Here is a 144,179-nt window from a genome sequence, read left to right on the forward strand (position 1 = left end):
CCTTCCAACATGGCTGCCGCGTCGGCATGGCGGTTAGCTGCGCTGCTACAGCTCGCTGACGTCTTCAGAAAGTCACATTTCCAAATCTTTATGCCACCTTTTCTTAACCTTTGTGTTATACCCATCATGTGGTCCAAGATACATTTAAGGCGGTTCCCTTTTGACACAGAAAAGGACAGTATTGTGTCAAAATACTTTACCGACAAAATATTTGCGTCAAATGAAATAAAAGTATCTGGGACTTGACCTACAAAATATTTGCTTCAAATGAAATAAAAGTTTGTTCAAATGAAACACAGATTCTACCCATGTAAAGTGTTTCTACAACGATTGAAAAAAAATGGAATACCAATTATTGTTTGAGTGAAGGACCCCTTAAGATGTTTTTAATTGGAATGGAAAGATGTCGATATTTTTATGTATGTACCCACATATTAACTTTGAACGTATAAAATCTACCTTTGAACAAATATTGTGTGATTTGTGAACAACTCCAACTACAAATCAGTTTGATTATGAATATTATATTGGTTAAACGGCATAAAAATAACGTTTACACAATATATTAGGACCATTACACAATCCATAAATGTGAAAGGCATTAAATTCTTGGATATGTGCTCTTCATGATTTACTATAATACGATACTGTCTTTTTTTCCACGGATTGTATGTTACCCCCTGGGGATTGTGTTTGTAGGGTCTGTGTTTTCTCAATAAATAATGAAAATAAGACTCTAGCTTGGTTTTGTCTCTCACGGAAAATGAGATTTTAAGCAATTTCATATTTTGCAGATTATTTTTCTGTATGACTACTCAAGTCCAAAGCAATTTTGACACTGCGCTACCTCAGCGTGAAAGGCACGGCAGCAAGAAAAGATGATGGTGGTGGTCATTCGCCCCTCGGGCCATGAGGTGTTCTGGTAGTTTTACGTGAATTAGAAACGAGGAAAAGAAAAAAAAAAGGACAAAGTCTTTTGTTTTTGTCCATATAAACAAAGCAAGAGATAATAGAAAAGTATGAAAAAGGGATGCGTTTGGTTGATCTCGCCAAAGAATATGACCGTAATGTATCGACAGTCGCCACGTTATTAAATCAGTTCTTTACAAAACGCCAGGCAAAAACCACTTCTGAGATAGAGAACCAAAGAGGGCAAAAAGTGATGAGGGCAGCAATTAAAAGGTAAACGACCATCATTTTAATTCTTTACTCAATTCATTATTTTTTTACATTATGCACAACTCTCATTTATTGTGCAATAATCTAATTGGACCATATATTTGTTACATGTTTTGATGCATTTTTATGCTTTATAAAACATTTATGTCTGAATATTGGGGGGTTTGGAACATATTAGGGCATTTACAAGGAAAACACGTCCCAACTTACAAAATTGTCTACTTAAGAAATTTCTTCCAGAACCAATTAATTTCGTAAGTAGAGGTACCACTGTACATGGATAACAATTTAGACCTTTTCCACAGGTTTTGACAAGTGGTAGACTGCACCTCAATAAGATGTTATCTTTCATTGTTGCAAAAGAAAGCCCTGGCTTTGCTCATTCAAAAAAAAGAGTAAGGAAGAGGAGGCAACAACTAGTAGAAATAAAATGGAATGGTGTATCCTTCACAAATCAATCTGCTGGAACTTTGAGCATTTAAACACGTTGATGGGCTACAGTGCCACTAAGACCGCCTGGATCGAGGATCGGAGTTCGACACCCCTGGCCTAGATATATTTCAAGCTGAGCAGGGAGCAGTGTCTTCTTAAACATGTCTGTATGTCACTGTATGTCTGTATGTCATCTCTCATATGTCTCAAAGGTCTGGACAGTGAGCTTCCTCCATTGTCCTCATGCCAATATGTGTAAATAAGTCAGCAAAATAGCGCTCAATCACTCAGCCAGCTCATCTCCTATTGGAGGTCCTTGTCTGACATCACAGTGACGCCACTCTCGAATGTAACATTTTTCAATTTCCAGGTGAATTGACGCGCTGCACTGCCGGCCTCTTACCACATTCCTTGCCCCGCCAACAGGAAGAATGGGGGTGATTCTGCTGCTGGATCACATCCTATCTATCGTTGCTCATTTTATTTAGTCAGTGGTGTGCACTGCTATCTATCAACTTCACAGTTCAAATCAAATCAAATTTTATTTATATCGCACTTTTCACACATAAGATGAAATTCAAAGTGCTGTACATTAAAAACGTCAAAATACAACATAAAAAGAAACACGCTCCCGCCTTCCTTCCCTCTCTCGCAATATACACAAAGACAGACATCCACAAGCACACCTGCACTCACTCACTCACACACACACGCAGACATGTGCACACACACAAACATATAACCTTAAAAAGAGACATGACAAGTCACAGAGAAACCATATGAAGTAAGAGTACCCAAAGGGAAGCTTGTCCACGCTGAGAGGAATGACAGCCCAAAGTCATGGGTAGCACCACCACCACAGAGACCCCCGGGCCACGTCAACCGGGGCGGACCCTAAACAGTTCAGGGAGGTCAGCAACATCTCCCGGCGCGGAGGCCCCCCTTGAGGAAACACTGGAGGTAAAACCTGGATGAAGCTAAAAGACAATGTAATTTTGGTAAAAGTTTCTCTCGCTGACCTTCAGGGCCGATAGGTAAAACCTTGATTTTGTCCTGATTGAGCTGTAGGAAATTCTCTGCCATCCATGACTTAATATCTAAAATACAATTTAAAAGGGTATCAATAGGTCCTGTGTCATCAGGAGACACGCTAATGTACAGCTGTGTGTCATCAGGCTAACTGTGGAAGCTGATGCCGTGACTTCTGATGACATCACCAAAGGGGAAGCATATAAAGATTGGACCTAAAATTGAACCTTGGGGAACTCCGCATTTAATTTCATGGGTTTTGGAGGAACAAGTATCCATGCTTATGAAGAAACTTCTGTCTGTGAGATGGGAATAAAACCAGTTGAAAGCAGTACCGGAGATGCCCACCAGGTTTTTAAGTCTGTTTTTAAGACATAATTATTATGTACAATACACACATGAGGACTGACAATAGATGTTATAGTATAGGCAGCATAGAATATGCATGAGACATGTGCTGATTGACGGTGAAAGAGGCAGTAATTTTGCATGCAGTTACTAAACGATAGCATGGGAGAAGTTTCGCTCTTACTTCATTTGTCTTTTTCTGGGGGCTCAGGGGGTGGGATTGTCCTCTGCTCTCAGCCCATCCAGAGGGAAAATTCCTCATTTAGAGTCAGGATCAGGCTTCGATCAGCATTACAAAAACAGTCCTTGTCCCTATCTTTTGCTGCCTCGGTTGAAAAGCACGATGAGGGAGGTAGTCGGATTCTTGCCGCTTGGGTCCCATCAATCACCCCGAGGCGGCCGAGAGGCTCAGGACAAGATCCCCGTGGGGTACATGCATGCTCTCAGCGTCATTGTTATTTTGATCAACTGATGACAAACACTTTGTGGCTTTTAAAGCTAAGTCAACCCAAAAGTTTCCTTTACAAAAATATGTTGTATGCAGCCAGACTAGTCTAAACACGGCATTCTGATTAATATTGTGTTGGCGGAATATGAGTTCAGCAGTAAAATCCACTCGTTTTTGTCCATCTCAGGGGGCGGTCATTTTGCCACTTGCTGTCGACTGAAAATTACATCACAGTTGTTCAGGGGCTCAGGTGACGACCAATCACGGCTCAGCTTCAGAAAACAGGTGAGCCGTTTAAGAAAGGCACCGCCACCACTGGAGTTCATGACTCAACAATGACTATGTTTATATGCAACTAATACCTTTGCATAACACAAATATTGGCAGTATTTGGGTATGTGAACGCACACAAAAACCCTAACCCTCAGCGACCACCAAAACTATGTTGCACTTAGCCAGCCGGTACTCATCAGCTGCCTCTTGAGTACCAGATACCAAAATAGCCTGATAGGACTCCTTCAGATTGACGGTATCCCACCACGATAGACAACGAGCACCTTATGGCCGCAGCTTCGGTCCACTGCCTTGACAATTGAATGGCAACAAAACACGGTCCAATCAGACTCAATTCAGATATGGGAGTTAAAACTCCTTCTCTACCAGACGTTTCGGTCTGACAAGTCCGACCAGCAACTTTCCCCACCATCGGAGCCAACATAGCACCAGGTGGTGACTGGTTGACAGATTCGCCCGTCTTCACCCAAGTGTCCAAAACATGCAGAATCAAGCCCGCCACTACTTCCAGCCAATTCATGTAGCCGTCAACGTCGCGGTGAGAGTGGGCGTCAATTTCGGATGAAAACCTCATCAACAAGCCCTGAATATGGGCTTTTTCAACGTTCCGCGTCGTACTGAAGCATGTAGATTTCGGGACCGCTTCAGGAGCATCAATGTCAGATAGCGAGCTTCACAAACACCAGTTTCGTTGCCTTGGTGACATTTTTTTTAAAAAATCCAGCACGCACGCGCACGACCCTAGTGAGGATATCCAGTGCAGGAAATGGATGGATGACCAGACTTTGAAAGTTCAGAGCACCAAAGCTCCAGCGCGGTGGCAGACTCTACAGCAGTGTGTGGCCTCATTCGACACGTCATTATTTGATGAGTGGTGCAGGCGTACCGTACCCACTGAGTGGCTTATGAATTAAAACCTATAACATATAACAGATAACGACCTACGAACAATTAACCTCACGAAAAGCCTCTCAGAACGCATTGTGGTTGCATGGATGGGCATTCCATCTCAGGGAAAGAACAGTCCGTCTGTTGTATTTTGGGACGGAGGACAATACGTTTTTTTTTTTTTTTTTTAAAGGTTGGACTCAGCACGGATGGAAGTTGGTTTTCGTTCATCCCTGTAATCATCCCTAACCGGGTCAAGTACCGGCTGATGTGTTGTGTTGGGTTTTTTTAAAAAGAAAGACCACTGTTCTCTTCTGCGATACCACACACATAGTCTACCCTCAAGTGGTTGAACACATGTAATACCATGGATTCCACTGACGAGGAAAAAGGTTTTATTTTATTTTGTTTTGTTAACTGTTAACATTTAGTTCAGGCGTGCTCAAGTCCCTTCCTCAAAAGTCCCTATCCAGCTTGTTTTCCATCTCCGACTGCCTGCATCACACCTGATTCGAATTATCCACTCATCACTAAGCTTAGCACAAGCCTGGTAACGATCGCGATCATTTGAATCAGGTGTGTTGCAGGAAGGGAGAGATGGAAAACAGGCTCGATCGGAGCTCTTGAGGACCCGACTTGAGCACTTGTGATTTAGTAGATAATTTATTCCTTTGCAAGGGAAGTATGTCTTTCTCTGGGACATCTCTAGAGCATAAAAATCTTTGTCATTCATGCTCATGCAAGCGCCATCGTACACTTAAAGCTACCCAGAAGTGGAAGTCTTTTGTTCTCCTGAAGTAACATTGCGTTATTCTGCAATAATTATTTTGTTGCAAAATAACGCAATAAAAACTGAAAACTTATTGTGTGTGTGTTGTTTTAAGTTTTGCAATCTTAAATATTAATATTTAACGCAATCTTAAATATTCTCGTGATGTCCCCTGGCTAAATGCTATCTTGGGTGACGGATACTCCCAGCCGCTAAGTGGATGTGAATAGAAAATTAGCCAGCTAATGAGGTTCAAATAATGTCACATCATGCACGGACGTTTGAGGGAATGTAAAGATGGAAGCGCTTTAAAAGGATGAGGGTGGACGGGTCAGAGGTCTATTATTTTTTATGAATAAAGACGGAGGGACGATGACGGAAGGGTGCCTAGCTTGCAGACAGAGGACCAACTGGCAAAATACCGCTGTACCTCTGCTGAAGAAATTGGTGGTAGGTTTGCGACGTGTGGTCTCTCTGAGGCACCGTAGTGCACACACTTCAAAATGCATGCACTTCGAGCTTAGGTTATTGCATTCTATTAATTCGACACAAGATGGCACTAAATCCTACGCATTGGGCCTTTTAAGTCACCCAAAATAATGATGGAGTCCGCAGCATGAGTGTTGTCCAGCACCCCCGCCAAGGGTTCCAAAATGAGTGGGTACTCTGAACTGCTGTTTGGCACAAACATCAGCCACGATCCATATGCTGTACTGTTTCCTTACATTAAAATAAAATGTTTTTTTAAATTACCAAAGCACCTTTCTGAATATTTTTGGAATTGAAAGGACCGATCCTCCAAGTATGTCTGGAACTCTGGTCCTTTAAAGGCTTCAGTAAATGTGACATTGTTCCTTTATCAAGACTTCTCTTTAATAAGAGCTAAATTTTATATTCACATATGTTAATATGGCAATCAGAAACTTACCTTTACATACTTTCACAATGATACGTTTTTTTTCGAACTTAAAACTCTGGTGCAGTTTGTGGAATTTCAGTGACAGTACACATACTCAGAATCATTAAAACCCTATTGTATATCAAATACTGTATATAGGAAAAACGTACACATTCAATTGAGAGAGCAAATTAAGAAAAATGGCCAGTGGGATATTAGATGTTCAGAGCCAGTTAAATTGTTCTTGTTTTTTGGGTCATTACACAATACTTTTAGTTATCACTGTTAAAATATTCGACCTTTGAAAATATAATTTGTAATGGGAACTGAATAACTGTGGATGAGAATTATATGAGTAATGATTTGAAAAATAACTTTATTGTCAATAAGAAATAACAGTGCCTGTTATCAACATAACAGTTATTAAAATAACAGTACACATCACTGCTTGCATTCAGTTCCAAACGTTCAACCAATAAGGTTTGCATTGCTAACATTTCTGTAGGAAATAACTGCTATACATATGGTGAGGTAACAATCATTTTTACATACTTGTGCATTCACGTAACACACCTGGATAATCTCAAGTGAGAATACAAGTTATACAACCTTCCACATTAACAGAACACTGAACTTTCTTCCATAATTTAAAATGCCAAAAGACAAAAACTGTAGAACTAAATGGAAGGAACAACATATACACTAAATTGTATTAATCTGCATTGAGGCAGAAGTGCAACAAGAGTCCAGATACAATGATTGAGAACTTGCCTTAAAGCGGAAGTCAACGCAAACATTTCCTTTTCAAGAATATGTTCTATGCAAGCCCACTAGTTGAAACAAGGCATTCTGATAAATATTGAGTTTGTGGAATAAGTGTTAATCCACTTGTTTTCAGCCATCTCTGGGGGCGGCCATTTTGTCTTCTGTCGACTGAAAATGACATCACAACTGCTCACAACTACCAATCAAGGCTCAGATTCAGAAAACAGGTCAGCCGTGATTGGTCACTGCGAGCAGTTGTGATGTCATTTTCAGTCGACAGAAGACAAAATGGCTGCCCCCAGAGATGGCTAAAAACGGGTATATTTTGCTGCTTAACTCATATTGCACAAACGCAATATGAATCAGAATGGTGAGCCTGCTGGGAACATATTCTTGAAAAAAGTATGTTTGAGTTGACTTCCGCTTTAAGCAGGAAAAATAAATCGCAGGCTTTCAGCATAGTAACTGTCACCATTTAACAATGGCTACTGAAAAATAATAAAGCACTTATTTGTACATAGACACTTGATCACTTGATAAGTTCAAGTATTTCTTGTCCAAGTCAAACATGGCTACACCATAGATTGTCTTCAATGTCCAAGAAGTCCAGTGCCTGCACAAAAAAAAAAAAAATCTATAAATCCATGTTTTGCTTTGATACATAAAAAGCATTGGCGCAGATACATTGCCAATAAAATGATATTTAGAGATGGTGTGAAAAATGCTTACCTTTAAACCCCTCTTCTGGCATTCCCACTATAAATTAGGTGGTGGTAAGCAGTGTTAGAAAAAAGACTTACATTACTGCTGTAATACGTGAATAGATTTAACTTTAATAGAGCAGGTATGTCTGTAAAGTACCAGGACTGGTGTCAAAAGGTTTTCTATATTCTTCACCACCAAAGTTTCGTTAAACTCCACCATACTATGCTGCCTGGCTACTCTCTCCCCCTACCACTCATTAATTTTCTGTCATCATTTCGTTAAATGTGTTAAAAAAAACAAAAAAACAATATAGATCAAAATGATATGGATTTGGAAATCCCCCTTTTTTTTTTTTTTATCCAGGATCAGGTCACCTGTCGTACTTTCAGGCCGGGTTTTCAAAGCAACATCCTGATCCAGATACGTTTTCAATATTACCAAATTCTAATTACCAGTGTATTAAATGGGGCATTGTATCTTAATGTGGGATATCAGCTATGTTAAGAACGGGTAGATGAACCAACCTGGGGTCACTTTAAGCGTTTTTTATTTTGAGACCAAAACACAAAGATAACATAAACCCTTACCAACATCCAACGTCCATTACAATCTGCCACAATCACTACTCTCTCTCTCTCTCTCTCTAGCTCATTCCAGAATGCCTGTTTCTCTCCTAGTTCACGTCAGCCTGTGCGGCGTAATTACTAATAACAGGAGACAAAACACCCTCGATTTCTATCTTCAGTCTCATCTCTTAATCTGACACTCAAACACACCTCTATTAGTAGTTACTCACCTTGATAGACGTCATCCATGGCTGCAAAATCAGCTATTGGCTCATCAGCCTGAGATAACACAGCAGCATGAAATGCCTTTAAATGTGATTATCTAACAAATTTATGTGGAACCCAAACCAAAGAGCAATTGAGTGACATAAAGGGTGACCTAGTGGTGTGTGTGCTGCTTACCTTAAGAGAGATGATACTCTCTGGGATGACACCCAAAGTTCCCAAAGTGGCTGAGTCGTCGGTCAGACTTTTCCCATCAATGGAGAGGTTTTGGTCAAACGGCGCCACAGAGAAGGCATGCATAATCTAAAGAGTTGCAGGAACAGCAAATTAAATCCAGATTGCTCTGCTACCTTACAGTTCTGATGAAAATGATTAAGTGCAAAGTTTACAAGACTGTAAATTAGTGATGCAAAATAGGAGACACCTCGATCCTTAAGATTCAGGAATTCCCGGATGATTGTCTTTCATTAAAATGCTATTTTCCTTACCTGAATTTTCAGCTCTTTGAGGGTCTGATTTGCAGACACAATGAGGGCTTTTTCACCTCTGAGTTTCCTGTGTCGAGTGCTTCTCCTGATTCCACCGAGTTTAGTGGTGTTGGTTCCTGGAGAAGCCACTCCTTCTGGGGTGCTGCCGTCACTTAGTTTAAGCCGCTTTGCACCATCTTCTGACTGGTAAAATAACAATAACAAGACTGAATATCATAAATACAAATTATACAATTAGAGTGGGCCCTTGCATCCTTGCAGTTTGGTACCTGTGGATTCACCTATTTGTGTATTTTTTTACCCCCAATATTTTCTAATTTTCTTTTGGGGCAGTGGGGGCATGTTGGCCATTTTGTTATGTTAAAACCTTATTCCCAAATGTATTCATTATATGCTATCAAAATTCTACACACAACACACTAAAATGAAAAATGTTTGCAAATTGGTTAAAAAAAACTACAACTAAGAAATCGTGTGTACTCAAGTATTCGCCACAGCCTTTGCCATGAACCTGTTTTTACTGACCATGAGATGTTTCTAAAGCTAAAGTCTACCTGAACTGAATTCAGTTGATTAGACATTAATTTTTGAAAGGCACATTTTTTGCAGAACTCCAAGACAGGATCCTCTTGAGGCACAAAAAAAACAAAAAAACAAAAAAAAAACCTATTGCCACTTGGAAGGTCCAAATGAGCACTGTGGCTTTGATCATTCATAAATGGAAAATGCTCAGAACCACCAAGAATCTTCCTAGAGATGGCTGCTGCCCATTCTAAACCGAGTGATCGGGGGAGAAGGGCCATAGTTCGAGATGTGACCAAGAACCTGATACAAAGTCTCTCAGTTCCAGCATCCCTCTGTGGATAGAGGACTGGTCTGAAGAAACAATTTGCAATTTGAGTTTGCAATTTTCAAATTTTAAATAAATTTGCAAACAAATTTAAATACTTGTTTCAAAATGCAATTATGGGGTGCTGTGTATAGACTTTTGAGGCAAAAATATCCATTATACAGTTGACAATTGCACATTCGCAGTTCGGCAACCGAGGATTCCCATTTTCAGATGTGACGCGGCATTCACCTGGCAACTGTTTAAAGTGTAGCATGGAAAATTCTAACATGTTCAGGTGTTCCTCTGATAAATCCCATCAGATATTTGAACTTTGAATTGATCCAAAATCAGCCGTATACTCCAAAGTGCTGTTGTTGACTAATTTTGCCTAGTCAAAGCAAAACACTGGCTTTGGGCTGCTAACACACCTGCTAAATGTGACTTCTGAGAAGACAAATGAGATGAATGTTGATCTCTTCAGTATAGACATGATCAATGAATTCATACTGTGACAGCGCTGCAGTGCTTCTTTACCTGGCTGAAGTCTGGATCTCTCTCTTCAGCTACCTTCGGTTGCTCTTCCTTCTCCTCCTCTGCCTCGGAGCTGCTGGCATTCAACTCTGGAACGGCTTCTTTTATCATCTAATCAAAACGTAAAATCAAATGTCATTTAGATGTTTGGATGCACGCACATCAATAGTAGCAATAGCAAAAGTCTTTGACTCATCAACCATTTCATTCAAATGTATGGATTCGTCATACCCTTTTCTCTTCAATGATTTTGCGGATATAAATTGTGGCTTGGGTGTACTCTCTCAGGTCTTTCTGTTGCTGGAATAGGAACCCCTCTCTGCACTCCCAGCAGAGATCTGAATACATTACCACACATAGACAGGCAACACACCATGAATAACAACAACATTGACGGCAAAACAAAAACAATTAAATTGCACATTTGTTTACAAGGTCAACTTTGTCTTCAATTGAACAGGCCCAGATATCACACTGCGTAGGTCACTTTGTGGATGAATGGAGATTAGGGTTCGGCATGGATAACCAAGAATCTAGTGGAACTGGGACCATCATTCTGGTTCTCAAGGAATCATTCAGAATTTAGAATGTCAGTGCTAAATTTTGATTCCCAGTTAGCCGCACGAAAGAAGCACGAATGAAGGACCGATAACATGTGCGTACGGTGCGCAGCCTCTCATGTCATCGAAGTTGCGGCGCGAATGCACAGCAGCTCATCCCCACTGGCTAGTCCTGTCGATCAGCCCCTCGCCCACTTCGTGCCAATACGTGTGGGTCACAGCAGTGACTCACACATGAGGCGGGCCCTTTCCGCCAACCTCCCCAGCTGCGGCCCCGGCTGGCACCCCTCAGTGGCAGCGGTCGCCCTTTGCGGGGTCGGTGAACCACAATGTAAAAGCATTATAAGAATAAGAATAAGAATAAGAATGCCTTTATTGATCCCACAGTGGGGAAATTTTCATTGTTACAGTAGCAAAGATATAGGTCACACAGGGGCGGCGGCATAATGTGGCCATTAATGTATAACATTGACGGCAAACATTTAGAATCAAACCTATGTAGATATACGCAGTAACATGTGTATATACACATGTGTATACACACCAACCTACATCTACATAAAAAATATGAGGAACACTCATTTCGGCCTGTACATAGTACAGAGGAAAAAATACTCTAAGTGACAGTGCTGCAGTGCTGTAGTGAAATGTAAGGAACAGCATTGGATAAAAATAAAACTAGACTAACAGTAGTGGGGAATGTTGAGTATTGCACGGTATTACAGTAGTGGGGAATATTGGGTATTGCACGATACGAGCTCAGGTGCAGGACTGCACAATTGCACTAATGACCGCCAGTTTGTAGAGACTACACAATGTTCTTGTTAAAGAGTCTGACAGCAGCAGGCAAGAAGGAACGGCGGAATCTCTCCTTTGCACAGCGAGGGTGTAACAGTCTGTCACTGAAGGTGCTGTGGAGTGCTGTTAGGGTGCCCTGGAGGGGGTGGTCCGGGTTGCCCAGCATTGATGACAGCTTGGCCAACATCCTCCTGTCCCCCACCGAGTCCACAGAGGCCAGGGAGCAGCCCAGGACAGAGCCGGCCCTCTTGACCAGTTTGTCCAGCCGCTTCTTGTCCCGGGCCGAGACGCCGCCTGCCCAGGTGACCGCTCCCTGGAAGATGACCGATGCAACCACCGAGTCATAAAAGTTCCTGAGGAGTGTCCCCTGAACCCCAAAAGACCTCAGTCTCCTGAGTAGGAAGAGTCTGCTCTGACTCTTCCTATAGAGGGCGTCTGTGTTGTCGCACCAGTCCAGTTTATTGTTCAGATGAACACCCAGGTACTTGTAAGTTGAGACTCTCTCAACATCTGTTCCCCGGATGTTCACTGGTGCAGGTGAAGAGTGCTGGCGCCTACCGAAATCCACCACCATTTCTTTGGATTTCCCCGCATTGATCAGGAGGCGGTTCTGCTGGCACCAGTCCACAAAACCCTGAGTAAGTTCTCTGTACTCCCGATCATCTCCGCCTGTGATGAGGCCGACAATCGCAGAGTCGTCAGAGAACTTCTGCAGGTGACAGGTAGGGGTGTTGTAGTTGAAGTCCGAGGTGTAGAGGGTGAACAGGAAGGGAGCCAAGACAGTTCCCTGTGGGGCCCCCGTGCTGCAGAGGAGCACGTCAGACACACAGTCCTGTGTCCTCACATACTGTGGCCGGTTTGTGAGGTAGTCCTGGATCCATGTGGTGAGGTGGTGCGCCACCCCCGCCCGCTCCAGCTTGTCTCCCAGTAGGGTGGGCTGGATGGTGTTGAAAGCACTGGAGAAATCAAAGAACATGATCCTCACAGTGCTCCCCGCCTTCTCCAGGTGGGAGAGTGAAGTGTGGAGGAGGTAGATGATGGCATCATCCACACTGATGCCAGGCTGGTATGCGAACTGGAGTGGGTCCATTGAGGAGCTCACCAGGGGGCGCAGGTGGACAAGGACCAGTCTCTCCAGGGTCTTCATCAGGTGAGACGTCAGCGCCACTGGTCTGAAGCTGTTGAGCTCCTTCGGGTGGGGGGTCTTTGGCACCGGGACCAGGCAGGATGTTTTCCATAGCTGGGGGACCCTGCCCAGCTTCAGGCTCAGGTTGAACATGTGCTGGACAATTCCACACAGCTGGTCTGCGCAGGATTTGAGGAGCTGGGGGCTGATGCCATCTGGACCCGCTGCCTTCCTCGCCTGATGATTACTATTATGCAGAGCTGGGCAGTCCGTCCCTGGGCCGGACCGGTCAGATGCCCATTTTTGGGGCGGAGGGGTGGGGGGTGACAAATTGGCTGGACTAAGCATGGCCGGAAGTGGATTTTAATCCGGCCCACTAATCAGCCCTCATGCATTTGACGTGGTTGCGAGGCGGCCAAATTTCTTCTCAGCCTACTCAGTGAAAGGCTTCTTTTTAGGCTTCTTTCTACTCACGCGTCGGCGCGAGCGACAACTGCCGCATTGATTCACACGACAGACGTATTGTGCTGTTGGCGACAGGTCTGCGACACATGCCACGCACACACTTCCCTACTTCCGGAAGTATGCCGTAGCAAACCTGCTGTTGTATAGTGGTTTGCTGGTATGCTTTTATTTTGAAGGCCGTGAAGAAGGGGAAGTGTGCAAAATAAAAAAGTAACTTCTTGTTGTAACGGGGCGGGGGATCGCGGCCGAAAGGGTAACCAGGTCAAGGGTGGAGGGTTGCGGCCAGACCGGCAAAAAAGGGTCAAGTGCCCAGCTCTGCTATTATTGAAGGGAGAAAGTCACTACTACCGGTACTATCTATCCATCCATTTTCTGTTTGGTTTATTCTCATTAGGATTGCAGATAACTTGAGCCTATCCCCGCTGACTTCAGTAAGAGGCAGGTTACGCCCTAGACTGCTCAACAGTTAATCGCTGCGTACAAATAAACCAGTAGCATGCTGTCAGGGCCTTCAAAGCTTTCTAAACAGTACCAAACACTTATCAGAGGCATAGGCTACGCTTACAATGTAAATCAAGTTGGAATAAATTATTTCCAACAGTCTTTTCTCTTCATTTCATAGCTGACTTGGCCACGCTGGTTCTGGTCGTTAATTAGTTGTTGTTTTTTTTCCCCAAACAGATTTCATCTTCTTTGTGTGGCAATGCACATATTTCAATATTTACAACATATAGAGCTAATTCCTACAGTACATCATGATGCAACAGATGCATGAGTTGCTCAGTGAAACTAAAGGATAACAAAAATTGTTTCTCTGAAACACTTTCCCTGTTTTGTACTCTTACCAGGCTGAGTGGTGTATTTAGTGGTGGGACCCGTAGGTGTGGTCTGTTTGAAGCAGTGGATGGAGATGGGCTGGTCCACAATGAAGAGTTTGCTAATTACATCCCATTCACTCGGCCAGAGCAGAGCAATGCTGCGCAGGACAAACCAAACAGCATGAGCCCACATTCAGATTATTCATGACAATTTTATAAGTGTTTAAAGAGTAAGCAGTCTCCTTAAAAATCTTGGCTTAATGGTAACTTACTTTGAACCATTTTTTTTGGGGGGGGGGGGGGGCATGCTTCCCCGCAATTTGAAAAAGGCTATCTGTTTTATAGTTACTTGCAAATAGTTGAACTAACAAGCACATGAACTGTCACCAGACATTACTGTGAAGTAATCAAATTTATAATCAAAGCAGAAAAACGGTGCTAAAATACTTTTGTCAAGGGTTATGGAGTTTTTCAATGGCATTCGAGAGATCATTACTAGCAGACATGTCAATGACATATTTTACATATTTTATTTTGGAAGGTTTTTACTGCCTGTTACACATATTCCTCCTGCTGTGTGTGTGATATGTAACAAAGTGGAACACTATTTGACCAGCTCAAGAAAAGGGGACAATGATTGTGTATTTAAAGCAGAGACAGAAACATCAATAGTTTCCCAACATAATTAACATAATTTTCCACAGTAATAATTCACTAATTTTATCAGACTTGTCATCATTGTCCATTATACTGAAATTGTGGTAGGCATAATCTCACATTGCAATAAAAATCAAATTTGCCCACACCATATTATTTTATGCATACAAGATAGGAGGGTGCAACAATCTGTAAAAGTTGCTACACCCTAGCTGTGTTTCCATCACCCTCAGAAATGCACAAAATGCAAAGTGCGCAATTGCAAACTGGTAATGGAAACAGAAATTTCAAAAACACTCTCAAATATCGCCAAAATGTTTTGACGCTTTCATGAGGTGGTTTTTGAGAGGTGTCGATATAGAAGTACATTACAAACGTGTAATGGAAAGACATTTCTCACATATCCAATTCTTGTGACAAAGCCTCCAGCAGCCATAGCGAGGAGTGCTGGTTCGATGGAGAATCAGCGAGGGACAGAGGGAACTTCGTTTTTAAATGCCTTTAAATCTTGTTTGTAAATGCACGTAATTGTTGTCCTGTTCTTTTAATAAGTCTTGGTAAGCTAGTTCTATTGTCCTTCCTTTGCCTTTGAATGTCTTTTTAGCTGATTGTTAATTATTTTAGGTATCGTACCATTGTTGTTTGCCTTGTGTATAAAATGTGCTATACAAATAAAACTGTGTCTAACACAGTCTCGTGTTAGATTTGGGCCACAATTACAAGCACGTAATGGCAAGTTTTCGGCTCAGCTGTAGTTTTTGCAGACTAGGAAGCTTTTTTTTTTTTTAGCATATCAAAATGTGTTTTGTTGCAAGAACTTATTTTTTGGGCAAAAGTTATATTTTCCCTTATTTTTTGTCCACGTACTCACTCAAAATGGTTTTCCTTGTATAATATAAGTAAAGGGCATACGTTAGATATTCAAACTCACTGCTGTGCATCTCCGTTGATCAGGGAGTCATAGGTGAACATGAAGCCTCCATGTGGACATACCAAGAGACTGTTGCCCACACTGGACACTGGAGAGGATTTGGTGGGTCTTCTGTCAGTAAAAAGGAAGGAAAAGAAATAAAAAGTAAGCAAAATTAAAAAAAAAAAAGCATGTGAGCAAGAAAGGAATGAATGATAGATAACATAATTTAACAATCCCGTGATGTAAATTAAATAAAAAAAATACAACATAAATGGCCCAAGCAGGTATTCCATGTGCAACATGTGACTGAAACAGGGGCGCAAATGGGATTTTGGAACTGTATGTATATGAATGTCACAATAATGGCAATATCGTGATATCGCAATATTAAAAGTGTCACGATAACGTCATCCTCATGTCACGATATTAATAGCAGCAAATCTGTTTAAAAGCCCAAATTGTTGTCCATTTGTGCAGTTCCAGCCATCTGTCCGACTCCCGATTGTTTAAGAACTGTGGCACATTTATAATGCCTGCATCGTAAGCGTGAATCAGCGTACTGTACGCGTAGTAGAGAGAAGAACTAAGTGTAAAAAACAATCTTGTGCGTGCATGTGGACAGTTTTGTATACGCGATACACAATTTTGGACGCACAAAACATGCTTTTGTACGCTACACTTTTTGTACATGGTATTTCACATTACATACACGTGAAACACATTTTTGTACGCGGTATTTGACATTACGCTGACGTACCTGTGGCATCAATCTAACGCCATAGCTAGTGGGGTCGTTTATTTGTCACAACGGAGGAAATGATGCTCAGCACGCAGCTCGTTGCTGCTTTGTATGGACTTACATATAATATAAATTAGGGATAGACCGATATGCTTTTTTCAGGGCCGATACCGATTATTAGTAGTCAAGGCGACCGATAACCAATATTTGAAGCCGTTATTTATTTGTAGAAAAAAGGGGTAAAATGGTCTCAAATTTATGAAAAATAAAAACTCCAACACTTGACTTAGTTTAAATGCCTTTAAGACCATGTTTATTAAACAACTTTAATGATTTACAAGATGTTAAGGCTTTTCTAGATCTTAAAAAATAGACAACTTTGTTTTAAGTCTCACAAAAAAGTGCAGGGAGCTCCCAGGCTCAGCTGCATGTCTAACAAACGTCTCCTTACAGTATAACTGAAATGTTTATCTTTCACACATCTTTATTTTAAAGTTCCAAAACATAAAAGTGAAACCTCAACGCAGCTACTAGCCAGAAAAATAAGCATGTTTCCAAGACCGGACTTTCACATGCAGTACTTTGCTGGCAATTTTTGGAGCTGTGGTTGTTTTAAAGTGCTCTATGAATAAAGTTGAGTTTAGCTTTACATTGCGTGGCTTACACACAAACACGCACACACATCTTACTTTTATCACCGTTTCCCGATATTATCAGCAACTTCTCTCAGGAGCCATGTCATTCACAAAGGAAATTAACTGTTGTGACATTGGGGGAGTGGTTAGGTTGAGCCGCAAGGCAGCTTACTGTGGTGAGCAGAACTGCCCCTTGTGTTTATATGACATAAAAGGGCTCATACTAATGTTACAAGTGAGTTATAGTAGACTGACATTTACTAAAATTTCGGCCAAGTCTATTGCATTACGTTCTCACTCGCCGACTCCCGTTGTGTATGTGCCTGGCTCGTCCAGGAGACAGAGAAAGAGAGCGAGCAGAGAGCAAACACGCAGCTTTACGCTGATTGGCTGTTACGCACTGCACAAGGAACCAATCAGATGGTGCTTTGGGAGGGCCAATCTGCCTATGCAGACAGGGCCAGTCGTACAGCAAACAGAGAGAGAAGCATGCTGCAGCAAGCACGAATAAAGCAATTTTAAATTTATCGGCCTTAAAATAAAAAAAAAAAAAGGCAGATGCCGATAATCGCCAAAATGCCAAATATCGGACCCGATAATCAGCCCGGCCGATAATCGGTCTATCCCTAGTATAAATAAAGACCATGCTTCTACAGGGCAAGCTAGCTTAGCGCTTAGCATTCAAGCAGCCGCGAACGAAATGACTTCCGGGAGTACGGGCGACAGCGTGTAGTAGGACAACGCTTTTTTTTTTTTAACCAGTTCGGCGTTGGACTTGCCCACAGTAGCATGCCACTAATGGTGAGTGTGGGGGATGAGTGCCCTTTAAAGAAACCACATCTTTGAGGATCTCGAAATCGCGTTTGTCTGAGATCGTGATTTCGGTCCCAAAACGATAAATCATTCGGCCCTAGCCTCTGCCATTAAATGAGTAATGTATGGTCCATCAATACTGTTGACCACATTAGAAAATACACATGGAAAAAAAAGCTATTTTGTATTACAGCAGAAGATGGCAGCAGACCTGTGGCCACGCTCTCGAGTGGTTTTGGAAATAAACTCAGAGCGTGCTCTGCTTCTCCGAACACACCAGTCTTCAAATTGTATGAGATGTCAGAGTGAACCCCTCGCTACATGACCTTTGTAGACCCTTTCCAGCCCATTTTAAAAATGGGCGACTGTAGCGAAGTAAAAAACAAAGGTGACAGAGAGGGCCGTTGTTTCCAGGACAAGTAGAAATTGGCAAAACCTTTTTCACTGAAAAACAACCGTGTCTGCCTAGTTCGCTAAGAGACTCTGGCTGTTTCAAGGAATTCAATATCAAGAGTCACTACCGGACGAAACATGCAAATTACGACAATGTGACTGGTAACGAACACCATGACAATGAAAGAAACTGGAAGCTGGATGGTCGTCCCCACAAATTTTCACCTCACCAAATCTGGCCCTCTGCAGAAAGTTTGGACACCCCTGCTCTATCCAAACCACTCATGACATTTTCCCAGTCTATTGGCACTGTGTCTTGGAAATTGAGCTTAGAGCTATAATTCCAGTTTTTTTTACTGATGGTTTAGGTTTTTGCCATGATATCGTTTCAGTATCGGTATCAATGTACTTTATGCAGGTATCGTATCAAAGTCATCATTTTGGTATTGTGACAACACTATAGATACACACAAAAATACAAATGTGTTTGTTTTGTAACTAGAAAAACATACCTGATAAATTTTCTCCACTCATCCACAAAAAACAGAGGGACAACATAGAGTATGTCTGTGTCCTGGAAACAATGAAGAAAAAATGATTTATTATCAAGCGCAGCACACTGACGGTGTTTGATGTTGTTACCTGGGGCCACTTGGTGAGGATTGGTCGGTTCTTCTCATGGAAGAGGTTGAGTAGCTGGTTCTTCTGGTCCAGAGCCATCATTTTACTCACAGCCTCATTGTCCTTTTCTTCCTGTTCCAGTGTCTGGACACACAAGGATGAAATGTTTGGATTATGCTTCACTCCTTCATAACAGATTTAACGCATATACTGGGGTTATCCAGATCACACTTTTTTGGACCCGAGTCCGAGTTTTTGGTTTTAAGGATCTACTGATCCCGAGTCCCAATCAGATACAGGTCCTTCTCAAAAAATTAGCATATTGTGATAAAGTTCATTATTTTCCATAATGTAATGATAAAAATTAAACTTTCATATATTTTGGATTCATTGCACACCAACTAAAGTAGTTCAAGCCTTTTATTGTTTTAATATTGATGATTTTGGCAAAAAAGTAAAGAAAACCAAAAATCCCTATCTCAAAAAATTATCATATGTCATCCGACCAATAAAAAAAAAGTGTTTTTAATACAAATAAAAGTCAACCATCACATAATTATTGTCAGTTACGCACTCAATACTTGGTCTGGAATCCTTTTGCAGAAATGACTGCTGCAATGCAGCTTGGCATGGAGGCAATCAGATGGTGGCACTGTGGATGTATTGTGGAGGCCCAGGATGCTTCGATAGAGGCCTTAAGCCTATCCACAGTGTTGGGTATGGTGTCTCTCAACTTCCTCTTCACAATATCCCCCAGATTCTCGATGGGGTTCAGGTCAGGAGAGTTGGCAGGCCAGTTGAGCACAGTAATACCATGGTCAGTAAACCATTTACCAGTGGTTTTGACACTGTGAGCAGGTGCCAGGTCATGATGAAAAATGAAATCTTCATCTCCATAAAGCTTTTCAGCATATGGAAGCATGAAGTGCTCCAAAATCTGATAACTAGCTGCATTGACCCTGCCCTTGACAAAACACAGTGGGCCAACACCAGCAGCAGACATGGCACCCCAGAGCACATATGTCAAAGTCAAGGCCCGCGGGCCACATCCGGCCCACGAGAAGGTTTTCTACGGCCCCTGCGATGATATCGATTTATTAATAGATCCGGCCCGCAGCAAGCCGGTGTGAGTAGCAGATGTGATCGGGTCCTTCGCGCCTGCCGATGACGTCACGCTTTAAAATATATTGTAGCGTCTTCCAAGAACACAGACGTAGTTTAATTATCACGTTTTTATTAGTCCAACCGGCTACTATGGGCCGCAGCCGACATATTTATTTGCATCTATGTTTGCAGCCCCCAGGCTGTTGTTATGACAAACATTACCGCAACTTTTGCGAGGATCGTCTACGTGCCGACTGAAGACTTCACGTCACTTTTCGTGGCTTTCAGAATCAGATTGTGGTGAAAGGTTATTCGGAGTAAAACGCGCTTTATTAAGAATTACTTCATGTTAGAAATCCCACGTTGTTTTAATATTCGTAATTGTTGGCATTTGATAAATTCATTTGAGTTTCGATGTAGTTCTGAGATGTCCCACACTGTGAGCAGGCATTGAACACTCCTCAAGCGCTCAGTGTTGATAGCGAGAGACGTGGTTGCTTTTCATTTTCCTCCTTCGGCACAGCTAGCTAGTAGTTTGTTTGTACCAGCAAACTCAGTAGTTGCGGACTTCCCGTGTTTCACCACGTTTGTTGTTGTGTGTAAATGTTAAAAGGTGAGTTTAATAATTTAGGTTCGTGTCAGGTAACTGCTGTACATAATAACCTTGATATGTTCTCGTGAGTGATGTCACATTGATGAACACTAGTTAGTTATTTCGGCTAGTATGCTTACTATTCTAGTGATGAAACGTGTGAATGTGTATTGTATGCATTGTTTGGTTGTTTAATTTCTTAATACAGTGAACTGTAATGTTTAGGCATATTGTTAACTAATGGATATGCATTGGATGATGTTGCTAGGTTATTCTTTGTCTGTGTTGTTGCAGACCACAATAAATAGACGTGCCAATTGGAATACGGGCCTGTGTTCTCTGACAGGAGCACCCACATCCATACCTTGCCACTCTAAAATAGGGTCAGCTGGAGACATCATACCAATCATATGATCCTCTCCGTTTTACTTCACATTATGTACAGTTAATACAATCTTGCAGCCCGAGTCAACCAGAAAATTATTTCCAGTGTGGCAGGAGAAACACAAACGTTCCACTGATCTTGTTTCACAAGACGGGCAGTGGCTTCTTCTCGGGTCATAAGCGGAAATGACGTACGAGCTGCCTCGTAAAAGTAGCAGTAATGTACTTTTATTTTTCATTTAGTAACTCGGGCATAAAAACACAACAGCCAGGGGGGTGACAAACATAGAGGCAAAGAAATAGATTACAGAAATATATAGCATGACATCATCAGCAGGCGCGAAGGACCAGATCCAATCCGGACATTTAAAAAAAATTTCAATGAACATTCTATCAGTCCGGCCCTCGGCTTGTCGCAATTTTTTTTATTTGGCTCTCCGTCAATTTGACTTTGACACCCCTGCCCCAGAGCATCACTGACTGTGGGTACTTGACACTAGACTTCAGGCATTTTGGCATTTCCCTCTCACCAGTCTTCCTCCAGACTCTGGCACCTTGATTTCCATATATATACATAAAAAATTTGCTTTTATCCAAAAAAAAGTACTTTGGACCACTGAGCAACAGTCCAGTGCTGCTTCTCTGGAGCCTATGTCAGGCGCTTCTGCCGCTGTTTCTGGTTCAAAAGTGGCTAGACGTGGGGAATGCGGCACCTGTAGCCTATTTCCTGCACACGCCTGTGCACGGTGTCTCTGGATGTTTCTACTCCAGACTCAGTCCACTGCTTCCAAAGCTCCCCCAAGGTCTGGAATCGGCTCTACTCAACAATCTTCCTCAGGGTCTGGTCAGATCTTCTGGTTGTGCAGCGTTTTCTGCCACACTTTTTCCTTGATACAGCACTCTGGGAACAGCCTATTCGATCAGATCCTTTCTTTCTGTATCTTACCCTTTTGCTTGATGGTGTCAATGATGGCCTTCTGGACAGCAGTCAGGTCGGCAGTCTCACCCATGATTGTAGTTTTGAGTAATGAATCAGGCTGGGAGTTTTTAAAAGTGTCAGGAACCGTTTGCAGGTGTTTAGAGTTAATTCGTTGATTCAGATGATTAGGTTAATAGCGCGTTTAGAGTACCTTTTCATGATATGCTAATTTTTTGAGAAGGACCTTAACATTTAAAAAAGAAAAACAAAAAAGCGCACCTACAAATGGTCTCTAATTAATTTTGAACTGTATATACATAAATTTGTATGTTATTATATATATTTACATTTATATCATATGAGCCATTCCACCAAATCAGAGCCAGTTGCTTTTTGTCACAATCTCAAAATAAATGAAAGTTCTATTTTTTTCCTTTTTCTTGTGTTTAGCTCTAAATTTGATGATACACATATTGAACAACTCAAAATGTCAGTCTCAGACTATCTATTTTAAGTCACAGTTTTTTTTAGCAGAAAATCAGAAAATATATGAACTGTAGCTGTGGGAGTACTTATTCATATAATAATCACAATCATTTGATATCATACATTTGCTGCTCATGATGCTTTCATAAACTAATCGCGAGGAGGTCAGGTGAAGTCACGCTAACGATTGCTAATATGAAGGTGATTGCTGAAATTTCCTGCCACATTGTTGATTTCTCTACTCAGAAAGAGAAAGAGTAGAGGAGGGCGAAAAAGGCGAAGATACCGCAAGGAATGCTGGTCTTTGTAGTGCAGGAAGTGCTTGTATGCGGGAGTGCATTGTTTGGTTCGAAACTAGGGCTGCACGATGTTGAAAAAAAGTGACATTGCGATTTTTCAGGGGGTTTGCGATATATATTGCGATGTTAAAAATATAATTTTCACCAGATGACTTGAATAGATTTGTTTGGGAATAATTTGGTTAACTCATCATGACATCATTGTATTCATATAATATCGTTTAATCCAGACTAAGGGGGTTCATCTGTGAATGATGATTGCTGTATATAAAAGGGATCACAGCGGTCATGTCTCTGTAACATAATACATTATTTAACATTGTATTTCACACTTCAATGCAAACAGCAGAAAAATATTAAACATTTTAAACAAAAAAATAAAAAGAGCAGGTGCACTAGACCCTTGAGTCATTTCAAAAAATAAAAGAAAATAAAACATTTCTGTAGCAGCAGCAGAGTTATAAACACCTTTAAACTAAACTCTAAAATCTTAAAAAATTAAAAAGCAGGTGTACTAGCGCCTGAAAATATAACACTAAGATTAAAAAAAAACTGAAACTGCAGCAAAGTTATAAACAAATTAGAACAAAAATATTAAAACTTAAAAGAGCAGGTGCATTAGTCCCCTGAGTTGTTCACAAAAATATAACAATAACTACAACGGTCTGTAAAACATATTGCATCTGTGATTTGTCGGTGCTGTTTGGACTTAATATCATAAGGAGTTATGCTGGCGAAGGCGTCTGTAATAGTTTTTCGAGTAGATGAAGCTTCACCTTGGGTCCCACTTCTTAATTTGAACTGGTCATACAGGGTTGTGATGGCGATTGCAGCAACAACGGCGAGGCACTGTTGGCAAAGGAAGTTTTGTTGTTCTGAATCTTCCTTTTTATAGCCGAAATACTTTCATATTTTGGATGTTGACTTTCTTTTGGGGACTAAATCCACTGCCGCTTCTGCCGCTGCTCCATGTCGCCTGTTATTTTCAGAGCAGACAGCAGAGTGGAGGGGGAGGGGCCGATCACTGATTGGCAGGAAGGAGGGGGTGAGCGAGACAGGCTGTGTAAGAGCACGGAGTAGCTTTCTGCTTTTTTTAAGCAAAACAAAAGTTTGCGTGTTCTAAGAAAAAAAAAGTTAAAACATCACACGTCCTACGATGTGACTATCGCGCATGCGCACATCGCAATTGCGATGTTCAAAAGACACATCGTGCAGGCCTATTCGAAACCCATTGCAAATACACAAGCAGAGGTAAACAAGCTCAGGGACGCAGCACAAAAGCACACTTTTGGAGCGAGGAGGAAACCGGCAGCTTCATTCATGTGGTGAGTGACATGGATATCAAGTGTTTTATTGACAGTTGAAAGTAACAAGCGGAAATGACGTCTGTTTGAGTCATGACGTCGTGTGGCGCCGTACACAGTGGGTTATTCAAATGCCGGAGCAACTATCCATCCATCCATTATCTATACCGCTTGTCCTCATAAGGGTCCCAGCTGTCATCGGGCAGTAGGCAGGGGACACCCCGAATTGGTTGCCAGCCAATCGCAGTGCACACAGAGACAAACAAACACACACACTCACACTTAGGGGCAATTTAGAGTTTCCAATCAACTTACCATGCAGGTTTTTGTTATGTGGGAGGAAACTGGAGTACCCGGAGAAAACCCACGCAGGCATGGGGAGAACAGGCAAACTCCACACAGGAAGGCCGGGATCGAACCCACGACCTCTGAACTGTGAGGCGGACGTGCTAACCAGTCGGCCACCGTGCCGCTTGCTGGAGCAACTATGTCCGCTCAATCATGTAAACGGGATAATCAGAATGTTTCAGAAATCGAAATTTTGACTTTAACCCGAATATTGACTGCATGTAAACGTAGTCACTATTGTGCTGGGGGCAAAATGCAGGAGGAGGCACGGGCGTCGTAAAGTTGAAATGTACGTCGCGTACGTCGTAATACGAGGACTGCCTGCATACATTTTATTATCTGGGAGCGCAAATGGTGCCAATTTGTGCAATGGCCTATAATATAAGCTTTAACATAGATGAAGGATTCCTCTGTTTGAGTGCATTTGATTGATCTAATGGTAAACAATACATTTCCATCATTTATAGGCGTGCACAGGCTAAAATGACAACTCTATGCAGCTACGTAGTTGGTGGGTACGTGGCGTAACGAGGCGTAACGAGGGCTATCATTTTGCTCTAATGGATGGTGGAAACTGTCAAACTGAGATTATTTTATTATATTATATATTAATATATAATATAAATATATAATTATATGATCAAAAAGGAAGCTAAAGGTAAAATGAAGGACAGTTTTTTTTTGTTTTTTTTTAAAGTAAAAAAAAAGTAAGGGGTCAGAAAATAGTAGTGTCCACTTACCAGACACTGCGGACAGGGACTTTGGTCTTGGGTAAATTCAAGGGCTTTGGGGAAGTATGCCCTAAGCTTGGTCCAAACTTCAGAAGATACCAGTTTACGTTCAGTGTCCAGAATACTCAGACTTCCTGATGAAGCAACAACCATTGCCATTCATTAACCCACATCACAACATAAACTGGGAGTTTGTACATGTATGGATTTTACATGCTACATGTGAACATACCATGACTGCAGACAATGTCCTCATTGAACGTCTTCATCTCCTCCTCATTGCCCTCTGATCCCTCAGGGCTGCAATCTAGAAGCAAACAATTACTCAATTCAGGATGACACTCATAGGATGGATTCAATGCTATGACACTGCAGACTGATTTGTAACTAATTTACTGACATTGACGAATTTACTTGTCTTTTCATAGTTCAGCCATTCAATCCCACAAATTTATTTCTATTTTTTTCAAATGTTTTCAAACATTAGGATAAAAGAGGGTCCAAAATGAAGCCACCCAATAGGTGAACATTTGAACATCGATATTGCGATGCTCAACAACCATATTGCATGTTTTTCCAATACCGTGCAGCCTTATAAACTCGTATTTTTGATTAGTGTTGTAGTCAAGACCACTACGAAGAGACCAGGACATTTCCGAGACTGGAGAGTATCGAGTCCAAGACAAGAGCAAGACTTTTGAAGATTGAGGCACAGTATTTACGGAAGTAAATTTGGTCTCGCGTGTTGATGCTCTGCTTATGATCTCAAATCGACAGAGCAGGGGGGCGGCAGGAGGTGGTATTTGGGGATATGAGGCAATGCTCCTTTGTCTCATTTCATGGAGACACCTACTAAAGATGATTACGTCTTTGCTGCTCGTAACAAATGAACTAACTACAATCATCACAAACGTCTACTTCATGCTTAGGGAGATTAAATTAAAGTGAAATAAAAAGTCAACACTGTAACTCTAAACAACGTTGTAGATTCACGGACGACTGTCGGTATTCTTCCGAGAGTTCTCTCCTGCCCGTGCGGAGTGCATATTGGGCTTTTGATGGCGTAAAGGTCAGATGTGTGCGGAAGCGTTCATACTGCAGATGCATCACATACATAGCCGACTTATGCCACATGAGAGGCCCGGGTTGGATTTGAAAAAACAAAACAAAAATAAACTGTACTGTTCACACGGCATGAAAAAACAAACAAAAAAACATACGTTGCATATGAAAAAATAAATAAAATAAAACGGAATTGAGATGCGGTATGAAAATAGCAGTCAGCCAACTTCACACTGTAATTTGCTGACTCCAAACTCAATCAACAGCCACAAACATTCAAATTCACACACTTTAGTGTTGGATGTGAGGATGGTGACCACAAGTGAACAATAATACGTGCACCTAGTGATGGGTACCTTTCACATTTGAACCGGTTTAGTTCCAATTCTCGGTACCTGAAAATCAATACCGCCAGTTTTCTGTCTTATTTTCAGTATTTTTTTCTGTTGTTTGTAGTATTAAATGATAATTTATTCTATAACAAGAATAACATTTTTAAGAAAAATTCAAATTTTAACAGTTATTTTTCATTATATAAAATTTGATTAATAATATAATCATGAATTTAAACCAAATAAGCCAGATGATGGATACAAATAAAAGGTACAATTTTACAATTAATAAAGTATTAATAATACAAACAAATTAATCATAAAATACAAAGTGCGAAGCAAAGTTCTTTGCGATGAACAACACAACCAAGGGCGTTCTGGCCATCGGGAATTTGGGGAAAATGCGTTGATTGTCTCGAACGGCTGGTCTATTTAGGGGCCAGTTGAACTGTGTGACGGATGCCGCCTCTCCACGCCCATTGCCGATTAACTTTCATAGTTTGACGTCCGCTGTACGACACCAACTCCCCCAAGAGGTCTAGGAAGTGCGAGGCTTCATCATTGCCAAATTATACTTCATAAACTGCCATTTGTTTGGCTAGGCGGCGGGCATGTCTCGCTCACTTCCAAACCTGGAAATGTCTTTTTGGCGTGTGAGAAAAAAGCCTGTTTGAGTTGGTGACGTCGTTACGCTGGTGTGCATGCAATGCTGCATTCAGATTTGCAGCGCGTAGCTGCCTGAGCTAACAGGGGGGGGTGGATGATAATTTTGTGAAGGGTTTAAATCCGTGGGGTGAAAAAAATTAAAAAAGCCGTGCAGCGGGTGGGGTGATGAGAGGGTGTCTTGTTCAGTTGAATAGCTGAATATTATTTGTACCCGAAAGCTGCGAATTAAAACTACCGGCAAAGCGGCTGCGTAGGTGTGGAGCGCTCCGCGAGACCGACGAATTGGCCAACTCATCACATTTTTGCTACGCATATAAACCAGGCTTGAGTGACGGCGAATTAACGTTACATGCAGTATCTAGGGTTGCGACCCGTTTTTTATTGTTTTTTATCTTCTTAGGTGGCCGTCTGTTTAATTGGGCGCAGCACCCAAGTATTAACACGGTGTGAGAAACCTTGCAGTATTTAAAAAAACAAAACAAAATACGTAGCTCACCAAATCTGTCTTAAAGGCAAGTATAAATACGCGCAAAGGCGCCTGTCTACCGCCGTGAGAAATGCTTTAAGCCCGGTTGACACGGCAGGATTTTAAAATTGTCGGCCGACTTTTAAACTTTGAGAGATCCAACACGTGATTAGAAAAAAATCACGTTTACAGTATTACAGTTTTGAACGTACCGTATATGGTGTGCAGCCACATGGCAAGATTTAACACATCGCACACGAACCACATTCATTCACAGATGTTCTCGCATCAGACGGAAGATCTCGCAAAACCCCTTGAGATTAAACGAGACTTCGGAGTGAGCAAACATGGCGGATGGAAAGGAAGAAGTGGTTCTCAGGTCATGCCTTGACGGTGGCGCTAGTTAGCGAATTATTTTTACTGGAAAAAAAAGTGACACAAACACAACGCTGCATTTTATGGGCAAGCAAGGAAAGGCTATCTAATCTCAGCAGTCTATGTAAACATATGATGCATATGTATGTACAGTGTTTATGGAAAGGCTGCAGCTGCGTATGCTATACGCTAAATATTAGCTGGATAGGTGCAATTGTGTGTTGAACTTGTTGGCTCAATGTTGCCATTAGACGTACTTAGCCGATTCTGACTTTTGGGTCAAAAACTGCATCGCGTCAGTTCCATGGCTAGGCGTCGGCCAAATGAGCGAGCCGGGCCGCGGCCCGGGGAGGATCATCGACCCCGTAAAGAGCGACCGCTGCCACCGCGGCGGCTGCTGGGGAGATCCGTCGGCAGCGCCGGGCACACGTCCAAGGTCGTCAGCACCGCGGTCCGCGCTTGCCGGCCGGTTCGAAGCGAGCGGGGAGGGGGCTGACCGAGAGGACCACGGCAGCTCGAGTGGGGGCAAGCTTCCATGCTACTGTGACGCAGCTTCGGCGGCAGAAGCCCGGGGCTGCGTGCCCTGCGCGCACACTTTTTTTTTTTTTTTTAATTGGTCGTACTTCGTTTGTAGCTTTTCCGCACGGCTAACTATGAAGTCGACGAGCAGTCTGCACTAGGCAGAGCAGGTAGGGAGGGGAGCATGGGGCAGGCTTCGGCAGTGTGTGCTGGAGCAGCAGACCATTAGGCGCACACGTTGGCAAAGCGCTGTTGATATCGAAGTCAGTGGTTTGGTATCCGTAATATCGATGACACAGCAAGCTAGTATTGTATCCGTTCAAAATGTTTAGTATCGAGTAAGTACCGAAGTATCGATATTTTTGACAAGCCTATATACATGTACCGTGTTTTCCAGACTATAAGTTGTGGTTTTTTTCACATTTTAGCCAGGGGGGTGACTTATACTCTGGAGCGACTTACGTGTGAAATTATTAACACATTATTACTGTCATGGCTTGTATGGTTTATTTATGATGTTTTGTCTCCCTCTGCAGGCGCTTTAAAGCTATGATATGATATGCGTTGACATGTATACATTATGCTGACCGTATTTTCCGGACTATAAATCGCTCCGGAGTACAAGTCGCCCAGCCATAAAATGCAGGCGCTTTAGCGCTAAAGCCCTGCAGAGGGAGTCAAAACATAAGTGACAAGTCAGCACTAACAATCCATGACAGTAAAAAAGAAAAAGTGCGACTTATACACATAAATGCAGACGCAGTAGGCTGTCTGAGGAAAACATTGATACCCTTTCCTAGCAAAGAACTTACAAATGGCCAAAGAACTGTCAAAACGTTAGCTTGGACATTTTTCTGTTCAATAAAGTTAAAGTTGCTTAAATTATGTTTGTAAAAAAAATATATAGATACATATGCAACTGTCACTTAATGTGATGACCTTCCTTCACAACGCTCTCACTCAAAAATCAAGTTCTGCTCATTTGTTAATGAAAAAACGTTTTAAATTCAAAATCACTATTATTTTATTTCCTTTCTTGGGGCACTGCAAAGATTGCTAAACATTGGCAAGTGTACTTAAAATTTTACAGCCTGCAAAGGGACTAATAGATGGAAACTAGCCAACGGCTATAATCTGGTATATTACATGTAGATTTTCATTAATATACACTGCCCCCCTTTAAAAAAAAAAAAAAAAAAATTTGAAAAAAATATTTTACACAAGTTTTTTAAATTTACATATCGCTACATCTTGTGATCGGATCGGTTATCTGTTTTTTTTTTTTAACTCGCTGATCAGCCACAAAAATCCTGATAATTTAAAAACCAGAAATGTTCCTACCTTGGCTGTTGTTGGCATGTGATCCATTCCCGTTGCTTTGACCGTTGCTCGGTTCACTTTCATGTTCATCCTTCTCAAGTTGCTCCAAAGCCAACTGCCTCCAACTGCGCAAGGAGGCTTTGCCCACCCAGTAACCTTCTCCACTGACAGCCACAGACATACACAGATAATAACATGATAATTTAAAAAACAGGTAACTATTAAAAAATAAAAAATAAACAAAACAAGATTCTTTGTACTTTTTAGTTAATGGTTACGTTTTGAATGTACTACTGGAATTATAACTGGAATGAAATAGAATACATAACATGGATGGGACACAACAACAAAAATTAAAAGATTCAATTAATAATTGTAGACGCCTGACTGATTATATCGATCTTTCAAAATAATAATAATCAGTCGGAGTTTTGACGAATAAATGCCGATATGATCTTATCATGGTTTGATTCTCGATTTTTTTTTAACAGCACAGAGGCCTATGCCATTTTTAGACTGGTTGGTTTTATTCTTTGAATTTGTACCGTGAATCTTATTTCAAAAGATCGGCTAGATACAAGTGATGCAATGTCCATTATTCTTGTATAATTCATTACATTAGGCACTATTAGGCAAATTAAAATCAGTTATTTACAATATAAAGGTAACAATCTTGTGTTCAGCGAGAGCAAGCAAGCAAGAGCAGGAACATTTTCTTACTGCATTATTACAGTAACTTGACCAATAGTTGAACAAACTATTATTCTTAACTTCTGATTTCAAAATTATCTATCCATCCAATTTGTTTTGTACTGAATGTAATAACAATGTATGTGATTAAATTTATATGGTTTCACAGTCATAACGGCCCTCTGAGGGAAACTAACAACAATGTGTCCCGCAACTAAAATGAGTTTAACACTCCTGCCATAGAGCCTTGCGTTAGCTAACGCAAGTGACGTCGGCTACAATGAGCTGCGTCCTTGTGACTTAGCATACTTCACTGATGTATATAAATCTGGGCGGAGGATGCGGGGAAGGAATCGCGATCCTCTCGTTCATTTTTATGATGGACATCATGGCGTAATTTCCGACTGATATCTTTAAAAAAAAAAAATTAAATCGTGAGACCCCTTTATAGGCTGTGCAAAGAAGCCCCAGAAGTGCAGCATATGACAGCACGGTGTAAGATGCTGGCTGGCAAGGCATACATGGAGCGGCATAACCAGGTAGCTGAAATAGTGTGCTGGAACATCTGTATCAAATATGGATTAGAGGTCACAGAATCTAGATGCCAAACACCTCCAAAGGTGGTTGATAACAACCAGGCCAAGAACCTGTGGGACTTCCAGATCTCGAAAAACTGGTGATAGCCAACCAGCCTGACATAGTGGGAGTGGATAAAGATCACAAGACACCAATCGTGATAGATGTAGCAAATGGGAATGATAGCAACATCCAGAAAAAGGAACACGAGAGGCTGGAGAAATTCCAAGGGCTGAAGGAAGAACTAGAGAAAATGTGGAGGGTAAAGGTAACAGTGTTGCCACTAGTGTGCGGGTCACAGGGAGAAGTTACCCCCAAGTTGGATGGATGGCTCCAGCATGTAACAGGAACAACATCTGACATCTCTGCTAAGATCCTACGCAGAACACTCAAGCTCCCAGGACCCAAGTTTACAGGCGGAAGTCAACCCAAACAATTTTTTCAAGAATATGTTCCCAGCAGGCCCACTAGTTGAAACACAGCATTCTGATTAATTTTGTGTTTGTGGTAACGGTTTTTGTATTTGTCCCGTACTGGGACTTCACGGTTCGGTGCACGTAGTCACATGACGAATACGTCTGATTGGGGGGGAAAAAAAAAAAAAAAAAAAAAAAAAGTCAACGCTGAGACCAAGCGACCGCCGCATTTGTTGTTCGGGAAAGAAATAGATCAAAACAAACATTGAAGAAAAATGGCGAGTGGAGGAGAAAGCATGGAGTTAGTGGAGCCGTCTGCACTATGCAAATCAGCCGTTTGTATAGTGTATTGTATATGCTGTTTAGTATAATCAGCAGGGAACATTTCCCTACGGTGGCGATGGAGTGCCAGGTTGCGAGCGGTGGAGCGAACAAGAACTATGTCGGCATTGTTCGACCTCCGTGTCGTATGTTGCAGGTAACACTTCAAACATGCTGTAAGACGGCATCACCCCGATACAGTTACCAGGGGTCGAAAAAAGAAAGCCGCTCAACACCAACAACTTATCCCCGCTACCTTTAAGCAGCCTGGTGATGTCAAAGCAGACAGAGCCAAATATACTAGTAGCAATCGGCATACACATAGCAACATCTATGCGCCCATATGCTTTAGTCGAGGAGCCGGGCTTCAAAGGTTTATTAACCCATTAAGGCCTAAAGCGCCTTTCTCAACAGCTCCCCAAATCGTAAGGTTGCCTTTGGAATTACTCTTGTAAACCTGAAGTTCTCCCATAAATTCAACACTGACAAAATGATTAATATCTCAGCCCCTGTAGCAGACAGAAACATAATTCCAAAAGAATTAAAGAGTGTAGATGTGGCTTTCACACAGGCAGAATTTATTATTATTTACTGTTTTAATCGAAAATGTAAAAATAACGTGTCAGTGCAAGGGAAGCACTATTTTAATTTTTTTTTAAATCGAGTGGTAATTACCATCCTCTATTCTGTTACAAAGACGTCAATATCGTAATTGTCTACAAACCATATCATATCACGTTCGACTGGTTCCACTGGTCGTGCACGTGATTAAAAAAGGATAGTGACGTATCCGCTCTCCCGGTTTGAAAGGTAGTGGTAGAAACGCGGTTATGCGCTCCCGGGCTTAATGGGTTAAACGTGCTGGAGCCCCGTTAGAATGTTCCATCCCGGGCGCATATTAGCATATACAATCGCACAAGAGCCGTGGTGGAGCATAAGCTGTCCTCTGCTGTGCCATAACTCTTAAAATTTAATTATTAATTAATTAGTTTTTAAAAAACTAGTTAGTTATTTAATTAATTAGTTGTACATCTTTGGTGTATCGTTCAACTGTTGTTTTTTTACTGGAAAAGAATCATATTCAAGATTCAAAGAAAGCTATTAGAACAGCCTTTGAATCAAAATATACATCATTTATGCTACGCACCTAACCCTTGGCGGGTGAGTAACACATAACATTTGGGATTTTAATCAGTTGTGAAGGAAGGGGCTTTCGCGGCATGATGCAGATAGCGACACGTAGTACACTAACACCGAAGCAGGTAGATCACTTCTTTTCTCACACAAAAACCTAGAATATGCACACCTCCTGCAAGCTTAGCAGTTAGTTTATATTTTTAATAATAAAGCTGTTCCGTTTGATGGCAATTTCTTAGGGCTTAATGTTAGTGTTACACCACTCACCGGACACAGTAAGGTGTGGAACGAGCTCGAACGTTTATTTCTCTTAACAGAGGAAATACACAGTACATCTACCAGCCATCGCTACAATACCGCACCTTTTCTTTCTCCAGTCTCGTCCTTTTTTTCTCCGCCCAGGGAGATTCTTGCTCTATCAATATCAATATCACAATATCACATCCGAACATAAACTACATGTAAAATAAAGGTCACCAATCAATTGCAATATTATTTAAAAGAAAATATACTACATAAAAGCAGCGTTCATTGCTAAATTACACAGTAATGTCAATCATATGGTGCATATTGCAGTTTCAAGTATTCAAATACAGGTTACACTAAATCAGATTAAGTTGAAATGTTTTTTAATTGTTTTGTTATAGGAGAAGTTACAGACATTTGTTACAACAAATGCTTCCATTTGCACTTTGCCTTGATTGAGATTGCCTTGCTACTTTAACCCATTAAAGCCTGAAGACCCTTTTGAGACAGCTATTTAAAACCTACGGTCTTCTTTGGAGTCACTCTTGAAAACATGACATTTTCGCCACCTACAAAATAATTAATATCTCAGCCCCTGTAGCAGGTAGAAACATAATTCCCTAAAAATTGAGAGCTTAGACATGTGGCTTTCACACAGGCCCGAGTTTATTAATATTTACTGTTTCAATCGAAGATGCAAGTGAAGCACTATTTTTAATTTTAGAAAATCGAGTGGTAATTACCATGTTGTGTTCTCTTACAAAGACGTTTAAATCGTCATTGTCTACAAACATATATCTTAACCATACATCAGGTTTGGATGGTTTCACGGCTTTAAAGTCCACGAGCGTGTCATCTATATCAATGCCGTGACATATCAGAGCTCCCGCGATCAACGGTGCCTCCATAACTCCTCGAAAAAATTCCCGATATCCTCCGACAATTTACGACACCGTCACGTTTATTCTGATGCATTTCATTGGCTAAGAGACCGAAAATTGGATTAAAAAAGAAAATGACTTATACGCTCTCTCGGCTTTAAAGGGAGAAACACACAACAGCGCTAGCTTTAGTGGTAGAAACGCGGTTATGCGCTCGCGTCCTTAATTGGTTAATAAGTCAAAGTGTGAAGTATAAATCCTTGCTCTTCCTTGAGCTCTGCAATTGTTTTAAAAAAAAGGTACCAGCGTTTTAGCTGAACTATAAAATGTAAGCCATCATAGTGATGCTTCGGAATCAGAAATCAATCGAATCGTGTGCCGCTGAATCGGAATCAGATCGAATCGTGAGGTACCCATACATTCCCACCCTAGTAAGCACACTGTTTAAAAGGGTGTTTAAACAATCTTTATATTGACAAGTTTATTTGCCTTTTTCATAGTTGTGTTGACTTCTTATTAGAGACATAAGTATTATATGTTAAAATACCTTAATTCAGAATTTTTTTCTCAGAGTCCTTATTTTCAACAGATAAATAATTAAATATGTATCAATAGACCAATATGAATTACTAAAATATATTTTTGAGTGATATCACCCAGCCCTATAATCATTTAGGGCATATGAGAGCTGACCTGACCTGATTGCACGTTTGACCAGATTGGAGACTTCCTTGTAGTCCTCATGAAGTTGATTCTTTAGACGTAGTACCCTGCATCGCTGTTCCACACACTCTCGGCATAGAGTGGAGCCTGCAGTTAGGAGACGTTGTGTGTTATGGATACACATTTCTTATGTAAATGCAAAATTTGTTGATTTAGCTTCCCAACACAATCCAGTTTTTCTTTCTCCTACCATCCAGCCTTGGCCCTCCACCGTAGCGCTCGTACAGGATCTGCCCAGCCATCTGAGAAACCCTCTTGGCATCTCCCACTTTGTCCGGATGTAGTTTTCCGTGAGAACAGAGGAAGAGCGAGTTGTCAATTTTCTTTGTGGCAGTAGAGTCATCCAACCACTTCTTCAACCATTCCAGAGGTATGAATTCGTAAGGCTCCCCTATGAACAAGGACACAAGAAAACATTCAACAAACGTAAAAATGAACCCATCACCTTTTAATTTCTATATCTGAAATAGTGGGGGGGGGGGTTTTCCCTGAAAATGGTGGTTACCAATTAGTAGATGCCACACCTAAATGCCTCGCATCCCCTCAATATTAAGTTGTGCCTTCTTATTATCTGACATACTATGACATCTGATGTGTCATGGTGGACATCTATACCAAAGCACACCCCCTGCACAACAGACATGGCAGAGTGAGGAGAAAAGGACAATATGTGCAATGCAAAGAAAATAAAATCCTGGGTCAAATTCTCCTGCACAAATATCCACATCTTGTACCTTTATGCCACATCTACCAAACGATAATTCTCTTACATCTATCCAAGGTGGGTCAAGGAATGTAGTTACTGACCTTCTCTTGCGGGTAACAGCTCGTACAGCTCCTTCACTTCTTCATGCTTTGCTTTGCCCTTATCCACACTCTGTTTCCTCATGTCCGACATTTCACTGCACCACTCTTCAAATTTATGGTTGTCTTGGTCCACCAACCTCTGAAGGAATTCTTGGGAGTCGAGAAAGGGGTGAAACAAATCTCAGACAAGACAGCAGACATTGACGTTGACTGCAAGTTGCAAGTTTACCAATGCCGAGGTCAGACTACACGAAGGTATGACCCGACAGACATGTCGCAGACAATCTAACGTCGTGGCCGATTTTGTGTTGTATTCATGTGTTTAGATTTCAGAGATTTCACCTGACTAGCAGAACTAAACACTAATTTCTATTGCAACGTGGGCATAAGCACACTTTAAAACATCAATAACTTGCTGGAATTTATAAACGATTTTCATGCAGTTTGTTTTGTTAGAAATATCAGACGTGGCTACAACACACCAAAAAATTAATGTGTGTGTTGAAAATGTTTCTTTTCACAAAAATCATGACTTAAAGGGATACTTAAGTACGACCATTTTCAGCAGTAAAAAGTAAATATTTTGTCTATAATGAATTTGAAAACTTATTTTTCATATACAATTAACATATTTAAAAACGCCTTCTGCCACTTGCTCTCGACGTACCCTTTTGCATTTTTGTTTTTGTAGTGAATAAAAATACTGTAGTGAATAAAAATACTGTCTACTGATACTGAGGGAATGTTAATTTTAATTTAAAAAAATTAATTTTCATCTCATGAGAATTTGTAGTTGTAATAAAAGTAACAGTCCATTTACCATTTAAAGAAAATACATTACTTATGAACAGTATGTTAAATGTATACATCCATCTTGTGACTTATCTTTCCATTCCAACAACATTTTACAGAAAAAATGGTGTCGGCGTAGTTTTTTGGGTGTTGTCTCCGCAAATGATTAATAAACAGGTTTGTCGTGTTGCCATCTGACGTTTTTTCGTTCTCAGCGGTCTACGTCACAGGAGGGAGGCTAGGTGGTAATGCTCGCTTTGTTAGTTCTGTTTTCTAAAACCGCGACCGATCGACACCATTTTGCAAATGCACATTACTACTCTTGTCCCCTTCAACCTCTGAAAGTATAAAAGTGTTCTGCACAATAGTTTGGATTTATTGACAAAAAACGTCATCTCATCATGATCACCTCCACAAAATCAAAAATACTGTGGCCATCGCTTCTCCACTTACACACGCAGTCGCGTGCGTTGTCCCACACCGCTTGCAGCCGTGAGAGTGAAGCGGCGTCAGAGTGAGGTAAGACCTCATTGAACAACGGGGGGGTCTTGAACGTGCGCATCCGACTCTACAGCCGAGTGTGGCCGTATTGGAACGTACCATTTCGGCTGTTACGTTCCAAATTGGACGGCGTGTTGTAGGTCGAAAAACTGTGGCCATTCCTCACCCAAATAAATGTGCACGTCTACTCATTCCCACTTCAGTCTCTGTAAATATCCTGACTGATGTTAAATGCCTTCCTTTTCCTAACCGTGATCAGCAAAAAAAGCTTTTTTTTTTTTTTTTTTTTTTTTAAGCTAAGAAGCAGTGTTCGCTCGTCCCAGCATAGATCTATGTAGCTCTGCTCACTTCAACATTTCCTCATTCTGGTATAAATCAGCCACGGAGAGGTTAATCCTTTTGATATGTTGAAGTGGTCATTAGTAAGGATGTCCACATAAATTTTGTTGCCAATTGATCACCGTTTTTCCACGTTATTAGCAATGAAAGTACAATGATTTCCAACGGATTGTTTGTAATCGGTCCCTCCAGTGACTCCGACCGAACATGGAGAGAAGGGTAGGAGGCCGGTCATTTTCCTCATTAAAAGAAGGTGTTACTCATGGAGTCATTTATTTCCTCATTTCTCCCAAATTTATTGATAAAATAGAAAATGACAACTCTTTTCATTTTCCTGATCAAAAAATATATAAAATGAACTAGCTAGTGAAAACATGGCCATCCCGGCCGAACCATCCATTTAAAAGTCAAAAGAAAGAAACATTTTCAACACACACGCATTTTTTGGTATCCTAGCCACGTATCTGACATGCGCAACAAAAAATGGCACCAAAATCATTTAAAAATCATTTAAAGTGTAACAGTACAAATGAATGAAGTTCCCGCATCTATGGTCCCTTCCGGTTCAAGTTTCGTTCCGGTTCACGCATCTTGTGGCAGATGAAAATATCCAAATTGAATGAAACATCCAAATCGTCCGTTATCTATTTTTTTCCCCCATTTTCCATCTGTACACAAAATCAGAAATGGGAAAATAACTTTCGCTTTTGGAAGGATTATTGAGAAAATAAGTTGTTTCGTTTTTGTAGTTTGTTGTACAGATTTCTTTTAAACAGATTTTAAAGCGGTACTTGATCCTGTGACGTAAAGTACAGCAATGGCTTCGGTGCAGCCGTTGTAAACACTCGATTTTGAGACAGTGAAAGTGGACCAACTGGTGGTTGAGTGGTTAAAGCGACTGCACCGGAGCCGTACTTTTTTGCATGTAAAAGGCAAAGTCGGGAGTATATTTCTGCATTTATCTCATGTGATGCCGCCGTTACAAACTACCTCTTCATCCGTCACTTCAAATGTTTTTGTGCTCCATTGTATATCGTGTGCCGAGCCAGGAGCGCGCGCCGTGCACTTGTTCCAGCAAAGCCCAGCTCCGGCACGGACCGGCACTTGTGTTCCGCGGTTCTGCACGCCCACAAACTGTTTCCCTGCTGCCTCGTTTCTTTTTGTCCCGTCTCCCCGACAACCAGTGCCGACGGATCGTGGTCTTGTCTGGTCGGTGTCAGACTTGTACAGTGGCCACTTGCCCGGTCCAAAACACAGAACAATTTTATCTGATAATCTGACAGAACGACCGTAGTGAACAAATAAGAGTCATATAGTTTGTGCTGAAGCGGCTTCTCAAGATTATGGTTTCTCTGTCACGGATGCAAAAAAGAACTAAAATTCAACCCACCAGGCACTTGAACCATGGTCGTCGAGGGATCTAAGGTTTCCTCTTCCTGGATCTTATATACCAACATGTAGGCATTTCTGGAGCAGTGGTAGCCTTTACTGCACTTGGGTTTTCGTGTCTGAGACTTCACTGTTTCAGCTGAGGACAAAAATGAGACCATGGAGGTTGTGAATACAGTATGACTAACAATATAATTTCTTTACAAGAGAATGAAAATGGTGATTTAAGAAAAATAGGCTATTGTTTAGGAACTACTATGATGTATGTTTGTAGTGTCACTTACCAATGTCTTCTTCTGTACCCAACTGCAGCTTCTTGCCTTCCATCCTTTCAATTTCTTCATCATTGAATTTGTACCAGTCGCTGGTACGAGCATCTTTCACATGGGCAATATAATGTCCTGAGTAGGCACTGATGCCACGATGGATCAGCACTGCACTCAGTTCATACACACACTTCTGATCTACAAATGCAACCATATCACATACAGTTTGGTTCAGAAGTAGTTGGACAAAATCCACACAAAATGTACTTGAAATAAATCAATCGAGAATTAAAATGCAGTTCATGATACAAGAGTTTTCACAAAAATATAGAAATGTACAGTCCCCTCCAAAAGAATTGGAACGGCAAGGTCAAATCCCTTATTAAATTTATTTTATTGTATTGAAGACGTGGGTTTCAGATCAAAACATGAATGAGACAAACATTCCTAGTTTTAGTCTAGCTTTTATTTCATGGTATTTACATCTAGATGTAACAACTCAGGACAGAGCACCTTTTGTTTGATGCCACCCACTTTTCAAGTTCACAAAAGTATTTGAACACACATTATTAAATTTACTTAAAGAGGAAGTAAACCCAAACACATTTCTTTCAAGAATATGTTCTATGCAGGCCCACTATGCCCAATGTTTGTGCAACAGCTTCTCACTCTTCTCACAGATTTTCACTCTTGTCTCAGTTTCAAAATACTTTGCTTTTCTCTCATAGACAGTTCTCTGGTATTCACGTTTGCTTCACAGCAAATGCAGTTTCAAATTCAAAGCCAAAAACAAGCATGATCGAATGTTAAAGCAATCTATTTAAAAAGGCCACACCCGAGCATCTAGAAACACGTCATATGTTCCAATACTTTTGCTCACTACAAAAGTGGGGGTTCAAACAAAAATATGTCAGTACAATTCAATAAAAGCTAAACTTTTGTCTCACAAACACACATACCGATATACACACACATACATTTTGTATAGAGATATTTCTCATATTTAAGAATCTCAGTGACAGATGCTGTGATTGATAGAACCGTGAATTCTGCCCTTTACCAGAAAATCCTGAGAGAGAATGTTCGGTCACCAGTTTGTGACCTCAAGCTGAAATGTATTTGGGTTCTGCAGAAAAAAATATCAAAAACACAACAGCAAACCAACTTCTGTATGGCTTATAGAGAACAAAATGAAGGTTGTGGAGTGCCCTAGTCAAAGCCTGGACTTGAATGCAACTTGAATAAGAGACCATTCATGCTCGAAAATCCTATGTTGCTGAATTAAAGCAATTCTGTAAAGGAAGAGTGGGCCAAAATATGTCCACAGAGATGTAAAAGACTCATTGACAATTATAGAAAATGGTTGATTTCACTTGTTGCTGCTGAGGGTAGCATAACCCAACCAATTTTAGGGGGAAAGTACATTTACACAGGTGCAAACAGTTCGTGAACCATGGCATTTTGTGGTTAATGTCAGCAAAATCCTACTTCATCCATCCATTTTGCAAGTGAACCATGGCATTTTCTGGTGAATGTAAAAAAAAAAAATCCTAATTCATCCATCCATTTTGTATGACAAGAATGTCAAGTATCTATCTATCCTTTTGTAACTGCACATTTCTGACACCAGTACATAAATGTCATAAGCAGAAGGGCATAAGTGTTAGGGGTGTAACGGTACACGAAATCACATTTCAGTTCGGTTCGTTTTTTTGGAAACTTCAGTTCGTTATATTTTCGAAAAAAAAAAGATTTTATTAATTTTTTAAAATGTTTATCTTGAAAAGATGACAAGTAAACGGTACATTTTTTAGAAAAAAAATAAAAGCAAACCATTTTGGGTGATATTCTAAGAAATTACAACAGAATAAAAGAGTACACCAACAATAAAGATCTCTTAATTTTGTAAATTATGAAGACACTGAAATCTTTAAACATGCAACAGCAACAGCCTATGACACATCTAAGTATTCAAGTTAAAGACAAGTTGTCATTACAGTACATTTATACCGTATTTTCCGGACTATAAGTCATGTTTTTTCCATAGTTTGGCCGGGGTGCGACTTAACTCCGGAGCGATTTACGTGTGAAACTATTAACACATTATTGCCTGCATATCATTTCACATGATATTTTAACCCACATAAAGATAAATCCTAAAAGCTATTAAAATGCATGAATCATTTCAATGGTTAAAATCTAATATTGTGGTTAAAATCTAATGTGTTAAATAAGTAATTAAAATAGTATGATAAAAAGACAATTTGACTGTCTATCAATCCATCTATACAAAATGTGTACTGTCACTTTAAAAGGCGCCGTGCCTGGCAGTGAATGGTCTTGCATCATCAGCCAGCCACACGCACGCACGCACGCACGCACGAGAGCGGAGGAGAGAACAGATAATTACGACCGAATACAAAAATACTTTTGGAGACCTGGAAACATTCTACATGGTCGGCGATAAATAAAAGACTTATTTAATTGATCTACGACCGTTTTGGTTGTATCTTACCGTTACTCTCTTGTAATGCTACATGTGTGGATGTTAGCTAAATGTTACCATCTCGTAGCTTGGTGGAAATGATGTGTACTAAGCGCAGAATTTTATTAATTTGATTTATATGGACACATTTATTTGCGTTACGCGACAGAGACAACTTGAATTCCGAGAGAGGGTGGAGGGGGCGCAACTTATACTCTAGTGTGATTTATATATGTTTTTTTCTTCTGTATTATGCATTTTATGGCTGCTCGCGACTCCAGAGCGACGTATAGTCCGGAAAATACGGTACACTTTTTGTGATGAAAAATATACATACAATATCAGTTACAGTTATTGCTAACTATATTAAAACATTTTTTTATAACAAAAAAATACAGTAACTTTAAAAAGCCTTTATGAAATTGTATACACTTTTTAGGCATTGAAACCTTTGAATGTTCAACAGCATATTGTAACGAATTGGGTTATCTGTGTTGTGGTCGGATTTGTGTGTTGCAGACTTTTGATGTTTCCGAGGTTCATGAATGCATCATATAGGCAAGCGAGAAGAGCAGCGGAGAACGTGCTTGCTTCCTTGTCTAAGAAACATTCACAGTCGGATGATGCTGTGTATGTTAGACGTGCTACCTGCAACATAGCCGCCGAGCTCATGTACCAATGTTGGCACACAACTTTCGGACTTATCCACGTACCTTTCCGCATCGGCGATTTGAACAGGAAAGCCTGAATGTTTGCAAAACAGGAGACCGCAGTGTACAGGGGACCTTCGAGCTCTGGCTTGTTTGCGTATGCCATAATAAGCCATTTATCAATGCATATAAGATTTATCATGGCTTCTGGCGTACTAGCGCTTTTGTGCCGCCACCCTCCTATCCCGCATGCAACAGTCAATAGCGCCCATGCGTAAGCTTGCGCTAATAATAAAAACTGATCAGAAACGGTACGCAAGGTGGAGCGAACCGAACATGCCATACCGAAACGTATTAATACACCCATGTATACCGTTACACCCCTAATAAGTGTTTCTCATAGAAATTCAAAATGGTAATACCTTTTGTAACTTCAAAAAAAGGCGCCATGTCCAGTTGCTCGGGGAAAGTGATGTAGGTGTTGAGTTTCTTCTTGTGGCCTGTTTGTCTAGAGATTACATCACAGAAACTGTCACTGATCTGGTAACTAAAACTTACAGCGTATGGGACACGTTTTTTCAAATTTTAATATGTTGAATTAAAACAATAAAATATCCATGCCACAATGTCAAATTGATACACATTAAGCGAGTATTTATTGGATTTAGCATTACACTTTGAAAATCTTCCAGGCGGGGACAACGCCACAGCTAAATCACGAAGAAGGCGGATATGATGTAATTTATCTCTGATTTGCTGGCTGTGAAAAGTGCATATTGTGGGTTTTCTTCGGATTCATTTCGTTTTTGGATTCACTTGGATTATGCCTCCACATAGCTTTGCTGGCTTTTGTTTGAACCGACTGGAAGATGGCGTGAGCTTGTTTCGTGTCCCCAAAGATGAAGTTTCATATGATAAAGACGGAGACATGTAATTGCACCTGCTAGACAGAAGTATTGATCAAAAGCCATTCAGAAAAGAGAAAGAAAAGAGCTAAGAACTAAAATCTAGTAACTCACAAAAAGAACAGTCGTTCATCATAGCCACCATCATCCAACAGAGAAAGTATGTAGTACTGTACATGTAGCAGATAACTGCTGATGAAAAATTTGTAGAGGCTACTGTCTGACACAGCTGATTGCAGCTGATTTGCTCAGAAAATATAGAAGCTACAAAAGAAAAGAAAATAGTTGATTAGACAAGTGTGATATGATCACAAGTATGCATTGCAAATGGCTCTCTGAATACCCCGATGACTCCTTATTGGGGCAGAAACTGCCCCAGAATGAAATATTGGCAAACTCTAATATGCATAAAAAACACAGTGACATTTCATACGATTTCTAGAGTTCTATTATTATAACTTATACATACAACCAAATATGTATATACTTAATTAAATAAAAGTACCGGGTACGCCTGCCTACTAGCACTGTATAATGTACTTGTGAATAATCAACATTTGTTCCACAAAATCATGAGGACAATGACACTCAATCAATAAAATAGTTATTGTAAGATCTTAAAGGTCACTTGTCACCATCTTTCAATTTAAGATAGCTCGCAGTATAACACGATTGGACTGTAATCATGACTACAAGATCGATCAAATTACGAGGCATGTTTTGCGTGAGTTTTCTGCGTTCACATTACTTTCTTAGTGTATTATGTATTACATTAAACTTTGTCCTTGGCTTTTTGTGCTGTGAGACAAATTAAACAATAAAAAGGGGGCAACCAATACTTACCAAAAGCTTGTCATCGCGACCTTTAGAGTCTGAAGATGACCCCGTTGGGCCAATGACATCAGGCACTCACTGAGTCAAACTTGGCGGGGCGACCAGTGGGGGGACCCAGCTCACAAAAATATTGAGTTTTCTGCATCTTTGTCTAGGCCTTTTCATTGCGTTTTTGCTAAAGTAATCAATGGAATCTTATTATTTGTACTTGGACTCCTTTGTTTTTAGGGTAACTTTTTTCGTGTCCCATACACTTTAATGATGCATCATTATTTGTTACCATGTTTCATAGAGATTTCTTTACGCGTGATCACCTCTAATAATAGTATATTGCTGGCTTTGGGCCAAAACCTAAAAAGTCACAGTTTTCAAAAACGTATACTATTGGTCAGAGATGGGTATTCCGTCCCACAGACGGCATTTTGTGGACGGATGGATGGAGGATGAGATATAGTTTTAAAAGGACGGAATTGGGTTTTCATCCATCCCTCTATTCGTCCCTGACCGGGTCAAGCACCGACTGAAGCAAGACCACTGTTCTCTTCTGCGATACCACAGAGCCGCCTTCATTAATTGCCTGCACAACACTTTTCATGTGCATTCCCTGCAGAGTGAAACTGCACGTGCATAGTCTGCCCTCAAGTGATTCAACACATTTAATACCGACAATTATTTATTGCGCAATAACAAAATAAAAACTGAAAACTTATTGCGTTATAACTAGGGATGTCCCAATATCGGCAACATTGTAATGTCGCAATATTAAAATTGACACAATATCGTCGTTGTTATGTCACGATATTAGAGTGACACTTGGGTGATCTTAACATTGGCACTCATATAATAGGTTTGCATGTAAAAATGACATCAGTAATAAAGTGCCCCCACCCAAAAAGACTCTGTCATGATTTAAGGTCTTTTTTTGTGATTAGATTTACGACAAATTATGATATGTTTTCTGTCTCAGCGGTATACGTCACGGGAGGGAAGCAAGCGTGGTAATATTGCTTGCTTTGTCAGTTCTGTTGTCGAAATCGGCGACCGATCACCACCAAAATGCAAACGCACATTACTACTCTTGTCCACTTCAACCTGTGGAAGTATAAAAGTGTTCTGCACAATAATTTGGATTTATTGACATAAAACGTGATCTCATCATAATCACCTCCACAAAATCAAAAATACAGTGGCGATTGCTCCTCCGCTTTCACAATCTGAAGCGAACAAGAGCATGAATGCGCACACGAACCCCGACTGGTTATATTCCGGACATTTAGCTACGCTAAACTCGTGTCAACGCCCAGGAGGGAGACGGCGGCTTGCAGCGAGCAGCAGGGCAGGCAGATTGGATCTTTATATCCTTTTGATATGTTGAAGTGGGCATTAGTAGGGATGTCCACATAAATTTTGGTGCCAATTGATTGCCGTTTTTGGACGTTATAAGCAATGAAAGTACAATCATTTCCAATGGAGAGTTTGGAATCGGTTCCTCCCGTGACTCCGGCCGAACAAGGATAGAGCGGTAGGGGGCGCGGTCATTGGCCTAATTATGAGAGGCGTTATTCATGGAGTTACTTATTTCCTAATTTCTCCAAAATTAATGGATAAAAAAGAAAACGGCAACTCTTTTCATTTTCCTGATCAAAAAATATATAAAATGAACTTGTTAGTGAAAACATGGCCATCCCAGCCAGCCCCACCGTCCCTTTAATGACAGGAAATCTGTTTAACCCATTAAGGCCTAAAGCGCCTTTCTCAACAGCTCCCCAAAACCTAAGGTCGCCTTTGGAATTACCCTCGAAAACCTAAAGTTCTCCCAGAAATTCAACACTTACAAAATGATTAATATCTCAGCCCCTGTAGCAGACAGAAACATAATTCCAAAAGAATTAAAGAGCTTAGACGTGGCTTTCACACAGGCAGAATTTATTATTATTGACTGTTTCAATCGAAGATGTAAAAATAATGCGTCATTGCAAGAGAAGCAATATTTTAACTAAAAAAAATAAAAAAAAATTGAGTGGTAATTACCATCCTCTATTCTCTTATAAAGACGTCAATATCTACTATAATTGTCTACAAACCATATCATACCACGTTCGACTGGTTTCACTGATCGTGCACGTCATCTATATATCACTGCCGTTACTTACTTGAATCAGAGCTCCCGGCGATCGACGGCGTCCGCCATCAGCCTACCTACGGCTCGAAAAAATTCCACGACATCCTCCGCGGTCTTGCGACACCGTGACGTGTATATTCTGATGCATTAAGTTGGGTAAGAGACGGAGAATTGGATTAAAAAAGGACGTATCCGCTCTCCCGGTTTTAAAGGTAGAAAGACGCAATAGCGCTCCCGGCTCTAGTGGTAGAAACGCAGTTATGCGCTCCCTGCCTGAATGGTCTAAAACTTTTTTTGCATTATATTGCTTGTGTTGTTAACTTGTTATACACATGTGTTTTGTTAACATACTTGCTTGTTCATACAGGACATGTACCGTAGTCGTTTCCCACATAAGAAAATTCTGTTATAAGGAAAGATTGGACAATGCAAATATGATTCCTTACTAGAGAATACTTACTGTATTAGGTGTTCGGTCATTGTAGGTCAGTTATATACATTGAGGTTAATGTTACCTGTACTATTTGAACTATATGTATAGTTACAACCACAGCTAATTAGCATAGTGTAGAGACATTTACATGCAACTGCTCATATTTATTTTATTTGTATTGGTATTTCGTAAACTATGTCCTAACCAATAAAAGGTCCCATAAATCAGTCACACCAGCAAATTTTTTCCAACATCTCTGTCAGCCTGCTTCAGCCAAACACAGCTTTGTGAACTACATACACCACGATATTTTGCAGTGCTGAGCCAATAGGAACGAAATGACTGGCCAAGCCTATTTTTTTGTGAATGCTGATATTATGTACAAAATCATAATATTGTTTTTTTTTTTTAATGTCATGGCGACGACGGAATGTATTTTCTGAAGCGCTTTAAGAGGTCAAGGACGGACGGGGTCAGAGGATGATTATTATTATGAATCAGGACGAAGTGACGAGGACGGAAGGGTACCCAACATGGGTGTTGTCTTTACACGTTATTGATCAATTTAAAGTGTTGAAAATGGCTTTCTTTCTTTCACGATGCAATGTTTGAACAATAATGGTTAACAAACTTGTCATTTTTGGGGTGTCCTGAAAGTGACTATTTTGGAGGTACAAGGTTTTTGCCCAATGCCAGCGATATGGATGTTATATTAATTTAGTTGTATTAATTTAAGAGATAAAAGCTGGGACAAACCTGTCAAAGACAAAGCGCATTAGTTGCAGGTTGAGGGTGGGAGGGAGACTGTGCAGTCTGATCCTCCGGGTAGCATTCTGTTTACTTTGACAGCTTTCACAGAAGTAGCGGTTGTCTCCATCTAGTTTCTCATCCTGAAAAGTGAAGACAAGCATAGTCAGTTAACAGTGGTGAGCGGTATAAACGGTATAAATTTGGCCAAAGGAGATAATTTCATTATACCGGATTCACAGTATGTTATGTCATCGAAATGTGCATTTGTCTGGAAAAATGGCTGAGAGCAGTGAGTGCAGTCAATACGTAGAGTAGGAGATTGTTGAAAAGACTGATGTTAAGTCAATAGTAGGGACATAGTTTGGATGCAAGGCAGGGCTGGGCGATAATTCAACATCGATTTCAATATTGACACTTGATCGCTATCAATAGAAAATGTAGTTCGATGAAATGTTTGATTGAAATAAATCAGAAAGCAAACCCGACCGCGGCATTGTGCGTGTTGCACAGCCACTTCCAAACACGAAGAGGCAGTTACACCAACGAAAAAGAAGACGCTAAACCAACGAAGAAGCATCCAAACCAATTGGCCCATTGGGGCCTAAAGCGCCTGGTGAAACATCTCTCTAAAACCTAATGGGTGATTATTGAATCACTTTGTAAAACCTTAAATTTTCCCAGAAATTCAACACCTACAAAAGAATTGATATCTCAGCCTCTGTAGCAGATAGAAACATAATTCCAAATGAATTTGAGAGTGTGGCTTTCACACAGGCCTGAGTTTATTATTATTTACCATTTCAAGATGCACACTGCCATCTTGGATCAGCGCTAATGAAAGGGGGGTTTCATGAAATGTTTCACTTTCTGTGTCATTGCAGCCATTTGCCAAAATCCAAAAAGTACATTTTATTTCTCATTAATGTACAGTCAGAACCACATCTTGACAGAAAAAAAAACTGAAATGTAGATTTTTTTTCAAATTTACAGATGAACCCAATGATCACTATGGCCTAGCTCGAGATGCTGTAGGGAGATGGGGGAAAGTTAGACAATGTCAATTATCACTGCAACTAGGCCTGCACAATGTGTCGTTTGAGCATCGCGATAGCGATGTGCGCATGTGCGATCGTAGGACGTGTGATGTTTTTACTTTTTTTTTTTCTTAGAACACGCAAACATGAAAGCAGCAAGCTACTCCGTGCTCTTACACAGCCTGTCTTGCTCACCCCCTCCCTCCTGCCAATCAGTCACCGGACCCTCCCCCTTCACTCTCACAAGCCAATGCTGTCTGCTCTGAAAACACTAACAGACGACATGGAGGAGGAGACGACGGCAGAAGCAGCAGTGGATTTAGTCCCCAAAAGAAAGTCAACATCCAAAATATGAAAGTATTTCGGCTATAAAAAGGAAGATTCAGAACAAAAAAAACATCCTTTGCCAACAGTGCCTCACCGTTGTGGCTGCAATCGCCGTCACAAGCCCCTGTATGAGCAGTTCAAACTAAGAAGTGGGACCCGAGGTGAAACTTAATCTACTCAAAAAACAATTACAGACGCTTTTGCCAGCATAACTCCTTATGATAAGAAGTCTAAACAGCACCGACAAATCACAGATGCAATATGTTTTACAGACCGTGGTAGTTGTTATATTTTTGTCAACAACTCAAGGGACTAATGCACCTGCTCTTTAATTTTTAATATTTTTGTTCTAATTTGTTTACGACTTTGCAGCAGTTTCACAAAGGTTTTTTTTTATCTTAATGTTATGTTTTTGTAAACAACTCAGGTGCTAGTACACTTGCTTTTGAATTTTTTTATATTTTAGAGTTCAGTTTAAAGGTGTTTATAACTCTGCTGCTGCTTTAGAGGTTTTTTATTTTCTTCTATTTTTTGAAATGACTCAAGGGTCTAGTGCACCTGCTCTTTTTATTTTTTTGTTTAAAATATGTTTAATATTTTGTTGCTTTTTACATTGAAGTGTGAAATACAACGTTAAATAATCTATTATGTTACAGAGACATGACCGCTGTGATCCCCTTTATATACAGCAATCATCAATCACAGATGAGCCCCCTTAGTCTGGATTAAACGATATTATATGAATACAATGATGTCATTGTGAGTTAACCAAATTATTCCCAAACAAATCTATTCAAGTCACCTGGTGAAAATTCTATTTTTAACATCGCAACATATATCGCAAACCCCCCAAAAATAGCAATGTCATTTTTTTCCAACATCGTGCAGCTCTAATTGCAACCCTCCACCGTTTTCCTTTTTAAAATAAGCAAAGACTGGGTTTTCTTTGTAACAATGAAAGCACATACAAATATGGGCACGCTGTTGCGCGTATGATAAAGGGCTGTCCGATTGAACAGATGACATTCTGCAAACGAGGTACCAGGTACGTGCATCTCACGCATACACTTTGACGCTAATGAGATGGAGGGAAAAACGTAAAGTAAATCAGAGTATAACAAAAATGAAGAAGAATGAATGAAGTTCAACACAGGGATTTTAACACAGTTTTTGTTGAATGTAATGGCAAGTTGGCAACCCCACTAAAAACAAACAACAAAAAAACATTTGTGTGCCTATATGTATAATGTGGCTCTTTGACTTGGCTTTAACGTGATAAGTCATTCTTATTGGAACTGGAATTAAAGTATGTTTCCTGTAAAAGAAAGTGAGTGGGATGAATTTACAGAATACATGTGCATCATGGCGTATGGTGGGGATGGTACCACCTCTACCTCAGGACTTGTCTACACGTAGCCGGGCTTTTTTTAAACAGCCAAATATCTCTCCCCCACTCTGTGTTGGAATACACATCCTAGTTTGTTAAAAATGCAGCTACACTACACCGCAGAAGTGCGTTTTCAAACGCATGCCAAGCCTCTAATGGGCAGTAGTTAGCCAAATACTGTTCATTCAGAAGGAACTTCCGTCCTTTGACGTCACTTCTACGAAACCGAAAACACGGCAGACAGGAAGACGGAGAAGTAAGACGGGGGCCTCCACTTTCGTTATCTATCAATAGCAGACTTGTTGACACCAACCGATAAGGTTTAGAAAGATGAGGATGTGAGTGAATGTTTTTGAAATGTAATGCTTTGGCGTAATTATGACATGTACACAGTAATCTTTCACTCACAAATACACACACATAGAGAAACAAGTTCATGTGTTTCCAACGGTTTGCATGAATTCCCCGCCCCTTATGTTGGAAACACCCATGTCAGAAGGGAATCCGAAGACTAATAAAAAGAGAGGAAACAGCGACCAAGCAGAAATTGTACTTTCCTCTCTGCTCTCCTCGTGAGCAAATAACAAGAATCGAGTGTCTTTCCTATTCATTTGTACTGTGTTTATGAAATGTCTAATTGATGAACCTGACTTTTAAAGCAACATTGTGTCCTATGTCAGTTTTTGTTGACTATGGCAGCGCCATGACGACAAAAGTAGTAGTGTTTTGAGTCAAACACATTTCCAATGCGCGCAAGCACGTATTGTCGTGAAATCCTGAGCTCTCGCTGGCCTGCAAGTTGGACTGAATTACAGTTGTATTTCCAGTGGCTATGTGAAAGATGAATAGCGATGAAGTAATAAATCTAATTTTGTTCAAACAATACTTTTGTGTGCCAGGGTTGCTCCCATCCTCCTCAAAGTTGTTTAGTGCCAGTAAAAACGATACAGACCCGCCCAGGGCATGACAAAAGTCCCATTCAACTACTTGTAAGTCAATGTTTCATCAAAAGAGTTGTGAACATTTTTTATTCAGTTTGAATTCTTGCCCAGTGCTGCTTTAACATTGAGAGAAGCGAAAATCGAAATCACGATTAAATTTCGATCAATTGCCCAACCCTAGGTTATGATGCATTGTGACAATAATTGTAATGTCTTTTTCTAAGATTTACGAGTGTTACTGCGAAGACTGTTTATCAACTCATACAATACACACTTGTATTTTCAGGACTCATTCGACTGTGTTAATATTATTCTATCCTTCACCTACCTTTAGAAACTCTGTAACACACTCTGTAAGGTTCTTGTGGCCCTGAATGTTCAATTCCAGTTCGTAGAATCTGGAGGGCAGCGCAGACGATCGTCCGCATTGATTACAGCTGGAAAACAACAGTGATTGCAAAATTTTAAAATCTTTCTCTGCAGTTCGACAGTGAGGGCAGTACACTTATGTGATAGTGTTACATTCGGGTAGTTGGTTTGCTTACACAGTTACATAGGAGAACTGTCCACAGAACTGCTGCTGAATGATATTTTGCAGGATTGGGTTCTTCTGCTTGGACAATGTGTCCTCCAACAAGGACAAGAAGAGCTTTGAGAACTCCTGGGCATCCTGAGAGAGAAAAGAATGATTAGTACCTTGTGGAGTCTCCACTTGTTGAAGTGATCGTAAAGGAAATTTGCTGCAGTTTCAGTTCCTCTTACTTGCTGTTGCCCGGTGTCTAGGCCAAGAGCTTTAACCAGCCCTGAAGGATCGATGTATTTTCTGTTGCTGTTCTGTAGTAGTGCAAACAAATATTGTAGATGCTCACATATGGACTGAGGTTCATAATCTGAAACACAACAAGTATTTGTCAGAGTAGTTTGCCAAGAAAAAATACAAACTACAACTTTTGCTATTCTACAAAATATGTTTTAGTATACCACAATAAACAATGATGGTAACAATTTGACCCTGAATTATTCTAGTTAAGATTTTTTTTTCACAAAATGGAATTACATTGTACAAGTAGTGCTAATCCAAATTTTCACAATTAAAAATGAATCCACTTGAAATAGTTGCAAAACATCTAACTGAATGGTCAACAAACTAAAGTGGTAATTACATTGATTTAAATTAAACACGGCGGAACAGAGCTCCACTGGTTAGCACGTCCGCCTCGCAGTTCAGAGGTTGTGGGTTTGATCCCGGCTCCGGCCTCCCTGTGTGGAGTTTGCATGTTCTCGCCGTGCTTGCGTGGGTTTTCTCCGGGTACTCCGGTTTCCTCCCACATTCCAAAAACATGCTTGGTAGGTTAATTGGACACTCTAAATTGCCCCTAGGTGTGATTGTGAGTGCGGATGTTTGTTTGTCTCTTTGTGCCCTGCGATTGGCTGGCAACCAATTCAGGGTGTCCCCCGCCTACTGCCCGCAGAATGCTGGGATAGGCTCCAAGACTCCCCGCGACCCTTGTGAGGACAAGCGGTATAGATAATGGATGGGTGGATGGATAATTTAAATGTAAAGAAAAACTATCTGACAGGTTATTCTCTCCACTTTAATCAATATAATCTTGAATATGCACACAGCTGGGCCTGTCATGCTAAATTTTTAGGATAAATTAATTTATGCAATTAACTTTTAATTCTCAATAATACTGAACATTTGTATTGCTACAGTGAAATTAGATCATAATCATTCGACCCATTAAGAACAGGAGCATATAACTGCGTTCCTACCACTAGCGCCGGGAGCGCTGTTGCGTCTTTCTACCTTTAAAGCCAGGAGAGCGGACACGTCTGTGTCTTTTTTTTTTAATCCAATTCTCTGTCTCTCAGCCAATTTAATGCATCAGAATATACACGCGATGGTGTCGCGAGACCACAGAAGATATCGCTGGATTTTTTTCGAGCGGTAGGCTAATGGCGGACGCCGCCAATCGCCGGGAGCTCTAAAATACAGTATTTTTCAGACTATAAGACGCAACTTTGTTCCTAGATTTTGAGCCCTGCGGCTTATGGTCCGGTGGAGATATTCTGTGGATTTTTCTTCCACCGCTCGGGGCGCTCTAACGGGAATGAATACAATACATTTCCCATTGACTGGATGTGACTGCAGGTGGAGGAGTTCAACAGGAGAGGGCGCCATGCACTAGCTTATTGTATTAGGTGCTGTAATGCTTTCATTTTATGTTTTCCTCAAGGCCCCTGAAGTGCACATGAATGTGATTGGCTGATGTTACGTCCGTTCTGTTGCTTCGATGTGAAATGCTATTGTTGATTTAGCATGTCGTGTGTTTTATTAACATAAAACAAGACAGGTGCATATGTAGAATGAAGTAGAACAATAGATGGTGGAGTCTGGTGGACATTAGCTGACAAACTGGAGCGGCAGTCGGCAGTGAAATAGAGAAATAGAATAGAAAAATAGAAAAAGATAAGTACTGTTTATTTTCTCTTAGTTCTCGTCTGTTTTAATCAGCAATGTTGCTGCAGTGTTAAAAGGCACTGTTAGGAAAGAATCCGCTCAGGTACATCCATGTACATTTACAGTTCATAATCATTCTGTAAATGCAGTAAATATAAACGTTTTCAACATAGATAGGTGCGGCTTACATAAAGGTGCGGCTTAAGTTTTTTTTCCCCAAAAATGTTTTCAAAATAGAGTGGGTGCGGCTTGTATAACGGTGCGGCTTATAGCCCGGAAAATACGTTACGTAACGGTCTGTGTAACAGAATAGAGGATGGTAATTACCACTCAATTAAAAAAAAAAAAAAATTAAAATGGTGCCTCTGTCACACTGACACGTTATTTTTACATCTTTGATTGAAAAATAATAAGATATTATTATTTATTAGTTGGGATGGGACGGGATTAGAACGCCACAAGATTTCTCGTTCCTGCACAGCACGAGCTCTATTTTCTTTTGACGGTGTTTTGGAGTCCAGATGAATATAGCAGATGTCCTAAAAGGAGCTGTCACCGAATGGGAACTTCCGAGGCCAAATCACGGAGTCGCTGTTGTGACCGACAACGCTCGCAGCATGCATGTGGCGATACGTGAGGCTGGCTTTGAGCCAGACATTAAGTGCTTATCGTGCAGGCAATGAACGCAACGCTAGTGCAGTTGGTCCAAAGTTGGCCGCGTATCATGTTTGTTTAGATGTGTCAAGCGTATAGTTTCTTTTTTTCACCGATGCGCAACAGCAGAAGCACTTTTGACGTCTAAATAAAAACAGCTCGAGCTGCCCGCGCAAAAACTAATTATGGACGTAATCACGCGCTAGGACAACTCTTTGGACATGATGGCTCGCGATCTAGAGCAGCGGGGTGCCGTTTCTGCAGCTCTGAGGAGCCCAGAACTTCAACGAGTTGCATAAACCTTGACACAGACGCAGTGACATTCCTCTTGTTGAAGGTCGACTGAGAAACAAGTTGAACTCTACAATACAATACAATTTTATTTATATAGCGCATTTCATAACAGCTAGAGCTAAAACAAAGCACTTTAAAAACAATACAATAAATTAAAAAAAACAAGAGGCAGTGATACATCTATTAATAAAGATATTAATATATATTAACAAATATATAAAATATAAATAAAAATATAAATAAAGCCAATAAATAAACATAAAACACTATATAAAATTGAGTTACTGGCCCACGAGCACAGTTGGATTTTGTCAAAGTATTCAGTAAGAGAAAAGATCTCAGCTTTAGCTGTTATTGCACCAATATTTGAGAGCATGTAACGAAAGTGACTCCTGTTTGCATTTGCACTTTAGCGCTAGATGATTAATTTTCTTGCAGTCTGTTCGATAAAAAACATTTTGAAAATTGAAAAAATTACATTAGGTATTTTTTTATATTCGAAATTTAGCAAAAATCTCGTCTCGTCTCGTTCTCGCGGACTCAATCTCGTGAGACATCTCGTCTCGTGGGATTTTTGTCTCGTCCCATCCCTATTTACCAGTGAATAATAATAAACTCTGCCTGTGTGAAATCCACATGTCTAAGCTCTCTAACTATTTTGGAATTATTCTTCTGTCTGCTACAGGGGCTGAGATTTCTGTGGAAAACTTCAGGTTTTCAAGGGTGATTCTAAAGGCGACCTTAGGTTTTGGGGGGCTGTTGAGCAAGGCGCTTTAGGCCTTGAGGGGTTAAACACATCCTTTTTAAGAACAATTAACTTTTAATTCTCAACAATACTGAACATTCGCATTGCAATGTGGAACAATAAATAAAATAGATAAGAAAATGAAATGTATAAATAAAACAGACTCAGTCTCTGTTCACAAAATCGTTCTTATCATTCGCAGCTATTTCTACTTTATTTCTTATGGGTGTGGACAATGTTCCCTCTAACTTTCCATGCGTCTGAGAAGTCACACAAAATCCATGAGCATTGCTTGGACTGTTGTGAGCAACATCAAACATGCACACGCAGCCAAACCAGTATCACATCCGTCCAAAACCTGAGATCAGAACATACAGGCTTAAGCAAATATTAAACATTTAGCACAGGGGCATACAGAGTCATATCTTAGTAGGTAATATGCCAATGAAGTTTCCAGTTGGTTAAGAGTAAGTGCTAAATAACAAAATGAATGTGGTAACAATAACAAATGACATCACAACAAGCAGCTCAAAACAACCCATTTTGAATTAAGAGTCGTACAGTGACAGCATATTAAAAAAAAAAAATGATTTTTCAAAATGCTACATTCTCAACATGCTGAATGGCTGCATCTCCTGGCTGCATCTCCTGGCCCTCAGCCAACAAACAGCTAGCCTGACACTTGGGCTGCCACAATTAGTCGACTAGTCACAACAACCGTGACAATCAAAATTGACAAATACTTAATTTATCTATTTATTTATTTGCCGCATTGTTTTTCTCTCAAAACTGCCATGTCTCCTGCTGACTGTATGCCCGTTTGTGACGCAAATGCGCAGTAGTGGTAATCCGGGTTATCCATGAAGCACTTTGGGTAATGCAGTGTAAACTAAGTGCTAAGTAGTGTAGGAGGCGGGACTGCATCAATTTTTATTAATACTCTTTTATCAAAGGAGATCATTTTTAGCAGCTATTTATCGTTTGAACACCATGCCTTTGTTTTTAGCAGTCCCCCTATTCTCTGCATTACCGTCTATAGACCTCCCCATCATTCCACTTCTTTTATTACAGAATTTTCAGAATTCTTATCCATTTTATATTCCAGTTATAACAGAATATTAATAACTGGCGATTTTAATATACACATGGACAACATCTCGGACCCACTATCCAGAGATTTTTCAAACCTTTTAAACTGCTTGGATTTTAAACAGCACGTCTTGCAGCCAACTCACAACAGAGGACACACCCTGGATTTGGTTATAACCTATGGCTTGTCTGCTGGTGTGTCCTCTGTTGTTGACTTGGCAGTGTCAGACCACTACTGTGTCTATTTTAACATCGCCAGTTTTAACCATCTAGCAGTCCCGGTCAGAACAGTGAAGAAACGCTACCTATCTTCTGAGGTGGCAGCAAATTTTATCGAGATCTTAAAAAACACTCCTGCTGACATTTTACCTGCACCCTGTGATCTTATTGTTGACAATTTTAACCTACATCTTAAATCATCATTAGATTCAGTAGCTCCACTTTTAATTAAAACAACAAAAACAAAGACTGTACCCCCGTGGAGAAACAATGCTATCAAAATATCAAAGAGAAAATGCAGGAGTGCAGAGAGGAGGTGGAGAAAAAGTAAACTTACAGTACACTATGAAATTTTATGCGAACAACTGAAATCTTACAATAAAACAGTAAAACTGGCAAGATCTTCCTATTTCTCAAACCTCATTACAGTCAATAAAAACAACCCCAGGGTTCTCTTCTCCACCTTTGAACTTTTAACTAGTTCTGATTTTAATAAGTCCCCACAGAGACCAACAGATGCTCTCTGTGAGGACTTTGCAGACCACTTCAGAAGTAAAATCGATGACATAAGATCCAGTCTTTTAGCCCGTCAAAACACAAGTTTTAATAAACCCGGACAATCATATTTACATGAGGAAACACTGGAAAGTTTTGCCCTGGTTGATGCAAGGACACTTGTTCGAGTTTTCTCCCAGGTAAACCCAACAACCTGCCTTTTGGATCCAATTCCCACATTTCTTTTTAAGACATTTTATGGATTTTTTGAAGAACAAATTTTAAATATAGTCAATTGCTCTCTTCAGACAGGCGTCTTCCCAGCTGCCTTTAAAACGGCGGTGGTGAAGCCCCTTCTGAAGAAGAGCGGTTCTGACCCGAGCGTTTTTAATAACTACAGACCCGTATCCAACTTACCGTTTTTAAGTAAGATTTTAGAAAAACTGGTTTTCATCCAGTTGAATCATTTTTTAAATACAAATAATATTTTGGAGAAATATCAATCTGGTTTTAGGATGAACCACAGTACGGAGACTGCTCTTTTAAGGATCTTAAATGATATTAGGTGCACTGCAGACGTGAGAAAACTCACAGTCTTGGTGCTACTGGATCTAAGCGCTGCTTTTGATACAGTAGATCACCAAATTTTATTAAATAGACTTAAAAATCTAGTGGGCATCTCTGGTACTGTTTTTGACTGGTTTTATTCCTATCTCACAGACCGATATTTCTTTGTAAGTATGGATACTTGTTCCTCTAAAACTCATGAAATTAAATGTGGGGTTCCTCAAGGTTCGATTTTAGGCCCCTTACTTTTTAATCTTTATATGCTTCCCCTCGGGGATGTCATCAGGGGACACGGCATCAGCTTTCACAGCTATGCTGATGACACGCAGCTGTATATTGCCGTGTCTCCTGATGACACAGGACCCATTGATACCCTTTTAAATTGCATTTTAGATATCAAGTCATGGATGGCAGATAATTTCCTACAGCTCAATGAGGACAAGACTGAGGTCTTAGTTATCGGTCCCGAAGGTCAGAGAGAGAAGCTTTTACCAAAACTACACATTTTTAATCCCTCACACTGTGTGAAGAACCTTGGCGTCATTTTTGACTCTGAGCTCAGTTTTATTCCTCATATTAAAAATGTAACCAAGATTGGTTTTTATCACCTTAAGAATATCGCCAGAATCCGCCCGTTTCTCTCTCAGGCTAACACGGAAGTGCTGATGCATGCCTTTATTTCCTGTCGTTTAGATTACTGTAATGCCCTGCTCTCTGGCCTCCCGAAAAAGAGCATTTCACCACTGCAACTACTGCAGAATTCAGCCGCTCGGGTGCTGACGAGAACCAGAGGGCGGGAGCACATTACGCCAGTTTTGAAATTGCTGCATTGGCTCCCTGTGTGTTTCAGGATCGATTTTAAAGTACTTTTATTAGTTTATAAATGTGTTAATGGTCTTGGGCCATCTTATTTATCTGATTTGCTTTTATCATACCAGCCCTCGCGGATCCTGAGGTCCTCTGGCGCCGGCCTTTTATTTATTCCAAGGGTGAGGACCAAAATGCATGGCGAGGCTGCATTCAGCCATTTTGGTCCTCACCTTTGGAATAGCCTGCCAGAGGATGTCAGGTCTGCAGAGACTGTTGATATTTTTAAGAGGAAGCTCAAGACACACCTTTTTAGTTTGGCTTTCAACAACTTTTAAATAATTTATCTTTTCTTTTGATTGAAGATAATTCTATGTTTTGCTTTGAATGTTTTAAAGCACTTTGAGTTGCATTTTTATGTATGAAAAGTGCTATATAAATAAAATGTGATTGAATGTGATTGATAGTGTTAGCAATAGAGTCCGAAAGTTACGCCGCATTTCACAAAAAATACTTGATTCAATGTATAGTCCGGAAAATACAGTACATATAAAAATAATTCTCAATATTTTTATAAATAATGTGTTTTGCATTTTTAGTAGGTGGTAGATCATTTTGTGATCAAAAAAGGTGGGCACCCCTGGTCTAGAACACCTTCACTTTATTTGGGGTTAATCAGAGGCACTTGAAATTAGGGATGTGCGCAACGTCGTTTAACCGTCTACGATTTATTAAACCTTTAGTATTTTACTAGTCGGTTAAACGCTGCATTAAGTATCACGCGTCTTGCACCTCACGCCGCTGCCTCTGTAAACATTAACAAGCTGAGCACCAAGAGAGATTTGCTAAAGAGAGAGAGTAAATTCTGAAGACGTTGAAGCTAACACGAAAAACAACGGCACCATTTGGCAGTATTTTGCAGCAGATGACAACAGGGTCCTCTGTAGGCTTTCTAAGCATAAACTTGTTTACAACCACTCTCCCGGAGCGATGAGAAACCACAAAGTAAACCTCGATGTGAACCTGCAGGTCGATAGCGGCGGGTCCAGGCAGACGAGCATGAGAGCGTTTGTTCCACCCGGGCGCTGTGATGCTCACCGCACAGCAAAGATTACCCAACTAATTTGTAAAATGACGCGATATGCTGCCACTTTCTTTTGTTGGGGGCAAAGGGTTCGAAAAATTAATGCTGTATATTGAGCCTGAGTACGTAGTGCCAAGTCGCAAAACAATAACACCCCAACTCAAGAGTAGCCATAACCAAATGAAAGAGGAGATGCTACGAGCGTTTGAGCGGGTCAGCTATGTGGCCATAACTACAGACGGATGGACGTCCATAGCCACCGAATCTTACATAACTATAATCTGTATGTGGACGAAGGACATCTCCACAGCTGTGTGCTTCATGCGCCTTGGAGGAAAGACACACAGCTGAAAACTTGGCTGCTCTACTGTGGAGTGTGTAGGCACTAGAAAATAAAGTTGTCGCCTGTGTGCATGATAATGCATCTAACATAAAGTCGTTGTCTGTGTGCATGATAATGCACCTAACATATGGCAAATGAGACTCTGCTGGACTGGGAGTCGGTACCATTACTCCTTACATTATTCATAGTAAATGCCATGCATTGCATTGGCAAATGTATCAGAAATGTATTTCTCTTTCAATTGTTCACTTTTATTCAGTCAGTTGTTGTTACATAGATACATACAATAGAATTTAAATTAACAAACTGTCCTGAATGTTTGGGCTGAAATAGCCCCTACTGTAAATACACAAAACATTTGCATTTTGAACTTTGAATTCAATATGTATTAAATTTCAAGTTTTCTTGCTTATAGACTAGTCGACTAGTCTCAAAAGTCGGCGGGCAAATTAGTCGAAATTCCCATCCCCACTTGAAATAGTCGCAGGCGTGTGCCGAGTTCCATTTAACATAAGTTTGAACGCAATTGGTTCATTCTGAACACAGTCACATCCTTGTTATAAGGGCAAATTTACGCTACCACATTACCCAAGTTGTATATTTGTACTTCCCCTATTGAAAAGATTTTTGTTTTTCCCAACTGAGTTGTTCACAAAAAAGATTTGAAAAGATTTATCTTGGTCTCATTTATACACGTGAGACACTTGAACAGGGGTTAGACTTCATGGGCAAAAAGGCGGTGCCGACATTCAATCAATGGAAGTGTAATAATGTGGGCAAGAAGAATATGGTTACCAATAGAGTAGTGTGGTTGAGTTGACACAACTATGAACATGAAAGGTGAACGTGGTCAGATTAAGGTGTTAACATGCATTTTAAACGCATAAAAGCGTGTACACAAACGATGGAGAAAAAGTAATGCAGCACACATTTTAAACCAGGTCAATTACCAAACGCAAACAATTTGTACTTGTACCTGACTCTGTATTGTGTTCCTGTGCACGGGAATTGTAGTACTGATAGAGACTTCTTCGCAACTCAAGGTTGTGGAACCACACTTGAAGGAAGGTGTTGACATAACATGTCGCTCCCAGATTGGTCAAACCAACAAATGTGTTCTGTAAGAGACAGAAGAACAGTCAGACTAAGCACAATATATAAATTTAGTTTATGTATTGTATTGTATTGTGCACTGTGATTGAACTGACAAGTATGGTACCTTATCTCTACGCTCTGAATTTGGGTCATCAATATTGTGGAAAGCATTTTCATCTATCTCCCCAAGCCACGTCTGTTCACCAATGCCAACAAGACAGTTGGGGTTGCCTTTACAGTTCCTCCTGAAAAGCCATGGCATGTGCACAAATCTAAACCGTTATTCAAAACAATTGCGGACACTGTATGACAGGCTAACAATATGCGTACAAGTTTCCAAGCAGCTTCGAGTCACGGTATAAGAGTTAACTCGGGAACATAGCAACTGATGGTTGAATATTCTTATGGGTTCACGTGACGTTTATTGATGTCATTGGACGTAATGTCGCAATACAGACGGACCAACACGACGAATAAAGAGTTTATACGCAGCATTTGGGTGATAAGTCTACATCAAATAACATACACTACCGGGGGTTTAACTCGCTATTCGATGTAATCACAATTTAAAAAGATGCGACATTTCTCATACCTGCAGGTTCCTCTCTTGCAGGCCGGAAGACCAATGCGGTACGCTAGCTCGATATGCTCCTGGCTGATATCTTCAGGTTTTACAGATTCCACCCAACGCCAAGCCGCTTTCTCCAACTGTAAGCGCGGCGCCATAGTCCCGGGGTTCAAGGTTAACCAAAAGGTTGATCCTGTGCACACGAACAAACTGCAAAGTAATGAGAATGATCACACTACTTGAAGGAATGCTAACACAAACTGCTAACACACATTAAATGCGTAATCACTTCGGAAGCAGCCTACCCCCAATAGCTAAGTGACGCTACCTAATTTAGACAACTAAACGAAGTAATATTTTACATAAGCAACATTTCGCCACGTCGCATATAAAAACGCACACAGACACAGTAAATGCCAAATTTGTTTCATAGCAAAAGAACTACCCTGCTTATATTATAGGCTCGCTAACTTGCTAATACGTAGCATAGCCCAACCCGCCTCGTCCGTATTCTATTTACGTCTATGAAACGCTAACAACTTTTGAGATAATGGCAAGTAATGTCGAACCTTGCTTCACCAATTGGTTCGTGTCACTTCACATTTTATTGAATTTTATTTCAGATTCATCGCTCTTGTGTTCGTAAAGATGATCACTTAGCTAAAAATGTGCACGTCGTCAATAAATGACGTAGGCGACAGCCCTGGAAGAGGAAGCTTGGTGCTGTTCTTCTTCGTCGTCTTCCTCTTTGTCTTCAATGGCCCTTTTCAAGACTGTAAAAGTATATTACCGCCATCCATCGTTCTGTAACGATTTGCATTCAAGTTGTTTTATTTCTATATTGTGGTATTGTGGGAACTTGCCTTTATGAGAGCTATTGGACTCAGTTGTATTTTTTTAAATTAATTGTTCGACGGATAATATTCATTTTAGTTTCAGTGTATATTTTGGTAAATACTGTGATCATAATTAATGAATAGTCCATTGTGTCCTTGTTGGATTTGCAATTTATGCGTGAGTGATTATGTTAGAAGTTGTTCGAAAGTTTAAGAACATAAAATCAACTGATTCTAATAATGTTGATATGACACTCATAAACTAAGTAATTAATTGTGTGATTGAACAATTTAATACAATATAATACAATACAATACAATACAAAACAATACAATACCATTTTATTTATATAGCGTATTTCATAACAGCTAGAGCTGTAACAAAGCACTTTACAAACAGTAGACAATAAATGAAGACAATAAAAGGCTGTTATGCACAAGTATTAATTAATATAGATTAAAAAATAAATAATATATAAGATGGACAAGTACTGATACGAACAGAATCAAGGTAACATGACTCCATATATCCAACATGTTCAACACCACAAACACACAGACTACATCAAGGAACAACGGACATATGAACATGCAACAGAGAACTCTCTACCATAAACAGATGGAGCTGGAAACTCTTGAATACATGGAGCACAACACAACGGATCTTAATACAGAAATAGATCCTGATAACAGCTTTCTATCTTCCATCGTTAACAACTGTAAATATTTTACACAAGATCAGTATGAAAATAGTATGGGAATGTTTGACTGTAGAAATTCACAATGAAAAGAAGAAAAATATAATTCTAAGTTGTGAATATCGATCACGGCGGCACGGTGGTCGACTGGTTAGCACGTCCGCCTCACAGTTCAGAGGTTGCGGGTGCGATCCCGGCCCCGGCCTCCCTGTGTGGAGTTTGCATGTTCTCCCCGTGCCTGCGTGGTTTTTCTCCGGGCACTCCGGTTTCCTCCCACATTCCAAAAACATGCACGGTAAGTTGATTGGACTGTCTAAATTGCCCCTAGGTGTGATTGTGAGTGCGGATGTTTGTCTCTGTGTGCCCTGCGATTGGCTGGCAACCAGTTCAGGGTGTCCCCCGCCTACTGCCCAAAGACAGCTGGGATAGGCTCCAGCACGCCCCGCGACCCTTGTGAGGAGAAGTGGTACAGATAATGGATGGATGGATGGAATATCGATCACCTGGTTCAAATATAGAAAATGTCAGTGAATGGAGGGAGAAATTATTTTCCACTGTAAATCAAAAAACATTAATTATATGTGGTGATTTCAATATTGACCTATTAAATCCAACCAAATTGAAAATCATAGATGACTTTTTGGATACGATGTACAGTATGTCCCTTTATCCAAAAATAACAAAGCCAAGCAGAATAACATCACACAGTGCCACAATTATTGACTACATCTATACTAACATCATGGGAAATCTAACCATGAGTGACCTGTTTATAAGTGACATCACTGACCACTTACCTGTATTTATTTTGTTTGACTGTGATGTAAAGAAAAATTAAAGATGACATAAAAGTTACTCACAAACGAATACGAATTGAAGAAAATATAAACACCTTTAACAATAGTCTAATGTTCCAGGATTGGAGCGCAGTCTACAGGGAATCAGATGTGGATAGTGCATATGGTCATTTCTTAGACATTTTCACTTCGCTGTAAAATACACACTGCCCTGTTGAAGAACGCAGTACAAAGAAGAAAATAAATAAAAGTCCGTGGCTTACCAAAAGAATCATAAATGCTTGTAAAAAGAAAAACAATCTCTATAAATTGTTGATTAAGTTCAAAACCAAAGAAGCAAAACAAAGATATAAGATTTATAAAAATAAATTAACAGACATAATAAGAACTAGCAAAAAGCTGTATTACAAAAAAAATATTATATGAGAATAAAAATAATACAAAAAAAACTTGGGATATACTGAACAACTTAATTAAACAGGGATCTGCTAAAGCAACATATCCTGATTATTTCATTGATAAGAATGATGTAAATAACATAGTAAACTGTTTTAATAATTTTTTTTTTGTAAATGTTGGCCCAGAGTTGGCTAGTGAGATTCCAGACAAGGACGTTAACCAATGTAATCATACAATTAAAAGGAACCCTTATTCTATTTTTCTTTCAGCCGTAGATGAGCAGGAGGTGACAAACCCATTCATCCATCCATTATCGATACCGCTTATCCTCACAAGGGTCGCGGGGGAGGTGACAAACATTGTTCACAAATACAAAAATAAACTATCTACTGACTGACATGATATTGATATGATAATTGTTAAAAAAATGTCATACATAACATTGCAACACCTCTGACCTATATCTGTAATTTATCATTCCAATCTCGTCATTTTCCAAGTAAAATGAAAATTGCTAAAGTAAATCCATTATACAAAAATAACAGCAAACACAGCTACACAAACTACAGACCTTTCTCTCTACTACCACAATTTTCTAAAATCCTGGAAAAACATTTGAATTCCCGACTGGAAAAGTTTCTTTGCAAACATCAAATAATAATTAATCATGGTCAATATGGATTTAGAACAAAAACAACCACCCCAATGGCAATAATTGAAGCAATAGAAGTGATCACTAATGCACTGGACCAAAAAAAGCATACTAGTGGAATTTTTATCGACTTGAAAAAAGATTTTGATACAATCAATCACCCAATTCTACTCACCAAACTTAATTTATATGGTATTAGGGGAGTTGCTGGGGAGTGGTTAAGAAGCTATTTAACAGGTTTGGTACAATATGTTAAAATGGGACCTTACTCATCAAAAAATCTCAGTATTTCTTGTAGTGTCCCCCAGGGGTCCGTTTTGGGACCAAAACTTTCAATGTCTATATCAATTATATATTTGACATATCTCAATCACCAAAATTTATACTCGTTGCAGATGACACCAATATATTTTTTAGCAGTAATGATTATAATGAAGTTGTAAACATGGTAAATGAGGAATTAAATGAATTGAAAAAGTGGTTGGATAATAATATCCATCCATTATCTGTACCGCTTCTCCTCACGAGGGTCGCGGGGCGTGCTGGAGCCTATCCCAGCTGTCTTTGGGCAGTAGGCGGGGGACACCCTGAACTGGTTGCCAGCCAATCGCAGGGCACACAGAGACAAACATCCGCACTCACAATCACACCTAGGGGCAATTTAGAGTATCCAATCAACTTACCATGCATGTTTTTGGAATGTGGGAGGAAACCGGAGTGCCCGGAGAAAACCCACGCAGGCACGGGGAGAACATGCAAACTCCACACAGGGAGGCCGGAGCCGGGATCGAACCCACGACCTCTGAACTGTGAGGCGGACGTGCTAACCAGTCGACCACCGTGCCGCCTTGGATAATAATAAATTAACATTAAATCTGAGTAAGACAAAGGCAATGATGTTTGGTAATTCTACAACCAGTTCAAGACTACAGATTATGATTGAAGGTGTTCATATTGAGTATGTAGATGAGAATACATTTTTAGGGGTTATAATAGACAGTAAATTATCATGGAAAGCCCACATCAGACACATAACAAAAATCTCCAAAAGTATGTCAATTATAAATAGAGTTCAACCGTTACTTGATGAAAATACACTCCGTACTTAATAATACTCCTTGGTACTACCATATTTTACGTAATGTATTGAAGTGTGGGGAAGCAGTTACCAATGTACAATCAATCCATTAGTCACTTTAAAGAAACGAGCTGTGCGGATCATTCACAAGGTTGGATTTCTAGAACACACTCACAATCTTTTCATTCAGTCAAAACTATTAAAAATACATGATCTTGTAAAATATTATACATTAATAATTTTATTTAAAGTTTTCAACAAACAACTACCAAGTAACATACAACACTTTTTCACAATTCGTGAGAAAATGCATAATTTGAGAGGATATGGAGATTTCACAGTCCGCTGATAGTGTAGTGGTACACACGCCCGAGTTGTGTGCGGGCAGCGTGGGATCGATTCCCGCTCAGTGACAGTGTCTATGTGTGCCCTGCGACTGGCTGGCGACCAGTCCGGGGTGTAGTCTGCCTTCGCCCGTTGACGGCTGGGATAGGATACCTAGAGTCCGATCTACTCGGAAAAGCTTTTGTGTATCTGTATATGGTGTGAAATTTTGGAACAGCCTGGATATCCAACGCAAACTGTGCCAAAATATTCACAGATTTAAACTGTTATATAAACATATGCTCTGGTCACAATCTAGTGAGAGCGGCAGAGCTGGGCAGTCCGTCCCTGGGCCGGACCGGTCGGACCCTCCGGCCCAGCCGGATGCCCATTTTTGGGGCGGAGGGGTGGGGGGTGACAAATTTAAAAAAAAATGGCTGGACTAAGCATGGCCGGAAGTTGATTTTAGTCCGGCCCACTAATCATGGGTGTGACGTGCTCGCGAGGCGGCCAAAAATCATCTCAGCCTACTTGGTGAAAGGCTTCTGTTTAGGCTTCTTTCTACTCCCGCGTCGGCGCGAGCAACAACTGCTGTTATAGGGATTGTGGTATTTATTTTGCTCAGGGGATAACATGGAGCAACTAATACAAACTGTAGAAAAGGAATTGATTGTGTTAAAAAATGGTTTGATTGTCTTAAGTTACCATTAAATGAAAATAAAACAAAATTGATTGGTTAAAATTGGTGGTATGCATTTAACTATGGCATAAAACTAAATTTAAATGGTATTGAAATTGAGAGAGTCACTGAAATAAAGTGTTTGGGAGTGATTATTGATCATAAACTGTGCTGGAAGACACAAATAGAACACACTAAACATAAATTGGCTAGATCAGTGCCTGTTCTTTACAAAGTAAAAGTTGTTGAATAAGAAAGCTCTTCACGTGTTGTACTCTTTTGGGAAATCCCTTTTCGTGTCGTAAATAAAAGCCTACCTGTTGGTATTCAGACTTTTTTAAAGTTAAAACAAGTTAAAACAAGGCAATTATCATTTAAGAGGTTTATTTATGGTTGAAATATGTAAAGAAAGGACCAACATAAAATACAGATGTGTTTCAGTTTTGGGGGTAAAATTGTGGAATGGACTTGATGATGCGTTGAAGCTGCGTTTTTCTTTGTTGAGGTTTAAGAAAAAACTAAAATGTAAAATAATTCACGCATATAGGGCCGTTGTTAAAATATAAAATTAGAGATTAAAATGTGAGCGTATGTTATCTTTTGTTCTATTGAAATTCTAGGTGATTCATGGGACAGTATAGGATAGGCAATAAAAAGCCTGGTGCTTCAGCCTATTCCTTTTTCGGTTGTTAATTGATGTTTGAAATGATTTGTGTATTTTCTTTTCTGTACAATGTGTACAACCAAAAATAAACTACTCATTCATTCCTACTCATTCATGCTTGCTTTCTACTCATATGCAATCAAAACTATGTAAAAGGCTTGCAATGAAGACGAGTTGTAACTGATGGAGTTGCAAATGTGTTCTTGGTTCTTTTTTTCTGGAAAAAAAGGTTCCTGGGGTCCTTTGTTTAGCATTTGTACAGCCCAGCACAGCAGCTGAGGTCAAAAGAACTTCTCACAAGAGTTCTAAAGAAAAACCATGCGCACCAGCACTCCCCAACAAACCTGATGGCACTGAACGGGGGCGTTTACAATATTACCGTAAATAAAGCATTTCTTTGAAATAATAGATATATTTTAAAAAATCCCCATTTGTCATATTTGTAAAAACGGTCCCTTACCTGACGGCAGGAGTGTAACGGTACGCTAAATCAGATTTGGGTTCGGTTTCTTGGAAACTTTGGGTCGTATATTTTCGGTAAAAAAAAAAAAAACGTTTTTTTTTTAAAATATATTTTTGTTTTTAAAAGATGACAAGTAAACGATGCATTTTTTAGAAAAACTAAATAAAAGTGAAGCATTAGGGTGTAAGAAATTACACCAGAATAAAAAATACACTAACAGTAAAGCAGCAACAGTCTATGACGCATCTAAGTATTCAAGTTAAAGACAAGTTGTCATTACAGTACATGTATACACTTTTTGTGATGAAAAAATTACATACAATAACAGTTACAATTATTGCTATCTATATTAAAACTTTATAATGAAAAAAATACAATAACTTTACAAAGTCTTTATGAAATTATATACACCTTTTAGGCATTGAAATCTTTGAATGTTCAAAAGCATATTGTAACGAATTGGGTTATCTGTGTTGTGGTTGGATTTGTGTTTTGCTGAGTTATGATGTTTCCAAGGTTTATGAATGCATCGTACATCTAGCGAGAATGCATCGTACATCTAGCGAGAGAAGCAGCGGAGAATGAAGCCGTTTTAAGTGCGTTATTTTAAACGTGCTACCAACAACATAGCCGCCGATGTCATGTAGCAATGTCGGCACACAACTTTGGGACTTATCCACGTACCTTTCCACATCGGCGATTTTAACAGGAATGCCAGAATGTTCCCAAACAGGAGAACTCAGTGTACAGGGGCACCTTCGAGCTGGCTTGTTTGCGTATGCATAATGCCATTTATCCACGCATTTATGATTTATCACGGCTTCTGGCGTACCATCTCCATCTTTGTGCCGCCACTCCTCTCCCGCGAGCAACAGTCAATATCGTCCATGCGTAAGCTCGCGCCAATGGTAAAAACTGATCAGAAACGGTACGCAAGTGGACCGAACCGAACATGCCATACCGAAACGTATTAATACACCCATGTAAACCGTTGCACCCCTACCTGACAGCATTACATTGATAAAATGATTGTGAATGCAAAACCAACCCTGGCCCCACCTTGTACCTCGAATTAGATTTTTAAGAAACCACCACACCCAAGGAAAAACAACCGATAAGAGACAGAAGGCATGACAGACGAGTTGTCAATCATTTGCCATGCACTAGCGGGCGACGTCATAGCTGGCAGACCCCTGCAGCCTCACCCAGACCTCGGGCTTCAGGAGCTTTACTGAAACTATGGTGGAATACCCACCTTCATAAAATAAAATTGCCCATTTGCCAACAGCTGATCACAAAATTAGCAAATAGAAGCAGAGCACAGGGACATTAGGCAGCTGGGAAAAAAGTGACCTGGAATAGGGGCTTCAGCCATATTTTATGATATCCTACTGAAAATTCTAGCTAATAATCGAGTTGTCGGATGAAAATAACGAATACATTTTTTTGCGTGAATACAATAGACAAAAAAAACATTTTCACTTAAAAAGAACGACCAACTAGTTTTCATTTTTATATAATCAACGTTTTATACATAAATTTCAACTGCATAGCATCATACCAATTTCCTGTCTACAAACATTAGTGAGATTTAAAACAAATCTCCCCCTATTTTTAGCTGCTAGTACTGCTTGCACCTAAACACTACTATCCGTTAACGCTGAAGCAATTGAATGCTATTTCAGGGCGACGTTGTGTTGATGAGATAGTTGTGACGGCCCAAACAGAGTCTAGAAGATCGTGTCAGCCGTTACGCCGCAACACGCTGCAAGGAACAACTTCCAAAATATAAGCATACCAAGGCATTATACTATTATTTGGTAAGGTAAGGTTTATTTTCAAGTTGGCTTCCTCACCGCGTTGGTGCCGTGTTACTGTCATGCATAGCATGAACTAATGTTGCTGCAGTTAGCTTGACTACTTCTTCCTGATAGTGTACACGCAAATAATACGGAACTCAAGCTCAGAAAAATGCCTCAAACATCTTTTTCAACCGAGAAACCCGAATTACCGGTACTCTATTCATTCAGCCCTACCTGGAATTAGCAACATTTCTGGGCGACAATTAGAAACCTCAATTTAAATGAAGTTGCAATGTTGTGTAAAATATAAATAAAAATAGAATACAATTATTTGCAAATCCTTATCAAAATATATTCAATTGAATACACTAAAAAGACAAGAAATTGATGAACTTTTTTTCCAAAGATTCTCTCATTTTGGCTGCAACATGTTCCAAAAAAGCAGGGATGGGGCAACAAGTTGAGAAATGCCCAAAAATACACCTGTTTGTCACAGCCCACATGTGAATAGGTTAATTGGAAACAGGTGAGTGTCATGAGGAGCATCCCCGAAAGGCTCAATTTTTAAATTTAAAAATATAAATTACTTGCACTCTCTCAAATTTTAGGGTTAAAATGCCACAATTTCGGGGCAGTCCGCAGCCCTGAATATATCAACAACCAGAAACACTGCCTACTTCGGAGCTCATCTGCATTGGACTGACGTAAAATGGAACATGGTACTGTGGTCTAACAAGTCCACAGTTCATATTTTTGGGGGAAATCATGGACATCATGAGAAAAAGGACCATTCGGACCGTTAACAGCACAAAGTTCAAAATCCAGCATCTATGATGGTATGTGGTTGTGTTGTGTTTATTCACGAGTGCAGACACTTCCAGCCAATCAGAGGGAAGCTGCTGGCAGCCATGTTGGAAAAAAATTTGGCATCATTCACGATTTTATCAAAGTAGGGCATGTTACATATCAAAATGCTCGCCTTGACCGCAACATATCACAGATTCAAAGGTATTAAAGTGTTAAATCCAAGGTATTGTGTTTGTTTCTTAACAACGTTCATGGGTCAATGTGACCCGCTCTAATGTAACGTAAATATAACGCAATGCAAGCTGAAAAACAAAACTGAAAAGCGGAAGCCAACAGACTAAGTTTAGTTCATTTTTTAGTACGGGTCACACATAACAGGAGGGTTAAACAGAATATGAGGGATCAAACAATGACAATTCAAAATTCAGTGACAATGTACTCTCAAGTGAGTGGAGAAGTTCTGCTGAAAATGACTCCTGGTCAAGCCTAGCTGACTGTCGTCTTGCATCTTTCTTTTTTTTTAGGAGGCATCTGAAAAATGTTGGTTAAAACTGTTAAGCCATACACATTTCTGTTCATGAAAATATGGATACTGTATGTATGAAATGAAACACTTTTAAGCATCGTGACATTCTTATGAAGGGGGCCGTAACAATTCTTAACAGACTATAAACTGTTTATAAAATAAAGTATTTTTATTATTATCATTCTTTTTATTATTATCACCCCAAACTAGTGCTGAAACCCATCCATCCATTCCCAGTCAGTTGACAATGCCTATGCTTGTTCAAATTTTTGGGTGCAGGAGATGGAAAAAAAAAGATTACCAGCAAACCAACTAAAATCAGCAAAAAAAGGATGTCAGAGTATTTGTTTAGAAACTCAAAGCTCCTCGTCCAATCAAATGACACCAGAAGTCACGGGCCTTCAGCATGCTAAACGGGAGCGAGTTCCTTCGAAAATATCCTTCATATATCCAGAGCTGGGCAGTCCGTCCCGGTGGAGGAACGGTCCGTGCCCCCGCCCCGAACGGACGGCGATTTTTAGGGCGGAGGACGGGGGGGTGACACGTTTGAAAAAAAGGGGCGGACTAAGCAAGGGCATTGGTCGATTTTAGTCCAGCCCACTAATCGGCCCTCATGCGTGTGACGTTGTCGTGAGGCAGCCAAAGTCAATCTCAACCTACTCTGCGAAAGTCTTCTTTAGGCTTCTTTATACTCCCGCGTCGGCGCGGCCAACAACTCCCGCATAGCATCACATGACATACGCAGAGTGCACACGTCAGAAATTGTTGCTTTGTATACGACGCCACGCGCATTCTCTCTCGTGATCGGTCCGTTATGTCACAAGTTGCGATGGCGTACAGTTTCCCCTGCTCGCCCCAGCAATTTATTTGTTGCCACAGCGGAGAGGATCCACCACGCAGCTCGTTGCTGCTGCGAAGCAAACTAGTTTGGCAGCGGCGTGGGTGTTATGTAGCATATGTGTGTGTAAATAACATGCATACGCACGTACCACCTTCGTCGAAGAAAATGAAGGAGAAGAAGAACGAGCCGAAGAAGGAGCGCTGGCGTTTGACCGTGGGAAATTTGAAACCTGAATGTCGCGGCAACTTCATTTGATGCACATCGGAGAGGAAGAGCTTTTGCTTGGTAGAAGACGACGACTGGCAAAACAAAAAAAAGGTTTCGACATCGCAAACAAGTGGCCAACACTCCCCTCTGTGCAGACCAAACATGTGCAGTGCACAGCGTTCGTTCACGCCGGAGCTCCCAATGGAAGTAAGTACGCACAGTTGGGTGTTTTAAACGTGTCCACACCGGGTTTGAATAGTAAATTAGCCAATGAGCTTTAAATAAACTTCTGCCGTTACCATCTCTCCCGCGACGCATCATGCACGGACGCTTTTTTTTTTTTTTTTGGTGGGTGGGTGCGGACGTAAGGACAGAACCGCTTTAAAAGGACGGAGTCGGGGCGATAATTTTTATAAATAAGGACAGAGGGACGAGGCCGCAAGGGTTCCGAGGTCGTGGACGGAGGACAGACCGGCAAAAAAGGGTCAAGTGCCCACCTTTGCATATATCAATGATTGGCCATACAGATGGCAAATTCATCAGCCAACAAACACACTGTAAATGCCTTGAGATCTTAATTTAGCTATATCCAGTGATATTTCTGCAATAGAAGCATTTAATACAAAACAGATTAAGGGCAAGGTCAACCAGGTGCTCCGTCATCCGGAGTTTAAAAACATATCTTATATTCTTCAGACTGCAATAAAACTTCATGGTCCATTTACCTGTTGATGCCTCCTAAATGCTCGATAAATGTTTTTGAAGGGTCCTAAAACAAGGGAACTTTTCAAACGCAGCTCATTCGAAGCAGAAGTGCAAATTGATGATTCTTCCAAATGGTCGATAGAAATTGATCATTCAATGAGGTCATATCAAGGATTCAAGGGGAAATTCAACCTACAAGCCAATCAAAACATATGGACTTGAACGCTGAACACGGGATTGTTTTCTTCGGAAGCGAGGTTGGAGATCGTACTGGCACTTGCTGTAAATATCGTTTTTAATAGACCACATTGCTTGATCACAAGAGTTTCCCTTTGACTGACGTAATTGCATAAAAAAAGAGGTGATTTTATGAACTTCAAATTTGGATATCTATGGACTGGCTTGATATAATTGGTATATTTTTTTCTGTTAATTGTGGAACATTTGATGATACCATTTTAAATGACCAATGTATGTACGTATGTATGTATGTATGTACGTATATATGTATGTATCTATCTATTTATCTATCTATCCATCCATCCATCTTTCTATCTATCACTCGGCATCCATTGCAGCCTGATCATCCTGGAAGGAGGATCCCCCCATCTGTGGTCCCGTCTCAAGGTTTCTCATTTTTCTCCAGATGTTTTTTTGTTTGTTTTTCCTTGCTCTCCTGGGGGTTAAGATCAGGGGATGTTGTGTATATGATCTGGTGCATATGTGAAGCCCTTTGAGACTTTATTGTGATTAAGGGCAATATAAATAAATTTGACTTGACTATCTATCTATCTATCTATCTATCTATCTATCTATCTATCTATCTATCTATCTATCTATCTCTCTCTCTCTCTCTCTCTCTCTCTCTATCTATTTATCTATCTATCTAACTATCTATCTAATTAGCTGCTAGCTACCTATATAACTTGCTATTTCAGGTAGAAAAATTTCAAAATTTCATTTTTTTAATGTAATATTTTAATTTATATAGATGACGAATTTGGGATTTTCATTAGGTGTAATCTTAAATCACGATCAAAATAATCAAAAATCCATGAAATATTTCACTCTGTACTTGGTGAAGCTAATAGTATAGCCGACGTGAATCTGATGAGATGCATCTGTATGTTTTATCTCATTGTGCTCTTCCCGAGTATGAATTTATATCTTATTAAAATATGTCCATTCTATTCTAAAATGTCTTGCTCAACAAAAACGTTCATTCAGAAGTACATGTAGGCCTATCGCATGCATCTGTTCATAGAGTCGTCTGGCTGTGGGAGTTTTGAACCTAACACATCTCGCGAACTCTGCGAGAGTTTAGAATGGAAGAAGCTCCGCCCCTTGTTGGTAAAAAGCTGCACACTACCTGGCAAAGTCAGGTACCGTCCAAGGATACCTCATTGCTCCTCTCTCTCACCGTTCCACAAGGTAAAACCCATTTTAAATATTACCGCTAGGCTACTTTGTTGGGTTGTTTCAGTCGTAGATTACACATTGTGAAAGATATTTTACACCTTTACATTCTGTTTAAAACGCTCGAATTTATTCATCTACATTTGAGATGTCGTCCTATTTTCAAATTAAATGTGCACACATAGCTCTTAATTGATACAGAAAATAATTTTGCAATCATTTTAGTCACACTTGGATTGAAATGTGGTGCTTCAGCGTTTAGTGCCTGGCAGGTTTAGCTCAGTTGAATGCCATTGAATGTATGTATAAAATAGTTCCGAAAATAGTGTATAAAATATTTCCCATCGTAAATGTGCTGCTATTAAAAAAATAAATAAATCTGTATTTATAATGTAAGCATAATAGCTAGCTGGATAGAGGGTTAGAAACAGCTTTGACAGCTTTATTCCTGAGTAGATTTTTTTTAAATTAGTCTTCTAATTGTTAGATGTGGTATTAAAAAGTTGCGCAAAGTAAGTAATTTTGCACATGTGCAAAGTTCAGTGATCTTTCAAGGCTAGATTGTGAACCGACCCAGTTCCGTTATGGAATCAGGTGTTAATCCATTCCCTCGGCAGACACAGAGGAGCAGTTTAGGAGCCAAACGAGAGAGGGATATAGAGAGAGGTAGATACAGTATGTCCGAAGCTTAACCAACCACTGCTATTTGCCACTAATCCCTTACTTTTTTGAATGTTGTGCAACTGATAGGTACAAAAAGGCTTTACTTAGCTGGGACTGACCTCAGCTGTGGACATGCAATCATTTATGTAACCTAAACAGGCTGAAAAGGGAACATGGGTTGTGAAACGGGTCAACGAAGGACCATTATGTTCCTCCAATTTCCAAATTTTACAACTGTAGATAGACTGTAGATATGACCATGAAGTATAGACACTTGGTAAGCTATATATATAAAGTCAGTATTATATATCAGTATTTTACTTATTTTGATGTTTTTAGAATATGACCCCTCCCCACCCCCGCCCCCCCAAAAAAGAGTTTTGGAGATGTACAATTTTCACTTTTCACAAATTCTACATGTTAATATAATGTATAATTAGCTGCTACAAATTAAAAATACACACCCAATGTTTTTACACGTAATTTCCAAAAGCATTCACAGAATATATGACATGCACTTATTACATCCATGACATTCCAGCCAAAACTTACAATAGCAGACCAATTTTCTATCCTCTTTGTCATCATTAGGGTTGCAGGTGTGCTGGATTAATATGTGTATGTTTTTATTTTAACGTATCATGGCATATGTTTTTCAGGAGTCTACGGCAACGTCAGAGCCAAGATGGGGCGGAAGGAGATTGTCTGCAGTTGGAAGAAACCCATAAATAACATCAAGGATGTGTTTGACTTCAAGGGGAAGATGGGATCGTAAGTACTGCATGCTCAGATGGGAAAATGAGACTGGTTACAGGCTGCCACCCTCCTAACTTCATCTTTTGCATTGCAATGCTGCTATTTACAGTGAATCTTACTCCCAAGTCCAAATATCAAAAGGAGGACACTTCAGGCTCAGATTGGCACAGGTTTAAGGATAATCCTTTCATCACCTACCGCACAGCTGACTTTATCAATGGAACCTTTAATACGCTCTGCGTAAACCACTCATAGCTCCACCTGCTAGCAGAGTCTGTCCCATTTTGATATGCTGGTAGATAGTGACAACACATTTAGGTCCAATACATACAGGTATTCTAGAGCCATATACTGTTAACTTAATGAAATGCAACTGTTTTGTAATTTTGATATGCTCAAAAGCAAATACATATGATGTGTATACAGTATGATCAGATACAAACATCCATCCATCCATTATCGATACCTAATTTCTTTACGAATGTGTCATTCAGATTTTAGACATGAATTGATCAAATTAATGGACAGAGCAAGCGAGGAGGAGGAAACACCTTCTCTCTCTACTCTTTTCACTTAGCTTTAGCCGTACTCACATTGTGAGACAAAGTTGGCCTCACAACAACTAAATGCAACAGAGTGAGCTGCATCAAATACTTGTTAACTTAATTATAAGCCGGTTACCTCATCGCTGTCTTGTGGACTCAAAGCTGCTTAAAGTGCTCTTGTCATGGACTGGCTGTGAATAAGTGTGGTGTGTGTTTGTCTGTCCCTGATCACTGACGTCAGACGGGAGCAGTGTGGGAACATCCTAGCCCAACTTCATTATTGGATTAGGAGTCTGACTGAATATACAGTATTTATGTTGAATGTGCACTCTACTTGATGTACTGCATAGGAGAGGGCAATAAGCCGACACTTTGCGCAAGAAACGCATATATCATATTTTTAACCCATCACTCGATTTACCTTTGCTTTTGTTTTTTGTCCGGTTCTGAGGTAAAGCTAATATTTCTTATTTGGGATATTGTAAGTTAATAGAAATAAAGTAATTGAATAGCTAATTTGGAAGAAAAAAATAATTGTGAGTGCGAGCGGCCTTGCTCAACTAGAAAACATATTCATTCAGATAAAGGTGCATAAAGGAAACTTTCTGTCAGGCAAATACATTGTGTTGAGGGTGCAACAAGCTCTTGATGACCAACAAGTGGGTATGTTAGTTGTGTCCAATTGGATGGATTTGTGTCCCAACAAGGCTGCGATGTCAGCAAGGTGGTCAAAATGACCTCTGCCAAATTTGTGGAGCTTCTAACTATCCATAAAAAAAACTTGCACACTCGAGTAATTATGATGCAAGACAACCAACCGTCCCATGCTGCAAAAAAATACCAGTGAAGCTGTAGGAGTAATGGTTATGAACAACGTGGTCACCGTTAGCACCAAACTCCAACCAGAACCCGGAGAATAAACAATGTGTACTATTTTATTATTTAATTGAGGGGAAACAAATAAAAAAGTGCATTTGCACAAATAGGCCCCTTTCCAAATCAGAATCAGATTTATTGGCCAAGTAATGTCAAACACACAAGGAATTTGTCTTCCTAGTTACAACCCATCTAAAGAGGGAGAGAGAACAGAAGGCGGTTCACTGTCTAACGCCCTGATATCTTAGATGTGAAAGAAAATCGATAGGAGAGGGGAGGAAAAAAATGACAGACTCGAACCATTCTGCTTGAGAGGGAGAACGGCTTGAGCCTGCACATACTCAGCACATACAGCGTACATTTAACAGACGTGTACAACAGATCTCAAGACTTTCCATGTAGTGAACAGGGAGGGGGAACACGACGCAACCGGTGACTAGCAGCTCAGTCCATTCGAGCGCTCCGCATCTCAGATCTCGTCACGGAGGAAAACAGGAGTTCGACGGAGGCAGTGACAAAAGGGATGTGTGTGAGCGTAATTATCAAGGATGTGGATGCGTGTCAAGCATTCGAAGCTGCTTCACCAAGCTTATTGTCTCCTTCGTGGAGACGCCCTTGGCATACCAGCCTTGGACCCGGCCGGGATGGAGGGGGTGCTGACGGGGACGCTAGCATCCAAGCGTATTTTTCTTCCAGGGGAAAATTCCAGATAACGGATAATTTGGGAGCAGGCCAGCAACAATTTCAGTCAGTCTTGAATGCCTTTAGCCTGAGTGGTGTCAATTATCCGAATCCTCGATCACTTTTTCAAGGCCAGACGCCAACTACTCCACATTATTACTCCACATTATTTTCCAATTTGCGGTAAAATTCCAAAAGCGCATTCACTTTGCGATTGAGTTTGATCATCACATGAGTCTGAGTGTTGATCGACCCGCCCAACATCATCCAGAAAGACCGGCAGCCTGGTCTTCCAATGAAGCTGCTCTGCTCTGCTAAATTTTGTGATAGATCAGGAAACCGCTAACTCCAAATAGCTGGATAGCTGTTATCAGAAGGCCAATAATTAATTTAGATATCTTCCACATCCTCAACGTATAGTATCGATAGGCACACCATTCTCCACTTTTGCCAAGGACCTAAGATCCAGCTGCAAATCTCCCAGAGGGGCAGAAGGCTCCTCACTGCCTGCTCTTCCCACTGAGAAAATTTGGTATTTAGTGTCGAGTTCAGCTGACTAATTCCATGGTTCGTTTTTGGGATGAAAAATACAGCAGGAGGCTTTAATAAGTTAAGAAAGAGGACAGCACATAGATCAAGTCAGCAAGCAGGGAGAGGTGGGGTGGGAGCCGGAGCAGAGCAAAAAGTGTCCGCCTTAGTCCAGAGCCAAGCAGAAAAACCTCAATTACCATAGCCCTATCAACTTTTACTGTTGAGTAAATACAAGTGCTATAAATGAGCAAATATACTACACTAAACGGGTCGGGGTGTAACGGTACACGTGGGTGAATTAATACGTTTCGGTATGGCATGTTCGGTTCGGTCCACTTGCGTTCGATTCGGTCCACTTATTAGCGCAAGCTTACGCACGGGCGCTATTGAATGTTGCATGCGGGAAAGCAGAGTGGCGGCACAACAGTGAGAGCCAGAAAAGAGCCAGAGGTCGAAGGTCCCCCCGTACACTGCGATCTACTGTTTGGGAACATTCTGGCTGTCCTGTTAAAATCGCAGATGGGGAAAGCTTAAGTCCGAAAGTTGTGTGCCAACATTGCTACATGAGATGGGCGGCAGGTAGCACGTCTAATATGCACGGCATCATCCGACTGTGAATGTTGCTTAGACGGGGGAGCAAATCGTCAAACTTAAATTGCGAGATTTATCATATTGTAGCGTCTTCCATGTACACGCTTGTCAGACGTAGTTTAATTATCACGTTTTTTTAATCCAAGTACAACTGCTTGCGCTCTTCTTTCTCCCCTGCTCCACTTGCTTGCCGTACGATGCATTCATGAACCTCGGAAAAATCACAACACAGATTCGTTACAATATGCTGTTGAACATTCAAACATTTCAATGCCTAAAAAGTGTATACAATTTCATAAAGAATTGTTTTAAGTTACTGTATTTTTTTCATTATAAAAATAGTTTTAATATAGTTATCAATAATTAGTTATAGTTATAGTTAACAATAATAGTTAACAATAATAGTTATTGCACGTGTTTTTTTCATCACAAAAAGTGTATATATGTACTGTAATGACAACTTGGCTTTAACTTGAATACTTAGATGTGTCATAGGCTGTTGCTGCTGAGTGTTTAAAGATTTCAGTGTCTTATAATTTACAAAATTAAGAGATCTTTATTGTTAGTGTATTTTTTTATTCTGGTGTAATTTCTTAGAACATCACCTGAATGGTTCGCTTTTATTCATTTTTTCAAAAAAAAAAAGTACAGTTTACTTGTCATCTTTTCAAAATAATCTATTATCTGTACCGCTTATCCTCACAAGGGTCGCGGGGCGTGCTGGAGCCTATCCGAGCTGTATTCGGGCAGTAGGCGGGGGACACCCTGAATTGGTTGCCAGCCAATCGCAGGGCACACAGAGACAAACAAACATCTGCACTCACAATCACACCTAGGGGCAATTTAGAGTGTCCAATCAACTTACCATGCATGTTTTTGGAATGTGGGGGGAAACTGGAGTACCCGGAGAAAACCCACGCAGGCAGGCACGGGGAGAACATGCAAACTCCACACAGGGAGGCCGGGGTCGGGATCGAACCCACGACCTCTGAACTGTGAGGCGGACGTGCTCAAAATAAACATTTTTTAAAAAAAAAAATCATTTTTTTGTACCGAAAATATACCGAACCGAAGTTTCCAAAAAAACGAACCGAACCGAAACGTGATTTAGCATACCGTTACAGCCCTACTAATTTCTTTTCCTGCTGTGCTTTCTCCCGTTAAATAATTCACTGACAGTGTCAATCTAAAGTGGCCATTATTATCCTTGTAGAGGGAGATTAGTTGACGCAGTCTTCGATTGGCTCTCATTAGATTATTGCACTAATGAAAGAAGTGGTTAAAATGTTGTGATTGGTTAGTGTGTATACTTTTTTTGTCCCAACTTGAATATATTTCTTATCCATTCTTTTGCAGGGGGTCTTTTTCTGAAGTTTTCATGGTGAGAGAAAAGAAGACAGGGAAATTATTCGCTCTGAAATGTCTGAAAAAAAAACACCTCACCCACAGCAACCTGGAAAATGAAATCACTGTTTTAAAGAGGTAAAACACACGCAGACATATTCTGAAAGATAGAGACATTTTTCTGCATAAACCTTAAAGAGAAGTCAATCCCCAAAAGTTCTTTGCAATAATATGTTCTATGTGCCTTCACTAGTCTAAACATGGCATTCTGATTAATATTGCGTTGGTGGAATATGAGTTAAGCAGCAGGGGGCGGCCATTTTGTCATCTCTGTTGACTAAAATTGACATCACAGTAGAGGTGGGCGATATATATCGTTATCGATATCATGGTCAATCTTGCTTTCACAATGTGTAAAAGGAGGAAGTGATACTCATTCGCCAAATCAGCGGGCAGGACCAAGTCACATGACTCTGTTTCAAGCATGGCGGAGTGTCGAGTGGGGATTCATAGCGAGGCGCGAGTCCACGTCGTCCGTAGTCTGTAAATGGTTTGGGGTTGACAACTGACAAGACTGACGTCGGTGGGAATAACATTGTTAGATGTGCCAAAACGGTCACCGTGAAGAGCAAGTCTGTTGCACCACGAGCCATATGGATTACGAGGAAAACTTGGCGACCGCGCAAGCACGATAAACAAAAGCTTAAACACACACACACTCAGAAAACAGTCACTGAGTTGAAGCGACAAATATAAATGCACACACGCACTCACGCTCACTCAGTACTTTAGCGAGCAAGTCAAAAGTGACAGCCTGGATGATCGCTTAACATTCAGTTTACACGCTTGTAGTCCGCGTCATTCATAACTAGCCTGTATTCCCGAGGCATGTTGCACAAACTACGCCTGCTTATTAGTGTGACGCCAGGATACATCCAAACATGAATAAAGTCACAAGGCTACATATCACAGCGATGAATGAGTGGGAAAATGCACTTTTCGATAAATTGCAGTTTTGTTATTCAACTTTATTCTGAATACGCTGGCCAATGTATGAGAATGGGTGTTGTCATGACGACATCTTTTTTTTCTCTCGTTGGGTGACACTTCCGTCACATATCAAATACATTTATTTCTCATTCTGATTGCTGTAGTTAACACCTTTTTCTCATTCTGATTCCTCTAGTAGTTGGCAGTGGTACACCAGAACTTACTGCAGCTCAAAATGTCATATCATTATGGAATAACAGCAGAGACATTTAAATGACATAAATTTTCCCAAAAATCAATATAAGTCTATGCATAATTTGTTGTTTTTTATTGTTAAATATTGTTGTAGAATATCATTATGTTTTGTAGAAGTTGTCTTTAGCAATTTAAAAGAGATATTGTTCACAAACGCTGTCTATCCACAATTGGTCTGTGAAGCAAGTGCAGATTTTAAAATATTTTTTGTAGAATATCGTCAAATTGTCATATCGATTAAAAAAAAAAAAAAATCGATTTATTATTTTTTTTTTTTTTGCCGTATCGCCCACCCCTACATCACAGTTGCTCAGGGCTCAGGTAACGACCAATCACGGCTCGCCTGTTTTCTGAAGCTGAGACATAATTGGTCGTTATCTGAGCCTTGAGCAACTGTGAGGTCATTTTCACTCGATTGACAAAATGGCTGCCCCCTAAGTTGAACAAAAACAGATGGATTTTGATGCTTTACTCATATTCCACGAACGCAATATTAATCAGAATGCTGTGGTTCGACATATTATTGTAAATATTTTTGGGGGTTGACTTTCCCTTCAAATATATTGTTTCAATTGCAATGTATAAGAATATGGCGTTGGGCGAGAGCACCCTTCAGTCCTGACACTACTGGAGCAGTTTGTGAAGTGCTGGCTAAAATACTTGTCTACAGGTGCTGAAGTCTCATTAGTTACAAAGTGTACAATTGCAGCACCCCAAAAGAATAAGGACGCCATCATTTGTGTTCAGGCCGTTTTCATTATTTTATAACTTTGTTTGACCACAAAAATGAAGCAACGTCGGGTTTTCCTGAAGTAATTTTTTTTCTGCAATAAGTTTTTATGTCGTATGACTTTTGGCAGCTTCAAGCTATTTTTGTGGCCATAGTGCTTTTATTTTATTTTATTTTTTAAGGAGGGTACCAACAAATGTGTATGTGTGTATTTGTGTTGCTGAGGTCTGCATTGATTTCTAAATCTCTTTCCTCTGATTTCAGGATAAAGCACGACAATGTGGTAGGGCTGGAGGATTTTTACGAGAGTCGAACACACTATTACCTGGTCATGCAACTGTAAGTGTACATTACATTATACCCTTAAGATTCTTGCTACATATGTCGAGTAAAAGAGACAAAAACAAAAATACTAATGATACTCCTCATTTGTGCGCAGGGTGTCAGGAGGGGAGCTATTTGATCGGATTTTGGATAAAGGTGTTTTTACAGAAAAGGATGCAAGTCTGGTGATCAAACAGGTGCTGGAGGCTGTTGGCTACCTGCATGAAAACAGTATTGTACACAGGGACCTCAAGGTAACACAAATACAAATAATATACACTGATATATTTTAGTCTGCAACCTCTAGAAATGTTTTTATATCAGAATACCTTGTACTCACCCATGTTTATCAATCTTTCTGTTCTTCTCACACTCTTTGGCTGAGTAGCCTGAAAACCTGCTGTACTATAGTACAGATGAAAATGCCAAGATCATGGTTAGCGATTTTGGCCTTTCAAAGACGTTGGAGCATGGGGTGATGTCTACAGCATGTGGTACACCAGGATATGTTGGTAAGTTACTTAGTGGGGCATGCACACAATAGAATCGAATGTAAATAGATAGGTCTCCTTTTAGTTGATAATCTCCTCTGCTTTGAACAAAAATCGAAAAGATATATTGATATAGGCAGTAAAATAAAATAGAACATGAATTAATCACTGTTGCCCTACTGTCAAATAATTAGGACATTGTTCTATATTGATGATCCTGCATGATTATCCACCATAATTTTCTTTTGTAGCTCCAGAGGTGTTGGCCCAAAAACCCTACAGCAAAGCTGTTGACTGTTGGTCTATTGGAGTTATTACTTACATCTTGTAAGTAGCTTTTTTTTTTTTTTTTACCTTCTATTCTATTCTACTGTACTGTCGTTCATACAATAATTGAGATATTTGTAACCACTGGACACAAAATTTGGTGTTAAAGTACACTGTCCATGAACTACGACCTGCTCATTGTTTCCTCCTCTGTGACGGTCCATGTCAGTTGATTGAATCAAACTTGGGGCTTCTCAACCAAACAATATTTGTAGTCACTTAACCACGGCACTTGAATTTTCCATGGTAAAAATGATGCCATATTTGAAGCTAGTTGTGTATGTGTTGCAGGCTGTGTGGATACCCCCCGTTCTTTGAGGAGAACGAGACACGTCTGTTTTCAAAGATCATGCGAGCTGAGTACGCCTTTCACTCTCCCTTTTGGGATGACATCTCTGAGTCAGGTACAAAAAAAAAGTTCTGGAAAGAAACTACGCCTGTGTAACATCAGTACAACCACCATGCCCTTCTTATGAGACATGACTTGCATCCATCATGAGTTGCTTTTGGAAATTTGACCCTTGATCCAAAATGTTTTGGCTAAATTTTGTTCAGGTTTTCATTCAAGAGCTTAAAGCAGAAGTTGACCCAAACATATTATTTTTAAAGAATATGTTCTATACAGGCACACAAGTTGAAAATTATTGAGTTTGTGGAATATGAGTTAAGCAGCAATTACACACGTTTTGAGCCATCTCGGGGGGCAGCCATTTTGTCACCTCTGTCGACTGAAAATGACATCGCAGTTGCTCAGGGCTCAGGTAACGACCAATCACAGCTCACCTGTTTTCTGAAACTGAGCCATGATTGGTCGTTATTTTAGCCCTGAGCAACTGTGATGTCATTTCCAGTCGACAGAAGTGACAAAATGGCTGCCCCCGGAGATGGCTAGATTTTCCTGCTTAACTCATATTCCATAAACACAATATTAATCAGAATGCCTTGTTTCAACTAGTGGGCCTGCATAGAACATATTCTTGAAAAATATATTTTTGGGTTGACTTCCTTTCTTATAGTGTAGCATACCTTACCTAGCATTGTAGCCTGAAGATGACAACTGGGGTTGGACCTATAGCAGCCAAACAAGTAGCGGCAATTCTCACATGACAGCACTGATCACTTCAAAGAATTTGTTTGAAGACATACCATGCTTCCCCAACAAAATAAAGGTCTCATGCTGAACTTGTAGTACTTCAAGTACGGACGCGTGACTAAATTAGGTTTATAAATATATATTTTAGGAATAGCATTTTTGTCCAGTGAATATTAACATGTTTTTGTTAAATTTGTGAAAATGTTAACGTATAGGACTCTGTACATGTCTTCTTTGTCTTTACAGCAATAGACTTTATTAGGAATATGATGGAGAAAAATCCCATGAAACGATTCACCACTGAACAGGCCCTGCGACACCCATGGTGAGTCGTTTTTTTTTGCCTTTCACATCCCCATATGCTCCCACATACGCTAAAACTAAATCTATCCTTAAGGCCCTGATAGACCAAACCGACGTCGGAGGTCGTGAAGTGTCGTGGCGTCCGAATGCACCAACTGTTTGGTGTAGTGGCCACCGTCGTAGTGTCGTAACATGTCTGTAAGCGTCTTGGGGGCGTTTACGTATGTTGAATCGCCGTCGCCAGTCGTGACATTTGGTCACTCTGATTGGCTGTTAGCTAGCAAATCAGCGCGCGGAGCACCAACGGGAAGTGACAAATGCAGTGAGCACGCCTCCGCTGCCTTAATCTATTACAAGTACGAGGGTTGACAATGTAAGTATTTCCCAATACCGTGTCAAGAACGTAATGGTTTACTTCGCGTGGGAATTCATCATGAGCGAAGAATATAGCTGAAAGAATTGTTTACGTTTTTATAATCCGCCTCCGGCCAACAGCTTTCCGGTTGGTGTTTTCTAACCATGAGAAATGGTGACTACCACCGCCGATGGTATGGAAGGGTATTACATCTTATGCATGCGCAGAAGGTACTTTAATGGTCAGCGTCGCTGTCTGTCGTTGCGGTGTATTCCTCCAGCATGACGTGCCGACAGCCGGCCGGATGCCACAGGGGGTAAGCGTCTGTCACTATTGGCCAGCGTCTTTTTGGTCTATCAGGGCCTTTACGTTCAATATTTGTTTGTTTTCTATGAAGACACCATGTATTGCAACATGGTTAACAACGATCACTGACTCTATTACAGGATTGCTGGAAACACAGCTAAAGACTTGGATATTTATCATTCTGTTTGTGAGCAGATTGAACGGAACTTTGCCAAATCTAAATGGAAGGTTAGTAACAATGTAGGGTTGTCTATATTTCGAGTGTTGCATATGAATTGTAGGATCATCATGATCACAGGATTCTAAATTAACTTTTTTGAGTGCATTTTACTCTAAAAAGATTCGATATGGTCCCAATCTAAACAGAATAAAATTGACACTTGGAAGAAAGTAAAATATTCAATGTAAATTTTACGCAAAGTGTTTTTACTGTGTAAGAGAGAGAATTTGCGTATTCCATCTATGTGGGTGGAGGATCAAAGTTTAATGACTATTTTGAGGACTCTACACAGTAAATTTCATAGAGTACATTTTACTCTTAAAAGATTATATTTGGTTCCAGTAAACAGAGTAAAATTCAGCGTATTTATGCTCCTGTGACAGAATCTTTTCTCGGTTGACAATCGGCTTGATTGAAAAATCACCGTATTTTTTTAAGACGCCCTTTATTCGCACATTTACATTGCAAAAATAACAACCGTCACTCAAAGCGATGATGCCATCTGTGCCAATCATCAGGATAACAGGATTCAACTGGTCAAAACAAGCGAATGCCGGTAACGGCATTTTCATCAGTTTCCGGGATTGGTCAAAACAAAATGTTACACTATTGTTAGTAATCTTTATTTTCATCTATAGGGCTGTAGTTTCAGAAAGCTAAAAATGATAACGATTTCATAAAATATTTTGCAACACTAAAGTGACGTGTTAGTGTCATGCCAAGACAGAAAGAACCCTTTTCACCTCCTTTCTTTGTCAACAGCAAGCCTTCCATGCAAGTGCCGCCATCTACCACATGAAGAAACTGCAGGTGTCCCACAGGGAGCACTGCACCGCTCCTCTCTCACTGCCCCACATCATTGTCCAGACCTCTTCTCAGACTGACCTAGAATCTCTAGGATCCTGCAGTAATGAAGCTCTCAGCATGGACCCAAATGGAAATCCTCTCCACGCCGCCAGTCCCCTCGCTTGCATTGATTCTGAGCCCAGCAGGAGTCTCTGCCCTCCATTAAGATGCCATCACATTGAACCCAACTACTTGCTTGCACAACCTAGAGAGATCCACTCATCGGACTCTGAGAATGACACTTCTTTCATGTCACCCAAAAGGTCATAAATGCTTCCACACTGATAAATGTTAGCTACAGTATTAGCCTCTAAAAGTGAATTATGTCTGTGCGTTGTAGTTTGGGGGCTGTGGCCGAGAGGAAGGACCCGCCACTTCAGTCTGGTGTTTGTTCTGTCATGTGATTGGCTAGCAAACCTGAGACGATTCTCATGTAAGTAAAGGCTTTTCTCTCTCTTGTTCCTTTAATTATTTTTAAAAACTAAAACTTTGCTGCCTGCTTCTGAAAACCCTAAAATCCTCCAAAATATCTCCAATTTCAGGTGACAACACAAAGAGGCATTCTTGTTGGCTTGAAGATGTCAACACGTCAACTGCTCAACACTTTTGCCCTGACCTGAGGAAAATATTTTCCAATGACTGACAACATCAGATTAACTGGAAACAGTCTTGCACTTTTCTCTCTTCTTTGTCTCCTTTTAACTTAGATGACATCTATTGAATCGTTATTGTGAAGCTGATGAGCTTTATCTGTCTAAATTGAATGTTTTCTCAACATTTTACATCAGTTGATGGAAAGGATACAACTTGCACCCAGAAGAGCCCAATTTTGAGTCAGTAGTGTATAGTAACTTATTATAAATGACTAGTTTTTGCGGTTTGGAATATGTATACAGTGGACCCTCGCATACTCGCGGTTCGTCATCCGTGGATTTGCATTATCGCCAATATTTTTTTCAATATTTGTGATTGTTTTTGTCCCCATTTCCCTCCTGTTTTTTGTGGGAAATACATATGTAAAGTTTCTCAGTGCTTTTTTTGTTTTTGTTTTTAGGATTTCTTTGGGCTTAAAAAAATCCCCACATTGCATTTCAATGGCCGTCAGTTATACGCAGCTTTTCACTATTCACGGGTCTTACCAGTCCCTCTCACCTGCGAGTAGTGGGGGTCCACTAAATGAATTTATCAAGTGCCACAAATTGGTATAAAAACTCTGTAAAGAATTACAAATGTAGTGAAATGCATTTTTAAAGTGTTTTTTTCTCAATAAATGTAGACTAGTCCTTTTTGTTTCCTCTTGCGATGATACTATGCCGTTACATGTTCATCTTTGTACACACAATGAAGAAGCATAAGCTTTTATTAAATATGATGAGTTCTGCACAAATAACGAAACATACAATAAATAATAGTACAGGGTGTCCAAAATAATTTGACATCATTTGTAATATGAACATAGTAAAAATGTATTCAGCAAAATACCAACATTTTCAACTGGCTAAAGATTTTTATAGCCGATTACACGAAGCTTCACAAATGTGCAATGTCATTCTTCTACCAGAACAAAATACATTAAATCTAGTTTTCCATGTCTCATCATAATTTATTTTGCAGAAATTGGTTATTCAATTAGACTACAAAATGACAAAATCTTTATGACACCCTATAGGTTATGCAAAGGCAAATGTGATACTGATACATTTTGTGTTGACCTTTCTCATGACATGTCATTTTTCATTAAAATATAAAAACATCTGCAGATTACTGCAATGGAACCATTGATGTCCTCACTAAGTGGTCAATATAGTATAAGCAAAGGTTGTTCTTTACCTTAAGAATCATAATATCTTTCCAAATCCTACATGGTGCATCCATCATAAAAGATGTGCAATGTTATGGAGACAAGTACAGTAATAGCAGTATGTGACGGTTAAGGAGGACTTCTGCTTTAATGAAGACCGAGTCTGTTAAAGGTTGTCCTATGGCATAATGAAACCAACTTGGCTCCTCAGCCCTGGCAGACACTCAAATCATGGGATTTCTTTTGAAGTTGCGCCACAAGGTCTTTAAGCTTGGCATCAAGTCCCTCAAGCTTTGAGGACTTTTGAAGAACCTCATCCTGCAATTGTTTCAGTGAATCGGCTTTTCCTGTGGAGACGCAATGAACAAGTAATCAGTTTTAAAATGTCTTTGGAGTTGAAAGACATGGTGAAATAATGATTTACTTGTATTTATTTATTTGTTTTTGTTACAGTTATAGTTTCTCTGAAAATCAATATCTGGCCAATGTCAAACGTAGGTTAAATAAACCATCCATTATGGTTGCCTAAGTGTCAAATCAAATCAAGTTTTATTTGTATAGCACTTTTCATGCATTAAAAATACAGCACAAAGTGCTCTACAGAAATCAAAACAATCAATGAAAAGAAAAAAAAAACAACAAATCCACAGGAAGCCACCCCTCCCATCCCCACATGTAAGCACATACACACCCATATGAACGCATCCACCCACATGTACACTGACACACACAGTGCATATTTAGCGACAGTGTGGTGTGGAGACATGGCATGGCACGTAGCCACGGAGACAGCTCCAACCTGGGTAGACTGGGATGAATTCCTCACGATGACGTACACAAAAGACGATGTCACGCGGCAGTGTTTAAGGAAGTAAACATGGTCCAGAGTGTAGGGACTCATCTTTTTATCATCTTATATCTACAGAGGAGCGATGCGAAAGAGGTAGAAATATTTGGGGGAAATGAGGTGACGCTTTTCGACATTTTCATTTTATGGAGACGTCTATGAAAGATGATGTCACGTCATGGAGACGTTAACTAAACAGAAGTGGGCATTTTATTAAATTTTGCTTGTCCGTCATTCATCGGTCCGTCGGTCTGACGCAATGCCCACCTCTGCTACGAAAGACGAAGTCACGTCGTTGCGATGCTTATAAAAGACCCGTTTGCTTGGCTGAATTACTACTATCACCACAAAAGTTAACTTTATGCTTCATAGTTCAAGTGGGTTTTAATTCAAGTCAAATGTAAAGTCAATACTGTTACTCAAAGCAAAGCAGATTCAGCGACGATTATTGTCAGTAGTTTCCGTCCCGAGCACTCACGGTGCGCATATTGGGCTTTTGATGACACATCGGTTGGATTTGCACGGATGAGCGTTCATACTGCAGACGCATCGCATACATATCCGATTTGTATCAACATACAAAAGAGGCTCTGGTTGGATTTGAAAAAAAACAAAACCTGAATTGTACTGTTCACACTGAATAAAAAAATCTGATGTGTCGCCAATGGGCAAAAAAGACGGAATTGAGCTGTAGTGTGAACTTAGCCTAAAATAACATTTGTCACGGTCCATGTCATTTGGGCTGTCACTTTAATGCCTTTGGTACTCAAAAGCGCTTCACACTGTACCTCATTTGCCTACTGATGACGCAGCATCAGGAGCAGGTTCAGTATCTTGCTGAAGGACGCTTCGACATGATCACAGTGGCTGGGGATCGAACCCACAGCCTCTAGGTGTGGAGACGACCACTGAGTCATGCCACCTCATTGTACTACGGTACGTACCTTCTACATTGGGTGGGTAGGCAGGAGAACAGAAGTTTGTTCTTATGCCTCACTTCCTTGTTCTCAACCAATAATCAGTAGATAGGGCCACCGGCCACACCAAAATCTTGAAAAATCATTCATGTTTTTCTTTATTACCTAGCTGTTTTTGTTTTTAACTATATGGTATACTGCATATAAAAATACATATATTATCGGTTCACATACATACCAACTGATGAACTGGTTTAGTATTAAATGAAAGGTGTCAAAGCAGCCCTCACCCTCATTGATCTTTATGTCTTTATTGATCTTGTCTTTATGTCTTTATTGATCTTCAGTTTATGGCCCTTCAAAGTATGGGCGCCCTTGGTTTAAATGGAAATGCTAACCAGTTATTTTGGATGAACTCATCTGAACTTGTCCACAAATGTATTTCCATTAACCTTTCACTTTTTTAAAACTTTACTATGAATTTCTCACAGGCTTATTTTCAACCAGTATTAATATCAAATTTATGAACATGAATTTCAAAGTTATTAACTTTTTTTACTTTCAGTCAAGCTTTATTTTTGAAAACGTCATGAAAATTATGGACATGGGTATACACTGAACGGACACTAATGGTAACCTGCTGTGTAGTCAGATAAAAGCAGAGCAATTTGGTAACCCAGTTCACATTAGCGGCAGGTACAGTGTGTGTTTACGCTGTGCCTGTTGTGGACATGACGGGCCCTATTTTCGTTCCGGGTGCAAGTCTAGCGCAAAGCGCAGTCTTACATTGCACATGGGTGCAGTTTTCTTTCTTTTGGTATTTTGCTAGACCATACCTATCAAGTTGTATGCTTTCAGTCTAATTTGTACAGGCGGAAACACCTTTTCAAACATGTGCGGCGTACATGTGACAGCAGCCATCCGAAAATTAAGTTACACCCGCTTTTATGCGCTCGGGCACCATCATGTCTAATACTGCAAGCTCGCTTGGTATAGAAAATACTGGACATATGTTAATGTTAGCTTGTTATTTGTATTTGAGTTGAGGCACCATTTAGTTGTAAGATGCGTCAATGTTGGCAATAGACGTATGTTATTGTTAAGCTCACCCAATTATGACACTGAAGTTTAGAGCAGTAGGCTGAGGATGGGGGGTTACCACCGAGCTCCTCAGATGGCACTCCGTTAACTTATACACATCATAAAACCTCCTTTGCACACCATCATCTTATTCTACGTGTCGCACTGAGGCGAATTTAGTTTAACAAAGTTAAGCCACACTTGTAATCGGTGCCGGATGCACCCGCACAACGCGCCAATACGCGCACTCGCCACCACTAAAACTGGCTGATAAATTTCTATCAACACCCACCAAAATGAATTTTAATTCGCATTTGACAGATTGGCGGGTGTTAATTTAGAATCCAGTTTGGCAGATAACCACTTATTTAAGGACTTTGCAAGAAAACACAGAAAATGCTGCAAAATGCCAATCTGGCCAATATGGGGAATCTGTTACACTACCTTCCAGAGCATCCAACATGCTGTCAGTGGTATTGACCAGATTCCCAGTGTCCTCTTTTAGCTTTGAAAGCCGTTCGGCGTCTGGCCCTGCTTCTCCAGGAGGCCCTCCTTCAATAGCCTTATTTTTAAGACGATCAAACTGCTCCTGCACCGTTAACAGCTCCTAAAAAAAAACAACAACAAAAAAACATGTTCATGGTACATATGTATTACGCCTTATTCTAAATGTGTACATTTTAGTGAAATATTCCAATTCAGAATAAACAGGGAAACTTGCATTTGTATAAACAGTTTGCCATCATAAAAGCTCAGATCAAGTTTGTGTATAATAAGCAAGGGCATTTATGACCTGCAGAATAAAATCTGAGTCCTATCGCCTGATTTCTGATCAACTCCAAGCTGACCTTATCAGCAGTAGTTGCTTCATCCTCAGCTTGGTCTGCCGTTTCCTGTGCGTCCTCAGCTTTTTCGGCTCCATTCTGCAGCAGATCTTTAAGCTCATCCAGTTGAGATTTGATTGGATTCATCATTGATGACACATCATCCAGAGTCTTCTCCGCTGGTTTCAGTTGATTCTTGGCCTGGATAAATCAGCCATTATAAAACTGCAAATTTATTCTCTGATTTCTCCATCACCCTGGACAGGCTCTATGATATGGTATACTGTAGATATTTTTTCCTGGGTCCCACCTTAGTAAGAGTTCTATTCAAGGTGTCTATGGAATCCATACTGTTCTGCAGTTTGCCATCCATGTCAGCGAGGGAGTCCGCCACAGAATCAAAGCCTGCCAGTAGTTCATCCACATCGTCCTTCACCCCTTGTGCTGTGTCCCTGTCAATATGCCATTAATTGTCACTCCAAGGACTCAACAGAAACCTTTGCATCATTCAGAAAAAAATCATACCTACTTTTCTGAATTTGAGAAAAAAGACATTTAATATTGTCATTGACATTCGATTAAGTCCAGAGTTTAAAGTTTCATCTAGGAATGGAATGAATTAAAAGCAAACTGCAAACATTTAAGATGGGTCATTCACCTGGTATCTTGGGCCTCCTGCAACAGTTTTCTGGCTGCATCCAACTGTGGACCTGACTTGTTTAATATGGACGTACTGTCTGGTAGCTTTGCAGCAAGATTTTTCAGTTCATCGAGCTGCTTCTTCAGAGAAGCCAGGCTCAAAGGCAGCTTGGTTTTAAGGATCCGGTCACTCACATCCTGAATGTGTGTCAGGTTGGATGATGGGTCTGGACCCAGAAATGAGACAAAATAAGTTGGAGGCAAAATAAGAGCTAAGCCTCACATACACACGTTCAGATAAGTACATATGCCCAACATAATGGCATCTAATACACAAACTGTTTAAAGGGAATGTCAACCCAAATATATATTTTTTGAGAATATGTTCTATACAAGCTACTAGTTGAAATATGGCATTCTGATTATTATTGAGTTTGCGGAATATGAGATCAAAATACACCCGTTTTTACCCATCTCAGGGAAAGGCCATTTTGTCACTTCTGTCGATCGACTGAAAATGACGTCAAAGTTGCTCAGGGCTCAGGTAATGACCAATCACAGCTCACCTGTTTTCTGAAGCTGATCCATGATTGGTCGTTATCTGAGGCTTGAAAAACTGTGATGTCATTTTCAGTCGACAGAAGAGACAAAATGGCCGCCCCCTGAAATGGCTAGATTTTCCACTTGTTCCACAAACGCAATATTTATCAGAATACCTTGTTTCAACTAGTGGGCCTGCATAGAACATATCCTTGAAAAAAAATGTTGGGGTTGACTTCCGCTTTAAAAGCAATCAGCATAGATAATAATGATCAGTTTTGATTGAGGTATTCTTCAACAATAATCATCACAGTTGTAGTTTGCAATAATGATGTTCTTCACATATACTATAATATAACATTTCGATCTCCGGTGAACATAAGCCATTTTATATCAAACCAGCTTGTAGTATGATGCTGTATAAAACTGAGCACTGCTCTTTGTAAGGCAAATTGTTTGAAACATCGGTGGTCCTAGCATGAATGACGCCTAGGGTGGCCATTACACTTTTCGTCTTTTCACTTTTCACATGTAATAATGTGTGAGTTAAACATTGCTGGGAAATCTGTGGATTCTTAAAACACTGTAAAATACAGGGGACAATATGCATATTGGAAAACAACAATGTTCAGAGCAGTGGCGGCTGCTGGTCATTAAAGGAGGGGAAGCTAATTTTTTTCCAGCCTACATCATAAATGTGTTGTTTATTTATTTATATGTTTGTAAATTCAACCCTCCGTTTCTTTTCAAGAAAATGAGAGTCGCCATACACAACGCTAGTCATTTTTTGACAAAGACAAAGTCACTGGTGCTCGGTAAAGTATCAGTTCACAACAACGGAATGAAACATTTGTCATAATTTAACTGAATGCCTTCAGATGAGAATGGGCGCACAGCTGCTCATATTGAAAAGAATTATGTTTTTTTTCTTTCCAACTCGTGCCCTGTGAGAATGCCGCCCTGGGTGGGTGCTTATATCACCTGTATCCAAAACCACCACTTGTTAAGAATAACGAAGCAAACATAACTAATATTTTCCTACAATATTGGATCCATCATCCCTTTGCAAATAAATGTACCTGACAGGAAATCTTTGAGCTCTTTCACAATGTCCTTTGCCTCTTTTAAGTCATCTTCCAAGTCATTTCTGGCCTGATTTATCTTGTTGGACAGATCCTCCGTTGACTTTCTCATGCCATTGGTGTAATCTTGGGTGTCTTGGAGCTGTGGGGAAGAAAAAGTACATATGTATCTTTACTTAAATGTACACCGTATAGACAATAGCAACCAGACACACTTCTTAACTAATTAATTAATAAATCAGGAGTTGGACTAGATATCTCTGATTGTTTTTCATATTACCAAGAACTTTGGACAATTGTTTGCTTCCAACTTTATAAACAGATGAGGCTTTAGAACCCCACACCGCACGCATGAAAGAAAACCAACTGAATTTAATGTGAGCAAGCACTATGCTGACATACTGTAGGAAATAAAAATGGTCCCTCTAAGTAAGAGACCTCAAACAGATCCAAGACTTGGTTGGGTTGAGATGGAGAGACAGAGAAGAGGGGCAGGGGGCAAAATTTCGACAGACCCATTCCGAGCATCTTGTAGAAAGTATTCCCAAAAGAGTAGGACATGTTTTAATTTCCTGTAAGGGCAGTGACCACGTGGCCCAATACTTGTGTCTATGTCAGGGGTCGCCAACATGGCACTTGCTGGCACCAGGTAACCTCCAAGAGCCACATGAGTAGCCCTTGGTCCTGTTCTTTAAACAGCTCATCAGTGACGGGACATTGTGATTTCCTAGGAATATTGTGAGAAATTAGCACTTGAAAAAAATGTTATGTATATTTGTTGATAAAGATGTTTTACTCTTCAACTTCCGTGTCATGTCTGCTCATGGGTCCAAATCCTGATCCTCACGTGACACATACAGCATCTTCATATTGACATGAAACTTAAACAAATAGTCAGACAAAGCCTAATCAGAGGCCCATTTTTTTCCTGTCTATGTAATCGTCTATGCCCTGCTATGTATATGTATGTGTGTACCGTAAAAAAAAAAAAAAAAAAAATATATATATATATATATATATATATATATATTCTTGTTTACAAGTTTAGGTCTGTCCAAGAGCAGCACACTTGAATTGCGAAGCCCCGCGTATGTATGTGTGCGCGTGCGCGTGCGTGTGCGCGCGTGTGTGTGCATATTTGTACCTCCTCTGCAGCCTCCGTGATCTTGTTGCTGAGATTTTCCAGACGATCTTTAACATCCTTCACATCGGCATCTGCCCTCTTGCCCAGAGGCAGGGCACCAACACACGTTGAGCCCTTCTCACAGGGCACAGATCCTTCCGGTGGACACAGGTCCCCACCCTCACACATGAGTGGGGTACACGGCTCGGACCTAACACTGCCACATACCTGGAGAAATATTCATCATTTAGACACAATTCTTACATATCAGTGACTTCAAACCACCTTGAAGATCCAGTAAGTAAAATGTTGGTGGCCAAGCCGGTACCTTTTTAGCAACAGGAGTGAGATCTGGGCGGGATGTCATGCTCTGGTTTAGTTTGTTGACATCTCTAGTATTGTTTGGATATTCTTTTTCCTGAAGATCTAAAGTATCCTCTCTGAGGTCAGCTGATTCCTTCACAGTTTTTTTGCTGGTATCAACTTTCTTTGCAGCATCTGTAGACTCGTCATAGGCATTTTTGATGGTAGAAAAAGCTCCTGAATGAGAGAACAACTCAATATGAGCAGACTTTAAGAGTTCATCTTGTGAGAATGGGATTCTGAAGTCTGTTTAAATTTAAAATGTTGAAGGCAAGAGGTCTCAAAAAGTAGACAAGAAAAAAGAGAAATCAGTTGCAACGCATGATGAAAAACGACAGCATTGAGATGCCAGGTTCTGTGAGGACCCAACAATGGGAACAGAAACAGAATCTTCAGTAAAACACTTTAGCTCAAGCATTACTGATGATTGTTTTGCCCTTTTTTAACTTTGAAAGGACCCTTCATAGCAAGGGATGTTCTATTTACAGTATATAAAGTAGTTGTATGACAATAAAGAACGGTAAAAGTGAGATGTGCATCTGCAACCAATAACAGTTGCATTATGACTTCATCATTTGTCATTGAAGTTAAAATGGGGTAGTTTTACATTTTCTTATGAAAACCGTTAACTAAAGATTGCATGTTTGTTACGAATATTAAAATGTTTCTTGCAGCACTCATCTGGTTGAAACAGTCAACAAACTTGGCTGAACGTGATCAGGAATCATTTGAAAACTGACTGTCTGATTGAATGTAAAAATGTTTTTATCATTCACCTTCATTGCCTGAACTGATCGTGTTCTTGATAGCTTCCTTTTTGATGTTGTAATCCCTATTTAGGTTGTCCAACAGGTCCTGAAGTTTGTCAAGCTCTTTGCTCAGATCAGGTTTTTGTGCCAGGGGAGAGAGGTCATTGTTTACCTTGTCCACTTGTTGCCTGAGAGACAAATGGAACTAAGTGAGTGAACAGGAGCATTCATATTTATCCATCCATTCATTTTGTATATTGCTTATGCTGTTTGTTGCAGCCTACACCAGCTAACTTTGGGTAAGAGGCAGCCCCAGGGCAGATTGCCAAACAGTCACCGGGCACATAGAGACAGATTACCATTCTCACTCACATTGACACACAGAAATTGACCCCCTGCTGCACGAACGGAGGTCAGGTGAGTACACAACTACACCACCAGTGACGTGCATTAATATCAGCAAACATATTGAAGCAATATCAGCATCCAGAGAAGTATTTCCACACCTTAATTTGTCCAGTTGGGACAGAGCATCATCAATCTGTCTGGCAGAACCGGGAGGAAGGGAGACAGAGCCCCGGATCAAATTCAGACGAGCTTCCAGGGCTCGAATACGGGGCTCGAGATTTCCAAGGTCACTGGAACCTCCTGGACGAGGTGGAACTTTCAGGGTGAATCTTTCCAGGGTTAAACTGAGGGCTTGTCGCTGTGTATCCAAGGAGAAGAAGCAAGAAGGACACATCTTGCAATTAGGGAAAGAGTCACAGTGTCCTCTAGTGCACGAGTCACATCGAGGCCCTGTGATGCCTGGACGACACAAACAGCTTCCCGTCTGCTTGTTACAAACTTGGGTGCCTTCAGTGTTACACAGACAAGCTGGGAAGATCAAAAGAAAAGTTGAAATTTATAAGATACACGCAAAGTGATGGATCAGTTCAATTCCAACAATTCCTCAAGGAAATTTAAATGAATGTTTCTTCTTAGGAGGGTATAACATTTTTTATGTGTCTGTTTTACTGTAATTACTATAATGAGAGAAAAACAAAACACAGAGAAGATATTAGGAGAAGTTGCCTTACGCTTGCAGCCAATGAGTGCATCGCCATATGTGTTGTCTGGGCAACCACTACATGTTCGGCCTCCAAAGCCTGGCCTACATTGGCACTGACCTGACAACTGCAAAGAGAAACAGGAAAAAAAAAATCACGCAAAAAAGTGCTACAATGCTCAAGTAGGTCAAAATCCAGTGTAGGGCTACTGCACCATAAAACGTGGTTTTTTTTCTCCTTAATTGAGAGTTGATATGATTTAGATTTTTTATAGCCAATTCATCAGAACTACATCCAGTTTTCTTTGGGTGGGCAGAGCGTGTCCGTGGGTGGGCACTGAACCCCCAGCCCCCCATCTAGTAACGCCCCCGGTTGTACTTAAATTTTGTCCAATTATCCTATTTAGGAACAGTGTTGACATTCAAACGGTGCATAAACAGACTTGTAATAGTATTATTTTTATGAACTATTTGCTATGTGACTGTTTTATTGTTGTTTATCATGGTGGTACTTGGAACACTTTCTCATAACATTTTCTCATAAAATGGAGAAAAAAATGATGTCTTTGGTATTTTATGAATTATTTAAAATCCCTCTCTCTAAATATAAATACAAATGATCAATTAGTTTTTAGTTACAAGAACCCTTTAAAAACGTGGCCTAAACATCTCTGCAGTAGTTGTGAAATGCGCTACATACTGGTAAATTGTATTGTATTGAAGGAACAAGTCCAGAAGTGAGCACTGTAGGTCACACCTGATCACAAGTATCACTGAAGGACTTGGTGGGGTCACAGCTGCAGAGTTCACAGCGCTGGAACTGCGGGGATTTCCAGTAACCTCTTGCACACGCTTCACAAGTAAGGCCATGGAAGTGTGGCCGACAAGGACACTGGCCAGTCACTGGATCACAAATATCTGACAGTGATCCCTCTGGAAAACAGGAACACTCTGGATAGCAGAAAGGGGGTGGGGTTGTGGGTGGGGAACTTGAATGAAATTTCTTGCAAACATATGATAACAGCAGTGCATGTTATGTGTCAAGAAAGCAACACTATGTTGTAATTTTATTACAATAATTGAGACATATTATACATTTCTTTCTCAATTTAAAACAGCTCCCGTGTCTTAATAGTAAGCCAAAATGCAAAATAATAGGATCTTGTGTTACAGTCCATGTTTCATCATGCAATTTTTAGCCTAGCTGGAATTAACATGTATTGAGGGGGTGGTTCTGTTTCATGCAAATGAGCCACTGCTGCTCACTGCACCACTCTACTGTGCCACTTATAGCTTTTGTTACCAAAACTACGACACTGAAAAACGTTCTTGTTGAATTTACTCCAATTCAATTCGGCAACTGGTTGCACCAAATAAAAACATCTGGATCCAGATAATTTTTTAAGTAGGAGTCTGGTCTATCTAAAAATAATATCTGGACCCAGATGATTTTATTTATGATTTTATAGGCCTGATGTCTTCCAGTTTATAAGCTTGAGTGACTCAGTGACACGTCAGTACGTCAAACTTTCTTCGAGTCGGGATGCAAGCTGTCTTCCGGTCAGAATTCCTCCACTCAGTACTGTACGGTACTCTACAGTACTGTAGATGTCTTGTCTACTTAAAAACACTATCTGGACTCAGATGATTTGATTTCATGCAATCACCTGATGATATCAAATGCAGTAAATTCAACACACCATTTTTTTCAGTGTAGGGGTGGAGCTAAAGGGCGAGTGGCTACTGCTTGCAGCTGCCCAATCTCGAAAGAAAGATGTGAGAGTGTTTTGTGCAATTTGTGCAAATTTTGTGCAATTTGTAATTTACCCGCGGCCTATGATAGGTCTGTGGGCGGAAAATGAATATAACATTCCCTTTTTTAATTCATTTGATGAATTAATTGAAGAAAATAGAAATATCTACATTTTGCACTTGGCTGTTTAAGTTTAGTTTAATATAAATCAATAAGTATTACCTCAGAGTCTTCAACATGCATTCATTTGCCCCAAAGTACTACAACATGAATCACATGTAATGTATACAGTTTGTGTTGTTGAAAAAAGAAAAAAAAAGTGAGGAAACCAGCTGACTCACTCGAGCAACCCAGAGGATTGGCTGCAGAAAGGCCATAATAGCCTCTTTTGCACTGATCGCAGCGTGGGCCTTCCACATTCATTTTACACTGACATAGGCCTGTATTGTCATCGCATCGTCCCCCATTCACTGTCCCTTCAGCTTTGCAGACACAACCTAGCGGAGAATGGCACAAATAAGGACAAAATGTACAAATTCCATGCAGGGATACTACTGTAAAACATTCATTTAAGACAAACGCTTGCAAAACAATATATTTGAAAAGAAATGTGTTTAATTTCTTAAAAACCCAACACAAACAACTCAAAATGAAGGACACAAAAATATATTTTTAAATCATGCATATTCCCCATGTCAATGTCCTACTTCTGTTGACTTACGTATGCAAGCATCAGGGCGATCCATCAGGCTGTTAGGATTGGGCTGGTAGCCGGGGACACACTGGTCACACTTTGGTCCTGTGGTGTGGTGCAAACATCCTTCACACACACCTCCACTCCTCCGGCCACTGGCTTCATACAAAGCTTGGTCAAAACGACAGCGCTGGGCGTGGTTGTTACATTCACAGCCTGAGGTGTACAGAAAGAGAATGTAACAAATGCTACTTAGGGTTAACAAACACAATACTGTAGCTTCCTGACTAGTTCATTTGGCTTGGTTTCCCCTTAAAGTGGAAGTCAACCCAAACATCTTTTTTCCAAGAATATGTTCCCAGCAGGCCCACTAGTTGAAACACGGCATTCTGATTAATTTTGCATTTGTGGAATATAAGTAAAGCAGCAAAATGCACTCGTTTTTAGCCATCTCTCGGGGCAACCGTTTTGTCCTCTGTCGACTGAAAATGACATCACAACTGCTCACAACGACCAATCACGGCTGATCTGTTCTCTGAATCTGAGCCGTGATTGGTCGTTGTGAGCAGTTGTGATGTCATTTTCAGTTTTTCATTTTTAGGTTGACTTCCGCTTTAAAAAGATTCCACAACTCGTTAAAGAACAATGTTGTGTTGTTGTCCAAACTTATTTCTCCAAACAAGCCGTTGAAGCAATGACTGTCAGGGTGTCGCAAAAGAACAGTGACCTGTTTCTCATTTTTAACAGTAATGGTTGATTACTGTAATCTCTATTTACCAAATATCCCAATCCCAATCATTTATATGCATGTAGTATGAAGTGTTACAGCTTTCAATATTAAGTTCCATCCATGTGATATGTCATCTCAGTGATTCCAGAACTTTGGCATGTTGTAGTTTGCCTTACGTTGGCAGGCGTGAGTGTTGCCCCCCTCCGCAGGTCTCCAGGGTAGATCATTGTAGAGATCATCACAGCGCTCACAGTTCACGCCAGCAGTGTTATGCTGACAGTCACACTGTGGGCTCACCTGCACTTATTCACAACATTTTAACTTCTATTAAGGGTGGCTGAAACACAGTTATGGCTACAACAACATCGATCCAACAAGCAATAATGTTTAGAATTAAATCAAAATGAATGTTAAATGGTGGTAGTAAGCAATAGTTATCAAACCTTATTGACAGCCTCCAGCAAACAGTGACTGGCATGTCCATGACACAGGCAGCTGCCCATCACATTCATCTCCTTCAAGGCGAAAAACCTACTGAGAGCTCTGCCTGGTTGACGTGGCACATCGCCCAACTCTGCCAGGTTTACCCTCAGACCCGTTAAACCAGTCACATCTGAGGATCAAACAAAAGTCCATCGTAAGTCTTTTATTTTTGTCATGATCCAAGATGTATTCAGTCAGAGACGCCGCAACAAGGCAAGCAAACCAGGCAATTGCTTAGGGATCCGAGATAACGGAGCCCCTGAAAAGGAACAAAAAAACTGATAGTGGTTACAGTTAAAGGGGGACGTCAACCCCAAGATGTTCTTTACAATATGTTCTATGCACCTCCACTAGTCTAAACACGGCATTCTGATTAATATTGCGTTTGTGGAATATGAGTTAAGCAGCAAAATACACCAGTTTTTAGACCTTCTCGGGGAGCGGCCATTTTGTCACTTGCTGTTGACTGAAAATGACATCACAGTTGCTCAGGGCTAAGGTAACAACCAATAATGGCTCAACTGTCTTCTGAAACTGAGCCTTAATACCAGAGCTGGGCATTTTACTAAAAATTGAGCGTCTGTTATTCGTCATCCATCTACATGATGGGTACACATCTGTTGTCCGTAATTTGCCTTTTTTTCCGGGGGGGGGGGGGGAATAGTACCCTTCTACAGGCTGGTCCGCCTCTAATTTTAAACGGGCTTCTGTCTGCGATTCCGACTAAACGTTCACTCCATCAGTGACAGATAGACAGACCGGTCCGTCACGTAGATGGAATGCCGAGCTCTGCTTAATACATTGCATAGAAAGAAAAACTAACCTTTAATTTTTGGGTTGCTGGGATCTGGGACATAAGGATAGTGATGCAATGGACTGAACTCGATCTGGAAAAGAGATTACTTCATCTGAGTATTCTGCATTCATAATGCTGCATTCCATTTTTTCTTTTCAAACCCCAAGGTCTATGTCATTCATTCATTCATTCATTCATTCATTCATTCATTCATTCATTCATTCTTCCTTTCTTTCATGTCAAGAAAATAAATAGTGTCTAACCTCATCATTTATGAACAACGGTAAAAAAACAAGAGTACACAGTTAACAGTGTACAATTTATGTATAACATTTCTTAATCTTTTAATTTCTTAACTGCAGATATAAGAAGAGCACAACGTCATCAGAAATGTAATGGGGACTGGACTCTGTAATCTAATTCAAATTCAAATAATATAGAGTCCATAGCTGTGGGGGATCAATAAAAAGTACATCAACATCTGCTTTTGTAGTATCCCCACAAGAAGAATAAAAAATGTGGTAGCAAAAGATGATTTGACGCTTGAAGAGAAATTAAAGTTGAACTTACTGTATGATCTTGATATGAGTTTGCGCCAGTAGGGGGCAGAGTATAACAATATGTCTGGTCCTCAGTAGCGGGCGTTGCAGAGGGGATCCCTGGAAATGATTTCTGGCAGTCTGTAGCTAAGTAGAAGGCAGGCTGCCATGTCCTGCCATTATCCATAGACTTCTCTATAACCAGGGCACTCGGACGAGGCCCCTGCAAGAAAATCAGATTCAGAAATTAAATGTGCATTATAATAAAAACAAAACAAAACAAAACAACAAAACACATCTTTTGAAAACACAAATGGTAGGAAATTATACAAAACAATATTGATGCTTGTATGAGAAATGCTGCTTGTTTTCACACACCTTAAAATTAAGGATCAGGTTGTCCAGCCTGAAAAGATTGTTGAGGTCCAATTGAAATGTTACTGGAGCCACCTCTACAGGAAAAACAATAGAACAAAAGCTCAATCATGTATGATCAAATATTAGGGAGAGAGAGGATTCAGTATAATCATCTAGAATATATACCATACACCTACATATACAGTGGACCATGCATATTCAGGGATTTTTTTTATCCATCCATTATCTGCCGCTTATCCGAGGTTGGATCGCGGAGGCAGCAGCTTCAGCAGGAAGCCCAGACTTCCCTCTCCCCAGCCACGTCTTCCAGCTCTTCCGGAGGGATCCCAAGGCGTTCCCAGGTAAGCCGGGAGACATAGTCTCTCCAGCGTGTCCTGGGTCGTCCTCGGGACCTCCTGCCGGTGGAACATGCCCGGAACACCTCACCAGGGAGGGTCCAGGAGGCATCCTAATCAGATGCTCGAGCCACCTCAACTGGCTCCTCTCAACGTGGAGGAGCAGCGGGTCGACTCTGAGTCCCTCACGGATGGCCGAACCTCTCACCCTATCTCTAAGGGAGAGCCCGGGCACCCTGTGAAGGAAACCCATTTCGCCCACTTGTATCCGAGATCTTGTTCTTTCGGTCATGATCCACAGCTCATGACCATACGTGAGAGTAGGAACGTAGATTAACTAGTAAATTGAGAGCTTCGCCTATTGGCTCAGCTCCTTCTTCACCACGACAGACCGATACAGAGTCCACACCACAGTAGACGCTGCACCGATCCGCCTGTCGATCTCCCGTTCCATCCTACCCTCACTCGCGAACAAGACCCCAAGATACTTGAACACCTCCACTTGGGGCAGAATCTCATCCCCGACCTGGAGAGGGCACGACACCCTTTTCTGACTGAGGACCATGGTCTCAGATTTGGAGGTGCTGATTTTCATTCCGACCGTTTCACACTCGGCTGCGAACCGCTCCAGTGAGATTTGGAGATCGCGACTTGAAGAAGCCAACAGTGCCACATCACCAGCAAAAAGCAGAGATTCAATACTTACAATACCACCAAACCGAACCCCCTCGACTCCTCGGCTGCGCCTAGAAATTCTGTCCATAAACGTTATGAACAGAATCGGTGACAAAGGGCAGCCTTGGCGGAGTCCAATCCTCACTTGAAACAAATCCGACTTACTGCCGGCAATGCGGCCCAAACTCTGACATCGGTGGTACAGGGACCGAACAGCCCTTATTAGGGGGCTCGGTCCCCCGTAATCCAGAAGCACCCCCGACAGAACTCCCCGAGGGACACGGTCGAACGCCTTCTCCAAGTCCATAAAACACACGTACACTGGTTGAGCGAACTCCCATGCACCTTCGAGGATCTTGCTGACTCCGAGGTGGGCTGGTCCGCTGGTCCACTGTTCCGCGGCCATGACGAAAACCACATTGCTCCTCCTGAATCCGAGATTCGACCTCCTGATGGACCCTCCTCTCCAGCACCCCCGAATAGACCTTACCAGGGAGGCTGAGGAGTGTGATTCCTCTGTAATTGGAACACGCCCTCCGGTCCCCCTTCTTCAAAAAAGGGGGACCACCACTCCGGTCTGCCAATCCAGAGGCACTGTCCCCGATGTCCACGCGATGTTGTAGAGACGTGTCAACCATGACAGCCCCACAACATCCAGAGCCTTTAGGACTTCCAAACTCTGAGAGACCCCACATGTGATGTGAAAAAAACACAGGTATAACAGTTCTGAACGTACTGTGTGTGGTGCGCAGCCACATGGCAAGAGCAACATATCACACACAAATCGATTTATTCATGGGTATTCTCATGTCGGACAGAAAATCTCACAAAACCCCTTGAGAAAAAACGAGACTTCGGAGTCAACAAACATGGCGGATTAAGAGGCAGGATGGGTCTCGGATCGTGTCTTGACGGTAGCACTAGTTTGTGAATTAATTTTAGAGGAAAAAAGTGACACGGAAAGAAAAGACGTTGGGCTCTGTTGCGCCATGACTGTTTTGATTTTGGATTCTACACCGCGCTTCCTTTCTGATTGGCTGCATGTCACTGTCAACCAACTCTGTGCACGTTTGTCCTCGGAGCACACCACACGGGTGCAAAGTCGGGCCAAAACAATCCAACATGTTGAATATCCCCGATTTGACGTCGGACGTCCTTCCGAGCAGCAGAGATCCATCTGAGAACACCGCACACGGCAGGATTACCCGCTATGATTAACTTTGGAAAGTCGGCCTGACCTACGATTGTCGGGAGGGGAGATTCGGGGCTAAAATCGAACCCATTATCCTGCCGTGTGAACTAGGCTTTAGTCAACTTTCAGCCACCAAATTGTCAGCTGTGCCAAGTGCATGTTAAAGTAAATGCCCTTGGTACACCAGAACCCCCACCTTGGCGCAGAGCAGTCTACTAAATTCCTAAACTGTCCATCAATATGCAGCAGTTTTTACACTTCAGCGCAACTGTGCCATCTACGACTATAGAGCCATGGACCCGTCCAAAAGAATAAAAATATATATATATTTTTTTACATCTGTCACTGTGCGGCATGGTACCAAGAGGCCTGCAGGCTGGTACCAGGTCGTGGACTGGTTGTTGGGGACCACTGCCTTTGAGCACTGTATTTTCTGAAATCTTGCATGATTTGTCTGATGATGACTTCCAAGCATTCAACTTTATTGTCAGCCTATTAATGATTGCTTTAAACTAAATTATGGGGGTTGAGTTGTGGCAATTCTGACAGGTCACAACAACTCCCTCGTGTGAAATGTGCCTCAGTCTTCCTCAATTCTTTCTCATCTATCTCTAATCCTTCATCAGTGAAAAAAATCACCCCATGCTTTTTTTAAATTTAAGTCTTTGACAACCTTTCCTGGACTGCCACCATCTCTCTGGTCCAGCAGTGGAGAGCACTTCCTTGACAGTGTGGGCCAGTGGTCCATTTGGGTTTCTGGAGTCACATGGGCAGCACTTCATTTTCCTCTGAGGAATAAAAAACAAGAACAACAACTGGATTACAGTCAATACTGATGAACTTTCATTACAAATAGGGGTGTATCCAGAAAATTGTCAGTGGGGTGAGCAGAGTGATAAAACACTTCCGTGAGGAGCAACTGCAGATGTGAGGGCAATTCACATTCTTGTTAGCATCTCTGTAACTGAGAAGTCATTGTTTATCATAGCATCCACAGTCAGGCTTTTGTGGAATAAAATGCACACATATCCAGAACAATGCCCAACACACTCATAATACAAACAGGAACACGTCTAAGTAAAAAAAACTGTTTTGCTGAGCTGAACTTATAATTATGCAATTTTCTTTGCCATTGCTTTGCTTTATAGTCTACTTCTATCTAATACACCGATTCGCTAGTTAAGAGCCAATCAGAATGATCAATTGTCACTGATGGCCGACACTATTTTGGATACTGCAATTGATGACTCATTCAATCAAATAATATCTAAAAAGCACAATGACAGAATAAAAACCAATAATTCTGCATAATTCTTTCCAATTCTGGAAAAAAGAAAAAAAATTCTGTGGGGGTAGTTCGGCCACCCCTGGTCACCACATAGCTCCGCCCCTGCTTACACAGTACTGCATTTATTCATGGGTGTGAGCTTGTTCGTCTTTAGGGAACTATGGACCCAAGGGCAACTTTAAATATGTCCCTTTGCGCCATTCCATCTTGATAAATCACTGAAACCCAACATTGGATCAATAGGTCAGGGATTAGGCTCAAGAAAGTAAATCTTTCAAAATTTGTGTATGATATACATGTTTACGTCCTGTAATAAAGATGATACTGTGATGCAATAATTTGCCTTGTCGGCCTCAAACGAATAAATAAGTAAATGTGGTGACATCCCAGTTGCTGCTGCTGCCAGTTAAGTCAATATTTAGTAAACCCGCTCTGTGCTGGAAGTGATTGCCACTCTGGCACACAGAGTGAGAGACTGGCCGCCTATTCGCAAGGGAAAAGTTCCCAACCAGTTGTTCATTGTTGCAAAATTAATGTTTCACCAAAGTTCATCACATTTACGTGCTTCAGATCACACACCAAAATGTTGTTTTTTTTGTCTGGTAAAATCCAATATGAGTTCAAATGGTCGTTTGTGGCGTTCAATAAATCAAACGAACAACATCTAACAAGTTATTGGCACAGGTTACCAAAAATACTCTGTGTTTTACTTTACTCTATTGGAGGCACATTAAAATTCACCATTTAAATGGTTTAAACATTTCAGTGCACTTAAAGATGTCATCCACACTCAGAAATATAGAAAAAAATACTCTGGCAAATGAACATGATCTATCAACAGCTGCATCGTGCATTCTGAACGCAATGGGAGAAACATTCACATACACATTTATTTGTTCATTCGTTTGCCATATATTGTCTTTTTTTCCTTGTACAAAATAAGCACAAAAACAATAGATGACAATTGATCAGGGAATCAAATGTTTGGTGTCTTAACCCAAAATGACCACCAATCCAGTAGAGTGAAACACATAAATCTGAGCAGATTTAATTCTGATTAAAGTCCAGTCATTATTTGAGCTATTATTTTTAACCGTTTGTTGCTTTTGGCGCAGTTCTTTATCAGCTCAAACAAACATGCCCTGAACTATTTGCATTCATTTCTTGCCAGTGATCCAATGCATGAAACTATCCATCCATCCATTATCTATACCGCTTATCCACAGAAGGGTCGCGGGCGTGCCGGAGCCTATCCCAGCTGTCTTCGGGCAGTAGGCGGGGGACACCCTGAATTGGTTGCCAGCCAATCGCAGGGCACACAGAGACAGACAAACGTCCGCACTCACAATCACACCTAGGGGCAATTTAGAGTGTCCAATCAACCTACCATGCATGTTTTTGGGGTGGGAGGAAACTGGAGTACCCGGAGAAAACCCACACAGGCACGGGGAGAACATGCAAACTCCACACAGGGAGGCCGGAGCCGGGATCGAACCCACGACCTCTGAACCTTGAGGCGGACGTGCTAACCAGTCGGCGACCGTGCCGCCTGCATGAAACTAATTGTAAACTAACTGCATGAAACAAATTAAATAAATTTGAACTGAAGTAAAAGTAGTGTACAAAGTTCACAATGAAATGTATTTAAAAAAAATAATAATAATGATATTAATTGCAAATATATGTCTGTTCTGGAACCGAGGAGGCACTGGTTACATGTCTAATAGTGTCAAAGGTGCTGTATATTATTTACTTAGGCTAACTCAGCATGGCCTACTTGCTATATGATCACACTTATGTTTAAGATCACTATTTAGCACCCAAATCAATAGCAACACAGTCTTCCAATCAATCTTTTTAATCACTGCTTCTGGTATACTGTGTTGCACTATAATAGATTACTTTACGATTTATACACATACAGTAAGATTTCTTTGTATTCATATATTCCAGGGCTCCAAATGTATTCTCAATCCAAATAAGGCTTAATAATGCAGCCGCAAGGTAAGAAAGCATTCTCCCCATGATTTTGGGGCCTAATTATTATTGATCTTTATTGTTCGTGTGTTAACTCTGAGATAAACATGGGTGTTTGCTCCTCTCTCTATCTGGTCAAAGTCACACAGCTAAAGAAATAAAATATGGACAATGCTGTTCAACTCGAGAGAGGGGGAGAGTACATGGCTAACACAGTTATCATTCCCTCTGGCAGATTCACAACGGTGTGTGCAGAATGTAAGGAATGAGGGTTAAACATTATCCCGATCATAACCCGAATGTTCAGGGAAGTGAATGTTTATGGTTTACTGCATTAGATGTGTAATGCTGATCATAGAGAATGATTAAAGATAAATAACAATGTCTTTTGGGCTCTGCTACAAACTACTGTAGTGGAATATGTTGAAGGTATCGCCATGGAACTGGGAAAAAATCCCCCCGCTGTTGCCTAAACTTGGTGATTAATATCTCAAACAGTTTGACCGTGAGCACAATTTGTTCCGCAATGCGCGCAGTGTATTATTGAATCGTCTCAGTCATAAATATGTAAAAATGTATTGCTTATGCATTACGTTCAATGCGGAAAAACTGTAACTTAAAATCAAAACGTTTTTAATTTTCTTTATGTGGCCAAATGTAGCCTGCTGCAGTATCCTTAGGAACAGGTTTGGCTCAGTGTAGTAACCACGAGTCAGTGTTATCAAGTCTTGCTATCAAGCACTGCCCCAAATAGAATAGACACTCTGCAAAATATGTATATTCAAACTAAAATAATCAAGAAATGACATGGATTATTACTATTCAATTTGAAGTCCTGCATCATAACAGTCCTACTGGTACACGGCTGTTTTCACATGTCACCATCAAGAAGTTACAGGACTTCCGCAGAGGATACATCAGACGTCCCTTGACTTAAGCCAGCCCATAAAGCTATGCCAATTGGCGGCCTGAGAACAACTTCCGGGTCGCTTTCAATGTTTTCAGGAGCAAGGAGCAAGGAACATTGCAATTAAAAGAGACCTGAGATTAGTGTCACACAGGCGAGGCCACACCTGTCAGCCACCTGTCACATGACAGCACCCCCCAAACAACAGAATTGGATGTTCTTCAGTTTTACAGTCATTTAGCATACGACTCAATATAAATACAGTATATTATGGCTTTGCCCTGTAGCGCGAGTGACTCTGAAACCGGCTATATACTGTACAGGTATTAGCATACCAACTGTTAGCATTTGCGCTGTCCTCTTTCAAAATGGTACCTGACCACATGGCAAAACGAAAACGCTCACCAATGTGATTCAGCGTTCTAGCTCTTCTCAGCTTGCATTATAGATATAAGGCAAGGCAAGGCAGTTTCATTTATACAGCACATTTCATGCACAAGGCAACTCAATGTGCTTCACACAAGCAAAGGCACAACGCCAACAAGCATTTACAAATACGGCAGTGAACAACATTCGAAAGCAAAGCAGAGAAAATGAAAGTAACTATATTGAGCAAGTCTCAAGTTTGAGCTTTCAGGAGACGGAGTGTGTGCAATATTTTAAGCAATATATTTCTAAACGAAAAAGAATTCAACATTAACATTTCAGATGATCTAGTAGGCCTTTATTTCAAAATGGTGTGCATGTAGTGATGGAAAATTTGTGCTGAGTCTGCAAATGGTCTGGTGGGTGGTGTCGTAGCCTGTTCCTGAGATAAAAAATGTTGGGTAAAGGGTACAGTTGCAACATGATGAGGGTCTGGCACTGAAATGAGACTGACTAAAGGGGCATTGGGCAGTGCAGCCAAAACTATCACAGACCTTTGCTGCATGTGCATGTCTGTGTGTTCACCATGACCTCTGCCTCATTTGACTTTTTGTGTTGTAATCACCTGCTACAAACCCGTGATTCTGATGAGCCAGTGTGATCTACCTACAGAGATGTCTTCCAAAAGAAGCAGATTTTTTCCCCATGTGATTAATTACTCTAAAAAAAAAGATATCTTCTCAACAAATTTGAGGTCACACAGGCTGGACTACATTATTTTTTTTGAGCAAACAAATGTGGTGTGTTTTTTTACATATCCACTGGCTAAAACAGTTATGACAGCTGTTTTGAGATTTTTCTTAATTTTTTTTTAGCCTGTATTGATGTGAACTATGAGCAGCTATATACTGTTGTTACACACAGTGATTCAGGCATGTTAATGTGTTTTAGCTTTGACATATGATCAGCAGAGGTAAAAGTGATTAACAATGTGCATTGTTTTATGATGTACTTTTGCTGGGGATTAAGCGTGTAAACAAATGCTCACATAAACGCCTAGAAAAAACACCAAACTCTGCATTGGGAACATTCATTCAAATTTTGCTGTCTCGTACCTGTTGGTATGGCGTGCAGTACACTTCGGAGGCAGTCAGCCCACATGTCGATGAGGCTTGGAGCTGATCAGCCCGGCCCACAAGTAGGTCACTGCTGCGTGGGTAACAAGCCCCTTGAGAGCAGTCAGTCTGGGCGTGAGATACCGCAGCCACGGCTGGCGGAGGAAAACGTTACATTACTTCTACTTTTAAGATCCTATCAATGTCAGAGATAAGCCATTGGAATTCATTTTGAAAGTTCTATCAATTTATTGTTTGGTCTTGTGTGCTTTCACACCATTTCAAAATGAGCTTCGCGATCAATCAGTCAGTCGATCTATCTATCTTTTACAGTTGATCGTATACTTTTAATCACGTCATGATTTGACAACGTTGGTTATTTAACTTGAGTGTGTTGTTGTTTGGAAATAGTCCACACAATCAGCCTTGTAGGGAAAAGCAGGCCCAAACTAAGTCCAATGTACGATAATAACTCTTTAAACATGTGCCATCATGACAGAAAGCATGCAGGTTCATTCTTTGTGTGTGGTATGTGTGGTATATTAGCTAGCGCTTGGTTCCATTCCAAGATTCCATTCATTTATGGACAGAAACATCAGATTTAGGTCTGAAAGACGGCAATAGAGAAGAAGAAAAATAGAAGAAAAAAACAAATCTTACCAGCTAGAAGTAAAAGTAGCTTCATTTTACGATCTATTCATGTACAGGTCTGGAAGAGAAGAGGAAGACAACATATTAGTGTTCATCAGCAAAGGGAAACAGATTCAAAAGCACCTAAATGCCGATTTGAATGTGAGAGTCACCTTGTCGTCGATGCCCACGCCTGGTTACTTGTGTTGCTGCCTTGCTACACTTATAGACACTGTAGACTCACCTGGACGATATGATAGAGTGTGTGTCAGAGTCACACCCTTCAGTACCACTCCCTTCTCTCCATGAATCAACACACACTCACATGCGCACATTAAAGCATGTCACACTACACTTGAGCATATCGTACACACACTTAGAGACCCCGATTGAGACCACCAAAGGACTCATTCTGCGCCTGTGTTTTTGCTTTCCCTTGTCTGTTCCTGCAACTGTTCATAGAAGAAAAAAGTGAGAAAAGAAGAATAACAACAAGAACGCATCTCCTACTCAATTATGGTCTTCCTGTGGAATGCAAAAAAGGAATGAGGCCCATGTTGTCCATATTACACATTATTATTATTATTATTATTATTATTATTATTATTACTACAAAAGTTGGATAGGTTTAGTCTCATCTCTTGAAATGTGGAAAGGGAGTCTGAATTGCTTTAAGTTCATGAACATTCATGTATGTCATTTATGAACCACAGACACGACAGTTGCCTTGAGGGCTTTAGGTTTACTCATTTGTTTGAAAAGGTACCTTCAGGGCCAGTTGAAAATGATAGCCTCAGGGCCAGTTGAAAACAGGCGCATAATTTTCCTGTAGTCTCCACAGAGCTGCTTACTAATACCAAGAACAGGGTGTGTCTTGTGATTCAACGCGTGCGCACATAGAGACTACATGTCTCAGACAAGTGCCGTCATGCCTTCTGCTGTTCTGTGGAGGTGTTCTTCATTTCTAAAGTAGCAACTTGGTGTTTTCTCTCTTTCAACACCAGCCCAAGGTTACGGAATGGTACACAGAGATGTATGTTCGCGCTCATTGGCTATTTCAACAAATGTAAAAAAAAACCTGCTTACATACTGTGAGGAAATTAAAATTCCCTCATGTATTTCTAAGGAATGATCAGCCTTAACAGAGGCTGTTCTGACAACACAAAAACAGATGGACTCCAGTCTCCAGTCTCCAGTCTCCAGTCTCTCCATATGGCGAGTTTAATGACTAGTGGGGTTTTTTTTCTTTGTTTTTTGTTTTTTTTTAGGTTTGTAGTGGTTAACCTCTTTATATGTTCACTCGTAAGGATGTTAAACATATTTGAAGACAAGGTTCAACTGTATGTCATTTTTGGTCTATTTGGTCTTTGTGTCCTATTTTATTCTTTTATTCGTGGCACCTGGAACGCAAATTGCTTTTCTCCATCCTTCAACAATACAGTAGTCCTTGAACCCACCAAGAAAAGTCCTTCGACGCAGCTAGTTCCGCCTTATGCATGATATTTAATTTTCTACACAACGGTCACAAATAAAACACAGTAATCAATCAAATAATCTTAAAATATGTAGCTTTCCAGCGTGTTAAATTGTGTGTGACATCCTGATAGATTATTGTGAGGATAAGCTCTCAAATCATCAAATCTTTGATTCAGATACTGTCTCTCCGCATTTCCTGTACAACCCATTCTTAGTCATCATCTGACACACGTATTTGTGTGTCTGCTTGGCTGAGTGCTGTACAATTCCACTCTGACCACAGGTGACAGCAGCAGTCTCAGAGTCGGACTAGGTGACTTTGTTTACACAACCTTTCCTCTAATTCCAAATCTGTTGATGTGAATGTTATTTATATGAAGTCTGACAACATAGAGGGAAAGCACCACCCAGTGTATGACACTAACGCCTATGGACTGTCAGACTACAGCATCATGAAAACCAAAAAACTGAGGCAAAGTATGTTTAAATATTTTCAACTCTTTGTCTATCAGAAATACTGAAATAGGTTAGGCAATGAACTTTAATAAATACTAACAGAGGATTCAGCTGTTTTACTTCAGCACTACAATGTAAGCCGAACAAGACATGAATAAGAATGGGAATGATCTCATTTATCTACATCGATTTGATATTAACTGTGTCCAGTAATTGGTTTCACATCAAAAAGTTCAAAAAGAAAGAACATAATGAAGTCTGTAGTAGTAGACTGACCCGTGAGAAACAGCATGGTGCCACAGGGCATCCAGACCTCTGTGTTGGGTGACTGGACTTTAGCTGTGGCCTATAGCAGCTTCTGAAGGAATGTGCATTCTTATACCGTTTGTGGGGAAAAAAAGCAACTGAAGGGCATCAGCAACTGTGTGGTCCTTTAAACACAAATGAGGGCATTACAAATCTTTACTGTACATCTGAAATTATAAATCACAGACAATAAACAGACAAAGTTATTGACACACACACAATAGATAATAAGAAAGAGGAGCCAGGGGGATTTTAAATAAAAAATAGAATTAGAATTTAATATGGTACTGTTTTGTCTCAGAATCTGAGAAAAGAAATTTTGACTGACTAAATTTGGAAGTGTGCACATGGAATTTCGCATGTATAATTAATACATTTATAAAGACTTGTTTAATTAAGTTAAAATGTTTTTGAAGAAACCAAATTGTAGGTTACATCTTTCCAATAAAGAGTGAAGTCAGAGTCAACATGATCAATAATACATCAGGATACATTTTAGCAAAATTTGTTAGTAAAAGGACAGAAGGAGTGAATCAATGAATCAAGGGACATTCCACAAAATAAATAATCAACACAAATGTCTTTCTTGAATTTAACAGCATAACATTTGGCAGGATATGTATAATTTTAAAATAATTGTCCTCACTTTATTTGTAAGAAGATACGAGACCAGATTCTTTCCCACTGTAAATTGTCAACAAAACCAAACCAGTAAGCAACAACGTATGAGGTTGTCGAAATATCGCTTTGAATAGAAAAAAAAAAAAGGACATTACGATTATTACTTATAACAGCTACCAGTGAGACAGATATTGCCTGTTGAAGTCGCATTCAAGAGAAGCAAGTTTCCAGAAGGAATAGCATGTATGACCCTACCCTACCAAACACCTTAGGAGTAACAGGTAGGTTGAATTTGTTCATAACTTCGGAGTAGTTTAAAAGAAATCCTTTACTACTGATTTATTGGCCGACCAGTTATTTTTGAACTGGTTGTGAAGAAATATATAAGATATCATGGCTATTCTAAATAAAGCATTTATGAGGAGAAAGTTTATGCTTATAATTAAAGACCAAGTCAAAATAATTTGATTTCCCCAATGCCCCCGCACCCCCTCTTTTGTAGTCACAGAAAAGTAAAAAGTTAAGACCTCCCAATTGAGGTAAAAATATAATTCAGTATAAAATTCCAAATAGATTTGGGATAACACAAAAATAGTTTGGGACAATTAATAATAAAAAAAAGTATTATTGAGGGTATGAGGAAGTTTAAACCACCAGCCTCATAAGCATTTGTTACAACAGACCTTTTCACAAAATGAGTCTTATTTGAATTCCTCCTTTTTTTTTTTTTTTTTTTAATCAGTGCATCAATAGTATTATGAGTAGTCATATCAACAAACACGTCACTGATAGTGTAGTGGTACACACGCCTGAGTTGTGTGCGGGCAGCGTGGGATCGGTTCCCGCTCAGTGACGGTGTCTGTGTGTCCCCTGCGACTGGCTGGCGACCAGTTCAGGGTGTAGTCTACCTTTCGCCCATTGACAGCTGGGGTAGGCTCCAGCACCTCCCCGCGACCCTGTAGCGGTTTGGAAGATGACACATGACACATATCAACAAACAAAGAGATTCCTGCATATGCATTACTTTCACCAAGGTCCAACCCTTCCAACTTTGTTAGCAACGAACACACACACACTGCCAACGTGGTCTAAGACATGAGCCACGTGCGCCCCGGCAGTTTTTTTGGGGGGGTTCTTTTCTTTTCTGTACAGACCCAATCCAGCTGGTGACGCTAAGCATCACGAAGCAGGTTTGCCCGCCCACACCACAAGCTAGCTACCCAGCATAATCTTTGGAGTCATCCAACAATTGGTTACTTTCATTGGACAGGAGGGAAAATGCTCAAATTTGGCCTGACTCTCAGCATATTTGTAGCCTGCCTGGTTCTTAATAAGAGCAATAAAAAGAGCGGAAACAATAAGCGGCATTTTTGTGTAATCTTGTCAGACGCAATTACTACATTACATACTGTAGGTACACGTTCTTTGGATCCATGTTAACATAAACAGTGGATTTGAACACGTAGGGAAGTGCAGAAAGTACCACCTGCCTTTGAGCAATAAAATGGTGTCGTGCTTGGTCATAGACGTGACATTTAATGGGGCAAGGACGTTTTGTCAGATGGGCAATGGGCAACAGCCCAGGAGCTGCACAACGGCACGCCTGCCCTGGCTTCCTCATGAATATTGTGCAAGTGGCACATTATGGGTGGGGGCACTTTGGATATAAATGATCACAGTTTCGAGTCAAAGTAAGCTCTTTAAACAGACTACAAGTCATGATTGAGATGAGCTTCTCATCGACAGCAACAACGGTAAGTTTTCTTTATTCTAATATGTGTGGGTAAAAAACTTTTGCTTGATGTTAATATTGACGACAGGGGTGGTGAATTGCACAATTCTTAGAATGTCGATTCTTCTGAATGAAAGTTTTTTCACCGTGACAATTTTTACTAATGCAAACGTCTACAATTAGTTTAATTCTGTTCGTTTTGTCTGATGTCAAGCAACTTGAAAGACATCATTTGAACTTTGCATACATTTCAACCATAAAATGCATGTAATCTTCAGTAAATTATGGGATATCACCAGGTCAAAGGGCCATTGCAGTTACTTTTACCGTGGAGCAGGTATTCAACTGCCGTGCAAGACAATCAAGCTTATCACAGTGGACATTTCGAATCACTCTGAATAGTAAACGTGCAAGTGAAATTACCGGTAATCATTAATAAATAAGACTTGCAGCTGGATGGGCACTGCAGCTACCAATAGTTCATTATTCTATGGAAATGGGAGCTGTAGACAGCTATTGCAATTTGATGCAGAATTAAACATCCCAAGGTTGTGACACACACATCAAAGAAAGACAACTCTTCATTTAGACCAGGTGTTGCAGCACAGTCAGCTGTGTATAGTTTTTCCAAAAGCAAAGCAGGGTAATATGCTAATGAATGGCTCACTTTTCAACAGTTCTCCTTTGTACCAAATCTTGCCCACAATGTTTGATTGTCGGCGTAATGATCAAATATCTGATCTTTTCATTTTGATTATTTTATAGATCCAAAAACAGCCTCCAGCCAACTCTTGCATATCAGCTGAAGAGCCGCTGGAAATAGAGAGCATGCAGGAGTTCATACTCTTCGCCAAGGAGATGCTCAGTCAGAAACCCAGTCGAGGTCTGCTCAAGGTCTACTTGATGGGCTCTGTGTTTGCAATACTGGGGACTGTTGTCGGACTGGTGGAGATGGTGTCTCACCCATTCTCTTCGGGAGAGCCAATGGAGCCAGACATGCTCCTGATGATGGCTGAGGAGCAGAGGACCGTTGCCTCCATGACACAATGCAATGTCAAGGTGCAGGCCAAAAGGGAAAAGCGAGAGCAGGACACGATCCAGACCATGACTTTCACCGAGGTCCACAGCCAAAGAAATTTGTCCAATCGGCTACATGCTTCAAGAAGCTAAGTGCTTCATCAGAGACTGCTGTTGAAACTAGAACATTGTTAGGCAACACATACAATGTCAGCCTGACATGAATGAAAAGACCAAATGAGCTTCAAGTGCTCTTTTTACACCTGAACTGTGACTGTTATTTTATGCACTTGTACATTATAAATGACATGTTTTTAACCCTTGACAAGCACTTTTCATGTAAAGTCAATATCAATAATGTGTTGGTTATCCTGAACACAGTGTGAGTAGATTTGTTTTGTGTGTGAAAGGTTAACTGTCATTGTCAGCGCTGAGCAGCCCTATGGCGCCCCCTTGTGGCAAAATGAAAACAGCTGTTTGACTTACTCCCACTTTACAAATCTCTACATGCAATGTTTTTAAATAATAAAGCATGTTTTATATTTTAAAGTCTAATGGATAGAGTCCATCCATTGTCTATACTGTTCATTCAGGCCACGGATGAGCTGGAGTTCACCCTGGACTGGCCACCAGATAATCACAGGGAAACATGAACCATTCACACGCATGTTCACATGTATGGACAATTTAGAGTGCTCGATGAGCCTAACATATTAACATATTTTTGCAATTCGGGAGGAAGCACGGGGAGAACATGCAAAGTCCAATAGAAAGTCCTGACCAGAGATTTGGGCACAGAATCTCAGACCTGTGCCTCAAATGTGCTAAACTGTAAAAAAAAAAAAAAAAAAAAAAATATATATATATATATATATATATATATATATATATATATATATATATATATTATATATATATTTTTTTTTTAAAGTACGGCAAAACACAGCCAACCAACAGCTGTGGTTGCCGAAAAGTTACCGTTAAATTAAGGTAACAAACTTTCAACATTTACGGTACAAAATGTACTGTTTATCGTACAATTAAAAAATGTACGTAATACAAGATTTTCAAAGGTTTTAAATTTTGCAAAAACAATGTTTTACCTGAACATTTACATTAAACAAATATTATTTCTATGGGAAATGCAGCTGTCACTTGTATGGCACTTTTCTACCTTTGGTACTCAAAATGATTCACACACTGTAAATCATTTAGCTATACTGATGACGCATCATCAGGGGGTTCAGTATCATGCTTGTGGATATGACAAGGTCACAACGGCCGGGGACTGAACCCACAACCTCTGGGTTGGGAGACGACCATCCTACCACTGAGCCATACCACCCCGGTGAGCCTTGCTGCACCGACAAATGGTAAAATACCGGCAGCTATGCTTGCTGAAACTACTGTGAAATTACAAAACATTTTCTTTATTTATGGTACAAAAAGTTTTTTATTTTCCTCCGAAGACGTATTCTCTACACATTACCGCTGTAAAAATGAAAGTTTTGTATTATTTCTTGATTTGCAGTAGTTAAAAGTATTTACTACAGTGACATACAATTTTAGATTTTATGGCTTTTGACTGTTGCTATTTAACAGTTTTTTAAATCGTAATTTCTATGAACTATATTTATTTATTTTACAGTGTAACCTTTATCCTGCCCTGGAGATTTTACAAGTACCGCATTTATATTGTCACTGCAGTAGACTGACTCGTGGCAAGCTATTTGTTCACCCCCCCTAGTTTTAATGGCTGACCTTATGTTTTAAAGAGTCAAGAGTAGCGGGCAACACAGCTAGCTCCCACGTGGATCTCACCGCATGGTTAGTGGAGATAATCTAGAGACAAACGGATGAGCCTGCACATGAACACACATAAGTGTAAGGTCGATATAACCCTGAGTCAACATGATAAACACCTTGCGCCAAGAATAGTTTCAGAAACGGTCTGTGTGAGGTGTGAAATTGATAAGACTTCTGAGGAATCTCATCTGTGCTACCAGTTGACCTAAAGTGACTGCGGCAGTAATGTGTGTGTGTGTCTGTGTGTGTGTGTGGTGGGGTGTGCGCGTGTGTGTGTGTGTGTGTTTAAAAATAGGTTGTTATACAAGCCATTAATTCAGCCATCTTTAGAGCGGTGCCTTTTAAACTTGACTTAACACTTACTAGATGACTTACAACATTTGAGAGACACTGTTATCACTCTTTCACCATGAAATTTACAATGGGCTCCAAATGCTAAGGGCAAAAAACTCGAGTTGATCATTTATCTGACACACACACATAAACACACACAGTGAAGTAGGGCATTTTATTTATTTCCTCTAGCTGGGTTACAGTGTTACTGTCTCGCAAAAGATCAGAAAAGTAATTAATGCTCCCGCAGTCAGGCTCCCTTGCACAGGCTCTCTTGCACAGACATGAGCCCTCGAGCTGTACATTTATACTACAAAATGAGTCAGCTGTTGAAAGCCCAATCAAAGAGACAATGGCATTGGGGAAAATGGTTCTTTTGTTGTTGTTTTTCTCTAGCCAAGGATTTCGCTTGAAAGGTTGTCGGTGGTTACCGTAGTCAACATACCCAGTGTGAAGTTGTGGATTCTTTGCCAGGCCCTGAGTCAAACGAGCATTGTGTGATACTTTGTCTGACTGAGGACAACGGAGACTCTGCTGTAAAGGGCGAGATAACATCCTGGTTTGAGGACGGCAGGAATATCGCTCCTTACCAGCTGAGCAGTGTCATGAAATGACCTGCTGTTGGGGTAAACATTTGCATCACAACAGGAAATGGGAAATAAAAAATCAGACATTGAGAACAATATTCAAAACTTTGAGACTCAAATGGAAAAGACTGACAGTCCACCTGATCTTTATTGTTTTGTTTGGTAAATACAAATCATTTGTGGCACACACACGGTAAGAAGCAGAAGAAGCCAAATCAGTATGAAAACACTAAATTCCAACATTTTCATTATATCTTTGCACATTTTTATGTGCGGCAGCGGCCAAAGCATGATGGTGTCAAGAAAAAACTGTAGACTGCTATTGTAGAAGATTTAGGATGCAGTAGAACAATGACAGATGCTAATATTATTCAAGTTCACTAGTGATGAGTTGAAAAAAGTGATTGAGAAATCCAAATCAAATGAACTTTCAGAAACAGTAGTATTCTTATTGAGGTGTGAACACACTTATTTATTATTTAAATTTAAAATTTATTATTTATAATTCTGTTTATGTTGCTTAAAATGGAAATCAACGCAAACATTTTTTTTTCAAGAATATGTTCTATGCAAGCCCACTAGTTGAAACAAGGCATTTTGATAAATATTGCGTTTGTGGAATAATTGTTAATCCACTCGTTTTTTAGCCATCTCTGGGGGCGGCCATTTTGTCTTTTGTCGACTGAAAATGACATCACAACTGCTCACAATGACCAATCACGGCTCAGATTCAGAGAACAGGTTAGCAGTGATTAGTCGTTGTGAGCAGTTGTTATGTCATTTTCAGTCAACAGAAGACAAAATGGCCGCAGTCAGAGATGGCTAAAAACGAGTGCATTTTGCTGCTTCATTTATATTCCACAAACGTAAAATTAATCAGAATGCCGTGTTTCAACTAGTGTGCCTGCTGGGAACATATTCTTGAAAAAAATATGTTTGGGTTGCCTTCCGCTGCTTGACTTCCACTTTAAAGGGGAATCAACCCAAACATATTTTTTTCAAGAATATGCTCCCAGCAGGCACACTAGTTGAAACACGGCATTCATGGCATTCATTCTGATTAATATTGCGCTTGTGGAATGAGTTAAGCAGCAAAATCCACCCCTTTTTGGCCATCTGAGGGGGCGGCCATTTTGTTACTTCTGTCGACTGATAATGACATCACAACTGCTCAGGGCTCAGGTAACTACCAATCATGGCTCAGCTTCAGAAAACAGGTCGGCCGCGATTGTGATGTCATTTTTACTCGACAGAAGTGTCAAAATGGCCGCCCTCGGAGATGGCTAAAAACGGGTATATTTTGCTACTTAACTCATATTCCACAAACGCAATATTAATCAGAATGCCGTGTTTAGACAAGTGGAGGTGCATAGAACATATTGTAAAGAACATCTTGGGGTTGACTTCCCCCTTTAACTGTAACCACTATCAGTTTTTTTTTTCCCTTTTCAGGGGCTCCGTTATCTCGGATCCCTAAGCAATTGCCTGGTTTGCTTGCCTTTTTGACTGAATACGTGGATTCATTCTTATTCCACAAACATAATATTTATCAGAATGTTTCAGAATGTTGCAGAAGTTTCAACTTTTGGGCTTGCATAGAACATGTTCTTGAAAAAAATATATATTTGGGTTGACTTCCCCTTTAAGTTTTGCTTTAGTTTTTTTTTTTTTTTTTCAAATGATCATTTTCAGAAGGTATTTGACAGAGCCTTTCAAAATAAATTTGGATGGATGCTTTTTTTTTCCCACACTTGGCTGTTGTCTTCCTTCCAACGATGTTTTCCTTTGCAAATCAATGTTTTAGCTTTTGAAGTAAAATCATCTTAGTCTAAGTGTTCAAGTATCTGTTATAACTTGTTACGAATTTTGGCCTGTCTTATCAAGGGTAAACAAAGCAAGCCACTTGCATGATATGTTTGGTACTGACACAACCCACCCATTTGTTATCTGGTCTTGGGAGCATTAGTGGGCAGGTAGTGCATGAGGCACTGGCTGGGAATCAAACCCTTGTCGTTGGCACAAAAAGCGCCAGCAGCATGCACCACAACACTAAGCCTGCAAGTCGCTGATAAAACTAAAGGCATACTATACTATCGTTTAGGCAAGGCAGCTTTATTTAGCGCATTTCATACACAAGGTAACTCAATTTGCTTGACATAGTTACAAAACATGAGGAATAATGCAACATTTAAAGGCAAACGAATTGAAGGCATTGATTAAGATATTTAAAAGCAAAGTAGAAGAAATAAAAAGCAGTTTAGTGAAATTACTAAAACAATATACAGTGCACTTTGGAAAATTGCTTATCGAAATGCTCTAAAAGACCTGAATCATGGGTATGGGGGGGGGGGGGGTGGGGGGGGAGCTGAGTTTTAAACCTGAATTTAAAAGCATTTAAACTTGAGTCTAACTTCAGTTCTGTTGGCTGCTTATTCCATTTGTGAGCATCATAACAGCTAAATGCTGCTTGCCATGTTTCTTTGAACTCTGGGTTCCACTAATTGACCTCGGCCGAGTCTCCTGGCCTCAGAGCCCTACTGGGTTTATATTCCATCAGCATCTCTTTAGTGTAGCTAGGACCTAAGCCATTTGGTGATTTATAGACCAGTTGCATAATTTTAAAGTCTATTCTACAACTGACTACCAGTGCAAAGCCTTTAGGACTGGAATAATATATTCCGATCTCTTTGTTCAAGTGTGGAGTTTGCATAGTCCTCTCGAGCCCATGCGTGGCTTCCTCACGTTTTCCAAAACGTTTAATAAAATAATAAAAAGTTGAAATTGTCCACAGGCGTGAACGTGAGTGCAATGGTTCTCGATATACTGTATATTTTATTATTTGCCGGTGACCTGTCAGTCAAAGCCAGCTGGAATAGAATCCAGCTCACCCGTGACTGTAATGGGGAAAAGTGGTATTGACAATGGATGGGTGGGTCGTTGGCAGCCCTTACATATTACACTTAAAGTTAAAGATGTGTCGACATACCTGTAGACAAATATTTGATGGGTGCATCTTTATGTTGTGCAAAAACAATCATTGTGAGTGCATTTGCATTTAGGTAGCCTACATTCGTGCGAGCTTTGAAAATTGGTAGATTCATTGCCTGGTACTGCAGGAGACTGGTTAAGCAATTATGGAAAACTTAAATTATGTGGCTAATTTAATTTAAAAACATGTCAAATTTGAACATGACATTATATATATATATTGTCCATCTTTGGTACATCATACTAAAATAAACCACCGGTCCGGTACTGTACATCATTCTAGTCTTTCCTACTCTCCTTATTATAAGACACTGTTTGATGATGAACTAGCAATGAAACAACATTTAAAATGGTTAAGTTTTAAATTTGAACCATGCGCAGCCCCTAATGTAGTAGACATAGAAATATTTGATTGTCTATTCTTTTACTATGTCAATTTGTGTTGATTGGGCAGACACTTGCGCATGTGCAAAGCAATTGATTTATTTCAATTATGTCAAGATTGCATTGATGGAGTGAATCTGATCATTTATGCTGCACTCGCATTGGTAGATCTCTGATACATATGAGATTTTATCCACAATTGGAAGAGGCCTTATTTAGATTCGAAGATTACAATCTCATTCAAATAGGATGTGAGTTCCTGTTAGCATTGTCGTTACCATGACAATATGATATGTTTCGGAGCATGTGAGGATTTGATTCATTATGGGCATAAGTGCTGACATGGATTTGGGGTGAAAAGATGTCACTTTTACCACACCACTTTAACAGCTACCGGTAATAATAATTGCAAAATGTTTTCCAGGGAGTCTGTCAGTCATGGGCCCTTCGAATGGTCATAATGCTTCTCTTCTTTACGCATCCATGCATATGACACAGTAGCTGGTGGATGTAATTCTATATAATCTACATGAGGATGCGAATGATGAAATGCTTGCGAAAGAACCATGCTGTCACATCACAATTATGAAATCTATGATCATCCATCCATTATCTGTACCGCTTCTCCTCACAAGGGTCGCGGGGCGTGCTGGAGCCTATCCCAGCTGTCTTGGGGCAGTAGGCGGGGGACACCCTGAATTGGTTGCCAGCCAATCGCAGGGCACACAGAGACAGACAAACATCCGCACTCACAATCACACCTAGGGGCAATTTAGAGAGTCCAATCAACTTACCATGCATGTTTTTGGAATGTGGGAGGAAACCGGAGTACCCGGAGGAAACCCACGCAGGCACGTGGAGAACATGCAAACTCCACACAGGGAGGCCGGGGCCGGGATCGAACCCACGACCTCTGAACTGTGAGGCAGACTAGCTAACCAGTCGATCACCGTGTCGCCTCCTAAGGAGGTTAATTTAAATTAAATTCAAATTTAAAGCACTAAAAAATTTTAACTCAGTTAACTCAGTTTTATTTACTTCCTCTAGCAGCTGACCTCTGCTCACTGTGCAGCCAAATTTAGAGGAGAGTCACTGTCGCAAAGACGGACTTTTACGTAGTTTTAAAAGCTATTTTAAAATTACAAGCTATTAGAACAGTCTTTGAATCGAAATATACTTTTATTTTTTTCCACATTAATTCCAAGATTTTACTCAAGTAAATATCGGTTCCAAGCTGCGTAAAAAAAATTGTAGTTGAAAAATGCGATTATATATATATATATAAATATATATATATAAACTTAAGATCCCAGTAAACTGTTGAACAAAGCCTCCTGACAAAAACATGAAGGTGGAGTGCTGACCTTATCTTGCGTGACGGAAAGGTACAACTTTATGTGCGTGAGTTGTGTGGATGTATATTATGCATAGTATGTGTGTGTTGCCTCATTGGTCTAAAGATCCACATTTTTTTCTGTACACTTGGGTAGGTATAAAAAAGTCCATTTGTGTGCTGCTGCCTGGCAACGTGATGCTTAGAAAGGCTATATTTCTACTTTAGGCCAGTGGCCTTGTGTCTTACCAGAAGTGCAACTCAAAATCATTAAAAGCCTGCTGTGGGTTCTGTGTAATGTAGTCACACAACACACAGAGTGGCTGTTGGAGCAAATGTTATAGAGCTACTCCATCTGGAGTTCATGACAAAGACAGTTTGCCTGGTGGACACATGAATCCTGGCTGTCCCCCACACTATCTGGGCAATACACAGGGAGTTACATGACTCTTTTCTTTAAATAAGACATTATGTGCATTTTTTTCACAGTTTAAACCAGTTCCCAGGTGTTTTGATAACGCGCCTATGACATGCTTTCGTCAAAATGACTCAATGATCAAGAATTACAGTACATCACAGTTTATACACCATATATCTTGTCTTGCTACAATTAGCTTGCTTTAGGGGTCCACCTAGTGTCATGCAGTGGGCCAGCCCTTATCTCACACCACACACAGTGAGTCGGTACATAAATACCGCCCTGCCACACTGCGTCAACATCACAGAGCAATCAAGTTAGGGCTTATCATAAACTTACACTGCTAGGCAGCGTTCTGATGCAGGCAAATGCGACCCGAATGGGAAATTTTTTTGCCCATATGTGATCTGCATCCGACACATTTACCGACTCAATTTCGATGTTTTCAAATCATATGCGATCCTAGGTCGGATTTTTTGCAATGTGAACTCAGTCTGAACGGACAGGTATATTTGCCCAATAAGAAAATCCTGATTATTTTCTCTCAAACCCGATTTTATGATTACGATGACGATTTCTTTGTAAAATAAAAAATAATGAAAAATGAAGTATTTTGAATGTCTTTTATTTAAACTATATATATATATATATAAGGGGCGGCACGGTGGTCGACTGGTTAGCACGTCCGCCTCACAGTTCAGAGGTCGTGGGTTCCATCCCGGCTCCGGCCTCCCTGTGTGGAGTTTGCATGTTCTCCCCGTGCCTGCGTGGGTTTTCTCCGGGCACTCCGGTTTCCTCCCACATTCCAAAAACATGCATGGTAAGTTGATTGGATACTCTAAATTGCCCCTAGGTGTGATTGTGAGTGCGGATGTTTGTCTCTGTGTGCCCTGCGATTGGCTGGCAACCAGTTCAGGGTGTCCCCCGCCTACTGCCCAAAGACAGCTGGGATAGGCTCCAGCACGCCCCGCGACCCTCGTGAGGAGAAGCGGTACAGATAATGGATGGATGGATATATATATATATATATATATATATATATATATATATACCAAAAAAAGTATGAATGGTGTCTGTATGCATTATTACCTGTATTACCTGGCTAAAAGCGGGTGGATTTTGCTTAACTCATATTCCACAAACGCAATATTAATCAGAATGCCTTCTCTCAACTAGTGGGCCTGCACAGAACATACTCTGGAAAAAATATGTTTGGGTTGACTTCCGCCTTAAGCATGATACTGAACCCCCAGTTACACCTGATGCTGTCATTACTATCTGAATGGAAAAAAACAAAACAATGTTAAAGTTCTTTGAGTATCTAAGTACAAACCCCATTTCCAATGAAGTTGGGATGTTCTGTAAACATATGGCCCATACAATGATTTACCATGCTATTTCACACACATTTTCATTTTCAGAAATAGACTGATAACAAGGATTTAGTTGTTTAATTTCACACTGAAGGATCTGGACAGGCACCCCAGACACCCAAATATGTGTATACAAATAGTGAAAAGAACATTTTACATAATATGTCCTGCCCCCAAATGTCTTTACAATAGCCTGTTCATTTGACCATTTATGACACACATCTTACAAATAGCAGATTAACACTTTAACGGTTCACAATGGGTATTCTTGCTAGCCTCTCGAAAATAACTTTCTGGAATCGGGTTCGAATTTCCCGTGCTCTTTCTGTGGATGTGAAGTCATGCGCGTTCTCGTCATTGTCTCACAGAGTCGTGAGCACTAATTTGAGTGGTGGAAAGTACTAAGATTGGACTTGGGCTTGAAAAGTGACACACCAATGGCAATGGCTTACTTTCTACTCCAAAGCTAAGAAGCGATAATATTGTCATTTAGAATGTGCAACACAAAGAAAGGAGTGTGCAATTTCATTTTGTAGTGATTAAAAACAAAAAATCCTGCAGTGCAGCTTTAATATTTCCCTGGAGAATAAAGTCACGTCGCTAACACATGCTATTTTGATAAATAGGATTTATTAAAACATACTTAAAGCAACACCACTTAAACTAGATGATGCTATAAAATAGTAATTGCAGCGAACAATGCTAAATGTACAATGTACATACCTCTCTGTGTGGAGTTAGAATGTTCTCTGTGTACTTCAGTATACATCCACTTTCTACACTGTAAATTTGGGGAATGTCCAAGTGGCCTACCACTAGAAGGACTGAGGTTTTCTTACCCCCCTATAAAGTCTAGAGCACAGCCAAATGGCTGTGAGATTTTGAACTAACAACTCAACAGCCTACATTTGGCCACCTTTCTTTTGTAAATGCAACCATGACCTGCCAGATTAGCGGTACTCAGACAAACCGTCCCCAGATAGCCCCCTACCACTTTACAACTGAATAGAGTATTCATGAGGGATTTTCCACTGAAAGATACGTTGCCCAGTAGAAGCGTCCTTAAGGCCCTGATACACCAAACCGACGTCGGACGTCGTTAAGCGTCATTGCGTCGTTAAGCGCCGTCTGATTAGTGTAGTGGCCACCGTCGTAGTGTCGTAACCTGTCTGTAAGAGTCTTGGGGGCATTTGCGTTTGTTGAACCGGCGTCGCCAGTCGTGACATTTGGTCACTCTGGTTGGCTGTTAGCTAGCTGATCAGCGCGTCGAGCACCAACGTGAAGTGGCAAAGGCAGAAAAACAGTGAGTGCCTTAATCTTCTTACAAGTACAAGATCGAGGGTTGACAATGTAAGTATTTCACAATACCGTGTCAAGAACGTGATGGTTTACTTCGCATGGGAGTTCATCGTGAGCGAAGAATAGAGTCGAATGCATTGTTTACGTTGTTATAATCAGCCCCCGGCCAACATCTTTCCGGTTGGAGTTTTCTAACCATGAGAAATGGTGACTACCGCCGCCGATGGTATGGAAGGGTATTACATCTTATGCATGCGCAGAAGGTACTTTAATGGTCAGCGTCGCTGTCTGTCGTTGCGGTGTGCTTTGCCAGTGTGACGTGCCGACATCCGGCCGGACGCCACAGGGGGCAAGCGTCTGTCACTGTTGGTGAAAGGTCGTTTTGGTGTATCAGGGCCTTTACATTGCAAGTCTGCACACCAAACATAGGGTGATGTTATAAACAGCATAAGTAAATTGATAATTATTTTTCCAAAAATAATGGCTTAACAGTCAACCGGCCTCACCTGTCTTCCATCCATCCATTATCTATACCGCTTATCCTCACAAGGGTCGCCTCACCTGTCTTTTTTTTCTTAATAGTCTGCAGGTTAGGCCTAACAGAAAATGTGAAGTGATACCCACACAGTTTTATAACACAGAATGCCTATTCTCATGTACTGTCGGGCAATTGTAAAACTCTGTGATACGATGAGAAATCCTATTTCTTCTGTAGTCAATATTGAGGCCTTGTGCCGAACATTCCCAAGAGACTCAATGATTTTGCCCCAAACAACAAAAATAGTCACTGCCATTTTTTAGTTTAGTTTTTAGTAAAAAAAATAAAATTCCGAAAATATTTTACATTTTCACTGTGGTTTTATCCGGCGTTTTCAAAAACCCCGGTTACGTGTAGACAGGGCCTCAGACACAGTTGTTCCTAGTGTGGAAAAGCACAACGCACAAAGTCAGATTTCACCCAGAAGTCACCATGGCACACAATTGTGAGATTTGCAGAGTAAAATTTCATTGTTGGTGTATATCCGACAATCAAATTCCCATTCACAAAGGATTTTCATTAGAAATACTTTTTATATGTGTTGGTGAAAATGCCAACATGTATGGCATACGGTTATACCAATAAGTCTAGGAGAAACGCGACATGTGCATTTCATCGATAAGAATGGAATTCTTAAATTTCACTTATAAGGTATATCTCTAAATGGTTTTCAAAGATTTGTGTGCATCATGTCGTCAGAACCATCAACAATGAAATGAAAGCAAAGCCCATCGAGACAAAATTTGCTGCAAAATATAATGCTAATGTGTCAATCACAATTCACGATACTGAGATAACATACTCTGAATGGTTGATGCAAACAGCGAAGTTCGTTCTTGAGAGACTTTCATGTCTCAATACAGGGATCCCAGCGTAAAACGCACTGAAAACAGTGTTTTCAGGGGAAAAACATAAAAGTTGTCAGAAATAGAGGCAACGTAAGATAGCTGCCCTCTGGCTTCAGCCACAAGGTGCCCATTGATATTCCATTCATATATACTGTAAGTCTGTGGGTGTGGTGTGGTGGATGGGTAGTCGTGGCTAAACTAAGGACCCAAGGTGGATAAATAGATTGTGCATGGCCACATACCGGTAATGTTTGACTGACTAAAGAACAAGGAAGATGCAGAAAGACTACAGTGCTAAATAATTAAAGTTGTATTGTATGATTCTTGCTAGAATCTGTACTGAAATTTTAAATTGTGGTAAATAAAAACATTGCAATAATGTAAGCATATTCTCTTTTCAAAAACCCATTTTACAATAACTTGAAAAATAGTTGAATAAACTTGACTTCAGATTTCAAAATGACAGTACACAACCATAAACATATTTTTAAGCCCGAATGTATTGGGTACTTTTCTTCTCTATCACTCTATCCACATGCTGCACAAATTTGTGTTTTTATATTTCATTGCAGCAATTTCTAAGTAAAGAAGTATTGATTGAATGGTATGCACCAGAAACAAATACCAGTAAGAAATAAAAAACAAACTGTTTTAACTTCTCTCGGAGAAGGGAGGGGAAAAAAATAACGTTCCCTTGTGATCACAAGTGTAAATATAATTACGAATTGTAGCCTGTTGCACACCAAATAGTGTGGTACTTTAGTGTAGACTAGTTCTAAAATGCTACCTCTTTCTCATCTCATCCATAGCAACATTGGTTCCCATCCCCCAGTAGCACAGAGTAATTGCCACATTTACAGAAGAATGGTTTCAACCTCTTGGCTTGCCCTTTGGTCATGGAAATTAGAACATGCAAATTGCTGGGCTGGCCCGGACTGTTCAGACCTGACAAAGGATGTGAACTCAAAACTAATCCAGCCGCTTGGCTTACCTTCAGACTCAAAAGGTAGTAAAGCCAAATGGCTGGGCTTTAGACTTTCTAGTGCCAGATATGTTATGTTTGACTGGCAATTGATCGAGAATGTACCCCCTCTCACACAAACTCAACTAGAATAGACACAAGCTCACCCGTGACCCTGTTCAGGATGCTTGGTACAAAATAGCTGGATGGTTCATGGTAGGAAGTACAGTGTTTGAATATAAACGGCCAGCAAGATCTTGACACGTGTTGTGCTCTGTAGGGCCAAACTTCCCACTGTGGAAAAGCAGCACACTGCTGGGATTGAAAGTTGAGGAGAACAGCTGTGCTGAGCAGGAGGGTGTCTTTTATTTTCATATGTGTCCGTGTCAGACATTGGGTCAAAGCTGGAAAAGTTGTTGAGTCACAATGAAATTGAAGAAACCAGTGCCACGTACAGCAAAACGATACTATAAACTAAAAGCTGCTTCTAAAAGCACCCAATAAGCTGCGCTGGAAGGTTTTGAAGAGCAAACTGTAATAGAGAACCCCTATGACGTGAAGTGAAAGTGAAAAATGCTGTGAGGATTCAGAGGTTTAATACAATCCAATACAAGTCTACACCCTGCTTCTCATAAACACATCAATGTAAAGCACAAAATTTTTTTTTCCTGTAGTCAAATATTTCAGCTATTTTACGACCTATTTCCTCCCAAAAGTTGATGTGCTCCATACAATCAGTGTCCATGTTCAGTAATCACTGCTCACTGCTCACCTAGACGCAAGTCTTTTTTCCAAATACGATCAAGCCGGCAGTCTTTTTGTCTAAAGTGCGCCAGCGGAAAGAGTTTCATCTGCGTTAGTGACCACCATGCCGGCCGGTGTCCCATTCAGCGGTGACTGTGGGGTGACTTTTGCCAGACGGTGCTCCTTGCTGTGAGTGCAGCTGTTGGCGCAGAGCTGGCAGGAGGTGCAGGCCGAGTTGCAGAATGGCAAAAAGCGGAAAATACTTATGCGCCACAGCAACCAGCCGGGGGACCAACAGCACCAGCAGAGCACTGCACATCCCACCACCAAACCCAGGATGATGTAGAGAACCAACAAGGACACAGAGGCCGGAGAGTCTGGAAAAGAATTTTCATTCTTTTTATTTTTCTATTTGGATTGGTGGTTAACATATCCTCACAGACAGAAATGAACAGTGGGACCTCTTAAATCCATCCATCCATGCATCCATTTATATACTGCTTATGTTGTTCGGGGATACAGGGAGCTGGAGTCTATCTTTTCCGTATTCAGGCTAAAGGAAGAATATATCCTGGATTGGTCGCCGGTTAATCACAGAGCACTTGCGGAGACAAACAACCATTCACACGAACTTTTAAACAAGCAACTGAACCACTACACCGTTAGTGACTATTCTAAAATCATTTTTTTGAGAGATAAGATGCATCTAAAACAGTGCTTTAGTTATTTTTCACGTGTATGACAGTTAGGGGTGTTGAATGTTGCTTAAAGCGAAAGTCAACGCAAACATATTTTTTTCAAGAATATGTTCAATGCAAGCCCACTAGTTGAAACAAGGCATTCTGATAAATATTGTGGAATAAGAGTTAATCCACTTGTTTTAGCCATTCATGTGGACATATATTTTTTTAATGTGGCTGCAAGAAACAAGGAAGGGCACCTGTGTGGGTTAAACACATATTAAAGAGTAAAATATTACATCTCTGCATCCACTGGTCATTTTCAAAGGCTTCAGCCAAAGCCTGGTTTCATTTATTGTACTTTGAGCAATCTTCTAAAGCATGAGAGGCATAGCCAATGTAAGATATAATTGTATCAAACAATCTTACTTGACAAAGGCAATAATACTCAGCTTGGATTGACACTCATAGAGGAGGTTTATTATTGTGGTTGTTGCTCGCTGAGGTGTAGAACTGCAACCACTTCACTTATGGTTGGTGGCACCTGACCGGCTCTTATAACTCTACCGGTAATCCTAGCCTCTAAATGAGCATAACTGTCACTTGTCGTCTAAATAAATGTGAATCTTTGAAATGGAAAGACGTAGCTTAATACAAAACAAAGACACTGGTACAATTTTGGAGATGTTAATTACTGCTTACCATGCAACATTTTAATGTGATCCACATAAAGCTATGACGTATTCTGCAGACAAAAACTCAAGGGTGAAGGTTGCTTCAGGGGTGGTCGACATAGTGGACGGGAGATTTATTTATTGATAGTTTACCCCACTAAGATTTCAATAACTAACCAAAATAATCATTTAAAAATGAAATTAAAGTTACATTCCACTTACCTGACACTGACTCATAATTAGGAGTGCTGTCTGCAATGCCACAATTGAAGTGTGTGGGAACTGGCACTGTGGGGGGATTTACAAAAGATGAAGGTGGAGTTGCTATTGGAGTTGGTGGCTCAGGGGGTAGAAGCTGACCTGCTGATGAAGGACAGACTTTGGTCAACCAACTTCATCACAAAGATAATGTTTTGAAGGTAAAGATAATGTTTTGAAGGTAAGAGGCAGACAGTGAACTCCGTCCATTGCAGAGGAAACAGTCCAGACCCATCCGCAATTGGTGAATATTTACAATATGGCGAGACATTAAAACATTTTTGTTGAACAGTTTTACCCTGCCACATGCAAGACACAAATAATATTAAATATTAAACATATTAAAAGTACACTTATTAAAATACACTTTTCAAACACATTGTAAACATACTTGAACCCCCGAAAAGACGTACTGTGATAAAGCGGGGAAACTGCACTCCTGCAATTTTTTGTAGTGCTCTAAAATACTTGCAAAGTGTGTCAGAAACGTTCCAGGACTAGTATCACAAAACAGATATTTTAACCCCCCCCCCTCCAAAAAAAAAAACGCCCTGAGTTTTCCGCTTCAATCTGATTGCTCTTGAGTGTTTAACTGTAACCTGAGCTCTCAGCAGCTATTGGCCTTTATTCCACATGCTTTTATATACAGTACATAACCATCTGTCAGGTCTTCAAGGGATGAGCAGAGTAATGAGTGATAGGTAGAGTCATCACCGGGGATGAGTCTACATCTTCGCGTAAGACCCGGGGATCAAATGCCAAAGGTTTCAGTGGGGGTCTGACATCACAAAGGTCGAAGAAAGCAAGACAGTCAAAGTCAGAAGTCAAAGTCATGTTGAAAGAATTCTTCAACGTGAGGGGCATTGTCTACAGCGAGTTCTTGCTACAGGGCTGGATGATCAACCAGCGGGTGTACAAAGAGATCCTCCGTCTGCTTTGTTCTTGAGAAAAGAGAGTTGTGGCAGTGGAACTTGTGGCTGCTTGACAACGCACTTACTCACAATGCCCTAAGCGTCCGTTAGTTCCTGGCCAAAGGGAACCTCCCTTCTCCGACCTGGCACCATGGGATTTTTTTCCTTTTCCCAAGCTCAAGAGGGATACGTTTTGAAGCTGTGAAGGACATCAAGATGCCTGTGAGAAGCTGCAGAGGAACCAGGAATAATTCTTCCAGGAGTGCATGAAGGTCTGGCTGAGAAGGCAGATAAAGGACGGGGGGCGAAGGGGTCAGGTGCCCTGTGAGCTGGGCGGAGGCAAAAGCCAGGGACATTGGCGGTTCGATCCCCAGCTACAGAAACTAGCTCTTGGGACATGGAATGTCACCGTCACCTCTCTGGCAGGGAACGATCCCGAGCTAGTGCGTGAGGCTGAGAGGTTCCGACTACATATAGTTGGGCTCACCTCCACACACAGCTTGGGCTCTGGTACCAGTCCTCTTGAGAGGGTGTGGACACTCTCCTACTCTGGAGTTGACCAAGAGGAGAGCCGAGCAGGTGTGGGCATACTTATTGCCCCCCGGCTCGGCACCTGTACATTGAAGTTCACCCTGGTGGACGAGAGAGTAGCCTCCCTTCACCCCCCAGGGTGGGGGGACGGGTCCTGACTGTTGTTTGTGCCTCTGCACCAAACAGCAGTTCAGAGTACCCACCCTTTTTGGAGTCCTTGGAGTGTGTGCTAGACAGTGCGCATCCTGGGGACTCCATCTCTCTGCTGGGGGACTTCAATGCTCACATGGGCAATGACAATAAGACCTGGAGGGGTGTGATTGGGCGGAATGGCCCCCGATATGAACCCAAGGGGTGTTCTGTTATTGGAATTCTGTGCTTGTTACGGATTGTCCATAACGAACACCATGTTCAAACATAAGGGTGTCCATATGTGCACTTGGCACCAGGACACCCTAAGTCGCAGTTCGATGATCGACTTTGTAGTCGTATCATCGGATTTGCGGCCGCATGTTATGGACACTCGGGTGTTCTGTGGGAGGTGCTTCGGGGATATGGGGTAACGAGCCCCTAATACGGGCTGCTTGGTCTCTGTACCACCGATGTCAGAGTATGGTCCGCAAAATCGGCAGTAAGTCAGATACGTTTCCAGTCAGGGTTGGACTCCGCCAAAGCTGTCCTTGCCACCGATTCTGTTCATAACTTTTTTGGACAGAATCTCTAGGTGCAGCCGAGGCGTTGAGGGGGTCCGGTTTGCTAGCCTCAGTATTGCACCTCTGCTTTTTGCTGGTGATGTGGTACTGTTGGCTTCTTCAAGCCGCGGTCTCTAACTCTCACCGGAGTGGTTCGCAGCTGAGTGTGAAGCGGTCAGAATGAAAATCAGCACCTCCAAATCTGAGACCATGGTCCTCAGTCAGAAAAGGGTGTCGTGCCCTCTCCAGGTCGGGGATGAGATTCTGCCCCAAGTGGAGGTGTTCAAGTATCTTGGGGTCTTGTTCGCGAGTGAGGGTAGGATGGAACGGGAGATCGACAGGCGGATCGGTGCAGCTACTGTGATGCGGACTCTGTATCGGTCTGTCGTGGTGAAAAAGGAGCTGAGCCGAAAGGCGAAGCTCTCGATTTACCGGTCGATCTACGTTCCTATCCTCACCTATGGTCACTAGCTCTGGGTTGTGACCGAGAGAACAATGGATGCTAGCGAGCGATATGGGTTTCCTCCACAGGGTGTTGGAGCTTTCCCTTAAAGATAGGGTGAGAAGGTGGCTCGGGTATCTGATTAGGATGCCTCTTGGATGCCTTCCTGGTGAGGTGTGCCACCCGGAGGAGGCCCCGGGGACGACCCAGGACATGCTGGAGAGACTATGTCTCCCGGCTGGTCTGAGAACCTCTTGGAATCCCTCCGGAGGATCTGGAAGACGTGGCTGGGGAGAGGGAAGTCTGGGCTTTCCTGCTGAAGCTGCTGCCTCATCGACCTGACCTTGGAAAAGCGGTAGATAATGGATGGATGGATGGATTAAAATGGAAATATTAAAGTCTCCAATATACTTTCCCTCCATGATCAGATGCATCTCATTCCATTCTGTGGATCATTAATGGACCGAGCATTCGTAATAAACATACTTGTGAGGGAAGGTTTGTGCCTTGACTTACAAGTTTTTCGAGATACGTATGAGCTTGACTTTGCCCTTTTTTTTTACTTGAGATACAAACAAAATTTAAAGATACAAGTATGCTTCAGATGAAACGGGTCCTTGTGTAATTTGAATACCTCGGTTAAAAAAATGCTCGAGGCAATTTTTCTGCCCAAGTACCCGATTATTTACATGTACACTGTCAGGAATAAGTCAAGCTAACTGCAGCAATAATTGTTCATGCTGTACATGACAGTAATCAGTAGCCAAGGCGGTAAGAAGGCCAACTTCAAAATAAACCTTACCTTATCAAATAATACATGGATATCAATGCCTTTGAAATTGGTTCTGGCATTGCATCGCGGCAAGACTGAGTGGACTTGTCTTCCAGCCTGTGGTTGGAGCGTTGCTGTCATAAACTGTTGCTACAGATGACAACAACACAACAACGTTCTGAAATAATGTTTGATCGTGAAGGGCGCTGAAAGACAACGCTCACATTGTATTGTATGACGCCTGTTGCTAGAGTTTAGCGCAAGTTGAGCTCTAGTGGCACTAGCAGCACTACTACTAGTCACTTTGTCTCAAAGACCATCATCTAAGGGGAGAGATTTATCTAAATCCTCAATAATGTTACTAGAGAGGAAAATTGTGTGCTGCTATGCACAATTTAAATCTAAGTATAAAATGTTGATTTGCTAAAAATGAAATCAGTTGGACTCCGGTTTCCTACCACATTCCAAAAACAAGCATGGTAAGTTGATTGGACACTCTAAACTGCCCCTAGGTGTGATTGTGAGTGCGGATGTTTGTTTGTCTCTGTGTGTCCTGCGATTGGCTGGCAACCAATTCAGGGTTTCCCCCGCCTACTGCCCGAAGACAGCTGGGATAGGCTCCAGCACGCCCGCGACCCTTGTGTGGATAAGTGGTATAGACAATGGATGGATGGATGGAAATCAGTTGGCCGTTCATCAAGTCGAAATATATAAAAAAAAAAAAAGTCAACACATACTTTGCGGAAATTCACTTATCACGGGGGATCATTGAACGTATCACCTGTAAAAAGTGAGGGATCACTGTAGTACGAACAGATTTTTTCTTTATTCATGACACCAGTCCCAGAGGTTTTGTGACACACCTTGTATACACCCGCCCCCCCAAAAAACAGGCCTTTTAAACCAAAAAATATTGTGGCTTGGAAAGAGCTATTGTGACCAAACGGTCTGGTGCCAACACATTACCTCACTGACCTTTGCACCCTGTTGTTAGATTTTCTTCCAGGTCACTTCCATCCCCGCAGTTGTCAATGCCCTTATCATCACACACCAAACTGAGTGGGATACACTTTCCATTCCTGCAAGTGAAGTAAGGCTCACTGTTGCACAATGATTGGTTGAATCCTGAGAAGAAAGAGTGTGATGTCTGTATCAAAGACAATGAGCCTCATTTACTAATAAATGCGTTGAAATGTTCTTACTTAGTTGAGCGTACAGTGTATGCAAAATCAGTCACACCACCGTGCGTATGTTAATGAATCAGAATTCATTCAAAATGACGGATTGTACCTCTCGAAGCTCTAATCTGCATAAACCACAATTTCCCTATAAAAGGGCATCAGTATCACGCATCTTGGCAAATACATGGTTTAAATTAGGAAGAGATGCCTCCAAGTTTTCTAACTATATCAATGTCAATCCTCTTGTTTATCCATTTAAGTGGAAGTCAACCCAAACATATCTTTTTTTCAAGAATATCCTCTATGCAAGCCCACTAGTTGAAACAAGGCATTCTGTTAAATATTGTGTTTGTGGAATAAGCGTTAATCCACCCGATTTTAGCCCTCTCAGGGGGCAGCCATTTTGACTCTTCTGTCGACTGTACGTGACATCACAACTATTCAGGACTCAGGTAACGACTAATGACAGCTCAGCTTTAGAAAACCTGGAGAGCCGTGATTGGTTGTTACCTGAGCCCTGAGCAGTTGTGATGTCATTTTCAGTCGACAGAAGTGACAAAATGGCCGCCTCCTGAGATGGCTGAAAACAGATGGATTTTGCTGCTCATGTTCCACAAACTCAATATTAATCGAAAGGCCGTGTTTCAACTAATGGGCATGCATACAACATATTCTTGAAAAAAATGTGTTTGGGTTGATTTCCCCTTTACAATGCAATTTATGTAAATTTATGTACAGTATGTGTATGGGGTTTATATTAATGCTAAGGTGCATTGTTAGTGTGTCGCTCCCAAAATTTACAGTACGTTTATTTTCTAATTTCTGCGTGGCTGATAGAGCGTTTTTCCTCTTTTGAATTCCATCCTCTCATATTTCCATTAAGATGCAATTTTTATAAGTATATGTATGTTTATAAGATTTATATGCATACTTAGAGTGCATTATTAGTGTACTGCTACCAACTTTACACATTTATCTGCCTACTCGATTTGTGTGGGATGATGAGTTTCTCCATTCTGGTATTTCATGCATATGTGGTACTGTATCTATGAATGCTATTTTGCTTTTCTATTGGATTCCCTGAAAAATAATTGTTTTCTTAAATATTTTACAATATTTGTTGTGGAGTGACAGCCTTGAAGAATATATTTACGTAAAACATCTAGAAAAGATGTACAATGAATTTGTGCATGGTAGTTTCTGAATAGTACCTGTAAAAAAAGAATTAGTTTTGGGGTGATCACTTTGTGCACTTCGTTTATTTAAGAAAAAATCCAGACATGACAATATATTTTCTATTTATAAATCAACTTTGTACTAATTATGTCTTGGCTTTGAACTATTCAATAATTGAAAGAATTACATTTAAGAGAATGTCACAAATGCATTTAAAGAACATGAAAATGAATTGAATTCATCTATCTTAGTTATTGAAAAGTACCGGTTTCATCAGCTCGTGTTGTGGTACAAACCGCTTCTGTTCAGAGAGGATCTTTCTCTTTTGGCATATACTGTACTGCAGTGGTTGCTCAGTCTTCTCTGCCCAACATTTTTACATTTTGTGTTGTCCTCAAAGGAATGTCCATTACCTATGAGATGCAAATCAACTACAGACTCTACATCCTCCTAAATGGTTCCATTTATTTGTGTAGAGGTTGCTTGGTGTGACCGTCTGAGATTTAGACCTGAAGAAGCCTGAAGGATTAAAGTTCAAATGTCTTCACTAACCAAGCAGTTCAGTTGCCGTGATTTTTCTTTTGCAGATTAATAATCGGTAAAGTATAAGATTTCTTGTCATTTCAGCGAGGGAAAAACCTCGCTCAATTGCAATGTCTAATTTTAGACCATTTATGGAAGTGTGTAAATAAGGGGATGGCCCATCAGTAAAGACAAAGAGACCATCCTTTAGCTTTGGAATGATGCAGGGTTTTGACAATTTTGTTTTCCAGCCTTAAGCATATTTAAGAAACATATTTAGGACTAGTGTTGGTGATACTTTATGAGCTGAAATAAATCTCAAATTATTATAGGATCTATGCATTCATATATTTTCAAATTGATTGGTAGATGACTATCAATAGCATGTTGAAACTGATGCTTCACAGCACAAGATCACAGATTTGTAAAAACAAAAACATTTAAGGATTAACTTCCTTGATCAAGGTGCAAGTCCCTCGGTGAGGTTAGTTAAGTAGGAAGTCAACTCAAACATATTTTTTTCAAGAATATGTCTATGCAGGCCCACTAGTTGAAACATAGCATTCTGATAAATAGTGCGTTTGTGGAATAAGAGTGAGTACACCCGTTTTTAACCATCTCAGGGGGCGGCCATTTTGTCACTTCTGTCGACTGAAAATGACATCACAGATGCTCAGGGCTCAGATAACGACCAATCACGGCTTAGCTTCAGAAAACAGGCGAGCTTCATCTGTAGCTAAGCCGTGATTAGTCATTATCTGAGCATCTGTGATGTATTTTTCAGTCGACTGAGATCGCTCAAAACGTGTGGATTTTGCTGCTTAACTCGTATTCCACAAACGCATTATTTATCAGAATGCCTTGTTTCTAGTTGTGGACCTGCATAGAACATCCATCCATTATCGATACCGCTTATACTCACAAGGATCGCGGGGTGTGCTGGAGCCTATCCCAGCTGTCTTCGGGCAGTAGGCGGGGGACACCCCGAATTGGTTGCCAGCCAATCGCAGGGCACACAAAGACAAACATCCACACTCACAATCACAATCACACTTAGGGGCAATTTGGAGAGTCCAATCAACTTACCATGCATGTTTTTGGAATGTGGGAGGAAACCGGAGTACCCGGAGAAAACCCACGCAGGTACGGGGAGAACATGCAAACCCCATACAGGGAGGCCGGAGCCGGGATCGAACCCTCTCGACCTCTGCACTGTGAGGCGGACGTGCTAACCAGTCGACCACCGTGCCGCCCTGCATAGAACATATTCTTGAAAAAAAATATGTTTGGGTTGACTTCCCCTTTAACGCAGAGGGGAAAAAGTTGTATGTTGCAAAATATCACAAAGTGGCGTACCTTCCAAAAAATCTCAAAAAGTTGTGTTGAGAACACCCGATTGACTCAAAGGTTTTTCACAAATATGTGTGTGTCTGCGTGTGTTTGTGTTTACCAAGTCTGAAGGATGTGAAGTCCCCCACAAAGTCTACTCTAGGCTGAGTCCCTCGAGTGACAAGTCGCAGGGTCAGGTAGTTTCCTGTCGACAGCACTGGCCGTGGTGGACTCTTCCCACAAAGAGGAGGCCCAAGAGGAGGAGAATTCCTGTCCCATCCATCATAAAACTGAACGAATGAGCCTGCATGACAGGGATCCCCTGAGCTTTCCGCAGAGGTGGGCTCCATTTTGGGGTTGACGGGAGCAGAGCCTCGTGGGGACTCGGGTAACAGAGGCGCCGGGCTCAGGGGGGCAACTCGCAACAGACTGTAGACAAGGAAGAAGCGAAAGTGGAACTGGACCTTGTCCTTTGGGGAGCTGGCCTGCATGGTGAGGTGGCAGTCGGTCCCCATTGTTACAAAGTAGTACTTTTTAGATTCTTGATGGGAGTTGATGATCATGCCATCACCCCGGATGGTCTGACCGCAGAAATCCACCACATTCACTGATAAGACAAGCACGCCACAAACAAAGTTAATTTATTACAATTACAGTGAGAGCTGCACGCAGGGTTTAATGGGCCCTCAAGGTCTGCTTATTAACTAAAGAGCGCAAAGTTCCTTAAGTTTTAACATGGCGAAACATCCATCAAAGGCTGTGCCCATAGCTGAGGGTGTGGCCTAAACTGAGCCGGCTTTCAGGCTTGCATTCGTTCGCTTGGAAAGTTCAATCTTCGCCACTGTTCCACACCCACCACATGACACTGAATATACACGAAATACAATAATTCCACCTAAGAGAAAATTTGAATTTAAAATGTATGATTTGTGGCCATTTCCTGTTGCAGATGACGCAGTCAGAAAATATGGAATGGAATACATGAATCTCCTCATGGTGACACCACAATATTTACATTTTGCTGTCAGATTCCGATAGAAACTTGGTAGAAATTTATGGAAAAATGAGTGAATTCCCAAAGAGGTTGTTCATGTAGGGAACCCCGGAAATGGCCAAAATCCCAGAAAAAAGGAAACATTCATGTCAAAATGATAGACTACTTTTGTGCCACGGCATCGGTTCTAAATTAAGTTTTGTACATCCTGTCACGATGAACATGAATGCTGGATGCACACACTGGTGGCTAGCTGCAATATTTTATAATTTTAGCAAAACATTTTTTTTCTAATTCCACATGTTGTTCTACCTTTCACCTCTGTGTTCAAATAAAACAATTAAAAATCCTGACTGGGAACAAAAGAAGAAGAAGTTATATTTATTTCAATAGTTGCCTTCACTTTAACAAAGTTTCAATCATTGCGTGTGCCCACTTGAAACACTTACATGTCTTTCTCCAAATATAACATCCGTCTCAGGAATACATTTAGTCAGTTCGTAGACAACCACATACAACGTTAAGTACTGAGCCCGTTTTGAACTTTGCTGCTTAAAAATCAACCCCAAAATTTTCTTTCCAAGAATATGTTCTATGCAGCCCCACAAGTGGAAACACAGCATTCTGATTAATATTGCGTTTATGGAATATGAGTAAAGTAGAAAAATCCACCTTTTTTTGTACATCTCAGGGGGCAGCCATTTTGCTACATTCTCTTGACTGAAAATGACATCATAGTTGCTCAGGGCTCAAGTAACAACCAATCATGGCTCAGCTTCAGAAAAACGGAGCCGTGATTGGTCGTTACCCGAGCCCTGAGCAACTGTAATGTCATTTTCAGTCAACAGAAGTGACAAAATGGCCGCCCCCTGAGATGGCTAAAAAGGCATGGATTAACTCATATTCCACAAATGAAATATGAATCAGAATGTCCATTTTTAGACTATAGTGGAGGCGCATAGAACATATTATTGCAAAGAATCACTTTTGTTTTCAACTTGTTTCCCTTGAGATACACTGTAATACATACTATTCTATCAATGCGGTTTGTTTATTCATTCATTGATTTTCCGAACCGCTTATCATCATTAGCATCACGGATGTGCTGGAGCCTATCCAAGCTGTCTATAGGCAGGCGGTAGTTATGGTACATGCGGAAGTGGTCGCCAGCCAATCACAGCAAAACGATGTAATAACATTAAAAAAACAATAATAAAATACAGGATGATAAAAATGTGCCTGTATGAAAAAAGACCCCCTTTCTAATAAATGCTTTACTCCAAATCGGTGCATAGTCCTCTTTGCATTGCAGTTAATAAATGCCCCGTTTGGATATTTGACTGACTTTATGACTTGCTCCATACTGAATCTCCACAACTGTGGAGTCCTGCAAACATACTCATATTGGTAAAAACACAACCCTAGTGGCTGAAGTTAGGAGAAAAATAGTGCTTTTAGTGGCACAGATTAGTCCAGGCTTGAGATAGACATTGAAAGAGAGGCTCTCTCAAGCAGCTCAGACAAAAAAGGATGCTCGTCCTATATGTGCGAAACTATAATGAAATAATTAAACATTGGACAGGAGGCCTTTTGTAAAAGACTGGTCATCTGTTGCTTGAGGTGAATCAAAGCCACAACATTATGTGAGTAAATAAACATACTGCTAATTTGAGAAACAAATGTGTATGAGCACACTGTTGAATTGAATTCAAATAACATTATTGATTCAACATTAATGTATGTTTAGGTTTATATTTAGTGCTTAATCTGTAGTCACTATTCACATGAGGATTTGATTCTTTTGCATTCCTTAATTAGCCTTAATGAACTTGAATTGATTGGTTGAAAAACTGGCAAAATAGCAGCAGGGAAACCATCCTAAACCATCAAACAACCTTGCAACTTCAGCAGTGTTGTTATTGCATGGGCCGGACCAGGATAGATGGGTGGGCAGATCCGGCTTTGGATTGGAAGCCCCTTTTCAGCTGCCCATCACCCGCCGCATCTGGGCCGTAGGCCAAATAAACGAGAAAATTTACAATCACCCATGGAGTTTATTAGCTCTGTTTCCATGGTACACCGTTAGCTCCTCCTACAATGACCTCCAGGAATGCTCCAAAGCTCGGGAGCCCCTGTTGATGGGAAATGCTCATTCCCTCTACTCAGCAGATGTTAGAGAAAAATAACAATTTGAGATCTTTTTTAACAATAATGTCATATATGAAATCCATCTTAAAATGTGATGGTAGTGTCACGTCACGGCATGACAGTGGGGCAGTATTGTGTCCGTAGTGCAGTAGTATAGGCGTGCTGTGCATCCATGGCTTAGCTGAGCATGGCTGATTTCACAGGAATTCATTTCATGGATACACATGCGGGCGCAGGCACACGCACGCATGCACACACTCAGAGACTCAGGTTGGTTGTTTGCCAATGACTAAATGTGTATAAGGGGCCATTATAGGATCATTATTCAGAATTAGCTCTCAAATTTACTATTAAACATCCTTCTAAACACCAGATTTTTTTTTTTTTGGGGGGGGGGCTACGGGGCTCACAAAAATAAGTCAAATGCTCTTATATGCATGACTGAATTTCTCTGCTAAATACTAGTAAAATTATCTCATACAAACTACCAAAACACGCTCATCTACACATTGATAGCGTCTAGAGACCATTTCTGAGTTATGCAGTGAAGTGTGTCAAGTGTTTATCGACGGAAAAATTTTGAGTAATGTGTATGCGTTTCATTTTCAGTATGGTGTGTGTGTGAAGGCATTTGACCTGTCTCTATGCAAGCCATCTCAGTTTAGTGTGAGAGGTTTGTTGGAACGGAACTCCTTTCTTTTGTATTTCAAAATAAAACATGACGGCTGCCCAACAGCCATAAAGTGGCCTAACTCAACCTATAGCATTACTTCGTACTGTATTGTTTTAGGATTTTTCCCATTAAGTTAATATGGAGCTTTTAGTTTTTAAAATACTTCAGTGCATGACCATTTGGTCAGCCTTGTGGTGTTGTGTACATATATTTACATGACTACTAAGCGTTTTAAGTATAGATTTGGTGTACACGGTCCCGTGACGAGAGGCAGGTTACAATATGCTGCGTGACTGTCCGGAGGATAACGGCAGTGTGATGTCAATATTGTAGGCAGCGTGTCCTCATGGGAGTGTATAGGCTACCAGTTTGTTTTAGTCGTGTGAATGACAGCATTGTACGACTCGCATGAGTGAATGTGAGAGTGTTTCAGTGTAGTTTATGGAAGTGTTTCAGTAGTGTTTAAGTGTCTTAGTAGTGTGTATCAGAGCAAGAAATTCATCCGTGCGCATGAGAGCATTCCCGAGTGTTCCAGTTTTGCACATGAGAGCATTTCCCTAATTTTCATGAGCAAAAAAAACTTCAGTAATGTTTATAAGAGCGTTTCAGTCATGTGATTGAGAGCATGTCAAAAGTGTGAGAGGCTCGCTAATCCTGAATTATGCTTCTAATGGCCCATCACAAATGTGGATGGACAACAAACAATACAATACACTTGAATTTATACTGTTACATTGTAGTAAGAAAAAATACAATTCCACAGATT

At 40.6% G+C, this 144,179-nt stretch overlaps 5 protein-coding genes and 1 pseudogene across 8 annotated transcripts in view; 3 read left to right on the top strand and 3 right to left on the bottom strand.

The window, feature by feature from the left end:
• Positions 1-6,641: 6,641 nt before the first annotated feature.
• On the bottom strand, positions 6,642-61,959 carry usp48 (ubiquitin specific peptidase 48). 3 transcript variants are annotated; one of them, XM_086041039.1, is made up of 28 exons: positions 61,788-61,959; positions 61,243-61,411; positions 60,775-60,895; positions 60,532-60,673; positions 51,557-51,684; positions 51,340-51,464; positions 51,123-51,231; positions 47,112-47,245; positions 42,484-42,569; positions 38,945-39,124; positions 38,662-38,799; positions 35,640-35,789; positions 35,023-35,223; positions 34,808-34,919; positions 29,864-30,006; positions 25,335-25,409; positions 25,112-25,236; positions 18,957-19,079; positions 18,827-18,888; positions 15,753-15,863; positions 14,192-14,322; positions 10,629-10,735; positions 10,401-10,508; positions 9,035-9,217; positions 8,724-8,849; positions 8,552-8,600; positions 7,780-7,806; positions 6,642-7,663 (listed from the first exon to the last, which is right to left on the bottom strand). In XM_086041039.1, exons 2-28 carry the CDS (start codon positions 61,374-61,376, stop codon positions 7,641-7,643), a joined length of 3,153 nt encoding a protein of 1,050 aa, XP_085897165.1. In that variant the 5' UTR covers positions 61,377-61,411; positions 61,788-61,959; the 3' UTR covers positions 6,642-7,640. The 3 variants fall into 3 exon arrangements, with proteins under 3 accessions (XP_085897165.1, XP_085897164.1, XP_085897166.1); XM_086041038.1 differs by having other exon boundaries at positions 61,243-61,428; XM_086041040.1 differs by lacking the exon at positions 61,788-61,959 and adding an exon at positions 61,491-61,737.
• A 1,268-nt stretch (positions 61,960-63,227) lies between these two features.
• LOC147141652 (uncharacterized) lies at positions 63,228-63,922 on the top strand (annotated as a pseudogene).
• Positions 63,923-73,978: 10,056 nt separating this feature from the next.
• On the top strand, positions 73,979-87,622 carry LOC147141653 (calcium/calmodulin-dependent protein kinase type 1D-like). Its single transcript, XM_086040064.1, has 13 exons — positions 73,979-74,127; positions 75,435-75,546; positions 80,112-80,237; positions 82,339-82,413; positions 82,514-82,652; positions 82,787-82,910; positions 83,141-83,216; positions 83,508-83,620; positions 84,556-84,634; positions 85,414-85,501; positions 86,256-86,602; positions 86,680-86,772; positions 86,882-87,622. The coding sequence occupies exons 1-12, from the start codon at positions 74,022-74,024 to the stop codon at positions 86,741-86,743; spliced, it is 1,449 nt and encodes a 482-aa protein (XP_085896190.1). The 5' UTR covers positions 73,979-74,021; the 3' UTR covers positions 86,744-86,772; positions 86,882-87,622.
• Positions 87,623-87,681: 59 nt separating this feature from the next.
• lamb3 (laminin subunit beta 3) lies at positions 87,682-111,992 on the bottom strand. The gene is made up of 24 exons (XM_086040063.1): positions 111,977-111,992; positions 111,384-111,454; positions 111,241-111,289; positions 110,581-110,735; positions 105,601-105,715; positions 102,726-102,799; positions 102,379-102,570; positions 101,836-101,899; positions 100,973-101,142; positions 100,706-100,826; positions 99,827-100,015; positions 99,447-99,602; positions 98,110-98,303; positions 97,384-97,480; positions 96,811-97,180; positions 96,332-96,492; positions 95,521-95,732; positions 95,214-95,420; positions 94,067-94,211; positions 92,467-92,674; positions 92,119-92,260; positions 91,833-92,009; positions 91,429-91,591; positions 87,682-88,487 (listed from the first exon to the last, which is right to left on the bottom strand). The coding sequence occupies exons 3-24, from the start codon at positions 111,263-111,265 to the stop codon at positions 88,348-88,350; spliced, it is 3,477 nt and encodes a 1,158-aa protein (XP_085896189.1). The 5' UTR covers positions 111,266-111,289; positions 111,384-111,454; positions 111,977-111,992; the 3' UTR covers positions 87,682-88,347.
• Positions 111,993-115,658: 3,666 nt separating this feature from the next.
• On the top strand, positions 115,659-117,367 carry g0s2 (G0/G1 switch 2). The gene is made up of 2 exons (XM_086040065.1): positions 115,659-115,823; positions 116,567-117,367. Exons 1-2 carry the CDS (start codon positions 115,788-115,790, stop codon positions 116,969-116,971), a joined length of 441 nt encoding a protein of 146 aa, XP_085896191.1. The 5' UTR covers positions 115,659-115,787; the 3' UTR covers positions 116,972-117,367.
• Positions 117,368-130,030: 12,663 nt separating this feature from the next.
• The window catches only part of ldlrad2 (low density lipoprotein receptor class A domain containing 2), a 15,236-nt gene continuing 1,087 nt past the window's right edge, over positions 130,031-144,179 (bottom strand). The window contains exons 2-5 of one of the 2 annotated variants that reach the window (XM_086040969.1): positions 139,720-140,205; positions 136,366-136,515; positions 132,007-132,144; positions 130,031-130,807 (exon numbers count right to left, since the gene is read on the bottom strand). In XM_086040969.1, the coding sequence (XP_085897095.1) occupies positions 130,509-130,807; positions 132,007-132,144; positions 136,366-136,515; positions 139,720-140,205 (1,073 nt within the window). In that variant the 3' untranslated portion in view covers positions 130,031-130,508. Of the gene's footprint in view, positions 130,808-132,006; positions 132,148-136,365; positions 136,516-139,719; positions 140,206-144,179 lie in introns of both variants that reach the window. The other variant, XM_086040968.1, reaches the window with a different exon arrangement.

This window comes from Filicampus tigris, chromosome 9 (assembly GCF_054856515.1).
Source record: "Filicampus tigris isolate MCC_2025a chromosome 9, RoL_Ftig_1.0, whole genome shotgun sequence".
NCBI classification, from domain to species: Eukaryota; Metazoa; Chordata; class Actinopteri; order Syngnathiformes; family Syngnathidae; genus Filicampus; species Filicampus tigris.

Coding starts and splice junctions, on each gene's coding strand:
- usp48 (XM_086041039.1), bottom strand. CDS start 61,376: ATGGCGCCGCGCTTACAGTTGGAGAAAGCGGCTTGGCGTTGGGTGGAA. Junction 60,674..60,774: donor ATTCAGAGCGTAGAGATAAG/GTACCATACTTG, acceptor TGTCTCTTACAG/AACACATTTGTTGGTTTGAC. Junction 10,509..10,628: donor AAATCATTGAAGAGAAAAGG/GTATGACGAATC, acceptor CGTTTTGATTAG/ATGATAAAAGAAGCCGTTCC.
- LOC147141653 (XM_086040064.1), top strand. CDS start 74,022: ATGGAAGAAGCTCCGCCCCTTGTTGGTAAAAAGCTGCACACTACCTGG. Junction 83,217..83,507: donor GGAGTTATTACTTACATCTT/GTAAGTAGCTTT, acceptor TATGTGTTGCAG/GCTGTGTGGATACCCCCCGT. Junction 85,502..86,255: donor TTGCCAAATCTAAATGGAAG/GTTAGTAACAAT, acceptor CTTTGTCAACAG/CAAGCCTTCCATGCAAGTGC.
- lamb3 (XM_086040063.1), bottom strand. CDS start 111,265: ATGAAGCTACTTTTACTTCTAGCTG. Junction 99,603..99,826: donor TCGCCCTGATGCTTGCATAC/GTAAGTCAACAG, acceptor ATTCTCCGCTAG/GTTGTGTCTGCAAAGCTGAA. Junction 96,493..96,810: donor TCCCAACTGGACAAATTAAG/GTGTGGAAATAC, acceptor TTTGTCTCTCAG/GCAACAAGTGGACAAGGTAA.
- g0s2 (XM_086040065.1), top strand. CDS start 115,788: ATGATTGAGATGAGCTTCTCATCGACAGCAACAACG. Junction 115,824..116,566: donor TCTCATCGACAGCAACAACG/GTAAGTTTTCTT, acceptor ATTATTTTATAG/ATCCAAAAACAGCCTCCAGC.